This window comes from Meriones unguiculatus, chromosome 8 (genome assembly GCF_030254825.1).
Source record: "Meriones unguiculatus strain TT.TT164.6M chromosome 8, Bangor_MerUng_6.1, whole genome shotgun sequence".
Taxonomy (NCBI): domain Eukaryota; kingdom Metazoa; phylum Chordata; class Mammalia; order Rodentia; family Muridae; genus Meriones; species Meriones unguiculatus.
The window spans coordinates 89,166,970-89,311,148 of NC_083356.1; positions in this window are offsets into that span (position 1 = coordinate 89,166,970).

Sequence of the window (144,179 nt, forward strand, 5' to 3'; positions counted from 1 at the left end):
TGTTCAGTAAAGGACATTGGGAGTAGCTAATTGTGTTTCAGCATCTTCAGTGTTAGCAGGTGTTCTTGCTATGTGAATTTCACCTTAGAGAAAGTGAACAGAAGTGACAAATATCCACCATTCCCAGCTTTAAGCCACATACCTTCCCACTCATCTTCCTCTGAACTCATGATCAATCCCTGGAAAGTACTTGTGGGAAGCATGGCTGTCAGTCGGGCTTGGTGGTTGCCATTTTCCACAGAGCCCCAGGCCTGAAGCCTCACAAGTGTCCGTGACTTAGCACTGTATCATTGGGGTTGAAACCAGCCAGCGACACTATTTCTCTGGTGCTAACATGGAATCCAGCATTACCCTAACTTCAACTAAGTGTACAACTACCAGCTGTCATGCCTTTGGTAATGAAGCCTCCACTCTGCGGAAATGCCTATTGTGTAATACCTGGACAGCCTACATGTAAACTCAGAGGAGAATCATGAACACAAAGAGAACTCAGAAGAGAACACAGCCCTTCACGTGTTCTCTTTTCATACACACATCATGGACCATTCTCCTAGACTTGCTATTTTCTTTTGTCAGCCATGGGTGGGGATTTTCTTGGTGCCTTTCGTGTTTTATTTCAGAAGAATAATATACTGGAGAATAGTTTCCAGTATCAGTCTGCAGGAATATGTCGATGTCACTGTTGCCACCCTGTCACCTCTGAAGGGAAAAGCAAGAAAAGCTACCCAAGAGAAGGGGCTGCAGGAACACAGGTGAGGGCAGGAGATGCTAGGAGCAATGATAAAGGAGCCTTGCTCTTCGAACCCTGAAAAGAGGTGCAAAATCAAATGGGTCCACTTACAACCAGAGGCAACCAGAAGAAGAAAGGCATACTAAAAGAATTATTCCTGAGACAGTAATGTGCAGTGGTAGAGGACTCTGCTGCTGAAAGCAGATACCCCAAGGATGAGGCTGTTTGGGTCCCGAGTCTTTAGCACAGGGAGAGTGGATGAGGGTAAAAAGCCATGCAGCGGTGGCTGAGGCTTTCAGCACTGACTGCAGATGCATTTACACAGGCACCTGGATCAGCTCATTGTTAACCTGATCACCACTGACATAGAGTGAGAAAAAGAGAGAGAAAGAGATAAACTAGTTTCCAAAGTAGACAGAAATTGAAACAATGGTCAGATTGAATCTTCCTATTGTCTCCCATCTAGTAGTTCAAAAGTGTGGTGTATTTATGGAGAAGTACAGATTGTTATTATCCAAACACCATTTGTAGCTTCTTTTCTAAAAATAAATATGGCCAATTATGTTTTAGGGACATTTATTTTATTTTAATTTTGAACAAAAACATTTTGTTTTAGAGGCTGCAGAGATTCTAAAGTCACATAAAACAAAATCTAACACTGACTGCTTTTTGATTTTTGAAAACATTTCTGATGGCCCGTTGAAATAGTACAACTTTCAACTTAATTTGTTTTTCAGTCACTAAATATTTGTTGAAAATAGGCAACCATCCCTACACCAGGAAGGGGAAGCTAAAGACGACTAAAAGCTGGCAAGTAGTCTGAAAGGAGCGACAGTGACCATAGCTTGTCGATGTGGACTAGAAACGGATACCCTGGTTTCCAAACGGTTGAAACTCTTCCTTTCCACTTGACAAGCAACAAGCCAGCTATCTCATGCCTCAGCAAGGCAGCCAAAATATAAACAATAATAGCTTCGAATACTTACTGAGCTACAATCCAGACAGACTCGTGGATGCATTACACAGGTTACTTCGTTTTATCTTTATGAAACCTCTCAGAGGGAAGCTATGTAAGGTTTGGCTTAAATGAAAAAGGTCGTGCCTGGAAGCCTACATAAGGTTACCGTGGCCCTAAGACATATAAAGAGAGAACTTTAACTGGAGAAGTGTTTCTATTAGATTAGTCTGTGACCCTTTCTGTGAAAAGTTCTCTTCACCAATGATTGATCTGGGAGGACCCACAAGGGCACCATACCTCGGTAGGTGGGCTTGGGTTGAATAAGGAAGCTAGCTGGGAATGGGTGTGGCAGTGAGGGGAGAAAAAGAAAGGGGGAAATGGCATGAATCTTTCTTTTTTTAAGCTAGTTGTACAAGCCAGGGAGTGAGTCGGTAAGCACTGTTCCTCGATGGTTTCTTCTTGAGTTTCCATCCTGACTTCCCTAAGCAAAGAACTGTGACCTGGAAATATAACCTAAATAAACTCTTTTCTTTCCTAAATTGCTTTTGGTCTATGTTTTATCACAGCAGGAGAAAATAAACTAGAACAACTACCCAGTACTCTTAGAACATATAACTAGCATTAAATCACATGAAATGAGACAAACTGGAGGATCATTTCAGTAAATGCTTCACTTTTTTTTTAATCTTGCTGAATTGAGGCTTAATTATAAAAAGGACTTTAGAATTTCTCATTTTATAAGAACTGAACTTTTCCGATAGCTCAGTCACATTGTCTTTCCTGCCTAAGTCCTGTTCCACAGATGCATAGTTTTAAATACTTGCTCAGAATGGATCTTTTGGTTTTATTGAAGCCACCACCAACAAGAATTGAATCCAGATTCAGATCCCAAATTGCTTGAAAACAAATACAATATTTCTGGTTTTATTGACTAGTACATATATAGAAAGACCAAGAATGAAGTAACAACAGCAGGATTCAAAGAATAGGAAATAAACATTTTGCAAAGAAGAGCGATTACCTGCCTGTCTCCATGGAACCCAGAATGAGAGCAGGAAACACCAACCATTGTAACAAATGCACCGAAAGTATATTCAGGGTAGATGTTGGTATCAGGGAAGCAAAGCCACTGAGTACTAGAATATACGATGATGGGGTTTAGCTGTATGGAAATCCATAGCCATGAGGATCCACTTCAGGCCACCATGATCCATAAGCAGGGGACTGCTCCGGAAGATATCTGAGGTCCCTTAAGTCAACCAACCTTCCAGCAAAGAGTTGCCTGACCAAGCTACTTTGTCTAATCAGCTCTGGGCGTTGAGCACTTAGTCAGATTCAAAGCAAAAGAGTGCACACAGTGAGACACTGTCCCCATACTGAACTTACAAAGAAAGAAGCAATTAAAAATAGGATATAGTAGATCGTCATCATCAACAACAACAAGAACAACAGAAAGTACCAAATTCTGTGATCCCATGTGTAGTTAATAAAAGTGAGAAGTGAGTAACTCTCAAGGCCCTTTATCAATCAGTTTATAATCTTTCTAAATTAACAATACAACAGCCTCACTAAAGGAGCATTATTATTCCCTTTTCATAGCTGAGGAAACTATGGATTACAAGGAGAGATACAGTATCATTTGGCTATAGATAGGAAACAATAAGGACCACATCCACAACTGCCAAATATCACCAGCCTTCAGAAACGCTCCAAACGGGATCCTGCAAACAGCACCCTCTCACGCTGGATGGAGATAGCAGCTGCTCTGCCTCCTTTAGTATTTTTCTCAAATGTGACTATCTTCCAGAAAGGAAGAGAGAGAGAAAAAAAAAAGGCTTATCTACATATTTTAATGAATAAATAAATGCAAGGTTTGGATTTTCTATTTTTTTCTCTATAAATTTTCTCCTCTAATTAATGAATAGCTGCACTTGTACTTTATTATTGGTAATTTCACAGAGACTCCCAGGGTGTCACACAGTTGAGTTGGGTGTAAGGAAACAATATTAGCTCCAGGCATGGAGATGAATGGATTTAGAGGCACTAAATCAGAAAACCAAATGGGCTCTCACAGCTCCATGTTGGAGAATTAGTTTCAAATATTCAACAGACGAATCAAGTACCAGCATTAAAAGCTCAGAGTCGAACATTGCTCATTTTAAAATCCACGATGTGAATTTTAAACTCCTGATACCATTTCTAATAATGGCATATTTTAGAAGCTAAAGTTGTGAGAGTCCATGAAGGGTCAAATCACAACCTCTTTGCATAATATTCACATAGCATACAGAGCTACAAACAATTTTAAATTAAGAAATTCCAAACTAAGATAGGCACGGGACCAAAGTTCCACTGTCCTCCATTCTTAGGAGGCCTGTGGGGCCCTGAAGAAGCTCTAGGCTCACAGATCTTTCTGCCTGAGCCCCAGCTGCCTGGCCTACCTGGGTAACAAACAGTGAGCCAGCAGAGACAGTGAACTCAACAGACTGCCCTCCCTTCCTTAGCTGCATCTGAATTTCCTGCATCCATTCTTGAAGCCCCAGGACATGTCTCAGCTTCCTGTAGACTACTCCAGACTCCAGAGACAGGCTCCAAGAACAAACAGTCAAGGCTACTGACAACCAGATGGCTAGAGGCTGGCATAAGAATACAATCAACAAAAACCAGGACATCACTGCCTCGCCAGAACCCCCTAAAATCAATGGGTATTATAATGCAGCTGAAACACAGAAAAATCATCTTAAATCTCTGATTATGCAGTTAGTAGAAGCACATAAAGAGGAAATGGACAAACAATTAGAGACCAGTGTGGACAGACAGGAATTCACAATCAAACAGGTGAAGGAAATGAATAAAATCATTCAAGACATGAAAACAGAATTAGAATCAATAAAGAAAACACAAACTGAGAAAATGTTGGAGATGGAGAACTTAGAGAAGAGATCAGACATCACAGAGGTAAACATCAAGAACAGAATACAAGAGATGGAGGAGAGAATCTCAGGTGCTTAAGATACAATTGCAGAAATCAATACATCTCTCAGAGAAATGGATCCAAGAAGCAAGCTGGAGTAGCAAACATAGTATCTGCTAAAATAGACGTTCAATCAAAATTAATCAAAAGAGGTAGGGAGGAACACTTCATTCTCATTAAAGGATAAATCCACCAGAAGAACATCACAACCCTGAACATCTATGCCCCAAACACAAGGGCTCCTGCATTTGTAAAAGAAACATTATTAAAGATTAAATCACATATTGATCCCAACACCTTAATGGTGGGAGATTTCAACACCCTGCTCTCACCAAGAGACAGATCATCAAGACAGAAGCTAAATAGAGAAGTAATGATACTTACAGAGGTCTTACTTCAAATGGACCTAATAGATGTCTGCAGAACTGTTAACCAAAACACAAAAAAAATTATATCTTCTTCTCAGCATCTCACAGAACCTTTTCCAAAATTGACCATATAGTCAGGCACAAAAGCAAGCCTCAACAGATACAAGAAGATTGAAATAATCCCTTGTATCATATCAAATCACCATGATCTAAAACTATGTCTCAACAATAACAGAAATAGCAAAAAGCCTATACACACAGAAACTGAACAACTCTTTATTCAATGACAGTTGAGTCAGGGAAGAAATAAAGAAAGAAATTAAAGACTTAGAATTCGATGAAAATGAAGCACAACTTATCCAAACTTATGGGACACAATGAAAGCACTGCTAGGAAGAAAGTTCATAGCACTAAGTGCCTTCATAAAGAAATTCAAGACATCGCATACAAGCAACTTAACTGTACGCCTGAAAGGAAAAGAAAACAAAAACAAAACAATAACGAAGAAGAAGCAGACATACCCAAGAGGAGTAGACAACTGGAAATATTAAACTCAGAGATGAAATCAACAAATTGGAAACTAAGAAGACAATTAAAAGAATCAATGAAACCAAGAGTTGGTTCTTTGAAAAAAATCAACAAGATAGACAAATCCCTAGCCAAACTAACTAAAAGGCAGAGAGACAAAATTCAAATCAATAAAATCAGAAATGAAAAGGGGGACATAACAGACACTGAGGAAATCCAAAGACTCTTTAGATCCTACTTCAAATGCCTAAACACCACAAAACTTGAAAATCTAAATGAAATGGACATTTTTTTTGATAAATTCCATTTATCAAAGTTGAATAAAGACCAAGGAAATAAATTAATTAGTCTGATATCCCCTAAGGAAATAGAAGCTGTCATTAAAAGTCTCCCATCTAAAAAAAGCCCAGGGACAGATGGTTTCAGCGCAGAATTCTACCATACCCTCAAAGAACAGGTAATTCCAATACTCTTCAAACTATTTCACAAAATAGAAAAATAAGGAACATTACCTTATTCTACTAAGCCACAGTCACTTTGATACCTAAAGCACACAAAGACCCAACAAGAAAAGAGAACCCCAGCCCTATCTTTCTATGAACATTGATACAAAAACACTCAATAAAATACTAACAAACCTGAATCCAAGAATACATCAAAGATATCCTCCACCACAACCACGTAGCCTTCATTCCAGGCATGGAAATGTGGTTAAATCTACAGAAATACAATTAATGTAATCCACCATATAAACAAACTGAACAACAACAACAACAAAACATTATTATCTCCTTAGATGCTGGAAATGCATTTGACAAAATTCAACACCCTGTCAGTGTTTAAAATGTTGGAAAGATCAGGGATACAAGGCATATAGCTAAACATAATGAAGGCAATATACAGCAAGCCTATAGCTAACATCTAACTAAACAGGCAGAAACTTAAATCAATCCCACTGAAATCAGAGACAAGGCAAAACTGCCCACTCTGTCTGTAGCACTTAAACATAGTACTGGAAATCCTAGCTGTAGCAATAAGACAACTAAAGGAGATAAAGGATACACAAATTAGAAAGGAAGAAGTCAAAGTATCACTATACACCTATGACATTATAATGTACAGAAGTGACGCCAAAAATTCTACCAGAGAACTTCCATAGCTGATAAACTCCTTCAGCAAAGTGGCTGGATACAATAAAAAAGCAAACAAATCAGTAGCTCTCCTGTATACCAATGACAAAGGGGCTGAGAAAGAAATTAGGGAAACAACACCCTTCACAATAAAAAACACAGAAAAAAACATGCAGTATCTTGGTGTAACTCTAAACAAGTAAGTGAAAGACTTGTATGAAATTATATAAGTTTCTGAAAAAAAGAAATTGAAGAAGACATCAGAGGATGGAAAGACCTTCCATGTTCATGGGTTGGTAGGATTAACATAGTAAAAATGATCATACTACAAAAAGCAATCTACAGATTCAATGCAATTCCCATCAAAACACCAACACAATTTTTTACAGATCTTGAAATAACAAATCTCAACTTCATATGGAAAAAGAGAAAACCCAGAAAAGCTGAAATAATTCTCTACAGTAAAAGATGATCTGGAGGTATCTCCATTGCTGATCTCAAGCTGTAATACATAGCAACAGAAAAAAAAAAATACTGCATGGTACTGGCAAAGAAACAGAATGGTGGATCAAAGTAATTTGATCGATGACCCAGAAATGAACCCACCTATACACACCAGATTCTTTTAAAAATAAGCCAAAACCATACAACAAAAAAAATATATAAATCTTCAACAAATGGTGCTGGTCTAACTGCATGTCTCTTGTAGTAAATATAAAAAAGAGTGTTGGGCTATATTTATTATTTGCCCTAAAATTATCATAGTGTGATCATTTAACCACTATCACAAATAATAAGACACTGACACCTGTTAGATTTTATAATTGCTTTATTTACCTAGGGCCAAGCAGATATTTCACCTACACTGTCTCAATATTCTCACCATCCACCTCCCAGCCCCCATCCAATGCCACCTGCCTTAATCATCCTCATCTAATCTATCTTCCATCCACACCATTATTAGAGTCCTTTCTCCTCTCTCACATGGTTTCTTCTCCATGCTAACCCATGTGGCATCCTCCTTCCTCCTCTCTTCTCATCTGTCTGTCTCCCACCCTTAGCCATTCCTATACCATTCTGCCCTGCCCAGATATAATCAGATGTAATGACTTAAGAACTTTTAGACAACAAGACTAGGTTTACACCACAAGGATAAGTTTAACCAGATCTTGAGGGCTAACATCAGAAACCCCAACAGTCTACATGTAGAAAAATGGAAACAGATTCCTATTTATCACCTTGCACAAAACTAAAGTCCAAGTGGATCAAAGACCTCAACATAAAACCAGACATACTAAACCTGTTAGAAGAAAAAGTGGGGAAGAGCCTTGAGCTCACTGGCACCAGAGACAATGTCCTGAACAGAACACCAACAGCACAGGCTCTAAGATCAACAATCAATAAATGGGACCTCAAGAAACTGGAAGCTTCTGTAAAGCAAAGGACACTGTTGTCAAAACAAAACAACAGCCAACAACAGACTTGGAAATGATATTTACCAACCCTATATCTGACAAAGGGCTGATATGCAGAATGTATAAAAATTCAAGAAATTAAACACCAACAAACCAAATAATCCAATGAAAAAATGGGGTACAGAGCTAAACAGAATTCTCAACAGAGTAGTACTGAATGGTAGAGAAACACTTAAAGAAATGCTCATTGTCCTTATTCATCAGGGAAATTCAAATCAAAACAACTCTGAGATCCCATTTTACACCCACAGGATGGCTATGATCAAAAACTCAAGTGACAACACATGCTGGAGAGGTTGTGGAGAAAGGGGAACCCTCCTCCACTGCTGGTAAGAATGTAAACCACTTTGGAAATTAATCTGGTGCTTTTTTTTAGAAAATTGGGAATAGTGCTACCTCAAGACCCAGCTATACCACTCCTGGGTATATATCAGAAAGATGCTCAACCATACAATAAGGACATTTGCTCAACTATGTTCATGGCAGCTTTATTTGTAAGAGCCAGAATCTGTAGACAACCCAGATGTCCCTCAACCTAGGAATGGATGCAGAAACTGTGGTACATTTACACAATACCAATCAGCTATTAAAAGCAAGGAAATCATGAAATTTGCAAGTAAATGAATGGAACTAGAAAAAAAATCATCCTGAGTGAGGTAACCCAGAAGCAGGAAGACAGGCATGGTATATATTCGCTTATAAGTGGATATTAGCCATATAAGATTAAACATACTCATACATACAGACCTAAAGAAGCTAAGCAACAAGGAGGACCCTAGGGAAGATGCTTAATTCTCATTCAGAAGGAAAAGCAGGATAGACACTGGATGCAGTAGAAGAGAGTGAACAGGATGGGAGCCTACCACAGATTTCCTCTAAAAGATTCCACCCAGCAGGGGAAGATGCAGTTTCACAGCCAAACTTTGGTTAGAGCACAGGACGTCTTATGAAAGAAGGGGGATATAGAAGGACCCGGAGGGGACAGTAGTCCCACAAGGAGACCAACAAAGCCAATATATATTTATATATCTGGCACAGGGAAAACAACCTTCAGAGACTGATACATCAACCAAAGAGCACGCAGAGAGAAGACCTAGACGCCCTGCTCAGATGTAGCTCATAGACAGCTTAATCTCCATGTGGGGTCTCCAAGTAAGGAGAGAAGAGACAGTCTCTGACATGAACTCAGTTGCCTGATCCTTGATCACTTCTTACTGGTGGGGTGACCTAGCCAGCCCACAGAGAAAGATCTAGGCGGTTCTGATGGGACCTGATAGGCTAAGGTCAGACAGTATGGGAGGAGGACTTCCCCTATCAGTGGACTAGAGGAGAGGGATAAGGGAGGAAGAGGGAGGCAGTCTGGAACCAAGAGGAGATGAGAGAGGGGGCTACAACCAGGATACAAAGTAAATAAATTGTAAAACAACCACAACAATAATAATAATGAAAAAAAGAAATTCCAAAGTATTTGTTTCTCTAGATGCTCTTTCACTGCTATGTCAATACCTCCTAAACTCCATTCACATATCAGAATTTACCGAGACTTCATAGATGCCTTGTCTCAGCAGACCAATACTCAGTGATTTCTTCAGTACTTTCAGATGACTTCCCTCTTAATTTTAAATGAAGAATGGAATTTTCTTATTGCAATTGAAAATGACAAATCAGCTTTATCTGCCAGAAACTGAGGACTGCTATGATAAATGCATAATTATTAAAAAAAAACAATAAGACACAAAATGTTTTTTTACCCACTGAAGATCATATAGCAAAACTGCCCACTGAGTGCATAAAACACTTTGGCAAACACAAAAGCATAGTGTTTTCACCTCCTTGTTGCCTTGAATTGTTCTCTGCAAGTCAGGAGCACATAGGTAGTTGCATAGGAAAAGTGTCTGTCCCTCATCTCCACTGAGATCAGGGGATCACTATCCCCAAAAATGAAAGCCTAGGCATTTCTTTCAGATGCTCACCAAGGTGAAAAAGAAAACAGTGCCTTGATAGCCTGAAGGAATTGTTCCCCTTCCCTTTCCTTCTGATACCGGAGCTATCACCAGTTGGTATCTGAGATGCTTTTTGCGAGGCCTGCCTTAGCCACAGGGGAAACAGATAGCTCAGGAGAGAACGCAGAGCCACGAGGCCTCTTCTCTGCCCCTGCCAATCAGGAAACAGCAGGAAAAGTCCAGGCTAACCCTCCCGGGAGAGCACCCGATGAACAACAGTTTCTCCCTCCCTTTCTAAACCACAATGTAGCTGGAGCTTAGCCACTTCTAACTCCATCACATCTGTAGCTTGGTAACTGAGTTTCCTAAACAGAATTAAAGGAAGTGTCAAGGTGAAATTGAAAGTGAAACTGGCAGCAAAGGGCAAATCTCCAGGGCTTGTAATGGATTGGAAAACCAAATGGCAATTTCCAACTAGGTCCCTTTGCCTCAGGCTGGCTTAAAACAAGGCAATCACATTGTAGTCCGCTCTTTCAATAATTTGATCAATGCATTAGGCTCCATAAAGTTTGCCTGCAAACAATCGTGTGCTTAGTTAGAAGCGGGGGATGATGTGTGCAAGGTTCAAAATATTTCCCATCCCAAATAGATCACCCTTCATGATCTTTCCAGGGCTTCAAGCTCCAGCCATTTCTCCAATGGCATGGAGGTCACTGTTGGAGAGCAAACACTTACTGGCAGGTCCCATCTGAGCAGCTACCTCCAGATAAGCATGAAGAGTGGACATTTTGCTCCCTTGAATGTAAGATTTTGTGTGAATTTAGGTTAAAGTAAAACCCAAAGGGCTTTTTTGATATATGTCTTCTCAGTGACATAAGTACTAAATATTCTGTCTGCACACATTCAGGAAGACAAACAAGATGGTGTCACCCCCCCCCCCATTTCAGAGAAATGGGGATTTCTGAGGAAAACCTTCCTTTCTTTATGCAAATTTGAGGAAGCAGTGACAGAAACAAAACTCAGTTTCCAATCTTTCATTTCCAAATGAACTCGGGATGTTAGAAAGTATTAGTATGGTGCCACCGTCGACCAGTCTATCTCTTTCCTGCAGAAAGCAGGCAGCCCTGGAAATGCCAGGCAGCCACTGGGCATCATGGGAGTCTTTCTGCTTTGAAGCCATAGTCACTGCACTTAAGAAAGCTAATCCATTCTCCAAATCTGCCATGCTGCCTCCTGCTTTGCCTTCATTCTCACAGATAGGGAGCTCAAGGAAGATGATCTGAGAAACTCAGGTTTCAGCAAGCTATGCATATTGAGAGTGAACTCCCTCTCCCACCCCCTCTTTTGCAAAACGCTCTGGACTTAAATTGCAAACCTTGGAGCCAATGCGTCTGGCTCTAGCTGCTTCATCATTCATAACCTTGTTATGCAAATAAAAGAAGTATAAATTAAAACTCTAATTGAACTCTAATCCTGAAAAGTAGTTCCCCCAAAGCTTTCTTAAATGACACCAAATTTCTGAGCATCCCTGATTTGTGTTTGCCGTCAGTTTTTAACGAATTTGACATAAAATAAACAGCTGAATGAACATTCTGCTTGCTGTTCTAATTTTCATACATTTCATGCTATGTGTTCTCTGTTAAAACTTCACCAAACAAGGCTTAGCCCTTCAATGATAAAAGCAGAGTCAAAGGAAAAACAGGTGGAGATTTAAATGGCTCTGTCACACCTTTTGGAAACCTTGTTTATATTATCTCTGGAGGCTTGAGCAGTAGCACCTGGCCATTTCAGAGACTATGCTGTGGCTCCCTCACATAAAGTTGAGCTGTTCAACTGTCTTAATTTTACACAAAGCCTCTATAAAAGGTAAATATTTATGATTCACAAGCAGCACATCTCTCGTCCTGTTCAATATTACTCTCCCACAAACCACTAGGAAACTTTAAGGTACATGCAGCTCCTCTCTAAAGGAAACTTCTGCTGCTGGCTTCCAGCAGGCAAATGACTACTCTCAGCTTCCCTCAGGCAAAGATCTTGCTATTATTAAAAAGTATGTGAGAGACTTTCTATTGCATTGAGTTCTCAGACATTTTTTTTAAATAAATAGGAAGTGGAAATGGGGAAGATAGAAAATTAGCAGGTAGAATTTGAGTGACACTGGAAAGTTCCTGTGGTCACAATCATCTCTCCTGATGGCCTTTCTGTGGTCAAACAAGATTCAGGCTTCTTACTGAGTTCCACTGCCTGTCAAAAACAGGAGAAGGCCAGAAGAACCAGCATTAACCCCACTTCTACCTGGTTCCTGGCAATTTACTTTTGTACAGGTAACAAGTGTCTGTGGCCTCAACTCTAAAATAGAGGCAGGTTTGAGCTATTTCCTGACAGGGTATTTATAGGGGAGTCAGAGAAATAACGAGTGTAAAACACTCTGAAAATATTTCAGATATCGGCAACCGTAATCTAAGAAGTATTGTGATAAGGGCACTACAAGAATCTTTTACAGTTTGATGGTGGGAAATTGTCTTTATCCGACCCTGTGGATGTCGTGGATTATATCATGCTAATTCATAGAGTCCACTTTGAATTCTTTAAGTTGAACAATTCTGCTGCCTTCTGCTTTCATATTGAGATATAACATACAACACATAGCCCCAGAGAGAGTACATTTACTTGAACCTCTATTCTTGTTTCCATTGTTCTTCCAGTCATCTTTTAAAATAGCTTCTTGGAACATGACTTTAAAATTTCAAAGCCTGAATATATAACCATAACACTAAGTTCTAATGCAAAGAAACCTGTGATCTATGCTTATTGCTATTGAATGAATCTACAAGAGCTGAAAACTGGAGCCAGCTTAGATGTCCATCACATCTAAGAAAATGGTATGCATATACACCATGAAATTTTATTCAGCCATAAAGGAAAATAAAATCATAACATTTTCAGTTCAGGGTGAAACTGGAAATACTGGACCAAAACTGCATATTTTCTCTCATATCTAGAGTCTAAATGCTGATTCTTATGTGTGTGGAGGGGGATATATTTTTTGAAACTAGAAGGAAGACTGACAGAGGAGAAATTGAGATCTTAAGAGAGAATGGAAATAGCATAGAGCATTAGAAATATAGATGCTGAAAAGTCGTCTTCCTAATCTGCATCCTTGTCAGATGATGGAACCAAGCAATAATGATGCTAGTCTGGGTCCCAGCCACTCAAATAATGAATAATTGGTTCCCACAATATTATGAAGCATGTATCTCCTATTCCTACAGAAAATGCATCAGGAGACTTTATGCAGTCTAACCAAAGAAAAATAGAAGAAGGTAGAAGCCACATGCATCTGTGTCAATTTTAAAAGCATAAATGTGTTATAATATCACATTGTGCTCAGAAATTTCTTTTAGGAGTATGCATTAGCATAGAAAAAAACATGTATGTAAAGCAATAGAATTAAATGTATATTATTTAAAGTCTCTCGAAATCCGGAACTGAAATAAGAAACATTATAGGCTTTGACTTACAGTAAGAATCAAAATACTGGACCTGACCTCTGGCATGGCTGACGTCTCTAATCAGAATGTGTCACTGATGAGAACAGAAGAAATACACAGATAAGGGTGGGTTCCACTTCTCATCCTTGACAACCAGTTACTATTGGACAGACACCAAAAATGTTCTTGGTCTTATCATCGGTTTTGACCTGGCCAGAGGCTAGAAACACCAGAACCGCCTAAGGGCACTAGTTTCTGTTCTGGTTTCTTGTGTTTAATATTTCCTCTCCTTTTACATGGCATGGACAGCTCATAGAAAGCTATGCATATTCAGACAGATCACTGGCCCTTGAATGTGCGCCTGAAACACTGGGCTGGAGAGGCACATGGAAACCTTGTGTAGAGGCTAACTGGACTCACCAGCATCTTTCCATGTCTCATGCGCTCAGTGACAACCCTTACTTGGAACCCATTCGTGTTCATGTTCTGCAGGAGCTCTGCTCACTTCCTTTCTCAGAACTGCCCTCCCCCACCAAAAAAAAAAAAAAAACCTCCCTGTGTATGAAACATCAGTCTTCAAGCTCATAACACAAAAGGCATGGGGCCCATCCACCTGGGTTGGAGTTAGTGCTCACTGATTTTGTGGGAGCCTACCCCCTTGACTTATACCTAGGCCTCCGTTATCCTCAAGGACATCCCAAATGCCAACCGTACTTTTCCCACTTCACTATGGCAGGTTGCCTGACTTTCCTCAGATTCATCTACCTGTGAAGCTTACCTTCAAGTTCCGAGGAAATAAAATACATTACAAGATACTTAACTTCTTTCAGACACTTGAAGTGTCTCCTTTCAGACCGAGTATCCCTGAAGGAACAATCGTGCAATTTGTATAAAAGGTCTGAGTGAATAATCAAAGCTGCCAGAACTTGAGGGGCCAGGGTTTTTGTATATATATATATACACACACACACACATACATGTGTATGTATATAGATGATTCTCTGAGTGTGTTTATGCCTCTCATTTGAGCAAATCTTTTTTACAATTTATTTGTTTTACATACATTAGCATTTTGCCTGCACGTATATCTTGTGTGAGGATATTGGCTCTCCCGGAGTTACAGTTACACTTACAGTTGTGAGTTGCCATATGAGTTCTGGGAATTGAACCCAGATCCTCTGGAAGAGTAACCAGTGGTCTTAACTGCTGAGCCATTGCTCTAGCCCAAAAGGAAAAGCAAAACATACTGCCGTGAAGCCCACATTTGCCTCTGCATTTACTTGAATTACCTGACAGTTTGGGGAATAATGAACAGATCACCCAGGTAGAGAGTCCTTAACCTGAAATGTGCTAAAGTGTCAGAGAACAGACAAAACAGAGGCTGATGTTTAGGACTCCCGGTCATTTGAGATTAAGAGTCCAAGAGCCAAAACAAGTGAGCCCCGAAGGCCGTGGGCAGTTTGCTTTAAAAGAAAAATTGCCAGGTCCCAAACTATTGATGCTTGAGTAAAACAAGAACAGAGCAGAAAGGAATGGCTGAGAGATCAGGGTTGTGAGCAGAAGTTTCAGCCATTGCATGCAGACATCAGGTAGGATTCAGTTAAACTTGGTAAGATTTCCACTGTGACCCCTAAAGAACTCTGCCCAGGAAGAAATTCAGGCCTGAGGAGTAATGGCAAGTCAAAAGCAAGTTAAGACCCGAAGAAGCCAGAAATCCAGGGCTGGAAGAAACTGTGTTTCAATTTTTCTACCCAATAGAACCTTTCTGGAAGTAAACACTGTGTCTTTTAGAATTTCTATATTCTATACACAGTATTTACTATTTGGTAGAAAATAACTAAATATGTCAGAAACTGCACCAAAACAATTAAAAAAAAAAAGACAAAAATAATCAAGATCCAAAGTCATTACACAGCCCAATATTGTAACTTTGATACTGAGACTCTACATTATAACTCAAACACAATTGTTTCATTATATCTTGCCATGTGACATCTTATATTGTTCCAGAAATCTGCTAAGAAAAATGCTATCATCACAGATGTGGTTTCTCAACCATGGAACAGAACTTCTAATCTAAACAGAAGATGACTCCATTGGTTACTATGGTAACCAGCTCTTCTCTTGCTTCTTCAGAGTGACACTCATCTTCATATACAGGCCACACACCCCCAAGAACACTACAAGGCACTTGTGCTAGGAGGGACAGCAATACGGATCACTATGGCTGTTTGCATGTAAGATTTAAAAATGGGTACAGAGAATGTGGCGGGAGGCTGGTAGGTACTAGTGAAAAACAATGGTCCTTGTTTGCTCATTCCGTAGTGAGGGTGGGCCTATCGGGTACAGAGCGAATTTGTGTTATAGTGGTTTAGCTGACCCAGAGACAAGTATACTGACAGAGACAAAAGGCGAGGTGATCTGCTTCAACTGTGTTAGAATTTCTCTTAGAATCCCGTTGGAAGGTGAAGGAACTGTAATATGCTATAGAAATTCTACAGAAGGGCCCAACAATTTTGAAAATTGAAGACTACACCAAACATTGTATATCAGACCATTGCACTGCTGCCATTCGGCCAAGAATACTGAGTAGAATTTACCTGATTATAAAGAATCTCACATCAGTGGAAAAAAAAAAAAGATGATGACTATGTGTCATGTCTACTAGATTTCAGTGGAAATCATGTGATTCTTGCAGAGTTCAGTTGCTCTGAACTGAAACCATCTGTTTCTGCTCTATTGCTGGAAACCATCCCCTTTGATCAGATGATCAGAGTAAAGAACAATTTTTCATGTTCCAGCATGACACCTTTCTTCACTGAAATATGATGCTCAGTGGTTGGTAGAGAGGACCAATCTTCCTAAAGAAATGTCTGTGTGTGGTTTCAAGGTAAGGGTGACTCAACTGTTCCTAAAATAAAAAATAAAAATAAATAAATAAAAAAATAAAAATAAATAAATAAATAAAACAACTTCAAAATTAACAGAGAATAGCATGAAATGCTCAGACCCAGACCCCATAAGGAGTTTCTTGCTGGGCAGCCCTGACCAGTTGTCTCCTCTTTTCATAACCTTTGGACAGCCACCCTGTGTGGTGTCCCTCAGTAGTTTGTCTTTAGAAATATTCAAATGAAAGATTAGAATTTTATTCTGGATGAGAATTAAATTAAAATACAATAAAGCAGCACTGGGGACCAGGTTGACATCTGTGATCCGAGCTGTCCCCAGAAACCAGGGTGATGTCCACAATGCCCACAATCGTGCTACTGTCAGCTCCTATAGGCAACGAATCTTCTTCTGCAGGGGTATCAATGGCTGTAGACTCATAACTGAGAATGAGAGACACTGATGCTTCTGTGACAACCTCTCAGAGCCACACACACACCAAATATAAAGGGGAGGAGCGAGAGAGAGAGAGAGAGAGAGAGAGAGAGAGAGAAACAGTCCAGACAGGAAGCTATTGAAGAGAGTCCTTGGAAACTGTGATAAAAATGCTGAAGTGTAGCTCCTCACAATTGATTTCAAGAGGAAGATGACAGTTGGGGTGAGGTGGTAGGGGGTTGGGCACAAATATAGACAAGACACAACTCAGTTTCTTTGAGGAGCTGGCCACTAAGAGTTGGTCCATGTTCAAATAAGTATATGGGCAACACAGATTGGGCTTGATTTTTTGTTGTTGTTGTTTTGTTTTATTTTGCATTGTTTTTGGGCAGTGGGATGGTGGACCTGGCAGGAATGGTAAGCTAGTGTGCATTGTATGAAATTGCGGTGCATTGTATGAAATTCCCAAATAATTAAATATTATGTTGGAGAAAAATAATGTAGTATTAGCTACTAAACACAAGAAAATAATCGAAATATAAGGAATTTAGCTAAAAAGGTATTTTTTTTAGTCAAAAGAAAATTCTGTAATGGAAAATGCAATAATTATAATTTAATTCAATAAATTAACTTGGTAAATATGCAATAGGCTGCTTAAATAAATTTGTCAAAAAAGAAAATAATGATTCTTTTAAAAGTAGATAATTAAAACTAGCCAGAGAGGTAAATGTTATATATCTACAATCCAAGCACTTTAGAAGTGACAGCAGGAGGACAAAACAGTGCAAGGTCATCCTTGACTACACAAAGTTCAAGGCCAGCTTAGGCTACAGGAGACACTGTCTCGACAACAACAACAAAAAAGTTAAATAAGTAAAATATCCAGATTATAGCTCACAGAGATCATAAGAAGTAAAGCAATAAAAATAAAAACTGAGCGTCGATCATAACAAAATATATTTAGAATCCCAGGAAAGTGAATGAGAAAATAAACAAAGTGATAGTTAATAAGAAAAAAATTTTTAAAAAAATCCCAAATGCACCAAATCCAGAGAGCCACAGATTCAGGCAGGTTAGAACCAAGGGAACAGAAAACCACATCTACATTATTCTCATCCAAATATAGGAAAAGAAAAGACAAACTGAAAGCCTTTAGAGCATCCGGAGCTAGGGGAAATGGAAGCGATGCTTTCAACAGAGCTATGATCACACGAGTGCTGATGCAACAAAAACAGCCTCATCACAAACAAGAACAAAATCTTAAAAGCCGAAATGAATTAAAATTATAATAATAATCTCTGCCAACCTTCGAGTCTATGCCAAAAGTAATGTAAAAAGTGCAGAATGTAAAAGCATTTACTGAATGGCAAAGCCGAGCAAGAACATATGGGGAAGGGGAGGCAACTGGGTGTCGACTTTTACAATCTTCATTTAAAAAGAAAATGTGAGGACACTGCAGATTTTATTAGTACTGCTCTGCACTGTAGCTGGAGGTCAGGGATGGTGCTAGCTCCAGAAGTTCCGTTATTGTATAGAATTGTTTTAGCTATTCTGTTTTTTGTTTGTTTGCGTTCTATACAAAGTTTAGAATTGTTCTTTCAAGGTCTGAAAAATTGTGTTGGTATTTTGATGGGAATTGCACTGAATGTCTAGATTGCTTTTGGTAAGATGGCCATTTTTACTATGCTAATCCTACCAATCCATGAGCATGGGAGATCTTTCCATCTCCTGGTATCGCCTTCAATTTCTTTCTTCAAACACTTGAAGTTCTAGTCATACAGGCCTTTGACTTCCTTGGTTACAGTTACCCCTAGATATTTTATATCATTGTGGCTATTATAGAGGGTACGATTTCACTAATTCCTTTGTCAGGCTGATCTCATTTGTATAAAGGAAGGCTACTGATTTTTTTAATTAATATTGTATGCAGCCACTTTGCAGAAGTAGTTTATCAGCTGCAGGAGTCCTCTGGTGAGATTTTTGGGGTTGCTTGTGAATACTATCATATCATCTGCAAATAGCGATATTTAATTCTTCCTTTCTGGTTTGTATAATTTTGATCTTTGTTATTGTCTTATTGCTCAGCTAGAACTTCTATTACTATGTCAAAGAGATGTGGAGAGAGTGGGCAACCTTGTTTTCAAGACCCACCTATACCACGCTTGGGCATACACCCAAAAAACGCTCCACCGTAAAACAAGGGCATTTGCTCATAGCAAATGTTCATAGCAGTTTTATTCATAATAGCCAGAGACTGAAACAACCTAGATGTCCCTCAGCTGAAGAATAGATAAAGAAACTGTAGTACATTTACATAATGTAATACTACTCAGCCATTAAAAACAAGGAAATCATGGAATCTTCAGGCAAATAGATGGAACTAGAAAAGAGTGAGTGAGGTAACACAGGCCCAGAAAGACACAAATGGTACATATTCACTTATAAGAGGATTTTAGTACAGGATAGATATACGACAATGCTCAGACTCCAAGTTGCTAAGTCCAATGGGCATCTTAGGCTTCATGTCTGCCCACCAGTTAGAGGAGTGGAAGGTATCTCTGACATGGATTATGTTGCCTGCCTTTCTATAACTTCCCCCTGATGGGACTTCCCTACAGGGCCACAAATGAGGAAGACCAAATCAGTCCTCATGTGACTAGATATGCTGGGCTGTCTGGGTAGAAGGGGCTCCCCTATTCTGAGGAATAGGGAAGAGGGGATGTAGGAAAGAGGGACTGGAAGGAGAGAAACGAGGGGCCAATGACCGAGATGTAAATTGAACTAGCTAATAAAAAAATAAAAGAGAAAAAGAAATGTTAGTGCAGATGATTGGCATGAACTCAGTGAGTTTCTGGGAAGCTTTGGTCTTGTAATTACTTATAATTGCAGATGAGAACTTTACCCTGGACCAGGCTTTACACCGTTAGTGAAGAAGAACAAGGGGCTATTTGATAAAGAATATGTCAAGAAATTATAAAATCTGACATGATTTTTACTCCACTGACTTTTACTCTATGTTCCTCCCTCACATATAATTTAATCCTCAAGTGGGAACTATAGTTAATTCTCCAAAGCAAACAACCTACAAACATAACGAAAAACTTTCAGATTCCTGCTGAACTCCTCTAAGGCTGATTCAAATATCGTAGAAACATTAGATACATTACCTGTTATGTGCTTCTCTCAGTGCCTTTTTTTTTTAACTTCTGGATTTTCGTGAGAGCTATAATATAAATATTTTGAATGACAATTACTAAATATTTCTGTATATTATTGGAGGAGGAGACTGGAACCTAAATATCCTCATGAGTATCTGGATTGTGTCCTAAGCATTTTGGCTGGATGATACCATCTTATTTTGGTGCCAGTGTCCCATAAAGTAACATGGTGTCTGTTTTTAATTAAAATTAATAAATTTTCTAAGATTCGAAATCTTAGAAATCTTAACCTGGAAAGTGTCAAACTAAACATAGTACCAAAAAAAAACAAAAACAAAAAACAAAAAAAAAAAAACCACTCACGTCACTAATACACATCTCACACACTTGCTTTGTTTACTAAATTGGTATACATATCTTAAGCACAACAGTACTTTGAGTGTAAGGATTCCAGAGTAAAGTAGCCCATAGAAACTTTTGTAGTAAAGGGGATTATCCTATATGCATACTGTCCAATATAATAGCTACTAATCATGTATACCTATTAAATGCTCAAAATGTGGCTCATGTAAGTAAAAAAATTATGTTCTGTTGTTTACGTCCTTTTTGAGAAGGAGTTTCACAACAGAGCCCTGGCTGACATAGAACTCACAACGAGACCAAGCTAGCCTCAAAGTTGTGGTGATCCTCCTGGCTCTGCATCTCAGGCACTGGGTTGACAGTCGTTCACCACCATAACCAGCAGATTTCTCAGAGCCCACGTAACTAATTTATTTTAACTGAAGTAGTCAATATAGCAAGTTGCCAGTATAGTAAATAATGCATTTCTAAGTATCTAGATATGAATGAGATATAATTATTAGACAGTGCAGAGTTTGATGGCTTGCTTCTATGCTTCAAGCTTGACTTGTATCCACAGGCAATTACCAAGACCATGTGTGTAATGGATTTCCGCAGAAAGATACAAAAAGACCTTTAGAAGCCGATCAAATTTACAGTGCCTTTTGGATGCTGTATTCTAAACCAATCCCTTTGAAATACAATGTCTATGGGTTCAAATAAGCTTTATCGTAAAGGTTATTATTACTAATATAAAAATAATAACAGGAAGTTTTGAAAGATATACCTCCTGGTAGTAAGCATTATAAAGAAACAAGATGAGGGGATTGATGTGGAAAAAAATGTATGGACTTCACTGAAAATAATGTTTCCCAAATTACTGAGCCCAAGACTCAACAGGGAACTAATCAGGACCAACTACAAAGAGGTGTCCTCTGCCATGACACTCAGAGGGTGAGAACCCTCTAGATACATGTCCTAGGTGCAGGAAGACAGATCTGTATTTTCGTGCTGAATTTAGTCCTGTTTGGGTTTTTGTTGTGGTTGTTGTTGTTATTGTTTTGTTTTTGTTGTTTTTCTCATCTAGTGAAACAGTGAGCTAGGAGAACTGTGTTCTAGGCACGGCACAGACAGGACCAAGAAATATCATTTCTCTGTATCTCAGTCCATTTACATAGGGAAAGATGGATCCAGTAACTTCTAAAGTCACTTCCAACACCTGCTTTCTTTGTCTTTTTTTTTCTGTTAGTTCTTTGTCTTTTTACACACATATACATAAAATGATCCCCACAAACCAGTCTACTAAGAAAGTAACCAATCATTTGAAGCATAAACCTAAATTTTCTTGAGTTTATATATAAACACTGATTCACGTCCATTCTTTGTAAAATGTGACAAACACTTGAAATGTGATTTGAAGGCAAGCCTTTATGTACTGTGTATTGTCAAGTGCCTAGGTTGGGCTTCAAACTCCTCTGTGGCATGTAAGAGTAGAGGTGACGTACATAGGCACACAGTTAATTTACAGTCATATGACCAAAAGTGAAAAGAAACAGTCACTCATTTCCACATCAAGGTGGTTTTATCTGATAAGAGCCTAGAGTTTAAACAATAAATTCACAATGGTTTACCTCAGTGGCTCTCAACCTTCCTAGTGCTGCGACCCTTTAACGGTTCCTTGTGTTGTGGTGACCCCCCAGCCATAACATTATGTCCATTGCTGCTTCATAACTGTAATTTTGTTACTGTTATGAACTGTAATGTAAATATCTGATATGAGACCCTTGTGAAAGGGTCATTTGTCCTCCCAAGGGGTTGTGACCACCCACAAGTTGAAAACCACTGGTTTACATGGCTTTTCATTTCCAAATTCAATCAGTTGTTCGGCATATTATAAAGTACTCTAAAATTCACTGTAGCAGGTAGTTTTGGCTCCATTGTTGGGTTCTTTTTCCTAACACCCTATACCATCCCTCTTCCTTCCAACTCCCCAACACTAGTAAGAGAGAAAGAATAAAGGGGAAAGGGAGCATCAATATCATTAGACTACTTCCAGCAGCATCAGCAGGGGCGGCCGCAGGGGAAGCCACAGCCATCCTTTTCTCGGACCTCAGGCATTATATGACCTCTGAAGAGTCCCCAGAATGACAAACTATCCTCAGCTGGTAAAGCCATGCCCCTGCTAGAGTATGAGAAAAGTCATAGTTAGCTGCTGTGAATGATCCGCTGCAGCCCATAGCCCACACCTGGGATTAAAACAAAAACATATTCATAAAACATTTTTAGGTTTAAAAAAATCTCACTACGATGCACTTTATTCATAAATGTTAGTATCTGTGGAATCTAGACTTCTCCCTCTCCACCTTATATACATATAAAAACAAAACCACTTGTGGCTGTTGAGACGAATATGAAGCAGTTATTTATCTCACTCGATGTGATAGCCATTCTTTGAAAAGGCTCACCTACCAATATCTCCCTTACAGTGGGACAGAGATTTGTGACATTTCAACATTTCAGACCAAAAGTGTAGCAATAACACTGATTGGTAAATATCAGAAAATGTATCTGAATTGGTTCAAATGTGTGTGTCCGGAAGAAGCTCCCATGGCCCTTTTGTGTGCATGCACAGCACTGTAGCAGTCCTGTCCTCAAGTGGCTTCATTTGGGAATAGGATAAACTCGGAGTAATTAGTGACAAAGTCAGCTTCCACGGACCTGATCCTTTGGCATTGCCAGGAAACTTGATGCTGTCTAAAAGGCTGCCAAGAACTGTTGGCTAGACCCTACAGGGTTCTAAGAAAATAAATAAATAAATAAAATAAAAAATCCGCTGTAGTCATGCAAATCCCTGCTGCCTCAGCCCCACAATGACTAACAATTCTTTTATAATTGACAAGATTTTCAGCACAGTGTGCTGGAAAGGACCTTTTATCTGTCAAGATCTTATTCTCTTTATATGTAGTAGGGAATTCTGCCAGACTACAGACTTCAGTCATCATTGCTGGACTGTGGATGGGAATGTAGAGATCTGTTTACCCAACACCCCGTACTATACAGCAACTACTACACAAAAATGGATGGGACAATTGAGCTTTTCTTTTCACGCTATTCATTATAAATTGAGAAAACTAGACAAGAGATCAACGAAAGCCAAATTAGATCAAATAAAGAAAGTGCATGACAGTTTCTTTAAGAAAGTTGTGGCTGAAATGGTTTTGCAACGAAAGAGTATCTTGGCAATTGGGGAAAGAAGGAATTTCACAAAATTCATGCCACACAACAGACCTCACTCAAGAGATTTACTGGGAGCACAATGTACCAAACAGCTGCCTCTGAGTGTAATAGAGACAGCCACAGGCCAGGCAGTGATGGTGGGCTTTATAGAGGGAATGGAGCTGGTGCATCGGGAAAACACTTAGTGGAAAACTGTCGCATTGCCAGCTAGTGATGACTGGATGTTGGCGCTGAGTCACTGAAGGCAGGGAGGAACCTGGTTCTGAAATGTGGGCAAAGACCTGTTGGTGGTTCTCAATACGCCTAACAGGCAAATTTGAAAACATCAATAATCCCAATGAGAAAGAAACCAAATAATGAAAGATTACTTTATTACTCAGTGTCATGGCTATTTTTTAAGAAATTATAACAGATATTTATCATTCCTCCTTTTTCTTTTTTTTTCCTTTTCTTTCTGATTTTTTGTTTCATTTTTGTTTTGTTGGGATTTTTGATTGTTTGTTTTTTGCTGCTGCTGTTGTTGTTTGTTTGTTTGTTTGTTTGCTTGCTTGTTTCTTTGAGACAGAGTCTCACTATATAGTACTATACAGCCCTGGCTGTCCTAGAACTATGTAGACCCGGCTGGATTGGAACTCACAGAGAGCCACCAGTTTCTGCCTCCCTCCTCAGTACTGGGATTAAAAGTGCATGTCACTATAGCTGCTTTATTCTTCTCATTCTTGGTTCAGGTTTTCTTCTGTTAAAATCAAAATGTGCCAAATGCTTTTTTACCATGGCACTGTTTTTGTTGTTGTTTGGCTATTTCTAAACTTTTTATAATTTATTCACTTTAATACTGATTGTACCTCCCTCCTTTATCTCCTCCTGGTCTGACCCTCACTTCCTCTTTCCCCCTATCTCCCTGCCTTAGTCTTCAGAAAAGAAGAAGCCTCCTCCCCTATTGCCTAACTCCAGCCTAACAAATCTCATCAAGACTACCTGCATTGTCTTCCTGACAAGGCCTCCTCTCCAAGGGGGGGGGGGAAGAGATGAAAGAGCAGTCAACAAAATCTATGTCAGAGACAGGCCCTGCTCCCCTTATTAGGAGACCCACATGAAAACTGAGCTGTCTATTGGCTACATCTAAGCAGAAGTCTAGGTCCTCTCCATGCATGGTCCTTGGTTGGTGCATCAGTCTTTGCAAGGCCCCTTGGCCCAGATTTGTTGACTTTGTTGATCTCCTTGTGGAGCACCTGTCCCCTCCAGGTCCTGCTAGCCTCCCACTCTTTCATAAGATTTTGTGTCCTCTGGCCAAAGTTTGGCTGTGAGTCTCAGTTCTGCTTTGATCCTCTGCTGTGTGTAGTTTTTCAGAGGACATCTATGGCAGGCTCACATCCTGTTTGCTCTCTTCAACCATGTCTAGGGTCTGTTCTATTGGCCCTTTTTTTTGCATTTTTTTATTTAACTTTTATTAATTACACTTTATTCATTTTGTATCCCCCCATTAGCCCCTCCCTCCTCCCCTCCCGCTCCCACCCTTCCCCCCTTTCTGCATGCATGCTCCTCCCCAAGTCCACTGATAGGGGAGGTCCTCCTCTCCTTCTTTCTGATCTTAGTCTATCAGTTCTCATCAGAAGTGGCTGCATTGTCAGGGTTCTAGGTTATCTCCATGAATAGTCCTTGGTTGGAGTATGAGTCTCTGGGAAGTTCCCTGTGTTCAAATTTTCTTGTTCTGTTGCTCTCTTTGTGGAGTTCCTGTCCTCTCCAGCTCTTGCTATTTCCCACTTCTTACATAAAATTCTATTCACTCTGCCCAACAGTTGGCCATCAGGCTCAGCATCTGCTTTGATAGTCCGTAGGACAGAGGCTTTCAGAGGCCCTCTGTGGCAGGTTCCTAGATTGTTTCCTGTTTTCTTCTTCTTCTGATGTCCATCCTCTTTGCCTTTCAGGATGGGGATTGAGCATTTTAGTTAGGGTCCTCTCTTTTGCTTAGTGTGTTTAGATGTACAGATTTTAGTGGGTTTTTTCTATGTTGTATGTTTATATGAGTGAGTATATGCCGTGCGTGTCTTTTTGCTTCTGGGACAACTCACTCAGGATGATCCATACCAGGTCCCACCATTTACCTGCAAATTTCATGATTTCCTTATTTTTCATTGCTGAGTAATATTCCATTGTATACATGTACCACAGTTTCTGCATCCATTCTTCAGTTGAGGGGCATCTGGGCTGTTTCCAGCTTCTGGCTATTACAAATAAAGCTGCTACAAACATGGTTTGAATGAGAATGAAGCATCTTCCTTAGGGTCCTCCTTGTTACTTAGCTTCTTTGGGTCTATGGATTGTAGTATGGTTATCCTTCGTTGTATGGCTAACATCTGCTTATAAGTGAGTACACAGCATGCATATCTTTCTGGGTCTTTTATCATACAGGATTTTTATTAGCTATCCTGAGGTTTTGTTTTTGCATATGTTAGAGAATTATTCTTTCAAGGTCTATAAAAATTGTGTTGGTATTTTGATGGGAATTGCACTGAATCTTTACATTGCTTTTGGTAGGATGGCCATTTTTAATATGTTGTTCCTACCAATCCATAAGGATGAAAGATCTTTCCATTTTTCCGATATCTTCTTCAATTTCTTTCTACAGAGACTTAAAGTTTTCTTTTTTTCATCCAAGTCTGTCATTTGCTTGCTTATAGTTACAACAAGATACTGTGTGTTTTATCCTGGCTATTGTGAAGGGTATTGTTTCTCTAATTTCTTTCAGCCCATTTGTCTTTTGTATACGAGAGGGCTACTGATTTTTTTTTTTTTTTTTTTAGTTAATTTTGTATACAGACACTTGATTGAAGGTGTTTATCAGCTCTAGGAGTTTCTTAGTAGAATTTTGGGGATCATTTATGTATACTATCATATAATTTATGAATAGTGATACTTTGACTTATTCCTTTTTATATTTCCTTGATCTCCATTAGTTGTCTTACTGCTCTAGCTAGGATGTTAAGTACCATATTGAAGAGATGCAGAGAAAGTGGGCAGCCTTGTCTTGTCCCTGATTTCAGAGGGGTTGATTTAAGTTTCTCTCCATTTAGTTTGATGTTGGTAATAGGCTTTTTGTATATTGCCTGTACTATGTTTAGGTATGTGCCTTGTATCCCTGATCTCTCCAAGACTTTAAACATGAACAGGTGTTGGATTTTTGTCAAATGTTTTTTGGGCATCTAAGGAGATGATCATGTTTTTTGGGTTTTTTTTTTTTGTTTTTTGTTTTTCTTACAGTTTGTTTGTATGGTGGATTACAGTGATAGATTTAATATATTGAACTAACCCCTGCATGCTTAGGATGAAGCCTACTTTGTCATGGTGAATGGTATTTATGATGTGCTCTTTGATTCAGTTTGTGAGTATGTTATTGCGTATTTTTTAGTCAATGTTCATAAGGGAAATGGGTCTCAAATTCTTTTTTGTTGTTGTTGGGTCTTTGTATGGTTTCAGTATCACGGTATTGTGGCCTCGTAGAATGAATTTGGTAATGTTCCTTCTGTTTCTATTGGTATCAGCTCTTCTTTGAAAGTCTGAGAGAATTCTGCTTTAGGAGCCTAACACAGAGGGCCTCTGAAAGACTCCACCAAGCAGTCTATCAAAGCAGATGCTGCAACTTATAACCAAGCTTTGGGCAGAGTGCAGGGAATGAAAGAAGGGAGAGATAATAAGACCTGGAGAGGACAGGAGCTCCACAAGGAGAGCAACAAAACCAAAATATTTGGGTACAGGGGTCTTTTCTGAGACTGATACTCCAACCAAGGACCATTCATGGATATAACTTAAATAACATAGAACCCCTGAGCAGATGTAGCCCATGTCAGCTCAGTATCCAAGTGGGTTTCCTAGTAAGGGGAACACGGACTGTCTCTGACATGAACTCAGTGGCTGGCTCTTTGATCACCTCCCCTGAGAAGGGACAGCCTTGCTAGGCTACAGAAGAAGACAGTGTAGCCAGTCCTGATGAGACCTGATAAGGTAGGGTCAGATGAAAGGGGAGGAGGACCTCCCCTATCAGTAGACTTGGAGACAGGCATTTGGCTTTTCAGTATTTCTGTTATTGTTGAGGCCCAACTTTAATCCATGATGGTCTGATAGAATACAAGAGATTATTTCAATCTTCTTGTATCTGTTGAGGCTTGCTCTACCATATGATCAGTTTTAGAGAAGTTTCCATGAGGTGCTAAGAAGAAGGTATATTCTTTTGGTTTTGTGTGAAAAGTTCTGTAGATGTCTATTTCATTCATTACATCTATTAGTGTCATTATTTTTTAGTTCAGTTTTTTGTTTTGTTGACCTGTCCTTTGGTGATAGTGGGGTGATAAAGACTCTCACTGTTAATGTGTGGTTTAAACTTTATTAATGTTTCTTTTATAAATGTGGGTGCCTGGTATTTGGGGCATAGCTGTACAGAATTAAAATGTTATCTTCGTGTAATTTTCCTTTAATGAATATGAAGTGTCCTTTCTCATCTTTTTGATTAATTTTAGTTGAAAGTCTATTTAATTAGATATTAGAATGGCTACTCCACCTTCTTCTTAGGGCCATTTGCTTCAAAAACTTTCTTCCAGCCCTTTACTTTCATGTTATGTCTATCTTTGTGGCTGAGGTATGTTTGTTGTATGGAGCAAAATGTTGGCCTCTACTCATCCATTCTGTTTTTCTGTGTCTTTTTATTGGAGATCTGAGTCCACTGATGTTGAGAAAGATTAATGACCAGTGACTGTTAGTTCCTTTTATTTTGATGTTGGTTGTGGTACTGTTTGTGTGCTTGCTTACTTTGGGTTTTGCTATAATGAAGTTATTTATATCCTGTGTCTTCTTGGGTGTAGTAAACCTCTTCAGGTGGCAGTTTTTCTTCTAGTATCTTCTGTAGGGCTGGGTTTGTTCATATTGTTTAAATTTCATTCTGTCATGGAATATCTTGTTTTCTCCATCTATGTTAATTGAAAGTTTTGCTAGGTACAGTAGACTGAGTTGGCATTTATGGCCTCTTAGGGATTGTCTGCCCAGTCCCTTCTGGCTGTTATGGTCTGTGCTGAAAAGTCTGGTGTGATTTTGATAGGTTTGCCATTATATGTTACTTGGCCTTTTTCTCTTGCAACATTTTAAATATTTTTCTTTGTTCTATACATTTAGTGTATAGCTTATTATACGGTGGGAGGATTTTCTTTTGTGGTCTAATCTATTTGGTGTTCTGTCAGCCTCTTGTATGCTTATAGGCATCTCTTTCTTTAGATTAGGGAAATTTTCCTCTATGATTTTGTTGAAAATATTTTCTGATCCTTAGAGCCAGAAATCTTCTCTTTCTCCTATTCCTACTATTCTTAGGTTTTGTCTTTTCACGGTGTCCTCAATTTCTTGGATGTTTAGTGTCAGGAGTTTTTCACATTTAACATTTTCTTTGACAGATGTATTGACTTCTTCCATTATATCTTTTACACCTGAGCTTCTTCCCTCCATCTCTTGTATTCTGTTAACAATGCTTACCTCTGTAGTTTCCGTTTGCTTCTCTAAGTTCTCTCTCCAGGATTTCCTCAGTTTGTGGTATTATTATTATTATTATTATTTACATTTTCATCTTCAGATCTTGAACCTTTTTATTAAATTCCTTCACCTGTTTGTTTTTTTTTTCTTGCCATTTCTTTAAATTACTTGTTCAATTACTTTACCTGCTTGTTTGCATTTTCTTGTATTTCTTTGAGTGATTTATTCATTGCCTTTCTACAGGCTTCTCTAAAGGCCTGTTTGACTGTATCTTCTGTATTTCTTTATGGATTTTATCCTCTGTTATCATCTTCATAAGCATAGATTTAAAGTCATTTTCTTGTGTTTCAGTTGTGTTAGGGTATCCAGGGCTGCTTGCCTTGAGATAACTGTGTTCTGAGGATACCATATTGCTCTGGCTTTTGTTGATTGTATTTTTATGCTGGCCTTTAGCCATATGGTTGTCTCTGGCATTGGCTGGTAATTTCTGGTGCCCTTTGGAGTTCTAGGGGTTAGGGAGGAGTGTGGGAAGAGCTGTAGGTAGGAAGCTGGATGTTCTTCAGGAGTCCTTCTCAAATTGGTAGATACAGTCTCCAACTGGCAGGTGTTCTCAGGGAATTGCTCACAACTCTCCTTAAACATATGATCCTGTGGACCACCTGAACTCCTCAGGAGCCCAGTGGCTCTCCTCTCACCAGGGGAAGTCCCAAGTCCCAGAGGCAGCTGCCCTGCCACTGACTTTCTTGCTCTGAAGTTAATGAGCTGCAGCTGTCCAGACATTGAGCACAGACACTGTGCTTGCTGGGTGCAGCCATCCTCTAGAGTCAGCAAGCCCAGACGTCTGCTTGGTCTCCTTAGGGAGACATATTGAACTTTGGAGTGGGCATCTGAGGCTGTTCCAGTGGCTCCCAGGTGCCAGGAGGCCCGAGGTTGGAACTGTGTGCCCCGGTACCCACAATGCATTCAAGAGCTTTGAGAGTAGTGTGCAGGACTCTATGCTGAGATGGTCAGCTGGCAGGAACCTGGGAACTTTTCCAGGGGTAGTCAAGTAACCTGAGGCCAGGCCCATTTGTTTCTCTTATCGTGGGGGTCTCCTCTAGCCTGGGAAATCCAGACATTGGTATTTAGGGCCCACAGTTAGGTCTGAGAGAGTGAGAGCAGCACACAGGCATGTCACTAGACACTGGAGATCTCAAGCCAGCAGAAACCTGGGAACTTTTTGGGGTTTTAGCCAGATGACCTGAGGTCAGGCCTGCTTGTTCCCTCATCATGGGGTCTCCTCTTACCGGGGAAACACAGACACTGGTATTTTGGGGCCCACAGTTCAGTCTGCCTGTCACTGTGTAGTCACCACTATCCTGCTCCTCAGACACATTGTACGACCAGTGCCACAGTCTCGGATCCCCTTACCATGGCATTATTGACAACAGTTTATCTCTATCACGATTTCCCACTGGTTTACACTTCTTTGTTGTGTTTCTTCCATGTTTGCATTACTTATTGCTCTATATTGTAAATCCTTCAGATTCGATGACAGATCATCTATCACACACTTAGGATATAATACGTCTCTGTTTTGTTTTACAAATTCAGTTCCGTATATAATTCTCATAGATCACATGTAAGCTCCCCCACCCCTTCATCTTGAATATCCAGTCAGAAATATGGTCAGAAATGGAGTTTCCAGATAGATCAGAAAGTACTTCAAGAGGCTGCTGACTACAGCACTATTCATAATTTATAAAGCATCAAATGTTTAATAATGTCTTCTAAACCAAACTCACATATACACATACACACACATACACTAACAAAATGAATTCTGAATGATAATGAGGCATGTTTGCTTTTAAATTAAATGTGGGTGTTAATGTGAGTAGATACTAAAGATGTCATCTGCATGTGTGTTTACCATTTTCAAAAATGAGAAATTACACACATACCAATGGCTGAACATTATCTACCAATAATAGAATATAGGATTTTCAAAACAAGATGTGGTAAGTATACTCACCTACTCTTTACTTTTTCAAAGCATCTTTCACCTCTACACAAGATGGCAGATAACTTCAATATACACATCACATTGCTAAATATCCTTTTAACTTAGTAAAAGGTTTTTTCCCAGTGTACCGTTGTCTACTAGATTGTGAAAAAAAAAAGTTAAGTCTATCAAGTCTCTAAGGAACTAGTGATTCACACCACAGTGAAAATTCAGTTTGAACAAGTAGGTAAGTAAATTAGGTCAGTTTAAAGAAAGAAATCGACCCAGAAGAATCCTAGTCTAATGTACAAAACCTGCATTATTTGTCTTTTTTGTACACTTAGCTCTCTTCCTACCCCATGTGAAGAAATTGTGTCAAATAGAATAATATTGAAAAACTTAGCCATTATTGGGATCCATTTATGCAGATGAATTTACTAGAAATATTGTACCTGTTGAGAGAAAAGTAATTTAAATTTATGTTAAACCCTAACTAGAGAATGAGATTGTGTGTGTGTGTGTGTGTGTGTGTGTATACATGCATGTGCCCACATACATGTGGTGGGGAGCACCTGCAGGCATGTTGGAAAAGCTACTCCAAAACTCATCATTTTCGCAGCAGACGAAATACAATGTAATGCTTTATTTTATTATGACTCTATTGAGTAAAGCAAAGAATGACAGAAGCTTCCCACTGGAAGTTGCACCAATCTAAGAAAGGTTGAGTGGAAATACATAATAATGATTGATACTCATGCTCACTGTTACTGCTTCTCATTCTATAAGACTTCTACTTGAAATTTTCATTCATAACAAAATTCAAAGAATAATGCCATTTAAATTTGTAAGAGCCCTCAAGAGATTACTATAATTGCCAAAATACAATGAAAGCAGTTCACAAAAGAAGCGGATCAATTCGACACATGCATTTCAGTGTGAGAATTCTAAATAAATGAAAGCAGACAGACTTCAGTGTACATTAAAACAAGGCCATTAAACATATTACAAGATTAATAACATTATCGTGTTAGTAATGTTTAAATAATATACTAAGAATGCAAGGATGGTTTAATATTAAGAAAAATTATATAGTATTCACATTAAGAGAAAAACCATAGGTTAATTATAAATCCTAAAAAGTTGATCTATTAAAACTTTACAGATATGACTTAAAAAAAAAAAGCAACCACAATCTGAATGCCATGAGCTTCCTTGAGGTGAAAAATGAATGTAGTGAAAACACATTTGATTGCTATTACTTGATTGACTTTCAGTAAAAATAACAATAGATTGCTACCTGAAAAATTGATGATTAGACTATTATCATTATATATATTACCATTATAGCCTACTATATTGGTAGACTATTTTTGAATGGGTTTATGTACAGTTGATATGTACATAAAGTTCCATACTCCCTCAAATATTTATATCAGACTATGATACAATAAATCAAATTAAGTGCTGAAGGACAGTCTCCCCAAGCATGGTTGGCTACCATAAAAAGCTAAAATGTAAGGCTCAGGATTCGAGGCTAAGCACTGCACTCAGGGTCAGCTGCTTTCGACCCAGAGAAGAGCATGTCTGATTGCATGCGGGTTGATGCCCCAGGTCTCGCCTCTGAGAAAAAGGTATCGGTCGGGTCTGATGCTCTTTGGGTGGATGACACCTAAATGAACATCAGTACAAAGTCCCAATTTATTTCTAATATCAGAGATCAGACCTCTACTCTTGCCTGATGCGTCTAAAACAAAACGGGGGAACTATAGAGAGCTGCGGAATGCTATGCCTTAAAGATGGAGCTGGTTTCCGCCTTCCACCTTCCCGATGGTGAGTGCTCTCTGTCACAAACAACTCCACATTTGGCTAAGGCTGAGGATCTGGCTTGCTTCCATGTATGTGGACCTATCTGCATTGTCCACGTGGCACGCTGGGGTTGGCTACCCAGAGGCTATTTAAGCTGTGGGCTGGCTTTCCCCAGGGTCAGATGATTGTTCAAGGTTCCTGAATAAACTGCATTGAAAAAAAAAAAAAAATTAAGTGCTGAAATAAGCAATAAATAAAAAGTTATTTTTTTGAAAAAAGAAAAAAAAAACAAGTTAAGTTCCTTAAAAGATAGTAAAGTGAATCATAAAATAAGTGAGCATTTATGAGAATTTCACGTATGAGTACAGCATTTACATAACTTTATCTCCCTCTCTCCAGTCTCTAAGTCTTCCTATGCCACAAATGCTGAAGCTCATGATTTCTTTTATAACTGTTATTGTTACAAACATACCATATTGTAGGGATTGCAATTTAGATATACCAGCTGGAACTGGGTACTCTATGGTAACTTATTCTTTGTCTTTTGATCAGTTGTGAATCTCTGTAATAGACTCTGTTAATTGCAAAAAAAAAAAAGAGAGAGAGAAAGAAAGAAAGAAAAAAAAGCTTCTTCAATGAGAAGAACTTTTACTCTTTTGTGCCAGGTACAGAAGGAAGATAATGCTAGAGACTGAACCAAGCCTCCAGCACTGCAACAATTGAGCTACAACATGAGCACAGGAGAAGGTTTTCATAAGCATGTGATAAAATATAGATGACAGCTAAGTACATGCTGATCTTAATTTCTTCATAGCAATTAATTTAATAAAGTTAAGACACACAAAAAAAGAGAAAAACATTTTAGAACACTCAACAATGGGTGCTTTTCTTTAACATATAATTATTTCTTAAAAACTGGTGGAGAGACCAACAAATCCACAAAAATTTTTCTACAATACTAAACAAATAGTTGATGGGGGAAAAAAACTGGCAAACATGTAGCTAAAGATGTTCAATCAAAATTAAATTCACAAGTTCAATCAAAGTAAAATTTGTGACTGGTTTGACACCTATGGGATTTATTTCTCAGTGAGCAATTTTCACACTCTCTTCACTTTCTGGGTGGATCCCACTACATCTAGGACTCCAGCTAACACTTACATGCTAGCTGAACATTCATGGCCAACAATCTTCTAACTTTCAGACCCTGACATTCTACCTGCTTCGACTCTCTTTTGTAATCAGAAAGCAGCAGACTTCATTGGTTGTGAAATCAAATAACAAGGTATGAAGTATATTTTTAATATGAACTATTACTAAGTGAAAGAAGCCAATATGTAAAGATGATAGACTATATTACCCTGGTTGTATGGCCTTGAAAAGCTGAAAGTGTGGTTACATTTAAAAAAGCAAGTGTTTGCTAGGGATTTGGATAGAGAACAGAACAAGTAACATAAGCATTGTGGGGCAATGCAACTTTTCTGCCTGTTGCTATGACAGTAGACACATATAATTATACATTTTTTTAAACATATAGAATATACACTATAGTGTTTTTGATAGAGGACAGAGCTATGGGTTGTTATTTGTCCTCTACAAATCTATACATTGAAACCAGAAGCTCTGGTGTCCTAAACTGTGACTTCATTCACAAACAGCACTTTTAAAGAGGCAGTGAAGTCATGGTTATTGGAGAAGAATCTACAACCACCAGCTTACAAATCCAGCATAATCCTCAACAACCAGCTATAAACGTTTGTCCTTATATCCACACATGTGCAGTTTTCACCCCTTCTCAAGGAAACTTCTCTTTGAAACATACAGAGACCACTACAGAAAACCACAACCAATCAAAATGCAGACTTGTGGAGCCCAGTCTCAATGAATTCACCTATAAAACACTCGCACGCTTAAGTCTCAGGGAACACTGTAGAACTAGAGATGGAAAAATTGTAAGAGCCAAAGTTTGCTCACAGGAGTTTGCTGTGAGATTATGCCTCTTACTAATGTCAGAATCCAAGCCCAGAATGTCTCACCAACATGACTGTCCAAACATGAGCTGAACAATAATGACACCATGCCAGACTGAACAGAAAAAAAAAAAAAAAAAAAAAAGCCTGCAAGGCCTCAGCTCCACACAAAGAGATCTAGGCAACTGTGGAAAGATAAAGGAGAATGAGAAGGTGATCTTCCCCAAGTGGTTGTTTGGTGTCAACTGGCCATAGAAAATACATACGTACATACACACACACACACACACACACACACACACATATATATATATATATATATATATATATATATACATATATACATATATACATATATACAAGTAACATTACATGAACTGAGTAGGTTACAGTTAGAACTACATATGTACATACACATATGTGTGTGTGCATGCAGGAACAATTTTTTTAAGAGGGCATGAATTTGAAGGAGAGCAAGGAAAGGCATATGTGAGGATTCAGAGGAGTGGTTCTCAACCTTAATCTTGTGACCCTTTAATACAGTTCTTCATGTTGTGATCCTCAACCATGAAATTATTTTGTTGTTACTTCACAACTGTACTTTTGATATTCTTGTGAACTGTAATGTACATATCTAATATGCAGGCTATCTTATATGTGACCCCTGTAGGGGGTCACTGCTCACAGGTTGAGAACTGCTGGTTTAGAAGAAAAAAAAAGAAACGAAGAAACACTGTAATTAAATTATAATCTCAAAAACTAATTAACTCCACAGCCTTAGGCCATCCACCAAAGACTACCATCTGAGAATACCTTCCTTGGACCAGTGGCTCAAGCCTCGGACCCTGCAGCCCTACACCACTCACCCAAGCCCACCTTCTGTGGATACTTTCTTGATACTGGTGGCTGGTGGCTAGGTCCTTGGGCGCTCACTCTCACTGCCTATGGAATGAATACCTTCCTGAACTGAGGGTGAGGCCCTGAACCTGGGCACCCACTCTCACCATCCTGTGGTCACCTTCCTGGTTGCAGCAGCTAGTGGTGCTCACTCACCATCGTGTGGAGGGGATACCTTCCAGTACTGTGGGAGAGGTGCGGCTCCATTGCGTCTGATCCGCAGTTGCGTGGCTCACCTGCGTCAGAATCAGCTAGCACAGCACAGACAGTGCGCACAGTGGAGCTGAGCTGGGTGAGATACAAAGTCCCATTGTCCACCATCGCGAGGAAGCCAGTGGGGAACTGAGCAGCTCTCCACTCAGAGATCTTTCTGTCTGAGCCCCAGCTACCTGGCATACTTGAGTCACAAACAGTGAGCCAGCAGAGACAGTGAATCCAACAGAGACTCCACCAGACTCCAGAGACAGATGGACCCAGTTTTCAGTACAGGCTTCAGGAAGAAACAGTCAAGACAACCAGAAATTTGAACACAGGGGTCTTCCCAGAGACTCATACTCCAACCAAGTACCAGGCATGGAGATAACCTAAAACCCCTGAACAGATGTAGCCCATGGCAGTTTAGTGTCCAAGTGGGTTACATAGTAATGGGAAGAGGGACTGCCTCTGACATGAACTGATTGGCCTGCTCTTTGATCACCTCACCCTGAGGGGAGAGCAGCCTTACCAGGCCACAGAAGATGACAATGCAGCCACTCCTGATGAGACCTGATAGACTAAGAAGAGAAGGAAGGAGAAGAGGACCTCCCATATCAGTGGACTTGGGGAGAAGCATGCGTGAAGAAGGAAGTGGAAGGGTGGGATCGGGAAGGGAGGAGGGAGGGGCTTATGGGGGGATACAGAGTGAATAAAGTGTAATTAATTAAAAAATGTTAACTGGGAAAAAATATTGGGCTTCTAGGTCAATAATAGAAGAAACTGGATTTAAGCACAAAGCCCCAGTAAAGTTCCCATCACCCAAACCAGAACATTTGTAAAGCAATACTAAAATTTTTGAGATGAAAAAAAAAAAAAAAAAAAAAAAAAAGAATATAGGCAACAAAAACCAGGACATCATAGCTTCACCAGAAGCTCCAAAAATCAAAATCAACAAAGATTTTAATGCAGCTGAAACACAAGAAAATGATCTAAAAATCTATGATTATGCAGTTATTAGAGGCACATAAAATGTGGACCTATCTGCATTGCCCACGTGGCACGCCTGGGTTGGCTACCCAGAGGCTATTTAAGCTGTGGGCTGGCTTTCCCCAGGGTCCGAGGATTGTTCAAGGTTCCTGAATAAACTGCATTGAAAAAAAAAAAGGAAATGAACAAACAAATACAGGCCACCATAGACAGACAAAAATCTACAATCATACAGGTGAAGGAAATGAATAAAATCATTCAAGACATGCAAATAGAATTAAGATCAATAAAGAAAACACAACCAAGAAAATGCTGGAGATGGAGGACTTAGAGATCAGGAACCATAGAATACAACAGAATACAAGAGATGGAGGAGAGAATCTCAGGTGCTGAAGGTACTATTGCAGAAGTTAATGCATCACTCAAAAAAAAAAAAAACATAAAAACGGAAAAGTTCTTGACACAAAACATACAAAAAATCAAGGACACTAAGTAAAGAAAAAATCTAAGAATAATAGGAATAGACAAAAAAGAAGATTCCAGGCTCCAAGGTCCAGAAAATATTCTCAAGAAAACCATAGAAGAAAATTCCTCCAACCTTAAGAAAGAGATGCCCTTAAACATACAAGAGACTTACAGAACACCAAATAGATTAGAGCAGAAAAAAACTTCTGCCACATAATAATCAAAACACTAAATTTACAGAACAAAGAAAAATATTAAAAGCAACAAGGGGAAAAATGTCAAGTAAGTTATAAAGGCAAACTATTAGAATCACATTAGACTTCTCAACAGAAACTATGAAAGCCAGAAGGGCTTGGGCAGATATCATGCAGAAACTAAGAGAACACAGATGCCAACCCAGACTACTGTACCCAGCAAAACTTTCAGTCAAAATAGATGGAGTATAAAATATTCCATGACAAAACTAAATTTAAACACTACATAAGCAGCAGCTTACCTAGCCCTACAGAAGATACAAGAAAAAAAATTCAAACCCAACAAGATCAACTACACCCAAGAAAACACAGCATAAAGATCCCTTCACAACAAAAAAGCAAAAGAAAACAAACACACAATCACCACCAACTCCACAATAAAGGAAACTAACAATCATTGGCCACTTATATCTATCAATATCAGTGATCTCAACTCTCCAATAAAAAGACACAGACTAACAGCATGGTTACAGAAACAGGATCCAACATTCTGCTGCATTCAAGAAACACATCTCTGCAACAAAAATAGACACTACATCAGAGTAAAGGGCTTGAAAAGGTTTTCCAAGAAAACAGATCCAAGAAGAAAGCTGGAGTAGCCATCCTAATTAAATAGACTTTCAACCAAAATTAATCAAAAGCGATAGGGAGAAACACTTTATTCCCATCAAATCAGGAGGACATCACAATCCTGAACATCTATGCCCCAAACATAAGCATGCCTGCATTTGCAAAAGAAACTTTATTAAAGCTTAAATCTCACATCGATCCCAATATCTTAAGAGTGGGAGACTTCAATAGCCCACTCTCACCAAGGCACAGGTCATTGAGACAGAGAAATAATGACACAGAGCTCTTATATCAATGGATCTAATAGATGTTCAACCATACAACAAGGACACTTGCTCAACTATGTTCATAACAGCTTTATTCACAATAGCCAGAATCTGAAAACAACCTAGATGTCCCTCAACTGAGGAATAGATACAGAAATTCTGGTACATTTACACAATGGAATAGGACCCATCAATTAAAAGCAAGAAAAATATAAAATTGGCAGGCAAATGGATAGAACTAGAATAGATCATCCTGAGTGAGGTAACCCAGAAGCTGAAAGACACACAGGGTATATACTCATAAGTGGATATTAGACATATAAGATACATATCCTAAAATCTATAGTCCTAAAGAAGCTAAAGAGCAAAAAGGAGTCTAGGAAACATGCTTAATCTTCATTCAGAAGGCCAAACAGTATAGACATCAGGAGCAGAAGAAGACAGGGAACAGGGCAGAAACTTACCACAGAGGACCTCTGAAAGAATATTTCCATCAGGGTATTGAAGCAGATTCAATAGCCAAACCTTGGGCAGAGTGCAGAGAATCTTATGGAAGATGGGGGAGATAGAAAAATCTGGACAGGACAAGAACTCTACAAGGAGACCAACAGAGCCAAAAAATCTGGACCCAGGGGGGCCAGGAGAGACTGATGCTCCAACCAAGGACCATACATGGAGAGGATCTAGAACCCCTGCTCAGAGGTAGCCCATGGGCAGCTCAGTCTCAACGTGCATTCCCTAGTAAGGGGAGCAGGGGCTGTCTCTGACATGAACTCAGTGACCTGATCTTTGACCACCTTTCCTGGGGTGGGGTGGGGGGAGGTGCAGCCTTGCCAGGTCACAGAATAAGACAATGTAGCCAGTCCTGATCAGACCTAAGAGTCTAGGGTCAAATAGTAGGGAAAGAGGACCTCCCCTATCAGTGGTCTAGGGAAAGGACATAGGGAGGGGGAAAGAGAGGGAGGATGGGTCTGGAAGGAGATGAGGGTTGGGGCTACAGCTGGGATACAAAGTGAATAAATTGTAAATAATAATAACAATAATTTTAAAATAATTAAATGAGGCACTTAGGATAAAGCGCACTTATATGGGTAAGTGATAATCCAGTATGACTTACAATAGTCGACTAAGCATATGCACACCTGAAGGGAAAAATCATAACAACTATGAAAAAGACAACCCTTATCCTAGAGGGAGATGTGCCAATAACATAATCTTATTTTCTATCAACAATGTCAGCATTCAGAACTTTGTCATCATAAATGCTCCACAAATGAGCTCATTTATTTCTTTATTCAACAGATGTGTATTGAGGACCCATCATGTGCAGGTATTTTCCATGGCATCTCTGTAATTTTGAACATACAGATACAATCCCTGCTGGCTTTCATTCGGGTGTGATCCCTTCACTGCTGTTCATGGACTCATTTACTGCAGTTCTGGAAAGAATCCACCTAAAGCATGTCTGAAGGTTTTGGTCTGTTCAGTGAGTGCCTGCTACATCTTTACACACTGTAGGGATGGGATTGGACCTTACTGGGGCAGCAAGAGGATAAAGAAAAGACGGGCACACAGGTAGATAGACACACTGGAATCGGGTGGACTGGTCCCAGAAAAAGGCTCTGATGGAGAAGCTATGGAATTCCCTGAAGCCCTTAATGTTGATTTTTACATACAGTGAATAGGAAGGGAGGGTTTTTACATATAGCTGAAGCAAGGAGACAGGGTTTATGGTATACAGTTAAACAAGGAGACAGGTTTATCTAATTCTGCGGAATGTTGTTTCTGTAAGCAAGTAGTCTTCAGGACATGAACATCCAGGGACAGGGTGGGTGTGGGAGGAGCTACCATGGACATTTTCTGTGTACTCTTTTGCATTCACCTTAGAGAAGAAGGAAAGGCTTTTCTATTCCCACACGGCTGAGACCCTCGTGGCTATGTGAATAGCACACATTCACGCAGGGAGGGCTACATTCCTTCAAGGCTTCCTCTGCTCCCCACAAGTATACACAGTGAAATGCCAGTGAAATGTATAATGATGTGACGTCTCTCAATTCACAAAAGTGTGTAGATTATATGCTACCTGCACGCATTTCTGAACTTATCTCTACCTTACTTTCTACAGATATTAATATTGAAATATATATATATACAAAAATTTAATACCTTCCTTATACAATGTAAATTCTCACATATTTGTTCCCTTCTGTGACATCAGCTATCTTCTTCCTTTGCCTTTTCCAACTGATATTGGTTAAATATATATTTAAAACCCAATCCAGCTGCGGTTTTCCATCACTCTCAATTGCTGCTTCCAACCTTGAACCTCTTCTTCATCTTCAAACCGCTTTCCCAGTCACTCTAGTCTAAATCAGCATGTCTGACTATATCACATTATTTATTTACCTATCACTTTTATTAGTTTTGTAACATTATAAAAGATGATCATTTAGTTGCTTTTCAACCATCTTCCTTGTTAGCATCTTTCTTAGTAAATAACTGTGTGTATGAACAGATGATGGATGAATACACATCTATTTATGTGGAAATCTATGAGATCATTAAAATTATTCATCAACACTTTTTGAAAAATGAACACAATGTAATAAAAATATCTTTGATTAATGGCATGAAGGAAGAGATGAAAATCAGGGCATAGCAAAAAGATGCAGTCATAAGAATCGGACCTAATATATCTATGGCACGGAGCATAGGGGACAGCCATGAAAGGTGAACCCAGAGATACAGGCAGATGCCACACCATAAAGTCCTCTGTGAAGTGAGGGGTCTTCCCAATTTCACAAAACTCACTGCTGTGCACTGACTGAACATAAGTGTTCAAAAATATAGGATAATATTACCTGAAATAATTTATGTAAAAATTGACATGCCTGGGTTATGACTTACTCTGCATTCAGGTAATGTTTTACTAAAATATCCTATGAATGATAATTGATATTGATTTAAATATTCTAATGATTTACAGGAGTGACTCAGCTTATTCTTCAGATCCCACAAGAAGTTAATGTAGGATTTTCTTTAGGACTGTTTGCCCAATTGCCTAAACAACCTGTAATTGTTTAAACAGAGCAATTAGTGAGTAATATGAATAATGAAGAATGGTCTGACTTGGAAAAAGAGCATACGTACATCGTATATTGTAATGTGCCATTAACGATAGAGTAAACTATACCTACACAAGCCTTTCGTTATTACCCAAGTAAGGTTTGCTGTATCTATATGTTCTCTAAGGACTATACCCTGAGTATTTAAAATGGAAGACTCGGAGGGTTCATGTCAAATTTTGCTGAGAGAGCAGTCACTTCTGTTAAAGTCGCTTCTCAGATACCCAGGCCTTTATACCTTTGCTCATCATATGTTAACCAAACAGTACAAAAGAAACAAGGGAGAGACGGGAAATGCTACTGAAGAAAGGGATATAAAAAGAATGGAAATGATGAACAGGTTGGCCCAGTTTCCTCTTTTTGAAGTTTATACAAACTTGTAGCTTTTATCATTTATTATTCTCTAAAGGAATCAGAATGTTTTCAGTGCAGCATGTGATGATAAGAGTGGTAGGTAGATAAATTGATGATGATATGATGATGACAATGGATAAACAGAGGAGAGATAGGTGATAGACCCATACATTAGATGATAGATAGATAGATAGATAGATAGATAGATAGATAGATAGATAGATAGATAGACAGATGTACATAGATATATGATCCACCTATGCAATCCCTTTACTGGAAGATTTCTGCATATAAATAGCACAAACCACACTATTTTCTACCACCTTCCTGACAAATGAATGTTAGGTCTCACCTAATATAATCTCTTAGAAAATAAAATAATCACATTTTAAATTTTTCCATTATATTTTATGTGGATGCTGTTTTGTTTGTATGTATACCATACATATTGCCCACGAAGATTAGAAGAGGTGTGGGATCTGCAAAAGATCATCCTGAGTGAGCTATCCCAGAAGCAGAAAGACTCACACGGTATATACTCACTCATACAGACATATAATATAGGATAAACCTACTAAAATATGTATGCCTTAAGAAACTAATCAAGAGGAAGGACTCTTGCTAAAATGCTCAATTCCTATCCAGAAGGGCAAAGAGGATGAACATCAGAAGAAGGAGAAAAGAGGGAACAAGTCAGGAGCCTGACACAGAGGACCTCTGAAAAGCTCTGCCCTGCAGACTATCAATGCAGATGCTGAGACTTATGGGCAACCTTTGGGCAGAGTGCAGGGAATTTTAGGGAAGAAGTGGGAAACAGTAAGATCTGGAGAGGACAGGAACTCCACAAGGAGAGCAACAGAACCAAAAAATCTGAGCACAAGGGTCTTTCCTGAGACTGATACTCCAAACAAGGACTATGCATGGAGATAACCTAAGACCACTGCACAGATGTAGCCCATGGCAGTTCAGTATCCAAGTGGGTTCCATTGTAATAGGAACAGGGATTGCCTCTGACATGAACTGATTGGCCTGCTTTTTAATTACCTCCCCCTGAGGGGGAAGCAGCATTACCAAGCCACAGAAGAAGACAATGCAGCCACTCTTGATGAGACCTAATTGACTAGGATCAGAAGGGGAAGGAAAAGAAGACCTCCCCTATCAATGGACTTGGGGAGGGGCATGCATGCAGAGAGTGGAGGAAGGGAGGGATTGGGATGGGAGGAGGGAAGGAACCAAAGGGGGGATACAAAGTAAAAAAGTATAATTAATAAAGAATTTAAAAAAAAAAGAAGAAGAGGGGTCCAATCCTCAAGACTTAGAATTATGGATGGCTATGGGCCACCATGTGGGTACTAGCAATAGCATCCATGCCCTCTGAAGGAACAAGTGCTTTTATTCAGTGAGCCATTTCTTCAGCCCCTGAGATAATCTGGTTTTATGCCACTCTCAAAAACTTCTGTGTGAGTATTTTCAGTGGTGGTGAATTTAGAGTCCACCTCATTAACTTTTTTATAATTTGAATGTGAGTCTATATTCTATAATCTAAGCAGTTACACAAAATTTTACTAAGTATAATTTCTAGTAATAGGCATAGATAAAACTGAGTCATTCAAAGGTTTAAAAACTGGTCCTCCACCACCAGTATTCTCTGTCTACTGAAATGCCTCCTCTTTCTCATAATGCCGTGTCTAGATTATTTCATCTGCTCTGGACATCTTCATCTGAACATAACCCATCTTCTATATCACTCCTAAACTAATGTTTATTCTAGATTCGGTCGTACCTGTGTGGTATTCAAGGAGACTAGGAACTTGCATGTTCTGCATATGTTAGGAACTAAAGACTGCATTAGATTTCTTGCCAACCTTGCGACGTTATGGGCTCATATTGAACTTGTCATCAAATAAAGCCTCTAAGATTGTTGTCCACATGACAGTCATTAATTCCAAACTCATACACTAGTAGGATTCATACTTTTAGGACTCTAATTAGTTATGTGGTGTCTTTCCAACTTGGTAAAAACTTTTAAGGCTGTCTTTATTTGCCAAAATGCTATCTGTAGAATATACTTCTATATGCTTCATAATCATTTATACATATGAAAACTGATCCTTCTGTAAATTTCTTTGAGTAAGTTGTGAAAAACTGGCCAAGAGATCAGTCATTGAACTGACTTCTTGTAAGGAATTTCAAGATAATATTGATCAACTAATCAACGTACCACGGATATAGTAGTTTAACAAGCTACAAAATAACTTAATGGCAATATTATTCAGTCTATAGATTTCTGTTAAGATACAGCAAGTGCTTATAAAATGCTTTACTGAAATTCAGTTGCCATAAATGACATACAACTCACTGGAGCAATATTCCATGATCAGTAGGAGAAAATCAGGTTAATTTGTCACAATTGATTTCAGCACAATATGGCTTATTTAGTGTCTCTAAAATTATTGATAAATAGTAATACGGATTCATCAAGAATGAAATCAGAACTCTCAGAGGTCTCTGAAACCATAGTTATTTATAAAATACGTGTATTTCTTTACTTATTATTTTAGCATAATCATTTACGGGCCAATGTAACTTGGCTGAAGAATTTCCAGATAGCTGGTAAAATATTATCTCTGAAGGGGTTTTGGAAAAGAATAATATTAAATCTGTGGGTTATATAATGAAAACCTCATTTAAATTCTCTGTCAGCCACTCAAGCTGTAATCTCTCTTTATATACTTCTAGAAATTTCTCCACCATTTTTCATAACTCTATCTTTTAAAAATGAATTGTTCCACTATGCTCTTAACACCACGTTGTTTGAGGAAGGTCTATATTTCTCCCTGCAGTGTTATATTCTTAAGTGTCTATTCATTAAATCTCAGTGATACATGTTAGTTTATGCTTACTGCTAAAATTAAATCTTCAAGTTTATTTTGTTTGTCACTGGCTAACTGAGATCAGAATTTTCAGCTCTGATTATCTTCCTTATTATCGGCACATCCTCCATCATTGTTCCTCTACCTACAGACATCTGTTGTATTCCATAAAAGTTTGAACATACAGCTCCTAATTATTCCAGGAATTTATTTCAACTCCTTACAGGTTTTAATTTAATTGAGTAGAGCACTGCCTTTTCTGATAACCAGTCTTCTTGATTTTTATAGTATATGCTTCATCATTCCTCAATTATGGTCCCCAAAAAAACCATTCTTCAAGAAAGAAATGTTTGAGATAGAATGAGAATCAATCAAAGTCATAAAAATCATAATACAAACTGGCTGAAATGTTTAAAATAACAACAAGTTTTATATGACTGCAGCTTCCTATTTGCAGACTTCAGGAACAGGATGTGGAAACAGCTTGTGTCTTTGGTTATATAATTTGCCCCCACAGAATTTAAAAGTTATTAGCAATTAGTAGGCTTTTCTATGCCAACTTTTTAAAATCATATCTTGGATACTTTCTTAGAAATTGTCTACCAACAAAGTATATTCCAGCATCTTACCAGAGAAACATCTCCAAACTGTAGCTCCCTCCTAGACTTTAGGACAGAAGCTCATGTCTCTCCTGGTACCCGGAGCATCCCTTATTATTTCAGAGATATTCAGATACAATCCACAAAAATCGCAAAATATTATAAATAATTTAGCTTAAGAGGTTAGTAGACTTTTCTTTCAACCCCAACCCCACCACCACACACACATAAACAACCATACACACAAAAACGTGGATAGTGATTTTTACTTCCAATATCTACATTTTACTTTTTTTTTCTTGTCCCACCTCAGTTATTTCATATAAAACTTCATATACCTTAATAAGTAACATAGGCGTACATTCTCCAAATCCTTACCTTCAGCTTTGAAAAATATATACATTTGAGCTCCTAAAATCAGTTTGTCTTGGGATGAAAATCTAAGCCATTTGTTCTCAGTGATTATTTCCTTCATCAGTTCCCTATGGCTACCTAAGTATTCCAAAACCCTATGACATGGAGTAACCACAAATTATTTCTGATGGTTCTCTGAGCTGACTTTACCTGTCTGCTTGTTCCACCGACTTCATTTCCAGGGTCATAGGCAATGGAACACTGAATGGCTACAGACAGAAACATACCCATATGAGGCAGTAGAAAATAGGCAACAGTTTTCTGGTGAATTAAAGCTTCCAATATCTACACTTTTCTCTTTCCTATTGACCCACCTCATTTATTTTGTATAAAATTTCATCTGCCTTCTGAGTAACATAGACTTATTAAGGTCTTACAAACTACCTCCTAGGATGTGGGCTATTGAGGGCATGAGCTGTGGGGCTGAAAAGCAATAATTAAAAGCACTAAAAGTTTGTCCCCTTTTGATTAATATTGTGAGCTAGCAGTTTTACTAAGTGTCAATAACAAACTGTTGTTACTTGAATAAAATTAATAAAAAAATTGTATTATCTATTTGTTTGCTTTTGTTTTAAAATGGAGTCTCACAGTTCAGGCCTAGAACAGAGATCTGCCTGCATCTGGTGCCCAAGAGTTGGAGTTAAAGGGATGCACAACCATGCCTCACCTGTTCGTCTGGCTTCTAAATAACTATTAGAGTTCTTGAATTCCAAAAACATCTTAATAGGCTCTATATTTGCAAGTTCTATTGCTTATCTTTCCATAAATATTATAGCTCATATGGATATTAATTTGTAACACCCATTTACAATCACGCCCCACCCAACGCATACAGTGTCACGTAATCATGTTTGCTTTGAGAATAATTTCATAGTGATTGAGATTATTTTGAGCCTTGCCTATGGACAACTCATGAGTGGCCTGTGCTACTAAGAATTTTATGTTTAAGCAGCAGATTTGAAATTACCCCGGACAGAGTGACAGGATAGAAATCATATTCTTTCTCTCTCTCTCTCTCTCTCTCTCTTCTCTCTATCTTGTACAATACTGTCTTAAGACCATTGCAAAGATTTATTTGTGAAACAAACAAAAAAATTAAAGTGAGACTGTCAGAGCATAAGAATTTTCCTTGGTAAATACAACTTTTCATTCATGTGTAGAATATGGGTTGTATAGATAGTTCAAATTTGAGTCCCAGTACCCACATGGCAGCTAAAAACCATTCTGTGGATCTTATGTCATTTTCTGTTCTTCTCAGGCACCAGGCATGTACATGGTACACAGATGTACACACAGGCAAAATTCATACACACAAAAATTAATTTAAAAGTAAATAAATGAAGTACTGATTCAATTTGATTATTTTAAACCACATTTACTCATTATTTTGCTTGTCATTTGTTATTTATTTTTTCTATAGAATCTCAAACCTGCTAAGTAGTTGAGGATGGCCTGGCCCTCAGTCTTCATCTTCAAATACTGGGACTGTAGGCATGAACCAATGCATCTATTTTTATATCATACTGGGATAGAACCCAAGACTTCATGCGTGCCAGGCAAACATTTACCAACTAAGATATACTCCCAGACACTGCCAATTATTTTTGAATAAAATAATGTGTATTGCCAATTATTTCTAAATAAATAATGTGTTAATGTATTATATAATTATTATAGAATATAATTTTAACCAGTAATAGGAAATGTTGGAATGATTTAACACTGAGTTCAAAACCCAAGAAGCACAGACTCATACCCATGCATTTTTACAATGAATCTAAACAGAAAGTTCCCAAAAGAATAAATTAAAATAGCTAAAAGAAAAAGTATTTAAAAGTGATCAGCATCCTTAACAACTAAGAAAATGAACCCTAAAACTACCTTCTGTTTTCTACATAGTATCTTGTGCAGGTCAATAACAGTGAATTAAAATAAATACCCACTGATGAACTAATGGATGGAAGAAAACTTTCTAGTATACTGGTGTTTATGATATACTAAGAATTTTAACATAAGTACAACCTTTACCAACTGTTCCAAAGAGGTTGATATTATCACAGAAGATCAGCTGACCAGGGGAAATCATAATTATATTTGTGGACTTAGATTCTATATTAACGTAGTTTTTCATCTGCGTAAATTTAACCTTGTGTCAAAGAAAATCATTATTCCAAGTTTCTTGAGGCATAAAGGAGAAAACACAAAGTACCACATTCATTTCCTGAAAGCTATGGTGGAGATGCCAAAATAGCAGCTCAAATGCTGCTTCCCCCAAACAACACCACTGGACCTCAGCAAAACACATTTTTACACTCTTAGCCTCTTCATTTCCTCAAGTCCCTTATCTGCTACCTGGAGATTGAGTATTATGTTAAAGAATAAATGATCATCAAGGGGAAAAAGGCGAAATCGATGCAATCAATTTTTTGATAAATCTGTGCAATCATTCTATGCAAAAGAGGTGAAATGCTGGAATGTTTTGCATGGTTCAAACACACACATGATGCCCGAGGATCTAAACCTGCATCAATCTGTACAAAGTTCATTAGCTCAGTTGATATTGGCCTCATTTGATCATTAGTAGCTTCATTTGTTATTATTCCTTAAAGCGGTGATTTCCAAGTATACCTAACATCAACATCACGTAGAGGACTTGTTCAAATGCAGATTACTGGGACCCACTCCCAGAATTTCTAACTCAGGCTGAGGTAGGGACAACAAGGTTATGGTTTTAATAATTACAAGTATACATTTCTGTTTCATATACAAAGACTACACTGTAAGATTCTCTGTCTTAAGCTAATTATTCTTCTGCACATGCCCTCTACCCCAAGCCACCAGCCTACACTCCTAACTCCAGCCTCTCCTAAGAGCATTTCATAAAATTCTGCATAATTCATTGCCTGGAAAACTCTTAAAATTATAATCACTTTTAGTTCAGCTGTATCTATCATTAATAAGTACACAATTAAAGAAAAATATTAAAAACAATCTAGCTGATATTGTCACATGAATGAATTGTAAAGTTTTTTAAGACCATAAGCCATTTTACTAAATTGTATTTAAGTGATATTTAATATAAAATTAATGCAAATTCAATCTTCTTCAATAAATAGAAATATTTATGCACCTTTAGCTCAATGAAATAGTTTATAATAGCGCTCTACCTGAGGTAGTTTCACTTTGAAGGTATGGGAAGAGAACTGCCAGTATTTCTGAAGGTAGAAGGCATAGACCAGAGATATTTACAAACCAGATCTTCCAGGCAAGGATCACAGACAAAAATTGGCTCATGGTTGCAGAGTCAGAGTCCATGATGATCATGGCAGGAAGCAAGACAGCAGGTAGGCAGGCATGTTGCTAGAGCAGTTAATGGGAGTTACGTCTTGATGTAAATCACGAAACAGAGAAAGCTAACTGGAAATGGCATGGTTTCTTAAAACTTCAAAGCCCAAAGTTGACAAACCTCATCTAACAAGACCACACACCTCATCCTTCCCAAGCAGTTCTACCAACTGGGTATCAAGTATTAAAATATATGAGTCAATGGGAGTTGTTATCATTCAAACCACCACATGAAATAAAGCTTTGTCATTTTACAGAAAAATGTTCAAAAAGTTGCCCAGGACCAAGGAAAAAAAAGAAGAAGGGAGTTTACACTGTGAATTAAAAAGTAATATCTTCCCTCAACAATGTCCTCAAACCTTCATTTGCACTTTCTTCTTCCATAGTTCCCAAATTAGAAACATACAAGATTTTCTTCTAGTCCTCATAGACCATTTTTCTGTTGGATTACAAACAATTGTCATAGAACATGCAGCCCTTTAACAAGGGTGTTTCTGGATGTAATTTGGATCAATTACAAAAATAAAGATTAGAAACCCAGAAGATGGAGGATGCTTAATTCTTACCCTTAAACAGAACTAATGATCTTTGGGCTGAGGTTATCAGTCTTAGGCGTAGAGTTAGAGAAAGAGGAGCCTCAGGCAGAGCTGCTGTACAGAGGAACACAGATATGCATTACATGATTCCAAGGCTTCATTCATATAGACCACAGTAGGGATGTCAACTCCAAAATTGTGGGGTGCCTATCTCCCTCACTGTACAAAGAGGGCCTCTGAAGTATCTAAGAACAAGAAGCTAGAAGGGGACCCTGAAAGCTGAATCAAAGCTGCAAAAGAGCCCTATCGTGTAGGACTAGGACATAGATAGAATATTGGAGAAAGGCCAATGTACACTAATTCTTACCTGTGTGATACACATGTAACAAAGTTAATCTCCCAAAAGTTAGTGAGAGTTCCCACTCCACAGAACACTGCAAATATACCTTCCTTTTGGTAAGAGAGGCCAGTTTATATTTAGACAAAAAGGTGCTGATATGGATTTTAAGATTAAGCCAAGATGGCTAATGTAGAAAAAGAGGGAGGCAGCACAATGAGTCAGCACGAAAATGGCTGACACCACATGTCCAAGGAACCCTGAAGTAATCTGTTACATAGCTACTTTGGGCAATGAGTCACTATTGTGTGATCCTGTGTAATTATGACCTTAGGGTCAGAAGCTGAGCCTTCTTCACCTTTGCCAGACCACCTATCTACATGTGGACCTCCATCTATGTTGCCTCCATCTGTGTTGCCAATTTGCTTGTGCCTAGCTATGTGCCTAGCTATTTGCCTGGGTGCCTGAAACTACCTCCTACCCCATGTGGTGGCCTTTGTCCAGAGCAAATAAAGTCAGTCTCCTCAAAATCTCTTTGGTCTCTTGGCTTCCCATAACCTTTCTCCTCTCCTGGCATTGGAGCTTGAGCCTCACTTTCTCAACCAGTTTGACCTGAGATCTTGGCCTACTTCTGGCTTCAGCAACCCATGGGACTATTGATTCCAGTTTGTTACTTGCGTTTCTGAAATTAACCCTTACTGAACCAATCCAACCTCTCTCTGATCCTCTCCTGCTATGACACTGTTGATAGTTTAGGCCTTATGTATCACAAGAACACATAAGAATGCAGTCTGCAAGTAAATATCTAACCATAATCTTTCTAGAAGACAAAAACAAAACAGCACTGATTTGTATGTAGTGTTTGCCAATTTCTATAATATAAATATTCCTTTCAACTGGCATGAAATCTCTAATCAGGGATGCAGAGAGCACAGGGATCAGCACTGACAAGTCTGTTGACCTGGCATTTAATAAAGCACCCCAAGGTGATGAAGGATACTCACTTCTCCCATTTCCATTCTACCTTTTTCTTTATCTTCTTTATTTTCTTTTATCCTCCCTTTCTTTTTATTAGACAGTTCTTGAGAATAAGCAATATCATTCAAAAGTTCTACCAACCTTACTTAGCCTTGATGCATTCCTCAAATCCTAAAAGTCTGTTCTCTACTCAGATAACACACACACACACACAAAAAAAAAAACAAAAAAACAAGCAATTACATGACTATTGTCACTGAATAAGTGTTGAGAGTTAATTGGGGCCTCAGAAGAAACTTGCTAGAAATTAAAACATAACAAAATAAACATTAGATTTGTGCTTAGAATGGGCCTAGGGTTGTCGTTTCTGTGTCTTCTGCTTTTACAAAGAGACCACAAAATTTTTATAAAGTCACCAAAGCATCAGGAAACAGAGATAAGACACCATGGTAGATTTAGATCTGCAAACCCAAGACTGCCATGAAATTTTCCGTGTAAAGCTTACATGGACATTTGTTCCATTTCAGTATAGATGAGGTTCCAATGCTCCTGTGAACAGGATTATTTCCAGAACAAATATGAGGCAACATTACACTTCAAGGAGTTCCCTTCTGGCTGTTCTGTCTTCCCCTCAGCATCCTTTCCAATGCCTTTGTAATTGAGTCTGTAACTCAGGCTCTCCCCATCCCCACACCAGCCTCAGCCCCAGGTCCTCCTGTCAAGAACAGAACACATAAGAATCTCAAGTTAAGTGAGTTTCTGCCAAAGAGTAGGCAGGGGCCCTGAGGGCCACACCCCAGAGAGCACATGGTGGGCTGAGTTCCAGTTCAAGGCCTCCTTTCAACTGCTTGAGAATTAATAGTCAGGTACATCCAGGAGAGAACAGAGCGCTCCAAGCTGGGGACCAGTAATAACACTCTTTCAGGAAGGTGCATTTATAAGTTTTCTGCCTAGTTTCAGAGACAGGGAAACATGCTTATTATGGATCTCATCTTATTCTTAGGCATGAATTGTATAATTCAACTCTCAGGGATCTACAGCAGAACAATTGTTTCATATTAGTGCAGCTTCATTTTGTGCTCTGTGCTTTAAATGTTCGCCTCTCTGGGTGCACTCAGCTCCTGAGAAGAACACTTCTCAGCATTATGAAAGAACCTCGGGTTTAAACTTTTGGGTGGATCAAGGTATAGTGCAAATCTCTTTAAAAAGCCACTGACTCTGAGACAGGTCACATAAAATGTTCTGTTTCAAAACAGTTTTGCCTTGAGTGTTCTGTACACCCTATTTTCTTTACCCGGCCTCTGTTATTTCTGCTACATTTCATTCAAATCAGCCTATATATTTGCTTCCCTATTTTGAAAACAGCTAAGTAAAGATGATCAAGCCACAGGTGCCGCATGCTTTAAAAATATGCTCCATAAGGCAAAGATAATTAAAAAGTAATTGTTTGCATAGAATAAACTAGTACTATTATAAGAGGGCTTGTACATTTAGAAAAACACTGTATTTTGATGGTACAATTTACATGTTATTTATTTATAACAAGTGAAGATAAGAAAATATCCAAAAGAAGAAACAAAACTGAAAATATTAGAAGGATAAAAAGAAGTATTTTTCATTGAGGATAATAATTGCAACAGCTGACCCAAATAGCGATAACAGCAACACTGATAAAATCTGTAATGGCATTTATGCTGTGGGCTCTTTAGAATATTTCAGTTCAGACTGAAAATGTAGTTAAACTTCTCCCAAGGGTTCTGTAAGAGCAACCCAGTTAATCCAACTCCATCTTGGATACAGGGAATGCTAGATAGGAATTAAAGTAGAAATTCTGTATTTCTGGCTGGCTGGCATGCCAAAGTCACATCATCTAATAAGACAGTCCAATTGTCTTTGAGCTGGAGGTTGGGAGAGGTATAAGATTAATGTGGGAGAAGAAAAACCTGTACCACACCTCTTGATACCCAGACTTGAAAGTGGTATGCAGAATGGTTAAGCCACAACATCTGGCTTTCAACAATTAGATATTTTTTAAGTTTTATTTTATTTTATTAATAACATTTTATTCACTTTGTATCCCCCCATAAGCTCCTCCCTCCTCCCTTCCCAATCCCACCTTTGCTTCCGCTTCTTCACGCATGCCACTCCCCAAGTCCACTGATAGGGGAGGTCCTCCTCTCCTTCCTTCTGGTCTTGGTCTATCACATCACATCAGGAGTGGCTGCATTGTCATCCCCCTGAGGCTGCTCTCCCCTCAGGGGGAGGTGATCAAAGAGCAGGCCAATCAGATTGTGTCAGAGGCAGTCCCTCTTTCCATTACTATGTAACCCACTTGGACACTAAACAGCCATGTGCTACATCTGTGCAGGGGTTCTCAGTTATCTCCATGCCTGGTACTTGGTTGAAGTTTGAGTCTCTGGGAAGACCCCTGTGTTCAAATTTATGGTTCTGTTGCTCTCCTTGTGGGGTTCCTGTCCTCTCCAGCTCTAACTATTTCCCACTTCTTACATAAGATTCCATGCACTCTGCCCAACAGTTGTCCATAAGTCTCAGCGTCTGCTATGATAGTCTGCAGGGCAGAGCCTTTCAGAGGCCCTCTGTGGCAGGTTCCTAGGTTGTTTCCTGTTTTCTTCTTCTTCTGATGTCCATCCTCTTTGGCTTTCAGGATGGGGATTGGGGGTCTTAGTCAGAGTCCTCTCTCTTGATTAGTTTCTTTAGATGGATAGATTTTAGAAGGTTTATCCGATGTTATATGTTTATATGAGTGAGTATATACCGTGTGTGTCTTTTTGCTTCTGGGACAACTCACTCAGGATGATCCTCTCCAGGTCCCACCTGAAAATATCATGATTTCCTTATTTTTCATTGCTGAGTAATATTCCATTGTGTAGATGTACCACAGTTTCTGCATCCATTCTTCAGTTGAGGGGCATCTGGGCTGTTTCCAGCTTCTGAATATGACAATAAAGCTGCTACAAACTTGGTTGAGCAAATGTCCTTATTGTGTACTTGAGCCTCTTTTGGATATATGCCTAGGAGTGGTATGGCTGGATCTTGAGGAAACGCTATTTCTAGTTGTATGAGAAAGCACCAGATTGATTTCCAAAGTGGTTGTACAAGTTTACATTACCGCCAGCAGTGGAGAAGGGTTCTCCTTTCTCCACAACTTCTCCAGCATGTGTTGTCACTTGAGTATTTTTTCTTGGCCATTCTGATGGGTGTAAGGTTAAATCTCAGGGTTGCTTTGATTTGTATTTCCCTAATGGCTAATGAGGTTGAGCAATTTTTATGTGTTTCTCTGCCATTCGATATTCCTCTACAGAGAATTCTCTGTTTAGCTCTGTTCCCCATTTTTTCATTGGATTACTTGGTTTGTTGCTTTTTAGCTTCTGTAGTTCTTTATATATACTGGATATGAGTCCTCTGTCAGATAAAGGGTTGGTGAAGATTCTTTCCCAATCTGTAGGCAGTCGCTTTGTTTTGATGACGGTGTCCTTTGCTTTGCAGAAGCTTTTCAGTTTCATGAGGTCCCATTTATTGATTGTTGCTCTTAGAGCCTGTGCTGTTGGTGTTCTGTTCAGGAAGTTGTCTCCTGTGCCAATAAGTTCTAGGCTGTTCTCCACTTTTTCTTCTAACCTATTTAATGTGTCTGGTTTTATGTTGAGATTTTTGATCCGCTTGGACTTCAGTTTTGTGCATGGTGATAAGTATGGATCTATTTGCATTTTTCTACATGTAGACATCCAGTTAGACAAGCACAATTTGTTTAAAATGTTTTTTTTCCATTGTATGGTTTTGGCGTCTTTGTCAAAGATCAGGTGTCCATAAGTGTCTGGGGTTATTTCTGGGTCTTCTGTTCAGTTCCATTGATCCGCCATTCTGTTTCTATGCCAATACCATGCAGTTTTTATAACTGTTGCGCTATAGTATGGCTTGAGATCAGGAATGGAGATACCTCCAGAAGATCTTTTATTGTAGAGGACTGTTTTAGCAATTCTGTGTTTCTTGTTATTCCATATGAAGTTGAGAATTTTTCTTTCCAGGTCTGTAAAGAATTGTGTTGGTAATTTGATGGGAATTGCATTGAATCTGAAGATCGCTTTTAGTAAGATGGCCATTTTAACTATGTTAATCCTGCCAAGCCATGAGCATGGGAGATCTTTCCATCTTCTCATATCTTCTTCTAATTCTTTCTTCAGAGACTTGAAATTTTTTTCATAAAAGTTTTTGACTTTCTTGGTTAGGGTTACTCCAAGGTACTTTATATCATTTGTGGCTACTGTGAAGGGTGCTGTTTCCCTAATTTCTTTCTCAGCCCTTTTGTATACAGAAGGGCTACTGACTTTTTGAGTTAATTTTGTATCCAGCCACTTTGCTGAAGGTGTTTATCAGCTATAGACTCTCCCCTGGTAGAATTTTTGGGGTCACTCATGTATACTATTATACCATCTGCAAATAGTGATAATTTGTTTTCTTCCTTTCCGATTTGTATCCCCTTGATCTCCTTCAACTGTCTTATTGCTCTAACAAGGTCTTCCAGAACTATGTTGAAGAGATATGGAGAGAGTGGGCAGCCTTGTCTCGTCCCTGATTTCAGTGGGATTGCTTTAAGTTTCTCTCTGTTCAGTTTGATGTTGGCTATAGGCTTACTGTATATCGCCTTTACTATTTTTAGATATGTGCCTTGTATCCCTGATCTCTGCAACACTTTAAACATGAATGGATGTTGGATTTTGCCAAATGCTTTTTCAGCATCTAGGGATATTATCATGTGGTTTTTTTCTTTCAGTTTGTTAATATGGTGTATCACATTGATGGATTTCCATATATTGAACCATCCCTGCATACCTGGGATGAAGCTTACATCTTTGATGTGTTCTTGTATTCAGTTTTCAAGTATTTTGTTGAGTATTTTTGCATCAATGTTCATAAGGGAGATTGGCCTGAAATTCTTTCTTTGTTGGGTCTTTGTGAGGTTTAGGTACCAAGGTGACTGTGGCTTCATAGAATGAGTTTGGTAGTGCTCCTTCTGTTTCTATTTTGTAGAATAGTTTGAATAAAACTGAAGTTAGCTCTTCTTTGAAGGTCTGGTAGAATTCTGCACTGAAACCATCTGGTCCTAGGCTTTTTTTGGATGGAAGACTTTCGATGACCGCTTCTATTTCCGTGGGGGATATAGGACTATTTAATTGATTTACCTGGCCCTGATTCAGCTTTGGTAAGTAGAATCGATCAAGAAAATTGCCCATTTCATTCAAATTTTCAAATTTTGTGACATATAGACTTTAGAAGTAAGTTCTAATGATTGTTTGGATTTCCTCAGTGTCTGTAGTTATGTCCCCCTTTTCATTTCTGATTTTGTTGATTTGGGTGGTGTCTGTCTGCTTTTAGTTAGTTTTGCTAAGGGTTTGTCTATCTTATTGATTTTCTCAAAGAACCAGCTCTTGGTTTCATTGACTCTTTGAATAGTTTTATTTGTTTCTAATTGATTGATTTCAGCCCTGAGTTTCATTATTTCGAGCCGTCTGCTCCCCTTGGGTGTATCTGCTTCTTGTTTTTCTAGGGTTTTTAAGTGAGCCATTAAGTTGCTTCAATGAGCTGTCTCAAATTTCTACTTGAAGGCACTTAGTGCTATGAACTTTCCTCTTAGCACTGCTTTCATTGTGTCCCACAAGTTTGGGTATGTTGTGTCTTCATTTTCATTGAGTTCTAGGAAGATTTTAATTTCTTTCTTTATTTCTTCCCTGACCCAGCTGTCATTTAGTAGCAAGTTGTTCAGTTTCCATGCGTGTGTAGGCTTTTTGCTATTTCTGTTGTTGTTGAGGTCTAGCTTTATTCCATGGTGATCAGACAGGATACAAGGGATTATTTCAATCTTCTTGTATCTTTTGGGGCTCGCTTTGTGACTAAGTATATAGTCTATTTTGGAGAAGGTTCCATGAGGTGCTGAGAAGAAAGTAAATCCTTTTGTGTTTGGATGTAATGTTCTGTAATGTCTGTTAGGTCCATTTGATTCATAACATCTGTTAGAGACATTGTTTCTTTGTTTAATTTCTGTTTTGTTGACAGATCCTTTGTTGAGAGTGGGGTGTTGAAGTCTTCCACTATTAATGTGTGGGGATCTAGGTGTGGTTTAAGTTTTATCAATGTTTCTTTTACAAATGTGGATGCCCTTGTATTTGGGGCATAGATGTTCAGAATTGTGATGTCTTCCTGGTGGAAATTTCCATTGATGAATATGAAGTGTCCTTCCCCATCTCTTTTGATTAATTTTAGCTGAAAGTCTATTTTATCAGATATTAGAATGGCTACTCCTGCTTGCTTCTTGGGTCCATTTGCTTGGAAAGCCGTCTTCCAACCCTTTACCCTCAGGTAATGTCTATCTTTGTGACTTAGGTGTGTTTCTTTTTTTTTTTCACATCTTCACTAGAACTTTAATTTTTTTTTCAATGCAGTTTATTCAGGAACCTTGAACAATCATCTGACCCTGGGGAAAGCCAGCCCACAGCTTAAATAGTCTCTGGGTAGCCAACCCCAGCGTGCCACGTGGGCAATGCAGATAGGTTCACATACATGGAAGCAAGCCAGATCCTCAGCCTTAGCCAAATGTGGAATTGTTCGTGACAGAGAGCACAGAGAGCACACACCATCGGGAAGGTGGAAGGCAGAAACCTGCTCCATCTTTAAGGCACAGCATTCCGCAGCTCTCTACAGTTCCCCCTTTTTGTTTTAGACGCATCAGGCAAGAGTAGAGATCTGATCTCTGATATTAGAAATAAATTGGGACTTTGTACTGATGTTCATTTAGGTGTCATCCACCCAAAGAGCATCAGACCGGACCGATACCTTTTTCTCAGAGGCAGGACCTGGGGCATCAACCTGCATGCAATCAGACATGCTCTTCTCTGGGTCCAAAGCGGCTGATCCTGAGTGCAGTGCTTAGCCTTGCATCCTGAGCATAACATTTTAGCTTTTTATGGTAGCCAACCATGCTTGGGAAGACTGTCCTGCTTCAATGGCTGTAAAGGCCTGAATGATCATGGCTGCATTACGCTGCCTCTGACATAATCTGATTGGCCTGCTCTTTGATCACCTCCCCCTGGGGGGGAGCAGCCTTACCAGGCCATAGTAGAGGACAATGCAGCCACTTTTGATGTGAACTGATAGACTAAGATCAGAAAGGAGAGGAGAACCTCCCCTATCAGTGGACTTGGGGAGTGGCATGCAAGCAGAGGGAGGATGGAGGGTGGGATTGGGAGGGAAGGAGGGAGGGGCTTATGGGGGGATGCAGAATGAATAAAGTGTAATTGATGAAAAAAAAATTTTTTTTATTTATTTTTTTTATCAGTTACATTTTATTAACTCTGTATCCCAGCCGTGTCCTGATCCCTCATTCCCTCCCAGTCCCTCCCTCCCTCCCTCCCTCATCTCCACCGTGCCCCTTTCCAAGTCCACTGATGGGGGGGACCTCCTCCCCATTCATCTGATCCTGTTTTATCAGGTATCTTCAGGACTGGCTGCAAAGCCCTCCTCTGTGGCCTAACAGGACTGCTCCTCCCTTCGGGGGTGGGGAGACCAAAGAGCCAGTCATCGAGTTCCTGTTAGAAATAGTCCCTGTTCCCCTCACTTTGGGAAACCAATTGGTTACTGAGCTACCACAGGCTACATCTGAGTGGAGGTTCTAGGTTATGTCCATACATGGTCCTTGGTTGAATGTCAGTCTCAGAAAAGACCCTGTGCCCAGATATATTTGGTCCTTGTGGAGCTCCTATCCTTTCCCCATCAGACTAACTCCCCTTCTTTCTTATGATTCCCTGTACTCTGCCAAAGGTTTGGTCATGAGTCTTTGCTTTGAAAACACTGCTAGTTAGAGTCTTTCAGATGCGCTCAGTAGACTCCAGTCATACGTTCAACGCACATCCCATCTGTCTTTCTAAATGAGGATTGATCATCTTACCCCATGTCCGCTCAATTGATTATCTTTTTTAGGTGTATAGATTTCATTATGTTTATCATATCTTATAGGTCTATATAAGTGAGTATATCCCATGTTTGTCTTTCTCCTTCTGGGATATTTCACTCAGAATGATCTTTTCTAGGATGAAAATTTTTTTAAAAAAGTGAAAAAAATAATTTAAGAACCTTAAATGACTTTCAAAAGTGGAGGAAAATATGGAGTTAGTCAATTGGCATGGAGCACGTCTCGCCCCTGGGGGCAATGGTCTCCTGAACCTACTCAGATGTTGGACACCACCACTGCTAGTTCTAGAACTGATGCAGGATGTTCCAATGAGGGGGTTAAGGCTTCTCATAATATTTCCTATCAGCCCACACCTGTTTGTTTATATCCCCCATTTTTATTCATTATTAGCCAGATAGAGCCAAGTAATTGTGGTAATGATACTTGCTTTTTTGCCCAATGCTGGAATGCTAGTGAATTTAGGTATGCCCTGGTTACTCGCATGCCTCGCTGGGTGCCTGTGCCCGTTGATGCCCCTCACGCTATGACTCTCTTCAGACAGAAAAGGGATCTTGGAACTACAGCCACCATTGTTACTACCATCTCATTGACGGCTGTTGGAGCTACCACCAGGGCATTAGCCATGAGTCATACTGGGCAGACTGCTCAGACCCTGAATAATCATTTAGCCAATGTAGCTCATGCCTTAGTTGTACAAAAAGGAATTAATGCTCAACTAAAAGGAAGCTTGATGGTGTTCAATCAGAGGATTGACCTCGTGCAGGAGCAAATTGATACCCTATGGCAAATCGCTCAACTTGGCTGTCAATGAAAATATGCTGGACTTTGAGTCACTAGCATATAACATGAGAATTTTTCCTGTGCTGCAAATCTGTCTAAACAATTGTCGAGCTATATTTTAGGTAATTGGACTGGAGAATTCGATACTACGATGGAGCAGCTGAGAGTGGCCATTGTCACAGTAAATTCTACCAGAGTGGACGCAGGACTAGCCACAGGATTATCATCATGGATTGCTGCAGCCATGAATCATCAGAAGGAATGGGCGGGCATGGGAGCGTTAGCAGGCCTTCTGTTGTTGGTCTCCTTGGTTTGCCTGTGGTATATATGCAAGATTAGAGTCTCACAACAGCTTAATGCAGCCATGATCATTCAGGCCTTTACAGCCATTGAAGCAGGTGTGTTTCTTGTATGTAACAGATTGCTGGGTTTTGTTTACGCATCCATTCTCTTAGTCTGTGTCTTTTTATTGGAGAATTCAGTCCATTGATGTTGAGAGAGATTAATGACCAGTGGCTCTTAGATCCTTTGATTTTGATGTTGGCTGTGATCATAAGGTTGTGTGTGTGGTTGCTTTTTGTTTTACTGTAGTGAGGTTAATTATTTCCTGTGTTTTCTTGAAAGTAGCTAGTTTTCTTGGGTTGTATTTTCCCTTCTAGTGTCTTCTGTAACGCTAGATTTGTTTGTAGGTTTTCTTGAAATTTGTTTTTGTCAAAGAATATCTTGTTTTCTCCGTCTATGAGGACTAATAGTTTTGCTAGTTATAGTAGCCTGGGCTGACATCTGTGTTCTCTTAGGGTCTGCATGATATCCATACAGGCCCTTTGGCTTTCATAGTCTCTGTTGAAAAGTCAGGTGTGATTCTGACTGGTTTGCCATTATATGTTACTTGGCCTTTTTCCCTTGCAGCTTTTACTATTTTTTCTTTGTTCTGTATACTTACTGTTTTGAATATTATGTGGTGGGAGGATTTTCTTTTCTGGTTTCATTTATTGGGTGTTCTGTAGGTCTCTTGTATTCTTATTGGCCTCTCCTTTAAGTTGGGGAAATTTTTTTCAATGATTTTGTTGAAAATATTTTCTGGGCCTTGGAACAGGGAATCTTCTTTTTCTCTATTCCTATTATTCTTAGGTTTTGTTTTTTTATGTTGTCTTGAATTTCTTGGACGGTCTGTGTCAGGAATTTTTTAGATTTAACATTTTCTTTGACAGATACATCTATTTCTTCCATTGTATCTTCCACACCTGAGATTCTTTCTTCCATCTCTTGTAGTCTATTGGTTATGCAAACCTCTGTAGTTCCTGTTTTCTTCCCTAAGTTCTTTCTCTCCACAATTTCCTCCATTTGTGTTTTCTTTAATTTTTCCAATTCTATCTTCAGATCTTGAGCCATTTTGTTGATTTCCTTCACCTGACTATATTTTCCTGTTTTTCTTTCAATTCCTTCAGCTGTTTGTTTGAACAATCCTCTGTTTCTTTTATTTCTTTCAGTGATTTAATCATTTACTCTCTAAAGGCCACAAACTGTTTGGCTGCAACTTCCTGTAATTCTTTATGGATGGCCATAATCTCTTTGTTTTTATCTTCCTTTATTTCTTTATGGATGACCATAATCTGTTTGAGTTTATCTTCCTCAACATCTTTATGCATTTTATTTGTTTCCTCTGTTATCCTCTTCATGAGCATAGTTGTTAGGTTATCTTCTTGAATTTCCATTATGCTGGGGTGTCCAGGGCTACTTGCCCCTGGATAACTGGGTTCTGGAAATGCCATATTGCTCTGTCTTTTGTTGGTTTAGTTTTTGTGCTGGCCTCTTCCCATTGGACTATCTTAGGTGTTTGGAGTTAGTTTCTGGTGGTTCCTGGAATCCTGTGGTGGAGAGAATCCCCTTGGCAGGAAGATGGTTTTTCCTGAAGGAAGCCTTTTCAGCTTTTTGGGTATAGTCACTGGATGGCCAGTGTTTTTCAGGAGTTGCCGCTGCTCACCTCAGGGGTAGAGACCTGAGTGGTAACTGTGGTCCTTGTTAGTAGAGAGGGCTCTCCTCTCACCTGGAGAAGTCCTGAAGACAGCTGCCCTGCTTCTGGGTTTCTTGCTGTAAATTTAGTGATCTGCTGCTGTAACCTGTGTGTCCCGTGGTTTGGTCAGTTTTGTTAAGGATAACTGGTTGCCCCTTGGAGCAGTATCTGGGGGTTGATCTCAGGGATTCTGGGCTTTTGTAGGTCTGAGGTTGGGGCTCTGTGCCCCAGTACCCAAGCGGTAATCTGTGGTGGGTGAGTGCAGCTCTCCTGGTAACAGGAGGCTATCTGGTGCACAGCAGGTCTCTGGTTTGGGCCAGTCTGTGGGACCTTTTCCAGGGATATCCTGGCTGGCCTAAGTCCGACCCCTTTGCTTTGTTCCCTGTGAGGATTTCTCCCGACAGGGACTCCCAGTCTCTGTTGCCCTGGGGCGCACAGCTCTGTCTGTGCCACCGGAGAGCTGGGCACGCAGCAACTTTCTGTGTCCATGGCTGGAGCCCAGTTCAGTGATGTCACCTCGTACCCGTTGGTCTGCGAGACTTTTTCCAAGGAAAGAATGGGTGACCCAAGTCAGTACCATTTCCTTCCTTCCCTGTGGGGTTTTCTCTCAACTGGGACTCCCATTCTCTGGTGTTTTTTGTGCCCACCGATCAGCCTGGGAAGGTGATCAGGACACGCACGCATGTGGTTCTGGCCTGGCAACCTAGTGCCTGCAAGACCCGGGATCTCTTCCGGGTTCTGGCTGGGTGACCTGAGCATGGACCTGACTGATTCCCATGCTGTGGGGGTTTCCTCCTACCTGGGAAACAGGATCACTGTTGTTTTAGGGCCCAGAGTTCAGTCTCTTGGTCGTTGTACCAAAAATATTGTCCTGCTCCTCAGATGCAGTGTTCTCCTGGTGCGGCCATCATGTCCTCACCCCCATTCTTCTCTTTCTTAAATCCAACTATTTGATTTTAAGTTTAAGTTCCACCTCTCAGTATCTGTGGATTTGTAAGAATTGTTTAACTTAGTTGAGCTTATTTCATTCATTGTGGATTGGGCATTTATCACTTGCCTCTACAGCATTGCATATTAAACCAATGTAATGTGTTAACACAATATCTAGGAAAAGTGAGCTCTCAGATGTTAACTATTGCTATAATTGAGCTTATCAGCTTGAGGCCCAGTGGTGATACATAAAACTGATTTCCAGTCAGGATGCCTTCACTATGGCTCAGTGCCTATTGACCCAAACATAATCAAGAGCTGGTCCCCTCCGAGAAGCACATGTCTGGGTGACTTATATTGGTACTCAAGTCTTTCATTGCTTCTTCCATCCTCTATCTAGTTGGTTCTATTTATTCAAAAAGTAACCCTGGAATAGTGGTGCACACCTTTGATCCCAGCACCCAGGGAGGCAGAGGCAGAAAGATTGCTGTGAGTTTGAGGCCTCCCTGGCCTACAAAGTGAGTCCAGGACACTCAAGGCTATACAGAGAAACCCTGTCTTGGGGGAATAAAAAAGAAGAGAGGGTGGGGGAGGTAACTACCTTGAATGAAAGCATCAAAGAATAATAGTTTCTTTTTCATGTTGGATCGAGCCTCACATTCTGCCAGGACAGCAAAGATATTGCCAAGTTCATGACTGTCCTCTACTAATATGCAAAAGAATAGACTACAACATCGTGATAGCTTCAACTTAGGTAATACATAGAATATGGACCCATATGAAATATATATAAGGAATATATATATAAACATACCGTAGATTAATATGTTGAAGCCTTAACTCCCAGAATAGCTATATTTGGAGTAGGAAATTGAAGTTTTACAAAGTTATGATGGTGAGGCTTTTCTAGACCTTTTAACTGGGATTTTTATATTCTGTCAAGATCCAAGTTTATAAATTCTATAGACTGGCTATAACCTAACCTTGAAATCCCTAGTTGGTCCCAGCTGTGTCTTATTCATATTTCGGGCTTCTCGACTTCGGTTCCCATGTCCCATCTGGCATAACAGATCTTTTTCAAGAATGAGAGAAGAATGTAAGAAAACGTAACATTGCTACACCCACATGTGTGTATCTACAACAAACACGTGAGTGCCCACTCTGCTTTGTGCATACTACTCATTCTTTTGCATTACTTGGCATTTCCACAGACCCTGAAGTTAGAAAGCCTCCTCTCAGAACTCTTCATGAGCCAGCTCTTGGGCTTTCATAATACCCTTTAGAAATGCATGGAGTTCATACCCAAACAGGAAGTAGGTGATGTCCTGTGAAGACAAATTACAGCCCCGCAGGACACAAAACACTAAACATCAAAATATTAACTATAAAAATTATCAGTAAGCCATGAGAATTGCATCTCTGTCTCCAGATCTCAAAAAGTAGTGGAGACCTAAATATGCAAAATAAATAGGAACTCTGTTTAGAGAAAATAAAGGCCTAATGACAGACTAAAGAGTTTACCAGCTTAATCTCAGCGTTCTTTCAGTACAAACTGCCTTTCAGAGTCTGTCCTACTTCTTATATACACCATGCTACCCTAGCAGGGCCAGGCTCAGAATCAATTACTCATGCTAATTCTGAGAAAGGAAATGCTGTATACAAGAAAAATATACAAACTCAAAGGTCAATTCCCTTCCATGTAGAGAAGTATTGGGTATAATGAAAGGAGTAGGGCTCTACAGAGAACAGTAAGTGCTCCCATGTAGCTAGTTGCCTGAAGATTAAATAAGCAAAACAAGGGAGTTTAACTTCTATGAGGACAGGGTGGGAGAGGCACCATGGCATAAACCCTGCTTAATCCCATCCTTTATAATGTTACCCCACTAGAAGCTTTCTGCTTCAGCTAATTTGTTATTTGGTGCTAACATTCAGCCTCCTGCAGAGGTTGTCCAAAGCATGAGGAGAAACACCAGACCCATCAGCAAAGCAATAACGTGTCCAAGGAAATGATGACATGTTGAGCATGAGGTAAGGCCAACACCATCCTAAAAATGGATCAGAGATGAGATAATCAATGCAAAGGAGCTCTGGAAGAATAATGCAGCAGTACACTGCGTGTTGGTACTGTTAACAAGGAGGGCTGGGTTCAGACCATAGTGTCTCCTGGCTGGGCCCAAGGTCCTATAATCAGACCTCAGACACAGTAGAGACTGTTCCTGTCCTGAATGATGAGCCAAAGCCTTTGTCTTCCTTTCTCTCTGTAGGACTCTGAATGTTACTCAGAAATGTGTCACTCTTCTTTCAAAGTGTCTGGTTGAGTTTTAAATGAGATCTTTCATTTGAATTTACTTGGTTGGGGTGAGGGTTGGGCGGTTTTCTAGTATCCTTGACCTGGGTGGTTTTTGTTGTTGTTTTTCCTATCAAGTCTTTAAACAATTTAGGTTCATTGGACTAAACATAAGGACTCACTTTTAAATTAGGGATCAACTCAAGACACCAAGCAAGTGAGAGCTCTTTGGTCTTCTGTACTTTAATAACTTTAAACTGTACCAAAACCAATGCCCATTAGACACAAAAGGCTTTGCCCCTCTGACTTCATCTTTTTCCTGGAAATCTTACTTTGAAAGTCTAGAACTTTGAAACCTGTTCTTTAACCATTCCTTCACCTTTCCACCCACACAGCCAAGACTACTAAACAATGGAGCTTAACTGTTCACCCTACCCTAAAGACTTCAGACTATGCAAAATCAAAATAAAGTATTTTAGGTAAATAAAACACCTAAAACAATCTTAAGTATTCATCCCTATACTTGTCTTCATTTATACTAAAAGTACAATAGCTACACTATAAAAATACTTAGCTAAAAAGACTACAGCTACAGGTTCTCATTGATCTCTGATGAGTGTATTGATTAGCACCAAATACCAGAGCTGAATCACAAAGACTTTTATTAAAAGCACTATGAAGGACTCTCTACAGGGTCTTTAAAGGTCACATTGCTCAACATCCATATCATAAATGAGGTATGTGAAATACGGGGTAAAGGATCTCTTACCTGTGCCCATGCTATTGCTCTATAACCTGACTTTTCTGATGTACTGTTCCTTCTGTGATACCAAGAGGAAAGTTTCCCAGTCCACCTCCCCAACCTCACAAAAGCAAGTGTGTGTTCTGATTCTGAGACATGATATCTTTGCTCTTCAGAGAGTCAGTCAGTATAATCTTTAAAGTGTTATCCTAGTCATCTATACTTGCATACCATATAGATGTCATAAAAATTTTTAAGTTTCTTTTTAGAGAGAATAGCACAAGGTCATGTGAATTAAAATGTGAATTTAATTATGAAATTATTCAGAATTAATATTAGATCATAGAATGCAGCAAAGTAGCAAGGATTTAGAGAAAGGCTTGACACCACCACCCTCTCCCACCCTCCACCCCCCGCCACTCAGTCACAGCATGGCAAATAGCTATTCGGAAATGAAAATTCTCATAAATATATATGTGCCATCCTGAGTACCCCTCCATTTCAATAACACTAATTGCCCTTTTTTTCCTTGCTGCTCCTAGCCATATTTCTTGGAAAACAACAGCTGTGTTTATTCAAATAGCAGCATACTGATGACTTGATGACAGGGTAATCTGCTGGAATTCCAAGTGTGACGGTCCCAGAGACAACTTCTCAGCAAACCAGGAAAGTATCCTTTGCACAGTACAAAGCTTCAAAAAGGAATCCCCACTTTGTTAGCACGTGGAACTGGGTGTTCCTTATTCAGTCTTTTCCAGCGCATATCATAGTTTCTTGTTCTTGCAGAATTATCTTCCTATGTGCCATTGTCAAAAAGTAAATCAGCAACATGAACATTTTCACTCCAATAGCTTCTGAGCAAAGAATTAAACAGTGCCTTGAATTACAATGAAAGCAGCCGCAAGATTTAGTTCAAAATCAAAGCAGTAAATTCCACTTGTTATTTTCTCTGAATCAATGGGCACTGGAGGGGATAATAATAGAGTAAGAAGTCATTTACTGGAAAAACAAAATGAAACAAAACAAATGAACAAACAAAAAACCAAATCCCCATGGGAATGTAATTAATTAACAAAAAATTAAGTTGTCACTGTAGCAAGGGTTAAATTCTTACAAGACCTTGGTCATCTTCCCTGAGGACTATCCACATGTTGGCAGTGAGTGTAACAACGATAAAGCATGCTTAAAAAGAAACTAATTCCAAGTATTCTGGTCAACATTTAAAAATAATTAAGTAGTTGTCATCTTTTAATAAAAATAATCCACATAATGTGGGAAGTTCTAGATTTTTCCTCAGAAGGTAAGAGCTGAATTCTTTGCTGTAGGAGAAATCACATCATCTTAAAGGACAGACTTCACGTAGTGGCAGTAACAGATGTGCATATGGCACAAAAATGTTTCCATTGTCCTCTTCTGTACTATAAGATACAATAGCTCTTCCAACTAAAGGACCCTTTATCTTCTTTCAGACATAAAATTTGAAGCACACAAATGTTACCTTTTGCCCAAGGCCACCCAAGATGATAAGGGGAGGAGTGAGGCCTCTGGGGTCCACCTTCCTCATCAGCACACTATGGCAGCCCTAAACAAATAATATGGGAGGAAAAAAAATGTATATCAAGCACTGAAAACAAAAACAATTGCAGGAAGCAATAACCACTTACACTGAAAAGGATTTACATAAGAGTTTCATATAAGACGGGGTATTCTAATGGAGACTGTATCTGAGGGGTCTAAAGTGCAAACGTTTTGATGTACAGCTATACCTGATGCGCAAGAGATTCAAAATTAACCGAGGAGGCTGATCTCCAGCAAAGAACTTGGAACTTTTTCAAAAACACTATTCTCTGTGCTTCCTGAAGAGAAAAACAGGAAATGGGTTTCTAAAAAAGTCTGTTCAGGTTGAGTTGGACTTTCAAAAGACTTCCTTGCCAAGTGAGTTTCTAAAAGGATTTATGGAAATTGTTCTTTTAGATACATTTGCTTTCTGTTTGGTTTGGTTTGGTTTGGTTCTTAATACCAGACTAGACTAGTTTAGCGAATTCCGGAAAGAGACCAAATATGGCCCCTTGAGGGCATTTTGGACTTTGGAACAAAGTGAAATGAGCTCTCTATTCAGCAGACAATGGAGTCACACTCTTGTCTCTTCTCTTGCTCTAGAATACTCTTAACATCACTAAACAGATTCTGAAACTGGTCTTCGTGGATTTTCTCTGCTACAGATTTGAAGCAGAAGCTTCTACTAAGAAAAATGGCTGTTTTGGAGCAAATGGCACTTAGCTGCCATACATGAGAAGCTGTCCCCTAAATTTTTATCAAAATTCTTAAGAAGTTAGTAAACTATTTCCTTTTTTTTATCACACCAGATATCCACACACATTACATAAACTATGCTGTGTCTTTGCATGCTTTTATGTTCATGTGTATCTCTACATAAATCTGTGTTTATTACATAGCTATATGTGCATAAAAATACATGTCCATGAGTATTTTTGTTCTCTGTATGCATATGGGTCCTAACCAGCTTTCCATAATTACAAAAAGAAAAAGAAAAATATATGATAAATCACTTTGTACAGAAAACAGGTTTATTGTGGTTCACAGTTTTGGAAGTTTCCATTTCTTATGAATTGGTCCCATTTTTCTTGGCAATATAGTATGTCTCAGTTGGAAACACCTGGAACATGAAGGCTCTTTCCATTTTGGTGACCAGAAAGAGAAAAGGGAATAAGACCAATGTTCTGCAACACATAGCCAAAGAACACCTCCAATTACCTAAACCCTTCCAGTGGGTCACACTTCTTAAGTCTTTAACATGTGGGCCTTTAGGACCTAGTCAGTATCCAAACTATACCAATGACAGGTGTAAGAACAAAAAGCACAAATCAGACTAAGAATTGTAGCAATTCCTCAAGAAATTGAAATAGTAAGTAAAGATAGAACTAAAGAAAACATTGCAATTTTGAAAAAAATAAAAAAGTCACAAATCCATGGATTTCTTAAATAGTTCACTATGTCCTAAGAAATTTTAAACAAACAAACAAAAGGTCAATCTAGAGAAACGCTTGAGGAAAAAAAATTTAAATAAAAAATATCTCTCTGCTTCCTTCTTTATTAGTTTTCAACAGGATCTTGTAAACCATTGTACAACTACAAATGCATCTGAAGACCGGTTTAGCCAACATATATGAAAAAAAGCTCCACAATTTAGAAAGCAGAATATAGACTGAAACAGACTTAGTGTGACAGTGATTTCCCTGCATTTTATGCTTCATACATTGCAGAGTTACACCTAAAGAAACTTACAGCTACAAAGACATAATACCAAAAATGTTCCAAAAGTTTACAAAGGACAGAAGCCTATAGTAAGAATTCAGCAAAACCCACGCTGGATAAACACCAGGAAATCACAATAACCCCACTATAGTCAAACTTATGAAATCAAAGATAAAGAAAAGAACTTGTAAAACGAGTGAAATAGATACAACAGCTTCCTGGACAGGAAAATCTGTTTAAATGACAATGAATTCCTTATTAAAACACTTCAGGCCAAAGAAAAGTGTCACATTTGTGAAACTGTGAAAATAAAAATGTAGAACTGTCAACTAAGAATGTTCTATACAGAAAGCATATCCTTCAAAAATAAAGGGGAGCATAAGGCGTTCTCAAATGCAATATAATCAAGAGACTTGTCCAATGACCTACTCTGAGGTAATGGATAAGGAAGTTCACTAAACAGAAAAAAAAAAAAAAAAACTCCTTGAAACAACATGAAGAACATAATATGCAAAAATATGGGTAAATGGGTTTTCTGCTTCCTTCTGTGGGTTTTCAAATGGTGCTTGGTGGCTACAGACACATAATACTGTCTGACATGACTGTAAACATTTGCAAGGAAACATTTTAAACAAATACTAAAAGGTGTAGAGAGCAAATTGACTTAAATAGATGTAAGATCTCTATATTTAACTTGAATGACACCAATTAACAGTTATGTAATGTAACAAGGTACTGTAGCACTAAAAATTATTCAGTCTGGTGCTGCCAGGTACAGCTCAGTGGCAGAGTGTTTGCCTAGCATACAATAGGCCAAGAAGCCCCCCACGTTCAATCCATAGCATGTACATGCACGCATGCGCACGCACAAACACACACACACACACAAAGAATACAAGTAAGTTAAAATATATTTTTAAAATATGTTGATATTATCTACAGGCAGATAGGGATGAAAAAGAGAAAGGAAAACAAATAAAAAAATGATCAATTTAAGCCCCAAGACAGAAATAATTACATCAAATAAGTAAACAAAAATCTCATTACCAGAAAAATTTAAATAAACAGAAGAGGAGAATTACTGGCAGTGACTTAAAAAAATTACAATGCAACTATGTACATATATATATATATATATATATTCAATAAGACACTTCAAATATAAAATACTGAACTGAAAATAAAAGGATAGAAAAGATATGCTCCTCAAAGGCTACCAAAAGGAAAGAGGAGATGGTATATTGGTATCATATAAAAGAAGCTGATTGGTATCATAGAAAGGAGATTCACTGATAGCATATAAAGGAGACTGCAGAACACAGAAAATCACCAGGCCACTGAAGGGCATTATAGGCTGATAAAAGAACCTTGGCCCTGAAGGTATACAAATACTATGTCACATTAATTGTAAGATATTCTTTTTTATATAATTTTATTTTTATGAAAATATTTTTTCATACAGTACATTCTGATTGTGGTTTGTCCTCCCCAACCCTCCCCCAGATCTCCCCGCCCACCCAAATCCACACCTTTTCTTTAGAAAACAAACAGGTAAAATATTCTGGGAGTGACAAAGTCATGGAAACACAGAACAGATGCCTGTGGAAAGAGTTAGGGAGGGAGTGGAGAGCAGAATGTAATGGCTGTGGCTGTAGAAGTACACAGCAGATGTTGGCAGTGAGGAAATGTTCTTATCTTGAATGCGCCAATACTGGTTTTCATAAGGCTGTGTAGACTTGGAAAAGTTAACATTAGAAAGAGCTGAACATGGAAGAAATAGTCTTTCTCATGAAAGAGCACAGCAATTAGTTATCCAATCCCAAATGGTCAGCCCTGAAAACATACATGCAAGTAACATTATACAGGCTGAGCAGGTTGTATTTGAGAATATGTGAATGCAACATGGAAAAAGAGGCCACGAATTTAAAGAGAGAAAAGAAGTGTATATGGGAGGGTTTGGAGCAAGAAACAAAGAAGGTAGCAATGATGTAAGTACATTATAATCTCAAAAAATAATAAAATCAACTTTGAAAAAACTAGGTAATGAGTGTCTAGGATCCAGTATATGGAAATCTGTAATTATAACAAAATAAAATGTTTAATTCAAAAAATTTTAAACTTTCTATAACAAAACCATAATAGTAACAATTAACAAAGATCATTGAATAGGAAAATTTATATCAGTCCCATTCACTAATATAAATATTAAAACCCTACGTTCAAATGCTAACATATCTAATCAAAGAAACTTGAAAATAACTATTTCTCTCTCAGCCAAGGATATTAGCTGACTACTGAGAGTTTGGCTTTGGGATATTTATTAAGTAAGATCATTCCATTAAAATAATAACATTTACCATTGTAATAGCTCTCTAAATAATCATGTAATAAAATTGAAAATCCATTTTAAAAAAGAGTAAAGTATGTTATTAATCATCAAATACATACAAGTTTTTTTTTTAATATTCTCAGTCTCAGAAGCATAAGTAGCATTCACCAACTGAACATAGAAACAAGTATTAAGGGTCATTAAGTTCTCTTCACATTCAACCTCATTCAGGTGGCTACATTTGTTTAAGAAAGAGGAGGAAAACAGAGAGAGGGAGAGAAGGAAAGAAAACTAGAGAGACAGAGACAGAGGGAACCTGTAGCTAGTGAAGTTAGATTGGAAGCAGTCTCTTCTCTCAGTACAGTTTGGAGAAGAACCCCCAGGAATGTCGCCTACACATACAGCAATGTCAGTAAAGACTCCAAGATGGCCTTGTTACTGTAACAGATTTCTGTGTTACAACATAACTAGAATGCAACACTCCTGGATCGCCAAGGATAAAGAATGTCCCTTCAGAATGAAAAAGTAATATCACACTTATGCTTTACAAACTGAAGTCACACAAAATGAAAGCTCTGTGACCCCTATCCACTTGATTTCTTACAGCACATGTTTAGATAGTAAAGTCTTCAAGAAGACTTTTAGAAGAGAAATCTTGATACCTTTGTTTATCCCTGTTTTTCACAAAATTATTTCACAACAGCAAATTCCTAAGTTAGCAGAACATCCATTCACCCATGTAAGCATTCGATAGAAAACTGAAAGAAACAAGGCATGGCACATAGTCCATGAGATTGAGAGCATAGACTCAGTTTTTGCTGTATTAAGACTAAATTCTATAGGCTTGCATGAAACATTAGAGTCTACATGTTAAAAAGCATTATCATTTGCAGTAGCACCAAGGATGAGATTTAGTCATAATTTGCTTATATGACCCAAGTACATACAAGAGTTGTATGTTAGAAACAACAAAATACTGATAAAAGATATCAAATAAAACTTAATTCGATAAATAAATAAATTCAGGGAGCTGGCAAAGAAGCTGAGTCAGTGAAGGGGCATCGCACAAGCCCTGAATCCATATAAAGGTGGAAGGAGAGAACTGACACCTCAAAAGAGTCCTCTGGCTTCCATACATGCCCACACACATCATACTCATACATACAAATGCACACTAACATATTTTTTAAAATGTTAAAAAAAACTAAACACAAAGATTTCATCACAACTTTATTTACTGTAAAAAACAAACAATAGAAAAGAACATACATGTGGGTATAGAAGTATTTGATTAATAATTATATATTCAATAAATATAAAAATAATGTTTTCATGTAGCACTGAATACCTAGAAAACCCATAGATCAAGTGAGTATGAAAATATATGTATGTGCATGTACATATATATAAAACATGGAAGCAGTTATTATAGAGACACAAAAAAGCATGACAAAATATTAACAGAAAGTTACCTCTAGAAGCTGTGATCAGACAATTTTCACTCTTCATACTTTTCAATATTTTAATCAAAATAATAAACATTATTTTCAAAAGACACATGAAACAGAACAGCTTCTTCCTTTTAAGAATTCTACTTTGTCCTTCAGGTAGCACATCATTATTAATAATAATGCTTATTGAGCAGGAATAATCTCTTTTCAGCATGAAACATTTTGTATTCATGCAAAAATAATTGTAATACCTATTATTCTTAATAAAAAAATGTGCTCAGGTTGAATAATTTTCACCAAATACTTAATGTTACTATGTAAAGGAGAGTCTGACTTTGAAACAAAAACGTGAAAGACACCAAAATGTTAAGGTTATTAACTGGCTATGAAGAAGAGAGAGGTTGGAAGCAAGAAACAAGGAGACTGGCCAAAGATTCGGTGTCCATCTAATACAACCAGGAAGTCTATCTACATGCAATCCAGGAGATGCTAGCAGGAGCAGCACACGGACACTGACACATACTGTCAGACCCCATCATGCAAATGGACTCCAAGCCCCTTTCTGCCTTCTGTCTGTCTTAGCTGGGGTTTTATTGCTGTGAGGAGACATGATGACCATGTCAGCTCTAATAAAGAAAAACATTTAACTGGGGCTGACTTACCGTTTCGGAGGTGTACTCCATGATTGTCATGGCAGGAAGCATGGCAGCCTGCAAGCAGACCGTGTTAGAGAAGGAGCTAAGGATGTCTGGATTGGCAGGCAGCAGAGGAATGAACTGGCTTGAGCTCACCCCCAAGTAACATGCTTTCTCCAATAAAGCCACGCCTACTCCAACAAGGTCATACCCCCTAATAGTGTGACTCCCTGGGAGCCAACCATTCAAATACAAATACATGAGTCTATGGGACCATTCCCACTCAAACCACCACACAATTCCATGAGTCTCTTACGCCCTGAATCTAACCAGGTTTTCCTCAGTGGATATTCTACTCAAAAAAAAAAAAAAGTCTCCACTAAAACACATGTCTAAGGTCATTTTTCACTACATTATTTCCAAGACACATAAGCAACAGATAAGCTTTTCTAGGAGATAACTATTTTGTCCTGTTTGCTGTAGGTAACTTTAGAGCATACTACAATGCTGAAATCCACTGGAAGGAGAGACAGCTTTTGTGGTTTTGGTTTTGGTTTGTTTTTTATATTTTTTTATTATTACAATTTGTTCCCTCTGAAGCCCCCTCCCACATCCCCTTCCAATCCCTCCTCCCTCACACTTCTCCTCCCATGCCCTTTCCCCATTCCACTGATAGGGGAGGTCCTCCTCTACTTCCATCTGACCCTAGTCTATCAGGTCTCTTCAGGACTGGCTGCATTGTCTTCCTCTGTGGCCTGGTAAGACTGCCTCCCCCTCAGGGGGAGGAGATCAAAGAGCCAGCCACTGAGTTCATGTCATGTTCAGCATCTGTTCCCCTTACTAGGGAACCCACTTGGAGGCTGAGCTGCCGTGGGCTACATCTGAGCAAGGGGTTTAGGTTATCTCCATGCATGGTCCTTGGTTGGAGTATCTGACTTTGCAAAGACCCCTTTGCCCAGATTTTTTAGTTCTGTTGGTCTCCTGGTGGAGCTCCTGCCCCCTCCAGGTCTTTCTCTCTCTCCCTTCTTTCATAAGATTCCCTGAACTCTGCCCAAAGTTTGGCTACAAATCTCAGCATCTGCTTTGATACCCTGCTGGGTAGAGTCTTTCAGAGGCCCTTTGTGGAAGGTCCTGTTTTCTCCCACTTCTAATGTCTATCCCATTTGCTTTCTGAGTGAGGATTGAGCAACTTCCCTAGGGTCCTCTTTCATATTTAGCTTCTTTAGGAGTATAGATTTTAGTATGTTTACCTATGTTATATGACTAATATCCACCTTTGAGTATATACCCTGTGTGTCTTTCTGCTTTTGGGTTACCTAAGTCAGGATGATCTTTTCTAGATCCCACCATTTGCCTGCAAATTTCATGATTTCCTTGTTTTTAATTGCTGAGTAGTATTCTATTGTGTAAATGTACCGCAATTTCTGTATCCATTCCTCCATTGAGAGGTATCTGGGTTTTTTTCCAGATTCTGGCTATTATGAATAAAGCTACTATGAACATAGTTGAGCAAATGTCCTTGTTGTGTACTTGTGCATATTCTGGATATATGCCTAGGAGTGGTATGGCTGGATCTTGAGGTAGCACTATTCCCAATTTTCTGAGAAAGCGCCAGACTGATTTCCTAAGTGGTTATAAAAGTTTACATTCCCACCAGCAGTGGAAGAGGGTTCCCCTTTTCCACATCCTTTCCAGCATGTATTGTCATTTGAGTTTTTGATCTTAGCCATTCTTATGGGTGTAAGGTGAAGTCTCAGGGTCATTTTGATTTGCATTTCCCTGATGACTAAGGACCTTGAGCATTTCTTTAAGTATTTCTTTGCCATTTGATATTCCTCTATTGAGAATTCTCTGTTCAGCTCTGTACCTCATTTTTTAATTGGATTACTTGATTTGCTGCTGTTTAACTTCTTGAGTTTCTTATATATTCTGGATATTCGCCCTCTGTCAGATATAAGGTTGGTGAACATCATTTCCCGGTCTGTAGACTGTCATTTTGTTATGTTGACAGTGTTGTTTGCTTTACAGAACCTTTTCAGTTTCATGAGGTCTCATATATTGATAACTGATCTTAGAGCATGTGCTGTTAGTGTTCTGTTCAAGAAGTTGTCTCCTGTGCCAACGAGTTCCAGGCTCTTCCCCACTTTTTCTTCTAACAGCTTTAGTGGAGACAGCTTTTGTTTAGGTAACACTTCTCCCATAGCTTCCAGTTTATTGACCTTTCCTTCTTTTGTTTTCTTCAAATGTATCTTTTCATTTGAACTTTGCAACTCTAATTTATGCCATCATAAATTGTTCTGGGATATGTATGGTCTCTGAGACTCTAATGAACAGTAAACTTGTATCTCTTCTCAGAACAGGACAGCTCAACAGAATGAACATAGGCCATTTTGATGTCTGCTGTTCCTTTTCACAATATATTCTAGTTTCAGATAGTTGTAAAATGGGCTTTTTTGATGTAACATTGTGCCCTTCTTTAGCAATCTTTTCAATTTGGCTTCTAAACAAAAGAAAAATGGATCCCTCAGAGCATATACTTACACTTCAAACTCTTTTTGTAAAGGGTTTCTCACATAAATATATTAGAAACACTCATTATCATTATCAATTTATTAAATCACAGACTTGTGTAGAGAGGGAAGTACAGTCTTTCAATCATATTGAGGTTTCTTTTTTCTGTCTCTGCTCCACAGAATATGTTTAATGACTCTGTGACATCATTTACCCTCTCAAAGTCTCCATTTACTTTTATGCAATGAAAGTGTAAAACTGCCTTCCTCATGGGATATAATGATGAACAAATGACATTAATTAACCATGCTCTGTAACTGTTAAAATTTTTCACAATTATTTTCATTCTACTTTGATCTACTATCACTAAAAATTACTGTCCCCATTGTGTCTGACAGAGTCCTAGAGACACTCACATAAGTCTTATTAACAAAGAGCAAAACAACACCTCTCCATGGGTAAGCTGTGAAAACATACTTGGCTTTAAATTTTAAATTGTCCATTGACCTTTCTAAGCCCTGTGCTAGAGGCAATCACTTTCTATTTCACAAAGGTCATTTATGACATAACCAGTATAAGGTTGGTTAAATATTTTCTTAATTCACTTCAAATGACTTCTACAACAGAACTATCCAGAAATACCAACTGTTAGCTAAATATATATATACTATATATTTATATCTTTATATAAAATATAGTATAAATGTTACATTTTATATGTCTATCAATATGCATATTTGTATGGAACATATAGACACAGCTACAGAGGCTTCTATGATGTTCTGTGTGTGGGTGTACCTCTAGACTACATGAATATATGAATACATGAATACATTTATGTATAGATGGAGAGACTGATAAAACAAACACCATGAAGTCTTTTCGCTCTATTAGTAACTGATAGAAATATTTTACGTGCAGTTACATATATCTATGGGTTAATATTCCACAGATTAGTGACAAATTTACCAACATGACCCCATTTACCTTATACTTAACTTTGGTTCAGTACTAAATACAGATAATTAAAATCTAATGTTTGCCCCCAAAATACTAGTACTTAAAGGAAAAATCATAAAATTTACTGTAGAAGCATCAAATTTAACACACACGTTATCCTCATACATACAATATATAAATATATAGAATATGTTACATATATTTCTGGTAGGCATCACTCTCTATTAAAGAAACGAACTGATAGTTCTCTAGACAGTGAAGTTCCAGTTTCCTCTAGCAGTCTTTTGTGTTGTCAGTGTCAACTGACCAATATGTTAGCAACACGGTGACCTCCACTTTGAAGTTTGCAGGCCTGGAATGAGATGTGTTTTCAACAAGCTCACAGCACTGGTTGTCTTAAAAGTTGTTGGAGGAAAGGAGGGGAGAAAGTTAAGTACCTATTGCAAAAAAACAGACATACTATGAGACAAAATTCTAATCTGACCTTTTTTCACATTCCATCACTCTAGTGAGTAGTTCACAGTTCACAAGGAGTCAGGTCTCATTGACATCCTCAGAAACATTTGCAGTTTGGAACACTTGGCAGTAACAAGAGGCAAGATGGAAACCCAAAGTGGATGACGAATTTGCTGAAGATGTTGTCATGACTTCTGTAAATGTGAGGAAGGTGCTATCCTGGGCTCATGCTCTGAAGGAACCTCAGTGTCCTGAGGTGCCCTCAGGATGAACTATGTCTTAATAGACTGACCCTTGACCAAATGAGGACATGTTACCAATGTAGACATAATCAACTGAAAAATAAAAAAAAAGAAACTTTGAAATGGTGATAAGCCCCAAAATTCTGTGTTCAGAGTAGAAGGATAGCAAAAACTGAAGAGTGGGATCACACTTTTACCCTGAGCATGAGGTGAAGCTCCAGAGAGATCATCTCAGAGATTCCATAGTTGTCAACGTGTTCCAGCCTACCATCATCTTATATTGAACAGTTGCAGCAAGAACATTCTAGCTGATCATCATCTATACTTGCCTTCCTATAATTCTACACACAATCAACCAGGGAAATGCCTTTAAAGCATGAATTTAACCATGCTTGTTACTCCTCTACCTACAACTCATCTGAAGTAAAAATCCCAATTGTGTGTCAGGGCAAATAAGGTATCACTTGATATGAACTTCTGGTGGGGCTCAGCTTTCTTCCTGTATCTCAACAGGTGCTTCTGCCCACCCACCCTGACTTCTTTGTCCTGCAGGCTCTACGAGGCCCTCCTGTTTTAGAGTTCTAGGACTTTCTAATCTCTCTGTATAAAATTCTCTTCTTCCAATTCGCTAAATTCCTTCTGCTCTGGACACAGAGGTTGATCTTCGGAATGGCTCCTTGTGAACAGAATAATATTTTTCCCATTTCCTTCCCTTAGATATCAGCAATGTTCTTAGCATCATACACATGTTTGTGTTGTTTGTTTACTTCCTTTCCTTCCTGACTAGAATGTGAGCTTTTTGAAAATACTTTCTGCTTGTTATCATCACTACAACATGTTTAAAACCTATATGATAAGTGTAGCACCTATCACATACCAAATGCCCAATACGTGTCGTGAATGAATGAACATATCAGTATAATTCTTGTTTTCAATGAACAATCAGCCAGTAGGGACAATACAGACATGCATAGCTAGCTATAATGCAAGCCAAGGGGATTTAACAAATTATAGGGTAGCACAATGAAGACAAAATTAAATCTAGCTAGGGTTAGAGAAGGGTCAGAGTTTTCTCACACATTCAGACACTTGGACACACACCTGGGAGTCTGAATTAGGCTGAAATCAATAGATGGGATTTCAAAAAGAAGAGACACAGGGACCAGTCTGGGCCCAGCACAAAAACCTGATTGCATAGAAGTGCTCAGTGTATTCCAGGAACAGCAAACAATCCTGGGAGAGTGCCATCTGTGAGCTGAATACAGGGAGAAGGAAATGGAGCCTTGGAAAAAAGGGAGAGCGATTCTATTTTATTTTTTGTCAGTTAAATTTAAAATTTTTATTTAATACATTATTGTAGAGCTCTTAAAAACATTGTTATAATGATTGGCATAATTTCACAGCTGGACTCCTTAAACATGACACAATGTATTAATCACAGGTTATTTACTTTGTATCCCAGCTGTAGCCCCCTCCCTCATTTCCTCCTAATCCCACTCTTCCTCCTTCATCTTCTCCCTGCCCCTTTCCAAGTCCACTGATAGGGGAGGACCTCCTCCCCTTCCATCTGACTCTAGAGTAGGGGTTCTAGGTTATATCCATACATGGTCCTTGGTTGGAGAAACAGTCTCATAGAGGACCCCGTGCCCTGATATATTTTGTCCTTGTGGAACTCCTGTCCTCTCCCGGTCATATTAACTCCCCCTTTTATCATATGATTCCCTACACTCTACCGAAGAAACTAGAAATGGGTTTGAAGAGACATTTGAAATTCAGAATTTCATTGTTCTCCCTTATTTATTTATTATTTATTACAATTTATTTATTTTGTATCCCTGCTGCAGCCCCCTCCATCTCTGCCCAGTCCCACCCATCCTCCCTCTTCTCTCCCTATGCCCCTTCCCTAGTCCACTGACAGGGGACATCCTCTTCCCCTTCTATCTGAGCCTAACCTATCAGGTCTCATAGAACTGGCTGCATCATCTTCCTCTATGGCCTGGCAAGGCTTCATTCCCCAAAGGGAGGTGTTCAAAATGCCGGCCACTGAGTTCACAACAGAGACAGCCCCTGCTCCCCTTACTGGGGAACCCTGTTGGAAAATGAGCAGCCTATGGGCTGCCTCTAAACAAGGGGTCTAGGTCCACTCCATGCATGGTCCTTGGTTGAAGTATCGGTCTCTGCAGGTCCCCCTGGGCCCACGGGAGAGAGATTTTAAAGGTTCTCAACTTTGGGAAGTGATGCTTTATGCATTCAAAAAAAAAAGGAAAACAGACAAGAGTCTCGTCTATTCTAGGACAGACTCTGCTCAGTGATAGAGGTATAAAACTTGGGGATTCCCTGGACCTGCATCCAGAAGTGTGCCTCGGAGCACAGGTTATACACATGAACAGTTAATTTCAACTTTCCATCCTAACTCACACAATCTTTCTAAAACTTGAGACTTACCTTTTTATTCTCTAAAATAGTGCTTGACTCGCGCCCTTGCTTATAAGTTTTTCTGGAAAACTCGCCTCTGCTACCTACATTCCTCACTCCTGTGTCCTACTGGCACTTACAACATTTGGTGTAAATCACACAGATTAGGGTCAACAGTTGACTGAAAGGTAAAAATCCTGACAAAAGGCAATTTTCTTCAGAATAAAGAGGTTTTTGTTTTGTTTTGTTTTGTTTTGAAAGTCTAATCAAGTTACTTTAGACACCAGAAGAACGACGCCTCAAGCCTATCTCCTATTCTGATGAATAGAAATCTCCAAATGTTAAGCTAATTGACTGTGAGTGGAAGAAAATGCAAAACAAAATCACACCTGATAATTCATCAGAACATTGGTTTGTTTGTTTTTTAAGTTAAACACATAATATTTTTAAAAAATCTGTGTAAAACTTCTTAAAAGAAGTGTAGAGGTTAGACAATATGAAGCTGTGCTTCGTGTGTAACAAGATACAGTGCGGTATTTTGTAGAACAATATTTATAGGGTGTAGTTAGAGCGCAGGCACAGGCTCTCGGAGTGTGCATTACTTCTGCTTGTATGTTCTCATCAGTTTAATAATAGCCAAATGGAAAAGGATTTGTAACATGTTCTGCTCCAAGCCTTCTGCAAATCCTCTTCAAGATGTCAAGATGTTAGCTCTGACAAGTTCAAATCATAATCATGATAATTAGTATTTGACACTTTACAGCCTCTTCACCAACAGTACATGTTGTTCATTTGTCAACATATAGCTGCAGTATAGAAAATATTTATCACGGGAACCACATTTTGAATCATTTAGGAACATTTTGATAAGCTAAACACACTGAAGGATGCTTCCATTACTGGTTGTTGGTTCTTTTTTTTTTCCCCCTCTAAGCTATTTCTATTTAATTAAGATACGATTTTATGTGCTAAATTCATTTAAAACTCCTTTTGCTTATTGAATTGAGTCCCTCCAAATTCTTCTCTGACATGTGGAACTGGTATCACATAACTGACTTGCTAACCTTAAAAGATTAAATGTGAATTGATATAATTCCCACATAGACAACTCCAAGATTCATCCAGGTGTCCATTTCCTAGTCATTTCAAGTGCATAAAAGAGCATGTGATTGTCCTATGTAAAGATGCATTGCTCTTCCATGTAAAAGCTCTATGAACCTTGTGATACTACAAAACCATCTGTAAAGTCCTTATGTTTGTTTGTTTGTTTGTTTGTTTCTTCATGGGAGTCCAAAACTAACATACCTCTCTGCTTTTTTATGTAATCATTTTGCCTTAGAATAATTTAATAAAATTTATTTTCCAGAACAATATGGCGTTCAATTTTAAGAACCTGTCACTCATATGTTGGTTAATCAACTGAGGGGAGGGAAGTGTTATACACAATAATGAGGACTTCCATAGTGCCACGTTAAAACCAGTTATTCATATTCATGTGTTTAATGTTGGATTATTTAAAACTCTTCCACCATGGTAAGCAGTATCAATGGTTTAATTACTGTGACAAGCCTGTATATCAGTAACCTCACTCAGTTTACTTCCTCTTGTTACCAAGAAAAAGAATAGCCAGTATCTGACACTGTCCCTCTCTGTGGCTTTCATGGCTCCTAGTTTAGTAATTCTGATGATGGCTGACTTGGCCTTATGTAGAAGTTGATAAACTCCTGCTGGAGATACCTAGTGTTTCCCACAATGCTCAGCTGGAGAATACATAGTGCGTACATAGTGAGAGCATGTGAGCAGTGAGATAAGCACATTTGGAGAAATTATATCACAGCTTATTCTTGTCAGCAGTTCTCCTCAAAATGGATTTACAATGTATTTTGCCCCAGAATTCCGATACATTACAATCTGCAGAAGTGAATATTTGTGGATTAAAAACACTAAAAACAGTACAAGCTTGTAAGAAAATTCCATTGAATTGAAATATGCAGAGGTCATAGACAGATATATGTATCTTTAGGCAATGTGAGAAATTCTATGCAGTCAAAAGTGCACCCACAGTCCCACTTCTTGGCATGGTTCTCTGTTCATGTCAAGCTCTTAGCATGAAGAGACCTACAAAAGTATTGTCATTAGATATCTGTACTGGATATAGATTGAATTGTTTTTTTGCATTTCTTTACCTCTTTGCATATATTGTCCTTCATTGTAAGTGATGAAGAAAAAAAAAAGGAGAGAAGGAGCAGGAGGAGGAACAGAAAGAGAGCAGAAAGAGGAGCAGGAGGAAGAACAGCAGAAAGAAGAGAAGCCGGAAGAGGAAGACAACAGTGATAACAACTATAACTTCTGGAAGCCTTATTTCTTTTGATCCTTACAAACAAACTAGCGATGAAGGGTTTGTTTTATTTTGTTTTGTTTTTCAGAGAAGCAAATCTGTAGATCTGCCTTAAGGGTGGTGCCCACAACTCCTCTCACTGTTCCAGAGTCCCAGGCGGTTGTTGACAGTGAGACAGAGTTGGACAATATACATTGTCAGGACTGAAGGCACAAGTGTGTGTAGCTAGTGGTTCTCAACCTTCCGAAAGCCGCAGCCCTCTAACACAACTTCACACATTGTGGTTATTCCCAACCATAAAAATGTTTTCAGTTCTACTTCGTAACTATAATTTTGCTACTGTAAACTTCTGTATTTTCTGGTGATCTTAGGCAACCCCTATAAAAGAGTCATGCACCACAAAAGCATTATTGCAACCCACAGGTTGAGAACCACTGTTCTAAAACAAACTCAATTTCGAAGACTTTTATAAATACAAAAGATGTATATCTAATCCTTCTCCTGTTAATAAGAGTAAAACCTAGGCATACAAAAATAATTTAATCTGGCATGAAAGACCAGAGAAGAAAATGTGAAGAAACAGAATACAATTCATCTTTTAGCTGATCAGGGATTTAAAACACACACACACACATTCACAAACTGCAAATGCAGCTGACTGAATTTGGAGAAACTCCTCATTGTCCTATTTTTGCCAAACTCTTTTCTAAGGTCATGTTTCAGGTTAGAAATATTCAGGTATTAAAATCCTTATATAATCTATTGTTCTCTAGTAGAGATCATTAGAAAACAGAGAACCATCTACTTAAAACTTTTTAAACATATCTGCATATCTCTCTAGAGATCTCTAGTTGAGGGTCCTAACCAGCATCTAGTTACCAGTCTTATTACACTTATCTCATCTGTCTTCTTCCTTTTTTCATGACCTGAGCAGCCCATGCCTTAATAAATGACACAGCCATGCCTATTCTCCCAAGCCACAAACCTTGTCCTCTGCTCAATTTCTTCCCTCTCTCATCTGTTCTGTTGACATCACCTCCATGGCATTCCACACACACACACGTTGCTCTAGCTTCATGGCATTTATTCCCATTGCTGCAGGTAGTAAGGCTTGGAATTTTTTCAGGACTCTTAAGGAGACCCTGGGCAGGGATAGGTCTCAGCTCTTAAACACCCTGTAATTAGCAGTTGCTCCTTGTGCTGCAACCTTATCCAAACTGCAGCATACCTCTTGCAGGCCTCCAAGTCCCACACAGTCTTACTCACCCACTGTCCACCTTTGTGCATTCTGAATGAAGTACACTTTCCCCAACCCACCCCTCTCTGTTCTGCTCTGTCATCCCTTCACGGATCCATTCTCAGCCACGTAACATTCCTTCTATGCCCAAGTTCCCCTTGCCTTGTCATGATTACTATCATTGCTATTACTTGGGATCATTTGTTTACCGTTTCCGTTTCCATCCTGTTCTCCATGTCTTTTTTTTTTTTTTTACAATTTATTTCTATTATTTTACTGGTTACTATTGCAACTTTATTATGTACATTTACTAATGATTTATGAAATGTTAAGAAGTTACTAGAAAGGACAGTCACATTCTCTCTGCCAATGATGGACCCAAACCAGAAGATACTGTGAATATCAAAGAGGAAAAGATTTGGATTTGGGAGAACGAAGCACTCAGCTCTTTAGGTTATAACATTCTATGTGCAAGGATATCCAAACTTCAGGGAGGGGATGGAAACTACTTCTTAAAACTTAGCGTTCATTCATTCGTCTGCAGGAAGAAAGATACACTATGTCCTTTCTGTTGAGTATTTCCAGCCCTATGAGATAATGAGGTTATCTTCTACTCATCATATATTTACACGATCTCCTGAAAAGCAAAGTGTGTTCTAGGCTTACTTAACATCCTCAGGTTCTTCCTCAAAGTAAAGTATCAGAGCACATTTGAACTTCCCAACAGAATATTCAACATCTTTGACCATTTTTGTGTCCATGGCCAAGCCCTCCTCAAATTCTCTGTAACCTCTAATAAATAGCATTAAAAAAAATTACACATCTCTCCAATAAGGACTCAGGCAATGCCAAATCAAAATAAGAAGATTACCCCATGGCTTCTGCATGCCGTGCATCTATTAATACATCTTGGGATCATGTTCACACTTTTAATAATAGCACCAGGCTGCTGACTCACATGCAGGCATGTTTCTGCTTCCTTCTTACCTACATAATTATTCCCTTTCCCGTGTCAGCTTAGCTTGTTTTCATCTCTATTCCCATCCTGTTTAGCTTGGCCACTTCTTCAGCTTTTTCAAGGGTCCAGTGAATTTTTGCCCTGACTTCCATGAGTCAATAACACCATCTAAATGAACATTTGATTATCTAACTTCCAAACAATCAAAGAACATGTAAGAGTTGGGGAACTCGTGTGATTATTTGCAATTACATGGGAGGCTCTGTGGTAGGTGTTGGGGATAAGCGAGCTTGGTTTAGCTCCTACCACATTACACCCTCTCAGAGATGCGGAGAAGAAGATAGAAAACCACAGGCAGTCAGAGGCAGTCCAAAGGGAACCTTTGCACATAGTATCACAGACCTGGATCTTGTGACTTCATGCTACAATACCGCTTGACCTCCAAAGGGACAGATACAGAGGAGGGAAAAGATAAAAGAGTAAGAATTTGTACAAATACATAAAGCAGACCTTTAATCCTTATAACACCCATGCAAGGCTGTTAAAGATGAGGAAATGCAGCATTTGCTAGGAAAGGCAAACTCATCCAAGGTTGTATATCTCTAGTTAATAAGTAACAGAATTAGATTCCATACCAGATCTATATGGCTCCAAAGTCCATACATCAGACTTTGCTTTGAAATATGCCCTGTGCTTCTACTACGCTGACAAAAAAAAATGCCACATGGGAAAAAAAAATCTAAATTTTCAGAAGTGGGGATATGTCTGCTACCTCTTCAGGGGGCATTGGGTCAAGGCATGCCACTAAAACTGACCATAAACACATCCCTGGCTGTTCTGATAACTTTGTGACAACCCAAATTTAGGAAGCCACTCTCTGATGGTTCAATGCCTCAAATATGTAACAATTGATGTATAATTTCTGGCTTTAAAATATCTACTGTTTTTCAAATTTAGAGGAGTTTTGTCTTTGGCAAAAATTTTCTACACTTTATGTTGCAAAGCACTCAACATTTTCAGAAATAACTTAAGTGTCTATTTAGATAGTTTACAGATAATGTTTTCTGTCAGAAGAAGGTACCAAATATTTAATATGTAGTCAGAAAGGAAGAGGAAATAATCCAAAAAAATCAGTGTACTGCACAGAAATTAATAGATGATATCTGAAATTTTTATATTTGACTCTTGTCACTTTTATTCATCCACAGACTTAGTGTTTAACTAGTTCTTGTAGTAGGCCACTCTGAGGGCGTTCTCAAAGTCAGAGAGCACCAACATCAATAATATCTCAATTGTATGTCAGTTTTCTTCTTCCTCATTTCTCCAGTTTCTCTTAACACCATGATTAATCAAATCACTATTAGTCAACCATATTCAGCTCCTAGAATTGCCTTCATATATTATAGTCTGGTGGCATCCTAGCAACTAACGCCTGTACTCAGACATACAAGGATATAGAACTAGAATTCGTGCAACAGCTTAATTTACATACCTACTGTAAACTAGAAACAACAACAACAAAAAAAAAACCCTACATGTCTTCAATTAAAAAAAAGAATGTCTATGTTAAGGCTATTTGTAAAGTCCAAACAGGAAGAATTGCAAATGCCCAGCTACCATAGCATAGATAAATTGTTCAGTCTTCACACAGTGGAGTACTTCACAGGGATGGCAGGGAACAAGGACAGCAGTAATGTAACAACAGGCATGGATCTCGCAAGCTTATTGAGAAGGCAAGGGAGCTGGAGAGATGGCTCAGCAGCTAAAAGAAGGCAAAAGAGACAGATGCAAAAGAGTGCACAGCATATAATCCTGTCTGAAAAGAACAAAGAGGTTAATATTACATTTTTTTATTGGAAGGCAGAGAAGTTCCCAACCTTACACTGTAGTGGAAACAGGGAATAGAAAGGGGGCTTCTGAAAGGTTGCTAATATTCTGTTTCTCAATCACAGTGTTGGTTGGATGTATGCTGCTTTGAGAAAATTAATTGACTTCGTTTTCTATATGTGTAATATACTTCAATAAGAGTTGTTAAAGTCCCTAAAGGCTTGAAATTTTAAATAGCTAATTTTGGGAGAGATTAAAATGGACTGTATAAAATGTCACGTGTGGGCGAGGAAAGTTTTGAGCAAGGATCTACATTCCAATCAATATGGACTAAAATGTCTGTTCCAAGATCCTTGTGGGCTTCAGAACTCATGAGATTTCGTGTCTCCACATACACGCCCTTAGTTTTTGCTGTGACTGGACCTCTCCAGGCCACTTCTGATCATGATGTTCCCCTTCTGCTATGAGGCTGCCCTTGCCTCTGAAAGACATACCTTGCACTGTGGCCTCTAACCAAGGGTCCTTCCACCTACTTTTGGAGCAGTATCTTACCTCAGAAGTACCCTCTGTGACCACGCAGTTACTTTTGTCTTTCTCTCAGATGTTCTGAGGAATAGTCTCTCTCTTTGACACCTTCAGCTTACCTAACGCACATTTTTTTGTGTCAGTTGAAAGTGGAGAACCAGAGCGGAGTGATGTATCATTTTTAATGCACCTAGCTATCCATTCAGTCTAGACAGCAGGAAGAACTCACTTCTGTCTACACCCATCCTGCTTTACCCATTGCTCTGCTGTTAGAACTGACTAACAGACTTTGGCCCCAAGATGGCCAAATTATAACTGCTTCACATCACCAGGTCTTTCCATATATTCTTTCATTTTTGTTAAATGATCATTCAGAAGCCTTCAGCGCAGTGCTTATTAAGAGTAACATGCTGACAATTTCAGGTATAATTAGCCCAAATTTGTACACAACGAGTAACTTATAGCATTCAGGCCATCTAGCTCCAAAGCCCAATATAAAATTAGTTTCAGAACATCATAAGAGAAGCCAACTTAGTGCTGACAAAAGAAAGAATGAATGTGACATTTAACAGGCACCTGTTAATGTCAGGAACAGGATGTTAAGTACTTTCTCATAGAAGATCTTGGTCAGTCCTTACACCCAGCCTCGTCACATGGATATTATAATTGTAATCATCCTTTTGCAGATGAGAAAGTAGAGAGCTGGTGTTAATATATTATTTTAAACCACACATTATGCTCAAAGCAGAACAAGATCTCAAAGCAGCAGCCCATCCTTTTTAGAGCCAGTCAATACTTTGAGCTTTACAAATCACATGAGGACTGACATGTATGTTTCACAGTTAGCTAATTGGATTTTACAACCATTTAAAAATGCAAAACTTCCTCTGACATCCATGATTGAATCTGACCCAAAGATGGAAATCTTCAGATTATTCAAAGCCCCCTGCCTTATGAGATTAGAGGGAAATGGATGATAAAACACAGGCTGAAGACTTAATCAAAATTTAAATTTGAGTTCCATCACATAATATCTAATATTTAATGAATAGTTTACAAACCGACAACCAATGCTGCAGATATCTCTCACATGCATTTACTTAGTCAGTCCTCCTAGCAACCCTGATAGATAGTTCTTATTCCTTGTCCAATCACCAGATAAGAAAACTGAGGTCCAGAGGACTCACATAACTTTCTCAAATTGCACACAGCAAGAAATTGATAAAGCCAAGGCCACTGAGCTATAAAAGCTTTTATTTTAAATATTGTGCTAATAATTATCGAAAGTAATAATAGACTGCCTGATGCATTTGTATTAAAGAACACTGCATTAATTTATCAATAATCCATTTCAAAATAAGTCTTCCTGACAGGTTGATGCATCAGGACTGAAGCATCTAAACTACAAGATGATGATTCCACTCATTTGTCAGTTTATCCGTGTGTAACATAATGCAGGGTAGGCATGCACTGACAGAAGAAAACCTACCTTTGATGACAATTATTGCCAGTCAAGGGAGCTAACGGTCTGAATTGAGAGTCAAAATATAAACAGGTAAAGATCTAAGCAGGGCATAACTGATAGACATCCGTGAGGGCAGGTGATTGCTGTTGAGACCCACAGTCAAAAACACGGGTGCATGAAACTTGGCGTCCTATGTTGCCCTTGGCAAACAAGAGGATGGAGGGCTGGGCTGCAGCCATTGCGTGGTTAAGAGGAGCTCTTTGGCCTGGGAGTGCACCAGCTGAACAGTAGGTTCATCTTCGGGGTACAGGGGAGTCAAGTTCATGACAGGCTTACTGAGTCAAAAACCCTGAAAGGCCTTTTAATTATGTGAACCTTCCACGAGATTCTTTACAACAGGTCTAGGGATGCAGCTGGGTTGACAGCAGGCTTTGCTTGTATGCGTGAAGCCCTGAATTCGATCCCCAGCACCACATAACTAGGGCGTGGTGTAGAGGCAGGAGGCTCTAGAGTTTAAGATCATCTTTGACTACATGATAGCTGCCTCAAAAAAAAAAAGAGCCCTAATTTACAAAAATGCAAAATTAGTATTAATGTCCTTATAGACGTGTTACTAACCACAGATGAGAAATATAAAAGTTTTAAAACGAAGCCACGCTGAGGACCTCTGTGTAAGCTGTACGTTGGTCCTGCTCTTCTTTGCCGTCTTCATAAGCTCAAGCATTCCATGTTTTTCACCTTTGTCGCACTTCCACAGTCTTCAGATGTCCGTTCAGCCTGCCTGTTTATTGTTTGCTTTATTCACTCGACTGTAAGCTTTAACCCAAGCAGGCACAAAATCTGTTTATCTCATCATGGAATCTTCAGAGTGTTTAGCACTGCTTTCATGATTATCCTCTATGAATAAATTTCTGTAATCAGGGTATTAAAATACCTAAGTATTCTTTTTCCCACCAGACTGGACAAAATCTCCCTGAAGCTGAAAAATATGTACTACCAGTTATCTGGCAGTCTTAGGTAACAATACCAGGAAAATCACAAGACATGGGATAAATAGAGTATCATCATGTTATTTATACCCAAATATGCCACAAGGTCTCCAGGACAGAAAAGGGACTATATAAATAACAAAAAGGTTTTACTGGTAAACAAATAGCTAGAATTCTTCTGCCTTTCACGAAGTAAACACTGTGCTTCTTCTTCTTGCCTGCTGATAAAAAAAAAAAAAAAAAAAAAAAAAACCTGGCCAAAGCAATCAGTCCTGCTTTTCCCCTTCTAATTTTTGACTGCAGATGACTATAATTTACTAAGTCGACTACCTGGCTGGCATCACTAGAGTTCTTAGTGTCCATAGTGCCTGTCGCTGCTCAAAGGGCAAGGGCATACCTGGCATTTGAAATGCATAGAAAATAATCGATATAGAAACAGAACAAATTAATCCAAAGTTATGTAATCTTATACCCTGAAAAGAACCTGATTAAATAGCCTTCCTTTGCAGCTGTTTCTAATCCTGGATATTGCAAGTGTTTACCATCTTTTGAGTTGACCTCCAGTGACCCAAGGATAAAATTTTAATTGCTTATCAAATGTAATTTTATGTACAAGATAAAGATACTGTGAATGCATATAAACTCCTCTGAAATAATCTTTCAAAACGGGATTTTAGTTAGCTTGCTGCTCTTTCTTTAGAGGTAATTGATTTTCTTGACATCTTTTTAGCCTGGCAAACTGCCTGCCTAAGTACTTTATCTGACCTTCAGGCTGTTTGCCAAGTATTGATCCTGTACCTACAATGGCTGTGTCGTACCAGCTTCTCCAGCTTTGATAAGGGCTAATGTACTAGTGCAGGCAGACAGGAAGTCAATGGTCACAACATTTCTCTCATCCTCCTCTGTCTTCTTTTCTTCTTATACAATAATTTGGGCTCTCTTAAAATCGGATCTTAAGCAAATCAGAGAGACAGTTGGACCTAATTATCTTCTAGCACCTTTTGCTATACATCTTAGAAGACTTCTCTAGGCAATGATGAATAAGAATGTTCACAAATATTTGATTCCATAATGAAGTTAGTAGTAGTGGTATTACTTGATAGATTTTTAAAGGAAACCTAAAGCTGTGGCTTATTGAGAGGCCTAGGAAAGATTCAGAGAAAATACATTGTGTAGAGGAAAGAGATGGGGTTAGCAAAGGGTATTGAAATCAGATCCTCAGTGAACTAGCCAAAGAAAATAAGATTTTCTTGTCCTCCTGAAGTATAGATTACAAATAGATGGCTTATACAAACACACACACACACATAGAGAGAGAGAGAGAGAGAGAGAGAGAGAGAGAGAGAGAGAATGTTTCCAACCCAGAGGAAACATTCATACTTTAACATAAGAGTTAAACTCCATACTTTAACATAAGAATGCATATCCAGCAAAGTCATCTGTGTACCACACTCAAAGCCAACCCTAACCCTAACCCAAACCCTCAGGCTTATAGAATATTTGGGAGCAGAAACATGCTAGCCCCTGAGGCTAGTATGAGTAGGTTTAATGTATGTTGTAAGGTTTAGACTTGTGTTTAACTGACAATAAAATTTAGGGGTTGTATTGAAACAAAGTGGCTCCGGACTGGCAAAGATGCTCTACAAAAAGATACCCTATTCTCCAGCTCAGGATGGAAGCTTAGAATATGAGGGAGGACCTAAAGCAGAACCATTGAAACAAGACCCTTGGGAAACAGAGAGCCTTGTTGTGGGTGTATTTATTGTACTGAAGTTGATGGGAGAAACGACTGGTGTTCTAGTACAGAGCGGCCGCTGCTGGTATATTTACACTGTAACTTTTAACCATAAATAAATAAATGCCAGGAAACAGAAGAAAGTAAAGACTTTATATTTGGAGCAAAATGATTCTGAGTGGTATATAGATAGTATTCTTAAGAACAAAGAGAGACAGAGAGTTTCCAACCCAATGGCATTAATTCATACTTTAGTAAAGAGTGCACATTTAATATATCCCTCTATATATGCCACTGTAAGCTATCTACAAAACCTGGTTAGAACCCAAGATGGCGATCCCTTCGTAGGAAGTGCCAAAGGGTCCATGAAGGCTGACTGATGAAGAGGAAACGCAGAGGGTTCTGCATATCTGTTTGCTGGAAAAAGATAAAGTGAGGGTTTCTCAGGGCTGGTGCACAGAAGCAGTGGTAAGGAAGAGGGTTTGGGGGGTATTTAAGTATCTATCATACTCATTCTAATCAAGATCTATGAAACTTTAGGATAGTTAAATAAGATTTCTGGGTTTGGCTTGCTCCTAAAACCATGGGAGCTGGGCTTCACAGTGTTATCCAGGAAGAAGGCCGAGGGCTGCATCTAAGAGAAAGGTGCAACAATCAAGAAAAGACTTAGGAGAGCTACACATAAAAAAGCCCCAGTGTGGACAGCACAAACTGTTAGGCAGGCAAACTTCAGAAAATCCATGACTTCTTGGGACTTGAACAGAAAAGGCCTGAGAGAGAGGTGATGACTGGTTCATATTGTTCTATGAATTATCAACTAAATCAGTCTTACTCTTCTGACTACAATGGTGTTTGTCTCCAAGAGCTGGAGGCAAAGAACCTTGAAAACAAAGGAGAGGAAATCAACTGAAATGTGGTATTAAAAAAATAAAAATAAAATGTTTGGGCAAACATGCCTGGGGGAATAAAAATTACAACATAGTAAAAGTTCCGAAAATACACTATTGCCAGGAGGACCAGGAAGGGTGGCCAATAGCCCAGGAATGTGTATGTGGCAAAGGACCAAATGCTGCTGCAGCAAGCCATATGGGTTCTATGGATAGGCAAATACTTCATTTACCTTTTCCACAAAGAGTGGGAAGGACCTAGTATATGGTAATATTTGTAGGTTTGAAACTTTTTAAAATAAGAGATAAAAAAATAAAGTAGTTCACTCAATGATTATCAAACTTTATAGACTTCTCCAAAGATCTGTCAATCAGCCAATAGGCAAAATCACCACAAACAAAGAGAAAGAAATAATAGGGGTAGTTAAACAGTACAAAAGAGGATAGAACTTGAAGTGTGGTCTGTATAAAGGTCCTCTCTGGGATGGACTGAAGTCACTTTATGTACTCTGTCCTTAGTTTTCATAATAGGGTTGATATGGAGATACTAGCCTCATTTCAACTTTTTGATACAGTTCTCCTCTTACTGAGCTGAACCTTCCTCACTTCCCTGGATCTTCTGTTCATAGTAAATTTACATTTGCCTTCTTACAAAATGAAGGGGCAAAGATGGCAGAAAGCTTCCAGCAGTTATGAAGCCCTGCCTTTGAATTCCCCCACTCAAGCTCAGAATGTTGCTTTCCTCGGAGAGAAGCCAAACAAGTTCTCCTGGAGTCGCTCTCTAGCTCTACTGGTGTGAAGGAAAGCAAGGAAGGAAGAAAGGAAGGAAGAAAGGAAGGAAGGAAGGAAGGAAGGAAGGAAGGAAGGAAGGAAGGAAGGAAGGAAGGAAGGAAACATGACTGCTCCTAGATATGTTGGAGGAGAAGGTTTATATAGATTTATGGGAGAGTATAGCCAGAGGCAGGGATATCTGGGAACATCCAGAGTGGACATGACCATACTTAGCTGGGCCATGTGAAGAGAGTGGAAAGGGGAAGGGGAGAGAGGAGAACCAGGTGCTGCAGCCAGGAAAAAAAGAGAGAGATTTAAAAAAAATGAATAAATAAATAAATAAATACCAGGTAACCAAAATGGTTAGATTATATAGTGAAGGGCAGCCCAGACCCTGGGCTGGAGATTTTAGGGTGGAGATTGGGGTATCTCAGACAGGAGGACCCATTAACAGGTGGGGATTGAGGGATGCAGGGAGAACCTGGTGGCCAGGTCCACTTTGATTTGTTAAATAGACACTTCAGCCATTTGTCCCAGGTTTGCACCCTAAGGACATCCAGTTCTAAATTCTCATTAATGAGATGTCTTTCTGTCTCATTATGAGTGGTCAACCACATGGTAAAGGACAAGACACTACATTCAAATTTTCCATCTACATGAGCTAACACTAGAAGTCAGAGAGTTGAATGATACCAAAGAAAATGTCAAGATAGTAAGAGAAGAGAAACTTCTCGGTTAGATGACTCAATCTACAGGAGACCAGTCTCCAGCAAAGTCAGGATAGGAACTCTTCCTCCTAGAGGCACAAATGGGATGTGAAGGAAGCCAGAGATAAGAGTCAACAATTGATCACCCCTATTATCCTCCCAGAAGAAGCCTCGCAACTTCCTGTGACTCTGAGGGCAACAGCAGTCACACCTGGCTACTGCTGAGCACCAGAGACACCATGTCATCTTCTCTCCACCATGCGCTCGTTCTCTGTGCTCTTCATGCCATCCGTGCAGCCTGCAGGCCATTCTATACCCTAAACCTGCCAGGTGTCCTGTCAGGCAAAGACGGTTTATTCTAGGCCATGCTGGCAGCTGAGCCCAAGAGCCTGCTGCCTGTGCTGTTAACCTTGCCAAGCTGAGCTGCAGCTATTTTTTTTTTCTTCAATCATTCCTAGAAATATCAATTCTGGAAAACTGTTTTCCCACATAAGGTTTTGGCAGCCAGTTCTCAGCAGTTACCTCATTCTTCTCTCCACTGCCATCTGAGAGAGGATGCAGGAAAAACAGTGCACCTGTGGGCAGAATGGATGCACGGAGGGTGAAGGATTGAACACACTCTCCATCCAGACAGGCACAGGGAGGGACAGTCTTCACCGAGTTAAAGACTGTTGGTACTGCCAGACACCTGAGACTTCACCCACCCCAAATCTATCACTTCACTTGCTGGGAGACTGGGCTGACGGAAGTCTCCTTTGCAGGTTATAGTTAAACCATATTTGCAAACGGATGAAGTGAGGGAACAGGTAAATGAACTAGTTGGGAGCAGTGGGGAGCAGAGGGGGAAGTAAATGAATTTGTGGAGCATGAAGTAGGACCAGAAGAAGAGATAAGAGATCTTCAACGCTAGGCGACTCAACCTGCTCAAGCAGCAACAGGATACCACAGACCAGGGAGTTTGTAAACAACAGAAAACTAATCTCCCACAGGTTTGGAAACCGGGACATGCAAGATCAAGACACCAGCAGGTTCTGTAGCTTCTAATAACCTGCTTCCTGGTTCGTGAACAGGTATTTCTGGTTGTATCCTCAAAAGATAAAAGAAAAGGGGAATTTTGGGGGCCTTTTCTTTTCTTTAAGACTCTGACCCCACTCGTGAGAGCCTTATCCTCTTGGTTTAATCATTTTTGCCAAAGATCCTCACCTGCTAACAGCACTATAATGGGAGTAGGTTTCATCACCTGTGTCAAAGGTGAACCGGGTGAGTCTGTATATAGCATTGAGTAGATACATACCCTTCTCTTCTTCTTGGGGCAAACCAGCGGCACTGGTCATCAGACTTTATTCTGGGTCCAAGTAGCGTCTTCTGAATATAAGCTGTTCATGACTCTTCTATATTATTGACAATGAATCATAAAGGGATTGCTGGAGCGAGTCTGGGAAAGCATATGGTCACATCCTCGTATTTTAGACACGAGAGACTAAGATTTAAAAAAAAAAAAAAAAAAAAAGTGAAGCAGCTCTCCCAGAATATCCAGTCAGCATGGGATGGTCATAAAAGATAAAGTAATGGACAGACCCTAAGCTGGGTTGTCCTTGACCATTGTTTTCCCTACAGAAATGAATCCAAAACATGTGTGCATGCATAGACTGTGTGTCCCTACCTAGCACAGGTATGAAGAGTTGCTAAATATACTACTTCAGCAGCTGGGATTTTACAAGTTGACTTTTTCCAAGGTGTTTGTGAGTTTCTTAAAATGTGTTAGGTTTTCTTTTTTCCTGTTTTTTTTTATTTTAACATAATTTTTTTTAATTTAAACAGACACAGTCATGACAGTAAGTGCAGGATTACTTTACACCAGGAACCTCAATCCCAGGACAGAGAATTCAAGATTAGATTAGTGTGGATTGAAATCATTTTGGAAAAAAAAAAAATATTCAGACAAAATGGTCAGAAGTCACATAGGCCTGTTAGAAACCCAGCTAAAGACGCTTCGGCGGGCATTGACTAGCATGCCTGATTAGGGAATTCTCTTCAGCATCAATGAGACCTAAGAATGAGAGTCGGGCAGCAATGAACTTAAGGAACTGACGGGCACTAGGCTGCACGAGTCTCCATCCACTGGACCTTGTTCTCACTTTTTGTTTGTTTGTTTGTTTTGCATTGTTTTTTCAAATGGGGTTTCTCTGTGTAGCCTTGGCTGTTCTGGCCTCACTTTGTAGACCAGGCTAACATCAGAGTCACAGAGATCCGCCTGTCTCTGCCTCCCAGAGTGCTAGCATTACAGGTGTGTGCCACTGCACCCAGCTTAGGCCTTGATCTGAAAGATGTCACTGAATGAGTGATTTAGCTCAGTGAATAAGCTCACCCAGGTAGTCACAAACCTGTGAAAGCTAAGTAGCATCCTGGATGTGTTCCATGGGCTTCCTGCTGTAGTCTTGTTCATGTGAAGCCAGCTCGCCCTTCTCTCCTGTGTCCCCCAGCTCAGCAGCAGCACAAACATATACCAAAGAAGAATGTGCTAGGAAATGAATTAGATGCTAGGTAGAAATCTCCTCCAAGGCTTGACAGCCTAGCACGCCAGAATGGGTGCACACGAGGCTGAATAATTATACACCTGGCACAACCAAAGCATCAAGGAAGCTGGTAAAGCAATAAACAATTATGGAGTTAATAGAATGGCAGTGTGGTGCATTTCAGTGATTTACAAGGCCCTTCCCTTCCTTGACAGAACCTAAAGCTTTTCCGCATCTGATTCTTGTGCGTCATTGTTTAGGGCAGCTTGATCGTCTACTCTGATTATAGTGAGGAAGGAGGAGGAAAAAAAACAGCAAAACAAAGTAGGGCTCTAAATTCCTATGATGTTGTAGGTACTGGGAGAGAAAAGACCCAGGAAACAGCACACATAATGTGAGTTGAAACCCACCCACCCCCCCCCCCAAAAAAAAAAAAAAAAAAAAAAACAAGGGAAAGTAAAGAATGTAGGGTGAGGATCTGATTTTGGATGTATCCCAAGAATATCATATGTAAACTTAAGGGGAGTCAAGTGGACAACGAACGAACAAAGTTCTAAAGAATATAGCTATACCCCAGGGAGCAGCACACAGCTTTCCAATGAGATAGTTTAGATGTCAGGACTAGAGATCTAGACAGAGTGTGTAGACAACTAAGTAAAGAAATCTGAGAAAGGAGAAAGGGAATTGTCAAGGAGTGTTACACAAGGAAGTCATGAGGGTTAGAGAGGATGTGAAAGACGAGAGTTGGGGTGGTACCAAGAACAGGAGGAACAGTCTGCTCTCTCCCAGCCCAGCTGCACCAAATGCTGGAGGAGGCTCCAGAACAGCTTCCTTTTCACCTGCGTTTGCTCTCCCACGTGGTTGGAACATCACCTCCTATATTCTGAAGGGGAAAGAAATAGTGTGGTGATCTGATTGGGAGTAAATGGCTAATAGTCTTGTCTCTCTGTGATTTGCCGCTTCACTTGATAGCAGGGTCCACCTTGAAAGGATGCTGTTAATAAGGAGCAACAGCATAGGATTGCCATGTGCATAACACAGAAGAAAGAAAGAAAAAGAAAGAGAGAGAGAAAAGAGCTACTTCTATGGTTCTTGGGGAAAAAACATTTAGCAATAACTGAGCAAAGAATTGTTGAGCTAAAAAGCCACGTCTGGGGTTGGATAGCTCAATCCTCATGAGCCACAGTTATAAAAATTAGTCCTTATTTGGCATGTGTATAGGGTATTCTTTAAAATAAATAAATAATATGTCTCCAGAGTATATAATTTCTCAAAATGACTATCCTATAAGCAAGATGAAAAGCCACTAAAATAACCAAGGAGCACATGGGGATGAATGATTTTCATGCCCCCTCTCACCCTTAAACCAAAAATAGGTTTCATGGAAAAATGTGCTTTCCCTGTATTCAAAAAGAAAGATTCCTGTGGCCTCAGGGCCCCTGTTTACACAGGCATGCCCTGGGGGGCAGCCTGTGAAAGGGAAGAAGCAGCTATAGCTGAACGGGTTCCATTCCAGCCCAGCTTCGCTGGTTCACTAAGCTGTGATCATTAATAGTTGATAATTATTGAGTTAAGTATAATTATTGTCCCCATTTTTATAGATTAAAAACTACGATGTAGAGTTTGGAAGCTTGGCCAAGATCATAGTAAGTGGTGAAGACAGGATTTGGCCTAATAACCATCATGTCTCTTAATCTTCCTGATATAGGTCCTGTTCTCTCCTGGAGTTAGTTGGTGGCCAGTTTTGCTTACATAGGACTCAATTTCTCTGGCATAAACAAAATATCTGCTACCTATTTTATAAAATGAATGGGAAAACCAAATGGTATAATACATATTTAGACTACAGCAGGTAACCAATCATTAAATGAGCAGTAGCCATACTTAATAGGTATTTTTATGATGGTTATATTGACTGACATTTCACTCTTTAAGTCATGATGCAACAGTTCTATCAATAAGAAGAATGATATTAGCACCAGATTTTCATTTACTGGAGGATCACAATTCCCATTTAATTTCCTTTCCTATTTTGAGAGCCAAGTCAGAATCAAGTTCTTGAATGATAACTCATCAAGGTTTATCTTTGGCCTGGAACTATTTTTTTAAAAAAGTTAAATGGATCTTGACTTCTACCCGATTACCTAAATAATCAAAATATTAGGTTGTATTGACTGTGAAACAGTGCACTACTCACAAGTATGGAGCACATATGAGCTGGCTAGATATTGGGCCAAATTTCCAGTGAACGCTGTTGCCTGATCTAAAGTAATTGCAAAGCCCTGCAAATTTTACCTCTCCCTTTCCTTCTTTGTTGCTAAGAAACCAGAGTTTATTCAGGGGATCCAAACCCATAAGCTCCTCAAAGGAAGGAACTCTTCTTACTCTTAGCTACCAAATCATATTTGATTTGAACAAATGATAGTTATCTCTTTCTCCTTCTCAGTCACTTGTTTAACAACGAAACTGTGATGGGTCACTCCATAAGAAGCTTCAGGGAGGTGGCTAGGGAGGGGGCGAGTGGGGGTCTTTGGGAAGAGGGTTTTTTTTTTTTACCCTCTAAACATTCCAGGAAAAATACATTGCTTTCCTTCCCTTGTAACCCTTGATCCAACTAGAGACAGTAAGCTCTAAGATAGATGATCAATCTGCATATCAGTATTCACAAACAATAAGTCCTCGCTAGCAACGCTGGGCACAGTGTTGCACACCTGTGATCTCAGCCCTTAGAAGGAGTGGTAGAAGGATCAGGAGTTCGAGGAGATTCCTTGCTTATGTGGAGTTTGAGGCCAGCCTGAACTACAAGGAACTTCATCCGAAGCAAAATAAAGAAGGGAGGGAGGAAGGGAGAGAGGGAGAGAGGAAGGGAGGGAAGGAAAGAAGCCAGAAATAAAAGAGAAATCAACAAGAGTGCAGGAATGTAGAGAGCAGCTCTGAATGTGCATCTAAAGGTAATAATTAACCTTACTGCACCCTAACAAGAAGTCCTGTAGACTTACCAGTAAACGACTTCATTCACTCATTGCTTATGCCATTTGAAGTTCAGTGGTCTATTCCCTATAGTTGAACAGATACTTTTCTTTTTTCTTAAATCTAAATAAATAAATAAATAAATAAATAAATACTTATAAGTATTGTCAGGAAGTCTAAGCGTACACCTGCACCATGACTCACAAGTGGGGGTCAGAGCACAGTTTTTAGGGGTCAGTCCTTTCCTTCCCCCGTGAGTTCCAAGGATCAAACCCAGGTCACCACACGTCTGCTACAGGTACTTGTAGAGTCTGAGCCATCTTGCTCGCTCTGTATCTTCAGTGATATCCAAACCCAGGAATCTAGGCCTTGGCTTAAGCTTTAAGAGCCCAAGGTAACAAAGTCCCATGGGCGGTTCCTGTGATGCTTACAAACATATAACTAAAGAGCTCTCAAGAAAGAAAAGCAGCGCAAGAGTGAAGAAGGCCTGGGAGGAATCTGCTGGCTCCGACCTCCTTCCAGATTCAGCTGCTTTCTCACGGACTCATTCCACTAAACTTGACTAGCGAGCCCCTGACACCATTTCTCTTCCTCTAACTATCTACAGGTATCACTATCAAGTTGCAATGAAACGTTAGGTTCAGTAGCCATATTGGGAAAATTGCTCCGGAATGAACATATCTACCCCCAAAATGATGTATTTTCTAACTTTGCCTTCACTCTCTTTATATGTTACTCTAAGGTTTGATACCCAGCTGACGGTCATGAGCTTTTGCAGAACTGGTGAAATGGAGATGGTAGCTCCATCCTACTGCAGTGAGGATGAACAGGCTTCACATGAGCTGCCAAGTGTATCTCTCTGACCATTCTGAGCATCAATGTGAGGAACTGGTGCCTGAGAGGATAGAGTCATGGAGAAAGACAGAGCTTCTTAGAGCCATTACATGAAAATCATGGGAAAGGAGAGACTGAGAGCAATGGCCTCTGTCAGGGTGACTGGATGGTTGCTGTGAGCAGCTGTTTCCATCTACTGGAATTATAGTAGGAAACAAAATTGCCTAACAGTCCAGTTTGTGAAAAATAAAATATACTATGGAAGGACACTATAATAATCTTCCTTGGATTCTTCTTGAGTTTCTGATCAAACTACATGTGTAAAAAAAAAAAATCAAGATTTGTGGGTATGTTTATGCATGTGTACCCACATACATATATAGACAGATGGGTAGATGACAAAAAGATGGACAGATGATACACACAGAGAAATGGAAGGGATAACCATTAAATTCATTCCTGCATAGACAGCCTCTCTCATCCTGTTGATCTCTGATATGCTATATCGGATAGACACATTCATCTCCACCTTATCAATGACTATTGTCATCATGAATTATTCTCGTGCTGATTAGCCAATTCCTTTCTTCAGAGGCTTGACTAAAGAACCACCCTCCCCACACACACTGCAATTTCAGTTGCGCTCCTTCCTTACCACTGCTTCTCATATCCTTTTTGTTTCACCCGGTCTCCAATTTCATCCTTCCCCCCCCCTCTCTTCTTAATCCATCATTCTCCGTGAGACACTGTTGGCTGAGCACTGCACAATAGGCCTTGTCTCAACCTATTTACCATGCCCATTAAATCTATTAGTCTCAGTACACCATCAGCTTTTAAAAGTGTCCCTTTCATGGGCCCCCTTCTTACCTGTTCTAATGACATTGTTCTCTCTCCCACTGCCCTTTGAACACTCATGTCATTAAGCTCCAATTTCACTTTGCTTCTGATAATGACAAGATGGCCGCCCTCTCTAATCTTACTCTGGAGCCTAACAGAGGGACCTTTACAATAGTGGCCACAAGAGATACCTATTGATTATTCTCCTTGCCTCTCCTTTCCTCAAGGTCCCAGAGCTGCTGTTTGTGTGATTCTTTTTCCCATCATTGAATGGCCAGATCCCCAGAGCAAGACCCAGCTAAAGCTTATGCACAGCCTTAGCTAGCTCATATAAACAGTTTTCAGTGAGTCATTCCCATGGCATGCGAGCTGACGAATGGCTTCCAGCTTTTCCCTTTTCCTCTTTTCTCCTACTTTCTGAGTGTATTTTAACTGTCAGGCTCTGTACTAGGTGTTAGACAAAATAAATGAGATTTAGTCCCGTCATCAGGTGCCCATCAGGGCACTGAAGGGAAAGACAAACAGGGCAACCAACAGCTGTAGTTGAGAAACAATGGCCTGAGCTCTTTGCCCAGGACACAAGAAATCTACTCAAACCAACTTCTGTTTCGTTGCTGCACTAAAAGCTAGAAGTGCCAAGACCAGACAATCCAGTATAAGGATGAAACTTAGTTTAAAGCCTAGCTCAGCCACCAATGAGAAAACTCTGAAATAAACCTCCCCTATCTTCAACAGAGCCTTAAGGTGAGGACCTAGCTGGCCTCAGCTAGCTGTTTACAACAAACAGTAACCCTGCTTGGCAGGGGCTATCCAAATGATGAAGCAGAATAGCATCTGGGCACTTCTTATCCACACACCCGACATACATGGTCATTGCATAGATTTTTCACATTCCTAAGAAATCCAGATTTTTAAGTCCTGGTAACAGTCCACAAAACAGTTATTTCTAGTAACATACAACTTGTTTTTATTTTTGTTTGTCTCCTAAGAGGGTGTGTTGAATTAACACATGCACCAAAATGGCTTCCACTCCCCCTGGGTGAAGGCAGGGGGAGTTAATTCATCACCAACACCTACCTTTGAGAGGTGGTACCCACCAGCTTTGAGGTGCAGAGTACTGGGAACTCTCCTGGAAATACGCTTGTGTCATTCAGTGGAGCTGGATGTATAACCATTGACAGCTGCCCTCCAGGGGGTCAGGATTTGAACCACTAGAGTATTTCAGGTCAGGAGACTGCCACATTAATAGACTTTCTGTAGAGGTCTCTTTTAGCATTTGAACCCACCTCCTGCCATATTTCACTGTGACAGAGAAAGCCCTACTCTCACCCTAGGGAAGGAGCTCTCTCTCACACACACACACAAATAATATTCTTCATATAGAGCAATCTTAATGACTGCAGGGCAATGATAAATGATTATTGAGCCATGCATAGCCCACCCTAGCATTTTTAATTATACATCACACACGAGAGAAAAATAGATTTTCTTATGTTTTGCCTATATTAACGATAATCTTATCAGGATTGTCAGAAAAGAATAATACTATAGTAAAAAGAATATTCAATGCCCCTTAGGCCTCTTTTCAGAATTGAAGGAATCGGCACATATTTTTAAAACCAAAAAAAGAAAAAAAAAACTGCATAACTTAGCTCAGGTGCTAATTTTGCAGGAACTGAGAGAAAGAATGAGGAGTCAGAAAAATGTGGACTGTATCTCCAGATTGTAACTTAGCCTTTCACCCCAACTTTCCAAGCTCTTGTCAATGCAATGAATCTGGTGTTGATATTAACGTCATCTGACAACTTGTAACTCAACTATAAGCAGTTAAACATAAGCTACAAGTGTCTATTTTTACACACTTGCAGCACTTTCCCCAGGAGCCTCGCCTGCCTTTCAGCGACTCCTCTGTCATCCTGAGAGCTATGCCCTCCTATGGATGTTCTATTCTCTTGTTGGACGCCTTTAGAAAGCTGCCTTTCAGTTCCTAATTACCTCAAGCAGCTGCCTAACAGAGCTTCCAGGCTCAAACCTCTGTGGAGTATCCATTTTAATACTCAGCATTATCACTGAATGATACAGAGAAAGAGACCGACTGCCTTTGCGCCTGTCAGGAAAATGATAGTCCTGGTATTCACTGGCCTCCTAGGCTGCCAGGCCACTGTGCACAGCACCTTCTTGATAGTGGAAAACTTCACTGTAACTGCTAAGCCATTGCACACAAAAGGGGAAGTGGCTTTATTCTGTATTCTGTTCTTGGCAAGGCTTACATCATCTGCTCAAGTGCCATCATCAATAGATCTGTATATACACTGCTGAAGCATGCTATAAGCTAAGAGCAGTTTCGGCAAATAGCATTGACACACTAACAACACAATGTTAGCATGACAGTAACTCAAGGCAACATAAACACAACGCCCAGCTCCAGATCAGAGCTTACTTATTTCAGGAATTATCCCAGTTACAAATTTGCTCAAAAATGGTTTCTGGGAACATTGATTCTCTAGTTTGTCTAGAAGAATAAACCCATGGAACACTATAAAACCTATGCTTTGGTCTAAATGGGTGGAGCTGTCACTATGACATAATTTGTTGACAGGGTACTTAGCTTACCCACATAGTGCAGAATGAAGGAGACCATCAGTGAAATTTTCTGATTTCCACAAAGAATAAAGGCCTGCTAAAAGCAAAAGACAAAAGAAAAAATAAATAAAAGACAAAGAAAAATATTCAGAAGAAAAAAGGAAGGTGATCTTACAGGAATTGATTTTCAACATAAAAGAAAAACCAATGTTTACCGTTGTTCATGGTGAAGTTTAATTTGAGATTTATTTTTAAAGGCAAATAATCGATTGTCACTGTTTCATTTCAAGCTCCTTTTTCAACCATTTCATCCTTTCTTTCCACTAACAGTTTCAAGAAATATATCTAGCTTCAGTAGAAACCTTGCAAAGATTGAGATTCTTTAATGAGAATAAACATTAAAAAATGGCTTTCTCCAATTTAAATCATTAAATCTCCCTTAAATTACCAATTGAGACCTTCCAACACTAAGATTCTCTCAAACTGAGTTCATTCACCTGGTAATTTAGGGATAACTTCCTCTTTATGGATTTTTCCAGGTCTTACTAAAGTATCCCCACCCCCCCTCATGGAAATACCCATGTATCACAGAATTGATGGATTTGTTTCAGAAAGGTTATCTAACCTCTAATTCTCCACAGCACATCTTTTGTTTGAATTTTAGAGGATTTTCATACAAAAGAATTTTCAAGAGTGTGCTGACTGCTGTTACAGGGGTGATGGGAAAAGACAGATGCACAGACAGCATTGCTGGGTTGATGGTTGGGGCCGCTGTTCAAAGTAAGCATGTTGCTTCAGTCTTCCTGAGATTCAGGGTTTGCATCATGAGATTAAACTACCTTCCAGAAGTCAGTGCTGCCATCTTTCCTCCAGCCTTTGCACATGACTCCTTACTAGGGAACCACAGAATGCCTTGAGAAGATAAAGAAGAAATGAGTTTCCAGGTAATGCTAAGAACATTCCATCATTTTCCAATAACCATTTCATCACGAAGGCAGAATGGTCCACAAGAAAGTACTGTGTGCCCATTCATTTGTTATGTTTCTGGACAGAATCTTGCTATGTATGTCCCCCAAACTCGCTTCAAGTTCTGGATATATCTGCCTCGACCTCCCAAAGGTGTGTGCAACTATGCTCAGCTTAGGGGAAATGAGCTTGTAAACATTGTTAATATACAGGATACTTGAACTGAGGACTCCACCTTTGTTTTTATAAGACCGGAGCATGAAAGCACTAACTCTCCTTACTGTTGAAGCATGGACTCACACATAGCTCTAAAATGTGTGCATTGGATGTTCTTCCCAGAGTGCTGACGGACTCGAGACAGTATGATATACTCTAAGAACTATTCCAGTGCCAAGGCAAGCACAAATCAGACAGTGCTAACTGTGAGAAGCAGCAACATCTTCAGCTCAAGGCAAATGAGCACTGACCATCTATCCCCTCCCCAAGGCAGAGGACCAGGCACAAACATGAGAGAGAAAGAGAGAGAGAGAGAGAGAGAGAGAGAGAGAGAGAGAGAGAGAGAAACAGAAAACCAAGAAAGACAGACACATAGGGGAGTAGGCATTTTTTTTCTGTTTAAAGATTTAATAAGAACCTCCTTTTATGTTTAGCCATCAAATTATTATTTTACTTTTATGTTTTCACTGTTGTACATGCGTATAGTCCGGCTGGTTTACTCAGTGAGGGAATAGTAAGTGGTGCCTGGGTTTTCATTTCTATTTTTTTTAACACTCATATTGAGCAAGTTCACTTATTTCAAGGTTTTTAACTAAGTCCAAGGTGATATGGTAGGCATTTCCTGGCCTCTTGTAATTGGGCTAAGACATGCATTTTATTTTACCAATGGAACATAAGCAAAGATAATATACATTGCTTTGGAGCAATACACATGGAGAGGCAATTATGTTTGTTTGTTTTAGTTTTTGAGGCAGGGTTTCTCTGTGTAGCCTTGGCCATCCTGGACTTGCTTTATAGACCAGGCTAGCCTTAAACTCACAGAAACCCGCTTGTCTCTGCCTCCCAGATTTCTGGGATTACAGGGTGCGCTCCGAGAGGCAATTTTTTGAAGATTTCCTTTTTATAATAGTTATTTTAAAATCTCCAGGCAGAGGTTTCATCAGCCTGGCTGCACACAGAAATCCTGAAGCAGACCCACCACAGTGAGCAAGATATAAAAATCGTGTTTGGGGACACTAAGACTTAGCTGCTCTTATTACAGCGTAATACAGTGTTAAAACTAGATGACACATGAGTTCTTACTGGTTATGATTAATTCAAGATTGCTAGATAATGTGTTTTACAGTTCATTTTCCAAAACATAAAATGTCTAACATTAGTAAACAAATAAATGAGCTTTGCAGAAACCTGTTAGAAGGGTACATGATGGCCTGCTCCTAGGAGCATAGTTTACCTGTTACATCATCAGCTCAATAGACTTGTCTCTAGATTCATGACACACTAGTTCAATGTTGGTTAGAAATATAGAAAAATATTTTTGTCTTCATCACAGACATCTTAAAGGATCACTGTTGGTGAATAACTTTTATGAGTATACAGCAGCTGTATGTTTGCCAGAAATAGACATCAGCAAAACAGAATTATTATTGTCATGATTATTTTATCATCTTCAATATTCCGCAGTTGGGTGACTCATGATTTTTAGCAACAAATAAAATTTAGCCAGTTCAAAGTAAGTGCATAAACCTAACACTCCTGTGAAGTTGAATCTGTAGAAATACACTGATCTAGAAGTATTTTTACATCCATTTTTGTGAGCTGAGGAAAAGAACTAAATATACATGATGTCTATATTTAAAAAAAAATGGTGCCTACCCTTTTCAGAACAAAGTCTCATCCAGCTGTTGGCATCTTCCATGTAATAACATAAGCACTAATTCTAACTCTACTCTATCCCTTGAGTTCTGGAAATATCCTGGCAAAGGTTTAATATGTTGTTTCTTAATCTGGCAAAAATCCTTTCCTAAACTTGACATTTAGCCCAACTGAAGAAAAGTCAAGAACAAAAAATGTTTTCTTTCCTCAGTCCAGTTGAGTGGACTGCAGTGAACCTGGGTTAGGAACAGCCTGCTCGACTTCCACTTGTGTGGAAAGCAGGGGAACTAACAAGGCCAGATCCAAGTTCAGTTCTGCACGTTGACTATATCAAGCCAAGAAGTTATGACAGCTTATTATCATCCAACATTAATTCCAGAATAAAGCACAAAATTCTGTATAAAATATGAATCATGACATTGTTTCTTTAACATTAGTTTTCCTTTGTTTGTGATAAAGACTCAAAGGACCCCTCTTTTCATCACTTCTTTTTCTCAACTGTGGCTTTTTTGTTTATAAGTCATTTGTCATTAAAAAAAAAATCAGCTGTCCCCATTAGATTCTTCTTCATTCCATCATCATTACTTGAAGCAAAATATTTTCAGCAAATGGGAATATGCAGCAATATTATTTATACAACCGTACACCCCCGAAAGAGAGCACTGCACATGGAGTTCACAGATTAGTAAATCATTGGAAGGTGGTTTTAGCTTTGCTTTTTGTTAGTTTGTTTGTTTGTTTGTTTTTCAGCCTTAAATAATGAATCTTCAATTTGCTTGAAGATGGATTGTATACATGAGAAAGGGGAGGGAGATTATTTTTTGGAACAAAACCATAGGATTAGTCCTGACTGACTTGGTACTCACTATATCGACCAGGATGGCCTCAAACACACAGTGATCCTCCTGCCTCGGTCTCCCTAGTCCTAGGATTACAAGCTAATACCACCAGGCCCAGCTGCAAGATAAAAATATAGTTTTATTTAAAGCTACTTAATTCATTTTTTGGGGGGTTGTTTAGTTTTGGGATATTGTCTCGCTATGTGCCCAGTGCTGGCTTTGAACTAATGATTCTTCTGCCTCAGAATCCTAAGTTAGGATTCCACCATGCCTGGCTCTGTAGTGATTCACAAATTTCCAATTGTTTTCGGCTTTCTGGTGAAGCAATTTTGCATGTGGTTTTATGATGAATTTTATAAAGAGAATTAGTATTTCATATTAAGCAAGTGTACATCATTATAGATAGTTGATCCTCTTTTAAGTGGGAGGCCTTTCTGTGCTTCAGGACACGGTGTTCTGTATCGATATCAATGACAGAGCTACGACAAGGATTAAGGTTTAATATGTAAAAGTTATTCGAAAGATTTCTTTCTTCAAATTATCTGTCTATCCTTATTTGCGATTTCAAAATACTTTGTGTCCTGAATAAATTCCTCTGATGATTCCAAGATTCTATGCTTTAGCAGATTAGGAAACTCCTTTAATGTGTTTAAATTTTTTTCCTCTTATTGGAAATAGCTTTTTTTTCTCACATAATATATCCTTATTACTCTTTCCCCTCCTCCATCTCGAGCCACCCCCTTTTTGTCTCTGCTAAGAAAACAAACAGCTTCTAAGGAATAATAATAAAATAAAATAATACATCAGACTAGGATAAAACAAATAGAAGGGGAAAAAAGCATGTGAAACAGTTATATCTGCCAGAGACCCACTTGTTTGCACTCTCAGGAATCTCATAAAAACAATAAAACAAACTGGAAGTCATGACATATATGCAAAGAGCCTGTAGGGTAAAAAGAAAGAAAAACTATCATATGTGTGTGTTAAAAATTAAAAATAAGATAAAATTTAAAGACGAAAAGCCCTGACACACATTTTGAGACAAGGAACCTCCAGTGATGCCCTTGAGTTTACTTTCTGCTGCTCATCTGTTGCTGGCCATGCTCTTAAGACTGTTTGCTCTTAGACTCAGTCTCCAAGTAGGGTGCCTAGTAAGGAAAGCAGGGCCTTTCTCTGGCATGAACTCAGTGGCAGGCTCTCTGATCACCTCCTTCTGTGGGGAGGAGCCTTGCCAGGCCACAGGGGAAGACAAAGCAGCCAGTCCTGATGAGACCTGATAGACTAGGGTCAGAGGGAAGGGAAGGAGGACCTCCCCTATCAGTGGACTTAGGGGAGGGACATAGGGGGAGAAGAAGGAAGGAGAGTGGGACTGTGAGATGAGGGAGGGGGCCACAGCCAGGATACAAATTTAATAAATTGTAATAAGTGATAATAACAAAAGAGGGCTTTGCCTTCCCAGTGACACTCCCTTACAGAAAACTAAATTCTCATCAACAAGTGGTTATCAATTGGAGATAGCTTCTGGGTTAGGGGATAGAGTTACGCGTCCACTTCTTTCAACTCCAGGATCCCATCTCATACAAACCTACGCCAGCCCTCTGCACACTGCTTCAGTCTCTGTGAGTCTCATACGAGCATCGATCCTGCTGATTTATAAGGCCTTGTTGATATTGTCCATTCTCTTTGGCTCTTACATTTTTTTTCAACCTCCTCTTCCACAGGGTTTCCTGATCCCTGAGGGGAAGGGTTTGGTGGAGATAACCCATTTAAGGACGAGTGTTCCAAGGTCTCTCACGCTCCGCATAATGTCTAGCTGTGGGTATCTTGTTTGTGCTGCAGGAGGAACCTTCTCTGTCGATGGCTGAACAAGGTCATCATCTATGAGTATGAGTAACAGAATGTTGTTGCTCCTTTTTTTTAAACACCCCTACCCCCACCCCCCAAAAGGACAGCAGTATTTGGTTTTATGACAAGTCTCTGGGCCATCTAGACTCAGCTTATTGGTCACCCAAGCAATGTCAGGTATGGGTGCTATCTCGAGTAGTGGGCCTTAAGTCAATCAAATATTGGTTGGTTGTTCCCATGAGCTTTGTGCTGGTTTATCTTTCAGGCAGAGCACTACTGCAGATCAAAGGCCTTGTGGCTGATAGAGGTGAAGACACATAGGGGTGAAGACCCTCGACTTCTCTAACTATTCGGTGTTGTCTCCAGCAATGGGACTTTGAATGTGTTTGTTTCTGTAACATTTGGACATTGGGTTATTTTCTTCTTTCTTCTGAAAATTCTGTGCAGTGAGAAAACTCGAATTGATTTAGAGAGCCAATAGGCTGAGTGTACCGTCAAAGCTCTAACAGCAGGGCGAGCCCGGCTGCTTTGTCTACACAGACAAACATGCCTGCTTTGTCTTTCATCGAATTGGAAGTGTTTGCTTTGATAACCAGGCCTGTTGAGTTGCCTATTTTCGCTAAACACCTCTGTCTTGTACATAACTGGCTTTACCGGTAGCCTGCCAGCACGAAAGAGCGCCCAGTGGACCTTATAAAACACAAAACGGAAAGTGGCTCTATTCAAGAATGAGACTAAAGCACCAGGCTTTGCAAACTAGGCTACAGCCCCAAACCACAAGATTATCTTGATGCATACGATTGGGAAGGACTAATTAGAAGAGAGGATGTCATTTTATTTTCTAACCAGCCTTCTCTGATCTGAAGCCATGCCGCCTCCTCACTTGTTACCTAGCAACCCTTCTTTGTATATGTAAGATTACTCTATTCCTGCATTGTTATTCAATTTATTTGCAATTTTAAGTGTCTGAATTTTCGGTAGGATTATCCCACCCTGTGTTTTGGCCTTAGACTCTAAAATACCAAGAACAATCTAGTAAGTAGATGGCAAAGCCCTTGAGTAGCCATTGCCCCCTCTAGGCTGATACTAAACAAATGGTGAAGGATTCATGTTGGTCTGGGTGATTATACCAGAACCCTCCTCCTCTGCAGCCCCAGCCAACCACCCTCTGCCCAACCCAGAAATTGCTTTTATCTTGATGGAAAGAATATATGCAAGACTGGTTTCTTTTAGCCCAGCGGAAAAATGACTATCAATTTAAACATTAACTGGTATCCAATCTAATCATGAAGTTAAAAACAGAACTCGTTTCTGCACATTGCAGAATTTCTCAGAAAAATCATCCAACTAAACTTCAAGATTTCACCTAAACCCTTGTAATATGTAAATAAGTAATCAGCTACATTTGGAAGCATACCTTTTAATCAGGTAGTTCAGATGCATAATCACCTCCAAATCAAACTGCCATTAGAGGCCATTAACTCCTGAAGGTAGGAAACTCAGTTGGCAGCCAGAATTCTATCAGAGACACTGGTGCTGCCTCAGCTCCTCACTCGCATAGAACATGGGCTTGTGCTTAGCTTTTGGCTCTGTCTGGTTTGGGGGATTTTGATTGATTGTTGATTGATTGATTGATTGATTGAGAAGGGATGTTGGTGATGGTGGTGAGGGGGTGTTTTTTTGTTGTCATGGTTTTGCTCTTTTATTTTCTCCTTAAGATGTACCAGATAAGAATTAGGAAGCTTAACAAACGAGGAACACTCAGCACTTTAGTTATTTTTAAAAAGGTCTGTTGTTACTTGCTTCTTGTAATTTTGCCTGGTTGGTCACTTGAGAATTGCTTCTAACATTAAAAGTCTAATACCTCCAGATGACCAAGTCCCAGCAATCTCAAATGGACTATATCTGAAACACAATGCAATATGCACTGTGATGATCTAGCCAGCTCAAAGCAATTGCACTGGATTATTCCATCTAAACAGCCCCCAGTTCAGGAATCCACACCCCCATTCCTGGCAATACCCAAATAATCCCCAAATCTCTCTACCATTCTTTTGGGAGTTTATCCAGAAAAGGAATTTGAAAGCATTTGTTGTCTACCTCCTACTGTGCTGATTGGAGGAGGGGGTGATAAGGGCAACAGGTGGACCTAAGTCCTAGGATACTGAAGCGGTGGGATATATGGCCTGCCAAATTTAGATGACTCAATTAAAACAGCCTCCATTCCCCCACACCAAGTTTAAAAAAAGCTGGGAGCTGGGGAAGAAGGAGGGTGGGCAGAGGTGACAGCAACTGCGGATTTTCTTCCCTGGGTCATTAACTCTGTTTATATTTCTATAGTATAACTGCGTTACAAGCTAGCATGGTTATTTTTGCTTCTGCCTCATCACTCAGTGTAGAGGGCAGAGGTGAATGCCTATGAATTCACACAGCTGCTAGCTAGAAGAAGGCATTTGAAAAATAGTTCAGTAACACTGGCCTTTCTTTCCCTGAAAGAATTATTCTCCTGCCCCTAAACCAAGCTTGCACCCAGCATCCTGCAAAGCCTTCCCAGGTTTAAAGCAATTTCTAGTCCTTGTGCCAGCCGGAGGTATGCAAAGATTTTTCTCAGCAGGAAGTCGCTCATAGACATCACATGAATATTTAAACAATGGGAAGCCAGCAAAAAGATCCTTTCACGCTGCAGGACGATAGTGACTTCTGAAATTATCACAATTATCATTCCATTATTGCAAAACAAATGACCTGATTTATTATGCTTTGCCTGGCTCATCTCTGGATCTCTTCCTGATATATTACACAACCGGTTACTTAGCCATTCTACACAAACAGCATTTGTATCGACTACTTCATTAATATTTTGATTATTATAAATCTCAGGAACTCAGTCCACATCCTAGGCTCGAGGCAGCTTTCCCTCAGCATCTCTCCCTGAAGAGGACCATCAGAGAATTTTAGAGTGGAATCTGGTGAGGTAGTCTATGGAATGCTGGGAATCTGGTTAGCTCACCTCCCAGCTCCCACTGCGAGGAAGAGCCTTCTCACTGATAGCCTACAGCAGAAAAGGCTCACCAGGCCTGAATCAATAGGAGATGTTTCCACTTAAAAACTCCAGATACAAATTCTACCCCAACAACGATTTCAGAAACACAAAATTTCTTCCTCTTTTTTTTTTTCTTTAAGACTAAAAGACAAAAATGGAAAGTGCTGAAGGAAGTATAGCAGGTAAGTCATCAGTAAAGAGGCACTACTGGAAGGCGGATCTTTCCATCGTCCCTCTGTTATATTTTTCATGAACCCCATAAACCAACCCATTAAAAAGGCAAATTTGTTTACCCTCCTAGCAAAACTCAGCAGAGCCGTCACATCTCACCAGTGACACAGCAGGGCAGGAAAGGAATTCTGGGGCAAAAAAAAGTGGAACAACAGGCTTGGCAAAAGCAGATCATGATAACATGCGCGTCGTAATGTGACAGCCCTTCTTCGCTGGAACATTATCACAGTTGAAAGTGCTTGAAAAGGGACCTTCTTGCGATACACTAATGACTGTAACTGGGCTCCTGTGTCAGGTTAGAGGTTGAAAACCGAGACTAAATTTCACGTGCTGTGAAATGTTGAGCAAATGACTTTAAGCTTTACCTGTCAGGCAACAAATTTAATTAACCACTTCCTCATTTGGGTGTTATTACTGGAGGAGGTGTATAGGGCTGCCATCCGCCCTCAGTATGAATCTAAAATTTGGTCGCTCTAGTAAACTGCTCATGAAACCTCCAGGTAAATTCACCTGAAACCACTTGCCAACCCCATCTTGTACTCTATTGTGATATGCTAACCTTTATAACAATACCCCAGAGTGGGGGAGGGAAACAAGCCAGAAGAGAGGGAGGGTAAGAGGAAAGTAGGAGGGAGGGAAGAAGGGAGGGAATGAATGTGGAATTATCAGGACTCAAAAAATAGCTGGGCTTGCAGACCTTGTGATGTTCCTGTTACAATAAGCACTCTTTGATGACACACAGCATTACATACACAGAGAAAAAGAACAGGACAGAATCCCAGTCCTTAAGGTGATATAAATATTGAAAATATAGAGATCAAGAGGAATGGAGAAAAATGAATTTGAAAGCCACCATTATGCACTAGTCAATACTAGTTTCTTAGTTGCTTTATGTAGACCATCACTGGCATTGTGTGAAGAAAAGAGTTAAGAAGCCATTTCAACTTGTGCTTAGAGAATCAAAATCAGACCAAGACTGATTTATATATATAATAATCAAGAGCCCTTTAGATAGAGATTAGAAACGGTAATTCTTAGCCCTCTTCCAAATCCAATCTCACAAAAAAAAAAAAAAAAACATAAAAGAACCAAAAGAGAATCATAGAAAGCAACTAAAGATAGATAATGATAAAAAGCACCTGGTGGACTCTAATCTCAGTAGGCTAGACTCTTGGGTCAAGATATTAAGGGAATATTTTTTTCCCAGACACAGGCTGTAAGGTTGACCATCTCAGGAACAGAGCTAACTCTGCTAAAAGCCCAGAACTAGACTGGCCAATCCTGGAAATGAAAACACAAAATACTGTGCTTCTTTCTTTCTGTCTTCTATAGGTAGAAGTGGTCATTTTTCTCCCACAAATGATGCAGAGAAATACCATAATTAGCTACAGTTGTCCCTTTCATTCAAACTGAGTTGAATGGAATAACACTCAAAAAGAACATTTCTTCCCTTTGCACTGAGAAAAGTGTATCTTCAGTAGACAGAAAACAAAACCAACTCTTTTGCAATTAACAGTGTTAATTGGAAAATTACGTCTTGAGATAATTTTTCCAATTATTAAATTTTTAGGGTCAACATTTTTTTAATGTTTGATTTTCTCATCAATCACTAATGATTGTTAGCCAGACATAGAGTTCCTTTCAGTCTATCCAAGTCTGCTACATAGTGAGACCCTGCCTCGGTAGGAAGAAAGAAAGAAAAAAAAGAAAAGAAAGAAATGTTTGAATTGTTAAAGGCTTTTTAAACCTAAATAAGTGTGCGTTGGAGGGACCACAGTAGCAATGTGTAAGCAAAAAGTTTGAAACTTTGAAAGAAAACAGAAGGCTGCACTACAAAGCTCTTGAAAGATTGATATAATTTGTATTGTAAAACTTCTTTGTATCTTTGAATAATCATCTATTGTCTAGCTCAGACACATATCTTAACACAAAACAAGTTGTAATTGGCCTTTGGCATCACAAGTGGAATAAAGCAAGAAAAGATTTTGGCAGACAGCATCATTTAACATTTTCCTACTATCCTTTGTAAGGTGTTAGTTTTATATTCTTGTTTCTTTGGAACAAAAAAAAAAATGATTTCTTTTAATTAAGAGTAAGGATATTTTTCTGTGCACTATGACTCTCAATCCATTTACTAGTCAATAATGATGCTAAGAAAGTGCTTCTGCCATTTTGAATCTAGGTCACAATAACTTAAGAGACAAAAGAGATACCTCTGAATTGTGAACAATGTTCCCAGTCTCCTGAGCTCTAGCTGGAAAGTCAATGAACCTAGTTATATGTATTTCCTATCTGAAGTAACATTTTTATTTATTCTTGGAAAATACTATAGATTTGTCAATGTATTTTTGTTCATATCTACCCTGTCTACCTCCAGCTCTCCGCTTGACCCTCAACATGTCTCCTTTTCAAATTCATGTCCTCTTTTAAAATGTTACGTAAAACTAATAACCTACCGATCCCAATTAGCACATCAGCCCATGTGCACGTTGATATGGGACTAATACACTGGGACATGAGCTACTCACCAGCAAGCATGCCCCAAAGAATAATGACTCTCCTCTCAAAGCAACTGTCAACTACTGATAGCTCCTCAACTCTAGAAAGAGCCCAGTAAGCCTCTCCCCTGACCATTCTGGAACTTTGACTAGCATGATTTTGTGCAGGTTGTACGCAGGCAACCACAGTTGCTGTGAGTTCCTATGTTCAGTGGACATGTCATTTCCAGAAGATAGTGTTTCATAGCCCTTTTCTTCATCCTCTGGCTTTACATTTTTTTCTGCTTCTTCCATAATGTTTCCAAAGCCTTTAATGGGAAGAGTATAAATGACCCAGCTAAAGATAACCAGAGCCACTTATTCTAAGCACTTTAAGCAATTATGAATCTCTGCATTAACAACTATCCATTACAAAACATACCTCCTCTGACCAAATCCGAGAATAGTACAAATGTGTGGATACAAATTGGGAAAGAAAAGGCATCAGTGACCCAACCCAGTGCTGGACCATACATCATACCTTATTGGCATGCCAGGAAAAATGTTTAAAGGACAACGTGACAACATGACCATTTAGCAAAACAACAATAGGGGGCCCCTAGAGTCCATGGCCTCCACAGATGTGGATTTTTAGCCAGGTATAGAGCACTAAGTCTGAAATTTCTCCTGCGGAACATTTGCCTCTTTAACCATCATGCCACTATTGCACCACTGGGTACATTTGCCTACCATGTCCATCATGTAGCATACAGACCTAATGTTAAGCAGGATCATTGATGTGCTTTCTTCCAAAAAGGCTCACATCACCTTCCAGGACCATGAAAGCTAGCTAGAAACTAGAGAGTTTCCTGACTGATTCAAGATTTATTTCTTTATGTCCTGCAATCAAAATTTTGGTGTCTTCAGCAATAGAATCCTATCAATTAGTAATTGTAGGGGGCAACCAAGGGCAATAGAAACAGCCTGTCTTATTCTGGGTTCTCTGGGTTCTCCTTGACCAATATCTCATAGTGAAGTATATCATGGCTGATCATGAAATGTTCATCTAATAATTCATGTTTTCTGGAAGCAGCATTGTTCACTCACGTAAGGTTCAAACTCCCTTTTTATTATTATATTTGGAAATTATCTTACAAACTAGTGGGTTTTATACGGCTTCTTTAAACATCCTTAATTGTCAAAAAAGTTTGCAAAATCTAAAAATTGATAATCATCTAACCATATACGTGAGAAATATCAGACATGTCAGTATATTATATGGAGTAATCACTGTTCTTGTGTGTCTATACTAATAATTATGAACATGCAAGAAGATATCTAAAACAAAAATAAGAGTTCTGGTCCCACAAATCTTTATGAATTAGAATTTGAAGAACTATTGGGTACTTAGGTAAATTTTGAAGTTCTCACAAAGGATCTGATGCCCAATTGAACCTGAAAAATCACAGATATATTCTGTCCTTAAGCAAGCAGGTTTTAACAATATTCCGGATTCAAATCTCTCCAAACAGAAGAATATAAGCAATGATTGGGTTAAGTTATCGTAATAGAATAATAACATTTCCAAGGAAAATTAAAGCAGAATGCTATCAGCAGTTTTCATATATCTCCAAACTGAATGTTTTGCTCACTTGCCACTCTTTCATCGTGTTTCTGAATAGGTCCTTCCAGTGCCCTGTGCAACCTTGACCATTTGTATGACTCAACAGAACACATGTCCCACCAGACCTATCATCTATTTTATAGAGCAGTACTTTGGGTAGACAATTTGTTCAAGAATTTCACCTTGCAAATAGGTTAACTGGCAGAGAATAGGAGAACAGGAGAATATAAAACTGTCAAATAGAATCATATTAAATTGATGAGTTCCCAGAACAGAAAGCCCGTAGCACAGCTCACTATTTCCCAGTCATATTAAAGAAAATTTGAAGGATAAAAACCTAAAAACAAAGAAATTTGATTTCTCCAAACATGAAATAATAGACAAGAGAAATAATTCTACAAAAAAAATAACATTTTCTGATATTACCAATGTAGGAAAATACCAGTTCTCTAGTTAATTTGACAAGATAGTACAAAATCTCTGAGACAAAATGATCCACTTGGTTATTTAAGAGCCATAAAGTATATTTTCTTTGTGCTTGGCACCAGGCTAATTTGGCCAGCATTTCACTTAATTAATGTTCAAAGAAACTATGAGCTGTTTAGTATTGTTAGCTATACTTCACAAATGATAAAAATGAAGCATCAAAAAGTGAAAAAGCTCACAAAAGAGTATATAATTAGCAAGCAGGAGAGCAAACTTTTAAATGAAGCCACTTGATCCCAAAGTCAATGATGTTAACTCCCAGGGTCATCAGCCTTTCACCTATCACCACAAAAGCTGTCTGGTGGAGGTTGGATATGGCCTGATACAATAGCCCACATTATTCTCTCATTCCATCAAGTTGGGGTATTTTCCTAACTTCTTTTTCTCCCATCAAAGATTATGTATCTAGCATTTCATTTTCTCAGGATCTTGTATGCTTTCACACCAAGAGGTCAGTATCTAATGGCTTAACCGAGTGATAATACATTTGATTTAAATGAGAAATATCCCCCACAAGCTTACATGTTGAACATTTGGTCCACAGTTGGTGGTGGTTTGGGGGAAGTTTTTGGAATCTTTAGGAGGAAGTATGTCACCGAGGACAAAATTTGAGGTCTTATAGCCTGGCCCCATTCCCTGTTAACATTCCCTGTTAACATTCATTTGTGCAAAAGAAATGTGATGAGCCTGCTTCCCAACTGCTAGGCTGATTTCACCTTATGTTCCTGCTACCATGCTCCTTCCATGATGTTGTTCATCTAGAACTACAACCCAACATAAGACCTTTCTCCCCAAAGTTACTTTTTTGTCATTGTATTCTATCACAATGACAAAAAAGTAACTAATGCAATGCAATTCTATTTAATCACAGGATAGAAATACATAATTCAAGGCAGTATCTCGTGGGAATTCTGCCCACTGATGTTCATGGTGACAAACTTCACTATAGAGTATACATATTTCATGTATATTCCAATCGTCTAGTGTATGCTAAAGTAAATCTATTGAATTGTTTAAAAAAACAAAATAAGACAGAAAGACTGTCCTACAACTGCGGCATATAGGCTAGCCTCATACTCAAAAAGTTGGTGGTTCATCAAAGCTCTCATAGCTATTTTAAGCTCAAACCATTAAAATTCCCCTACAAGGGGACATATTGGCGAAGAATACCCTTTTTCTTCTTAGAAAAGGGAAGCCATGTGTGTTACATGGATGATTTACCATAGACAGTCACATCCTAGTCATTCATGTGTAAAAATCTACCAGAAAGGTCAGTTTCCCCTACATAGTTTCCCCTACACAGGGGAAAAGTTTCCCCTACATAAAGGAAAGAGCTTCTTGATGGCTTATTCATCACCTAACTATACCAGGCTGTAGGCCTAGACCAACATGGAATTCTGGCTTACAGAGAGAACCTACAATTTAGGAGCTAAAGCTTGTTGAAAGAAAACTGGCAACCAAACTGGGAAATGACTTTGTAGTTTCACAGATTTGTCTAGGGTTATTTCTACAGAAAAAAAAAAAATCTCTAGTTAGGCAGATTGTATTTGCTAAGAAAGAACAGCATAGATTCCTGTTCCACGTGTTCTTGTAATGTGACCTTATCAATTTTTTGAAAGGTACTTCTTCCCCTCAACTCTGGACAGGCCTCAGACTGCAAAGCAAATAACTGTAAGTTCTTATTTTAAGATTTAATTTGTGTGTGTGTGTGTGTGTGTGTGTGTGTGTGTGTGTGTGAAAGAGAGAGAAAGAGAGAGAGAAGTACAATAGAAGACTAAAATAAAGCATTTGATATCCTGGAGTTACAGCCTAACATTCACACTAGGACCCAAACTCAGGCCCTCTGAAAGAGCAACAAGCATTCTTAACTACCAGGTCCTCCCTATATCTGTAACACTGTGATGTCTAAGACTAGGCCAAACAAGAAATTGACTGAAACTGTCCTTCCTGGGATAGCTGAAAAGCCAGAAACGCATGCAGACACAGCGTATGTAGGTTTTCCAGCCACCAGCCCTCAGCTGATATCTGAGCTGATAGCCTGTATCAACTACCATCTCCTAGGTAAAGGATGAAGTCTTCAAGATAGCCTCATTTCCAGCTACATTGTGACTCCAAGAGAAGGCCATCTAGCTGAAACTCATCAACGCTCAAAAACATGAAAGATAACACGTTTTTCTTCTTATTGTTGGTCATGGTACCTGAGGGTGATTGTTATACAGCACCAGTAACTAAAACACCCAGCCTGTATCCAAGCTCAGGAATCATTTGCTACAGAGGCAAGCTTGGGACTACAGTAATGCAGAGCCGGAGTGGGGTGGATTCAGTCACAACTGTCAAGCAACTGCCTTCTCCATTCTGTAAATTCAGAAGCTATAAACCTCCCGAGAGCCTGCCGAGCCTGCCCAGAGAAAAGCCACCTCATAGATGATTAGAATGTAAGTGGATAACGAGCCATTTGAATTATCTGCTCTAGTTCAAACACATGCTGTTGCCAATATGCTGTGGCAGCCAGCTAACGTCTGAGCATCTTTAATTTAAATTGCATATACTTAACTTGAAATGGCATCTATACTCCGAAACTAAGAATTTACTGTACCATCATCAGATCATGGGAGAAATCATCTTTTCAGGAATCTCTGAAATTTGCCTTTTTACTGCCCTCTAATGTGGTAGCAGCTAAATGCCTGATGACTCCCAAGTCAAATGTTAGAGAGTATGAGACATAACTCCTATTCCAATCAGTTTGTTAATATGCATGTTGTTTCCTGTGTACATATGCGAATGAAATGATTCTCAGCTCATTCCCTTATAAACACCACATTTGGGTCTCATTCCCTTATAAACACCACATTTGTAGCTGTAACCTTAACAATAGACATATTCGTGAAGCCAACATTTAACTTATCTGACTCTAAAAGAGACAAGCCGTTCAAGGAAGAAGAAGAAAAAAAAAAGCCAAAAGAAAATAAACTTGAGATAAAAATTTGAAGCAGTACTTAAAATAAAAATAGTAAAATTTTAATATAACACTTTTAGACTTCAAATCCTAGTCTCAGGATGAAAACAATCTAAAAACAATATATCCTAGGTGTGGTAGCACGTTTTTGTAATACCAGCACTGAAGAGGCTGAGATCGCTAGCCCAGCAGAGCCTGGGCTACATCACAAAGTTTGAGAGGTGGAACCTGCCTCAAAAGAACAAAAGAAAAGGCAAATATATCAAAAAACATGTAATATCTATTTTGATTTCATTAATTACTTACGAACAATGGGAAATAGTCATATAAAATAACTTGTTTTAGACATTATCCTGTTTCTCCTTCCTGTATTTGACATTATAACCATCTAACATTCCCTTTCCTCATTCCCAAATACCTACCCTTGGAATTTCAGTTTCACTTCCCTCATTTTTTTCTTATCTTCTAGAAAACAATGTCTAGAGCTCATACTACCTAATTCCATACTCAGCTAGCTCTCTCTAGCCTATGTCTTTAAGAATTAACTTGTCTAGCCTTACTTTATGCAGATATGTTTTATAAGAAAGACATGGCGATGTGTTAATAAAATGACCAGACAGGAAGTAAGCACTTTGTGAAAATTAATATTTCCCTGGCTTTTTCTCAGTTTTTTTTTGAAACAATTCTCTATATATCTCCCTGAGCATCTATATACCCACCTTCAGCAGTCAAAGTATTGTCCTTACGGGCACACACAACCATACCCTACTAATAAATACTTTACCCTCCACGGTCATTAATGCCTTTGTTGCCTTTTTTTTTACCATGTCCTTCAAGGCTAGATTTCTACAGCGATCCTAACTCCTGTTCTCTCTCTCTCTAATCTATCTTAACTCCCTCTGAAGCATCAATTTTATTCAACATGTCAATAGCTCTTTGATCCTAATCTTTCTCGAGGTTTGTATTTCTGTATTATTATCATGCTATTCTACTAGAAGTAAGCAATAACTATCTATCTGTTCAATTCCAGTTATTAGAGATCCTAAAAAAAAATATGGCTCATAAATGGGTCTTTCTATTGGCTGTGAATCTGGAGGTTCTGGGACAAAAAGACATAATGTGAGCATGAGGAAAATGAGGTCTAAATGCTGGTGGCTTTGGTCTACCCAGTCTATTTCTTTCTATTTCCATCTTCATCTGGTCTATTCCTTTCCCCACTTGGCTCTCTACCTTATAGGTTACATTAAGGGTACACAGGTTTTCTGTCTTCTGGCTTGGCTTGACTAATAGGGGTCATTGGGAGAACATAGGAGAGAAGGAAGGGGTCAGTGGAACGGAATTCTTCCTTGGCTCCTCCCTATCATGTCTGCTTCTATGTGATTCCTACATTTTTCAACTAAGTATCATACCTTCTCTTGGAGTAATACTCTCCATACTACAGTTCCAGACTCTGAAGTCACTAGTCCCGGGGCATTACACTAACGGGCCTAGACCTTGAACTTAGTTTCCTCACTAAGGCTGTTACATATGACTAATTTTAATAAGCCATCTGTTGTCTGTTGGAACCCTGACTGAAACACCTGCCTATTTAGAACATTTCCTTTCCTTTTAATAATTGTAAAATTGACTAAAGACATTAAAACAAGTATAATAGAACTAGGCTGAGAAAAAAGAAAGGAATCCATAGTCCCATCATACTAATAGAATGTATTTGCAGTATGCCTTAGTTGCTTTTCTATTGCCGCGACAGAACACCATGACCAACGCAATTTACTGAAGAAATCACTTGACGGGACTTCCAGTTTCAGAGAGTGAGTCAGGAACCAGCACAGAGGGGAGCATGGCAGCAGGTAGGAGAGCACAGTGCTGGATCAGTAACTGAGACCCTACACCCTTCCCCACAAGCATGAGGCAGGGAGAACGAGGTAACTAAAGACTGTGTGTGCTTTTCAAACCTCAGAGCCCACCCCCAGTGACGTGCTTCTGCCAACAAGACCACAGCTCCCAATCCTTTCCAAAAACTTCTACCAACTTATGTCTGAGCATTCAAATATATGAGCCTACAGGGGCCATTCCTATTTAAACCACACACAGTATTTTCCGTGCATGCTTTCTTCAGTTCTAATTAAAATAATTTATTGTATTTCATGTATTTTTCATTTATTATAAAATAAGCATTTTGAATTTTACTACTATATAATCTTTATAAACGTTAACTTTAAAAACTTCATAATATTCTTTTAGAGTATTTTAGAGTATGCTGCAGTTTTCTTGATCTTTCTCACATTAATGAACATTTGGCATCCTTTTTCAAATGACCTTCTCGTGCACTCACATACACCATTACACATATGTTGCTTTCCTTTCAATTGATCAACTAGTTTGGTTAAAAGGCAATTTTTGTAAATCTACACATGTTCTGTAAAATAAAATTGTCATTTCTGGACTGTAACTACTATTCACTTACAAGATCACAGTCATTACCATCTTGCAATTGTCAAGCTTTCCTGACCATGCTTTCTTAACACATAGTATTAATGCTTATCAGCCATGGCTGTAGGTAAAATCGCTGATAGAAGCTTACAAAGAATCCTTATATAATCAGAAGTGAGTGAGGACTGCCACATAGCTTTTTCAAGTGCCCTTAAAACCCAAATCAGGGAACAAGTATTTGAGGCTAAAAGATGAGCATTTAAATTACACAAGAAGACAGTACCTCAAAGCTATCACCATCAGTTCTGTAGAGCCTCTAGGTCATAAGCAGCAAGCTGATAATTATGCCAGTCATTCTGCTCTTTGTAATACTGTCTTGTTTTCTTCTTGGAACAACCATTTGAGACCTCACAGTGAAAGTCTCCTCTTAAAATAAAAAATGAAACTAAGGAATAAGTTGATCTCCTCTGAACCACATTTCACAGTATAAGACATAGCAGTGGTAAATAGGGATTAGATACACAAAAGTCAGAACAGCTCCTTCACAAGGTATTGACGTCAGAACACACCTGGTAGCTAGAGTCTGGGGGTCTCATCAACTGAAATTTGAAGACCCTTACTGAAGAAGAGATACCTTCGTACAATACTTTCTAGAATCCTTGGCTGTCAGGGTATCAGTAAAATACAAGGAATACAGTCTCCTAGGAATCTCCTGGAAACAGTGCCCCCAAATGAGCTATGATGTAAAAGCTTTGTCCCAGGACTCCTAGGACACAAATCAATACTCATGACAAGAGCCTGGCAAAATGAGAAAGCAGAGAGTATTGGGAGCCTCTTCAACCTCAGGTTTTGCACTCCCCATCTTCCCTGCTCTCCTGTCTCCTAATGCCCAAGGTCCCTTCACAGACAATAGCATCATCCCACCAGCCTCTCCTAGCCTGTGTTCATTTCTTAAAACTAATGTCATCATTTTAAAAAAAATCTTGACTGTGATTAAAGGAGAAAAATATGTCATGTCTCTATTGGCAACTTGAGCAAGAGCTATTCGCCCTCCCTGGTAGCAGCATCCCAGGTTGAAAGACAATTCGTAAGAGTCCTGAGCATTTTCTTCTTTCCTGAACTCCACTCCCTGACCTTTCACTTACTGGCCTAATTCCATCAGCTGGAGGGTAAGGAGGTCCTCTGCTCAGAGGAAGTCCCTACTTAGATTCCTGGCTTTGACATGGCGTCAGAATTTGAAGCCACAGCCATTTAAAAAAATAAAAATAAAAAACAAAGCTGGTTCCATGAAGCAGACAATCCAAAAAGTCACAAAAGCCTTTCCATCCCTAAGCAGGCACACCATACTTACAAATCATTTTAAACCATAAACGTTCTTTGTCTGAAGAAACAGGAGTTTACGATCTGGATACCTTTTCGATAGTATGTCTAATATTTGCAGTATTTCAACAATTAGCTCTGTTGAGGTTTTTGTTTGTTTTGTTTGAATCATATGTATTCCACATTGAATCCAGAACTTCATCAGGTCTCCCTGCCTCTACCTCCTAAGTGCTAGGAATATGGCTATGCATCACCACTTGGTTATTGGTGCTGGGGATCAAAAGCAGAATTTTGTGCATGCAAGGCAAATGCTGTAGTAAGCAAATATTGAGCTACATCCTCAGCCCAAGTTTTGTTTTGTTTTTTTTTTTTTTTTTAATTGCTTATCATTGTTGTGAGATAGGGTCTCACATGGCTTTCATGTCACAGTGTTCTGTGAGTTGTGGTTATAGAAATACACTGCCATTCCCAGACCTGATGAAATTTTGAGTGGCCCAAATAGAGAATTTCCTTTCCTCTCTAGGTGCCTTCATTTGTGTTATGATGCTGTTCTTACCAACGAGTCAGTCTTGTGCAAACCCAGCTTCAGCACACTGAAAAACAGCTGTTCAGGTCATCTCTCAAAACAGCCATCTGTACCTATTAGAATGCAGACCTAAATCCTAACTCTAGGGAGGCATATTGCTTGTTTGTTTTCTGATAACACAATTGCCTGACTTCAGGCTTCTTTTAATACATTTTATGAAATGGAGACCACTTCATACCACTAACTACAGTGGTATGTATTCATTTCTTCTATCACCTTTTAAAAGGTGATATTTAAAAGACCAAGTTTTTAAGAGTAAAAGCTATCTTCTTAATTTGTCCAACAACATCATTGATATTTATATAAAATGCTTTTGCTTAAAGTGCATTGGCATCACTTCTCCTCTGTTCAAGTTCATATTTATTGTGGCAGGTCCCTTGAAGAAAGCTCATCCTCCAGGGAAAGAAAGAAAGAGAGAGTGAAAGAGAGAGAGATTTTCTAAATATTCACAATTCCTGAGACTGATATTAAGGTCAAATTTCATTCATTTAAAAAACTTAAATACAGATACAACTGTTCAAGGGCTCAAGTTTTACAACCTCATTCCAAAAACAGTAGTTGAGAGTTGGTTTCAGATTTAGATTCCCTTACTAATCTGCAATTTTGGAGTTAAGGCAGAGTTGTGTGACCTTTGTATGGTAAACCAGCTGTCCCTCTTCCGCATCTCCTCAACCTCACCCTCCCCTCCCAACTCCTCTGAGTTCTTCCTGTGCTTTGTTCAAGCAGACTCAAACTTCTCCTCCACCAGGTAGCTTCCAGCTGACTTGCTTTCTCTATCACAGGCCCTTTCTTGCCCTTCAAGTACTATGCATTCAAGTCCCTGCTTCTCACAGAGGGACCAAAGCATTCTTGTTCTCATAGAGTGCCAGCTTTAATGGCACTGAGTCTCTCAGGAATTCAGTCCTCTGGAAACCCTGGCTCAAGCTCTTATGATTCCTCAATTCAACAGTGCCTGTGTCTTTTTCTCCTCAGATCCTTAACGACACCTCTGGGTTACAGTTTGTGTTTTCCTTCTGTAAAAACTGGTGTTCAAGTCTTCTGCACTCTGTCACTGCTAAGAGGCTGTTAACTTAGCAGCTAAGTAGACTCCTAAATGCAAAGAGGAAAAGTTCAATCTGCATTATGGGCTGTTTTTCCAGGTGTGAGGCAGATTTGCTACAAGCTTCTCAAGCCTACTCTTTGCTAGTCACACAATGTGATGATGCTAATGCTCTGAAGAGTCCATACATGGCCATGAGCAAGATGTAGACTGAACATGTATGCCGAAGCCCTACTGTAGGTGAATGAAGGAACACATCTTAGAAAGTACCCCAAAAGTACCCTCTTCAGTGCATTCCATAGTAAGACTGAAGAAATATGCCATTAGAATACCACTCTAAGTTTATGTTTGTTTGTTTGTTTGTTTGTTTGTTAATGCTAAGGGAGGCATGGGTGCCATAGCACGCCCTTGGAGGTCAGAGGACAACTTGCAGGAGCAATTGTCTCCTACTGCCATGTCTGTACTGATAATAGAAATTGAGTCATCAGGCTTGGTGGCAAGCACCCTTATCTGATATGCACCTGACCAGCCCAAATTGGCCCTTTGCAAAAAAAAAAAAAAAAAAAAAAAAAACCAGAACTAGCTAATACTGAGAATGTATTCTCTATCTCCAGTCAATCTTAGAGAGGGTAAAGAGAAAGAAGAGAATGCTTCTGATCTTAAGCGATCACACGTTATTCAAGGATTGAATAAACATCCAAGGAATAAAGGGAGAACCAATATACGGGGCTCCAACCATTTGTGCCTTGTAGGTTCTGGCACTAATATGAAGCAAATCTCATGGTGCATAAGGGTCCACTTCCCTTATCTTACCCCCATACAACCTCATCCCACTTTATTGAAGGTCTGTGGGAAAGCCAGTAATGTCCAGGTTACTTCCCCGGGCAGAACAGCCAATTCTATCTGAAAGCCGGTTAACACTGATAGTGGGCAATGCAAATGCCAGTGTTGATGGCTTTTGCGTTTGGTACAAATGTGTTGGTTTATAAAATAAATTTTCAAGTTCCCACAATGCATCTAGTATCTCAGACATTCACACACACACACACACACACACACACACACAAACACACACACGATAAATAAAAAAGCAAAGGAAGAAAAATGTTGCAGCTCTCAATGGACAAGGGAAGTTCTACTTTATAATAGGCCAGCTAGACTTTTGTTATTGTGTACATTTTTTTCAGAATCCATGGACAGCCTTGACTCTTAAACGCAGAAAACTGCTAACCCTCGTTACCTGTTGAGTAGAAAAATCCCTTGCTTGTCTGCCCTAGTCCTTCTTTCATTTTGAACATCATAAACAAAATTAAATGAAGTTATACAGAAACAACAAGGCTTCCCGCTGTGACAGATGGTCCTATCCGTCCATCTCAGGAGATATTATCTCATGAATGATTCATTGTCTTTGCTTTCACCTAGAGTCTTTTGTATTTTTCAAAGTGAATAACCATTAGTAAGCTTTATGCGCTGTACTGTGTAAGTGACTGTGAGTCTGTATAATCTAGCAAGTAACACTGATACCTGGGGGATGGCGAAGAGACTGCTCTAGTTATTTTTATGCTAGATCTTCCATCTTGACAAAAGCTATAGTTAATCAAACAGAAGTAAATCCAACTCCAAGCTGAAATAGGCTTTTTCCTTTCGTTTTTAAAAAATGAAATTTGTGTTAGTCAACGCCTTAAAGAAATTAGAAAGCTTTTCTTACAGGCTTAGTAAATAGTTTAGATACTTAACAGGAGAATTAACCGTAAAAACAATAGCTGAGTACTAGAAGAAAGCTATATTTCCACAAACGGCTCTCTGCACCCTTAGAACTCCATTGAAAGATCCCATCTACCTGGTGAGGAAACAAAACCAAACCAAGACTTCTACACGTCGGTGCCTTTACTCCGCAATCGAATATGAAGTAATTGGATCTGAGCAACCTCTGGCCATTTTTCAGCCACCTAAAGTAAAGTGTCTTCCGTGCAGAGCCTTTCCCCCACAACTGCTTTGTGAAACAAGGTATTAAATTCCACGCATATCACAGAGATGGGGTCACCTAGACAGACATAGCTGCTAGGAAAGCTACAGCTACCACCCAGTCCTGCAGAATGCAGAGGTCAGGCAGGAAGCCTTGGGCTCCCCTCCTGTTTCTCCAGTCCTCCCATATGCTTAAGCGCGCTCAGAAACTGCGGGGAATGACAACCTTGCCCCCACCCCACCCCACCCCCTTCTAGGTTCCATTTCCTGCAGGCCAACAAGGCCAGTCCTGGCTAATCGTTAACCAGCTCGAGCTGCTGACTGTTCAAGCACCGGACCTCAGAGGCGATCTGGCCTCAAGGGTCTTTCTTCACTGTTGGGAGTGGGGAATCTCCCTGGAACTTTCATATGGGAAATTAATCTGACTATTTCAGCTGGGCCGGCACTCTATAATACTGCGTATGTCAGTGTCCTGAATTAACGCTGAGAGCTGGGAACTGAACTGAATGTAATCAGTAGAGTAACCCCTTAGATACAAGAGGGCAAAGTATATGCAAATGTTATGGGGGAAAAGGTACGTGGCTACACTAACCAATGAATTCCTGAGGACCAAAGAGGAGTTAGCCAGAAACAGAAGGAAGAGAAGGAAGAGTGTGAGCTACCGCAGAGCAATTGAATAAAGATTTTAAAAGGCAACATCAAGAGAAGAAAACACAAACATTTTAAAGTGGGTTGACTTTTGCCCCAGTTCTGAACCATTTTGATAAACAGAATAAAGCGGCTAATTAGCATGACTTGGGCTCTCGAAGCACACCGCCCTATGAGTCACTTTATGGTGTTTTTAACAAGCAAGGTCATTAATCCAAGATAGCACAAACCAAATAAATAATTTAGACAGCAGCCTACTGCACGTGTTTCAGGGTTCCTTTGCCTGACCTTTGAAAGACACAGCTCCTTCACGTGACTCCCGGTCAGGGAGAGTGAGGTCAGAGCAGAGACCAAGCCAGGAGAGGAAGAAAGCTGCCTGGAGCCACATCCTCCTCAGTCCTTCTTTTGTTCCCCTGGCCTCCTCACAGGTAGCAGAGCTCACAGCCTCCTTATCCCACCCCCACCCCCAGCAGAAGGAACGCTTCTGTGTGCTCTTCTTTCAGGACATTTGCCGGCAGGGAAGAACACTTCCCCCATGCAATCATACTTTCAAATATTTACCTGTACAGAGCCAAACATAGTCCTCTAGGTGTCTTGAGCTCTGTTGGAAAACTTAGCTAAAGGGAAGTGTAAATGAGCAGGCCTTGACTCATTGTACGGCAGCTAGGTCACAATCTGGAATTAGAATTATATGCAAATCTACTTGTCATTCCCCTAGAAAACACGGGCCTCGGTTTTCTCCTCTCTGTAAAATGGGTGCAGTGATGTAGGGATGAAAATTAGGGCCCAGAGAGTAAGCTCAGCAGTTAAAAGTAGTTGTTGCCAATGCAGAGGACCAGAGTTCAACTCCTAGCATCCACGTGGTTGGCACACAATTATCTATGGCTCCAGTCCCAGGGGACCCAAAGCCCTCTTCTGACCACATGGTATACATGCATACATTCAGGCAAAACATTCATACACATAAAATACTAAGATTGATAACTCTTTTAAAAATTAAAAAGGAAAGATAAGAATGTTGCTCTCACCTACTTAAACAGGCCTGTCCTGTGTGGAATAAATCCTGGTTAGGACTACTGACAGCTCCACAAATCATCAGACCACTGTAAGAACATGTACCCCGACAGTCAGAATGACTGATGTCTTCATTTTGACAGTTACGGGTGCCTGAATCAAGGCTGTTAGATAAGACAAAGGCAAGTGTGTGTAATGGTCAATAAAACAGACTAAACATGTGATCTCTGAGTCAAGCAGGGGCCAGACCCGCCTCACTTCAGCCTGCTTGAGAAATGGAGCTACCTGTGACTAATGTCAGAATTTGTCATCTAGCAAGCACCACTTGTGGTAAAAACTGCTCAGTTATCGAAGCTGCAAAGGTGTTTGTTATTCAAAGAACACGACATTCATGGAATTTCTGTATTCTCTACTCTTTCTTGTAACTGCCTATGAATGTATAGTTACTTCAAAATGAAAACTGCACAACTTCCAACTTGATTCAAAAAGGATCTGAAGACAACATACCTGGCCAGGACCCTTCTTGCACATTAAAACTTGAGAACAAATGATGTTCAGGTTTGTACCTGGTCATTAGACTTGAAAGCAGAAATATAACCCAATATGGCTTTCTCCAAGTTCAACGTTACTATTTCCTTAGCCCTTGGCAGATGCTAAGAGGCCTCGTGTCTCCTTCCTTATGTCATATAAAAGTACAGTAATACATTCATAATGCTGGCTCCTATCCGTATCTAGCATATGGCATACCACACGAAAGCATCGTAGACCGAAATGAAGGGACTGAAACAACAGAAATAGGTCATCTCCAGCTCTGGCTGCCAGGAGCTCAAAAGCAAGGTGGCAGTAGGACCTTCTGACCCTTTCTGATCAGGCTCCCCGAGTATTCCTCACTTCTAGTAACTCGGGGCCTCCTTGGCTTGCAGGGGCCCCACACACCCTTTTCCTACTCTCTAGAAATCTTCACAGCATCTTACTACTGTATGCGTCTCTGTATCCAACTTCCCTTTTCATAAAATCACCAGTTACTGCAGATTAGGACACACGAACTCATCTTAAGTTGGTTGCCTTTAGAAAGACATTTTAAATATGGTCACATCTATTAGGAATTATTAGAAATTAAGACTTCAGTATGCTTTTGGAAGGCACAATTCAACCTTTGAGCAATGAGGAAAGATCCAAAGGTGTGTGTCTGCCAACAGATAGATTTCTTTCTTTTCACTGAGAGGGCATGGCTCTTAATGGGCCTCCAAACCTATGCTAGCTGTGGCGAGCAGTATAATAAATACATTAATACATTATTGAATTTAAACCCAACCTCAAGAGAGGGAATCCAAACTTGGAGAAGATGGGGTTGAGACTTGAACCCAGAGCCACAGACAGCATCCTCAGCTGAGACCTATCTATCACACTGAGAGTTAACTTGCTGAGCTTTTTAATTATCTTCTGTTTGAGTTTTGATTCAAGAGTTAATGGTTAGGGCTTTTTGTTATTGTTGTTTTGGTTTTTGTTTTTTTAAGTAAATCATTATCTTTACATGGCAGCAGGCAAGACATATAAAAGTGCTGACATAAAATTCAAGAACAACTTCCTGGTCAATGGCTGTTACTCAATCATAATCAATTTATTAACCCTCTGCTAAACAATTAACTTGTTAGAAAATGTGTAAGTAAGACAAATATCAGCTAGGACCAATATTCGCCAATAGTTAAAACATAGAGAATACAGCATTTCTGTTGAAAAGACCAGCTCATAGCTCTCCATGTAATTATTTTTGTAGCATGACTATTTTATATGTAATGAACTTCCCTAGAAATCAGCCCCCTGGGATTCGTAGGTAATTGAGAATCGGTCCTTTCTGACTGATTCACAAAACAATCAGTGTCACTGATAATTAATGGAAAATCTAATAGGAGCGTGTGATTGTAAGACAGCAGGTTACAAATAAACAATCAATAAAATTGCTGTGGGCTCAATTATGTGCTTGCTCTTGATGCTATGGCAATTTTGGAAGGGAGCAAAATGACTCTGGGGTTCTATAGTAATCCATCCTTTACGAGTTTGCCTGTGTATGGAAATCATAGCTTTATCAAAGTCTTAATAGTGTCCATTCCCCAAGGCAGGTTGAAAACCAAGCCTTCCCCTTCATGAAAATACACAAAGGAGAGCACAGAGATGTCAAGACAGCTACATGGTTATCATGTAGTTATGGAAAATGTAGGACAAGGATTGCCAACCTGCGGGTTCAACTCCTACATCAAAAGTTTAATAAACGCTGGGCCTGACAACATGGATATGGCCCATAAGCACTTACAAAGATCATCATCTACAGGAACTGAACAACCCCTGACTATTCTGTGCTGTAGTCACCTCCAATGGCTCTCAAGAGGGAAAAGCGCCACTTTAAGCCATACATTCTAAGGTAAATGCTTACACCCTGAGGGTATTTAAAGCAAATTTATTCTTCAAATGCTCTAGTGGTATTATAGTTACACAAGAAATAAAAGTGACTTCCCTGCCCTCCCTCTCTCCTCCTCCCCTTGCCTCCTCCCCTGCTGGCCTGATTGGCCACATTCCCCAGCAGCAATAATGCAATCCCCATCCCTACTAAGGAACCTGCTGCTATTTTGAATGTAATTGCTAGCACCCTGCAGAGAATGCATTCTTAAAAACACCAGCAAGGCTTTCCCATAGAGACCAGGCAGAGTGTACTGAAGGCTAATCTGGAGCTGTAAGGATCTGTTCAAATAATGAACTTTATTTCCTCAAATGAAAATAGAAACCCTTCAAATTAAGGTCTTGGCTTTCAGTTCCAATCCTCTCCCTGGACTGGGGTTAATTTTTCTTTCAGCCTGGCTTTATGTAGCTGTGGGATTCACAAGACCTAAATGTGATCCACTGAGAATATTCCTAACCTATGACTGGTGTTTTTAATTCCCACACAACCTACATCCAGACAGACCAACTCCCCATATTGCTAACTCCTTGAATCTATCAGTGGCCCACACCCATCATCAAGGCTAATTGAACTAAAACAGCCTATAATCAGCAAACAGAAATGTTCCATGCTATGGGATTCTTTTTCCTCCTGGGGCTTTGCTATAACTTCCTCTTCCTTATACAACTTCTTGGGTTTTATAGATCTACAGGGCTGCAGAAACTTGATTAAAATCGACTATTCTAAGCGAGAGAGGTGCAAACTTGCTTTCAGGGGTGTCAAACACCTATGCTTATGGCTTCAGTGCTGCAGATTGCTGTGAGGGTGTTCTGCATGTTTGTATTTTAAGTGATAAGGAAATATATGTGCTGTTAGCTGCCATGACAGTGAGGGAACTTTGATGACATAAATGTCTCCAGAAAGATGATCGAATTGGCCCTTTCACAGAGCAAAGCTGCCAAAGAAAGGAATGGGTGGGGGTGGCATCAGCGTCAGGGAAACACAGTCTGCCCTATAAATTAGGCAAATCACTTTTTCCTATGACTATACTTTAGAAATTGATTTTCATATTAAAATGGACAGATGGATAGGACATTCAATTAACATGCATCACCTTTATCTCCTTTGGTTCAAATTAACCCCTGTTTAAAAGCTCTGGGCACTACAGAAAAGAATTTAACAAGTCATTTGAACATTTCCAATGCCTGATTAGAACAAAAATCGTGCCTTTTCTACTACCAGCAGTAAAATGATTTCTAAAAGGTTTTTTTTTCTTTGTTTTTCTTTGTTTCTTTCTTTCCTTCTGATACTCAGAAGACTGAGGCAAACTCAGAATCTTCCATCCTCAGATCAGTTTTCAGGAACAATCTGATAGGTACGCGCTTTTTAAGAGACCATCCACTTATTCTTAAGAGTCTATTGAGCACCTGCACAGTGCCCTACAGAATAGAAAATGAGCAGTAGGAACCTGCTCTCCAAGATCACACAACAGAGAGACTACAGAAGGATGAACTCAGTTTCAGTGCTGTGTATGTCGCTATTACGATGGAGAAAGCAGGCTAGAGGCAGATGAGACAGCTGCACAGTTGCCATAGAACCAAGATAGTAATCCATGAAGAAATAACTCCGGGGCAAGGGCCAGTACAACTTACACACAGAACTTCATCAACTCCCAGGAAGAGCATCTTAGGCAAGAGGAAGAGCCAGGCAAAGATGCTGGGCATCACTACAACTCTTCAAGAGGGGACAGACAAGGTGGAGTAGTGAGAGACTAGAGTGTAAGGAAATCAGCTTGAGTGGGAGGAAGTCAGAAGGAAACCAGAACCTATGTATCTTTCTGAAGGACATCATTAGAGTGGATTTGAACAATCAAGTGATGTTTACAAAAATATCACTGGAAACCAATGAAGCATTTTGAACAGAGGAATGGCTTACATGATCTGCTTTATCTTCTGAAATAGCTTTCTAACCAACCAGAATGTAAATCTCTTTTGACACTTTTATTTTGTTGTTGCTGCTGCTGTTGTTGTTAATTGTTTTCTGAGATAAGGTCTTGATGTATAGTCCAGTCTGGCCTGAAACATTCCTGCCTCCTCTTCTCAGCTGATAGGATCATAGGGTCAGTTCTGTCCTCCTCCCACGCTTTGCCTTTGGCTCACAAACTTAGTCAGTTTATTCACATAGGCAGTCCTTCATTTCCAGTCCTACCCAATAACTCTTCAACTGGACTTCTAGCTTGTGCTCTTGTCCTAATTTTCCCCGTAGTCTAGTTTGTCTAGCAGAAATTTTGGTTTTTAAACCAAGGTTATCGAGGATATTTTTCTGACTTTAGGAAAGCCTTTGGTTACCTTACGACATAGGATAAAGTTCAAATCTGAAGATTTTACAGTTCAGTCACAATAGTATCAAATAGCACATTCAAATTAAAATAAAGGTTCGGCTCTATCTGCCTTCTAAGCTCCTATATATGCCTTTTTCATTCTTCATTCACTCATCTACCTCCTTAGAAATGAATGAGTTTTCCTTTGACGCAGCCATTTACTGTACATAGACCGCTTATCTTTGGGGATGCTATTCAGCAGCGCCTTCCTTGAGGCCCCTTTCAATGAGACCAGATCAGAACATTCAAAGTAAACAGAAGCACCACAGATTGTTGTAGTTTTTGAAACATTATATGCCTACTTTATACAATTATGTGATATGCTCAGATTAATGAGTAGTGCCCCCAGGGGCACTAATCCTTATGCAGCCAACTCAGCAGCTTGCACTCAAGGCACAAAGTTGATCTTCAAGCAATACTGACAACCATTTACTGACAGCCATTTAAATCAAGAAAAAAAAAGTTTGGCCAGTCCCCTGCTCTTATTTTATTTCCATAAATGTGAACATAATGTGAAGGGCTTTACTTTGGGGTTACTTATTGGTAGAAAAAATTTAAGCCTAGGTCTCCTGGCTTTTTCCAAAATTGCTTAGTGGATGATAGAATAAATTCCAGTCATGTGATTATCATCACATTTTAGGTGTTAGAGCTAAAGATTTCCACTGGGTCCAGTAGTTTTTCTTTAAACCACGATACTGCTGTCAAGGGAACACACAACCACCAATTACAAGAACAATTGTGGTTCTCGGTTATGAGTGAGAAACACCAGGTCTGGGTGACGATAGCAAAAAGGGAAGCAGTTGAAGACAGAATAACTCCCAGTGTTGATGGGGCTTGAGAATGGGTGGAATGCTGTGCACCTGGCTGGGGAGTCAGGCTGTATGGTCACGAGGTCGGCAAGGAGTGATTCAGAGCAACACAGTCCGCTAAGTAATAGACCACAGCTCCTCTCTCCATTCAGGGCCAGCCAGAATAGATGCAAAGATCCCACCCACTGATAGTGATGGATGCCTTAGTAGTGGGCACCGAGATTTGGGAGGAGGAAATACTAAGGCGATCTTTCAATTTCCCTCGTAGGTAAACTATTCAGGAAGAGTAATTTAGTAATTTAGTAGTTTAGTAATTTCAAATCGTATACTATCTCGAAGAAGAAATAAGAAGTCAAGGAAATGTGATGTGTGTGCTCCGCTAACCTGGATGAAAATGGTCAACTCTGCATGGTGGTCAGCGCATGAGACAGCAGTAAAGGGGGCCTGACTTGGAAGGGGTTCATCACTGGTGCTTCCTGGGTCAGGATTACGTCACCTCAAAGGCCCTGAGGACGTATAGGTGCAATTCCTGCCAATTACCTCTGCATTTCAGGGGGAAACTGATTCTAAGTACTAGATACAAAGACAGGTTAAAATTAAAGTTCTCTCAAGAACTGTATCATGAGTCCAGATGACTTAATGTTCCCTGAGTGCTCTAAACTCAGTTGTTTTGTTTTGTTTTTTAATATTTTTGTTTATTTATTTGTTGTGTATACAATGTTCTTTCTGCATGTACAATTGCACACCAGAAGAGGGCACTAGATATCATTATAGATGGTTGTGAGCCACCATGTGGTTGCTGGGAATTGAACTCAGGACCTCTAAGACAGCCAGTGCTCTTATCCTCTGCACCGTTCTCTCCAGAACATAAATTCAGTTTTTATCTCTACTGCACACTACATCTTTCCAGGGACTTTGCTTATATTATCTCATTTATTCATAGGGAAAAAAATGATACAAACCCACATTCTTTCCCATGTTCTAGTGAAGACGGTTGAGAAGTTCATAGAACATGAAAATTTGAATGAGGATTTGACAAAGTCAAATCATAATAAAATCATAATAAAAAAGCAAGCCATGGCTCTAAAATGTATAGGTTAGTAGCTTTTAGCAAACTATTATAATATGACTGTGCCCTCATAGCTCCATCTGGAATATGGAAGAATAATGAGTATTACTTGTTCTCCCTCATACGGAAGAATGCCTGGGAAAGAATATTAGAAAACGTAGCTATGAACCTACAACATTCTATTCAAATATATCTTAGTAATTATCATAATGAAGACACATACAACAAATAATGGAAAACAAACAGAATACAGACTCATGCACAGAAACAACATGACTGCACATGGGATGATACAGCTCTGTCCTGATTTGTGTGTGACGTAGCTGTGTGTGTGTATGAGAAGCATCCTGAGAGACTGCGCCCGATAGGATCTGAAATGTTGGATATAATTTTGTAGCTGCCTTACAGTTACAGGGATGAATGAAATAAAATCATTGAATTTAAAGTCAATCTCGTTACTCGTGATGGATTGGCTGCCTGACAACATTTTGAAACTGCCAGAGGAAGCAACGTTACATTTATATAACTTTAAAACTGTCAGAAAAGTGAAAAGTAAAATTAAGTTTGTTCCTTTTTACAACTACAGGTGGAGGTAAATTGCACTGCTGGTTGAACGGAAAGGCATGTGACAGCCCTAATATTATAGACAAGTAGCTTTATGAATGCTGAAAGTTTGTATACAGAGAATGATTTTTCTCCTCTTTGGTAGGATTATAGAAAACTGATGGATTACAGATCAGAACCAAAAGAGAAAAGTGGAACCAGCAACAATATAATAACCACTCAGCAGAAGTATAGATGCAAAAAAAGATACATTTGTTTCAATTTCAAGGCATTACTATTTGAAGGAGATGTGGAAATAGGAGTGTCAGAGCTGACGTTGACGTAGAATTATTTCCAATTTACATATCTCAAGTCCTCTTTTATGGTAAAAGTTTATGAATCATACTGCATGAGCACTTATTTATAAATATAGTACAATGCTCTTTTAAATACCCAAACATCAAAAGTTATATCTGCAGCCTCATACCCTCGAATCATAAACAAGAAATACCCTTTTTTCTTTTCAAAGATGATGGCTTACCCGTGGACACTGGACCCCAAGCCCTGTAACCCTCCAGCAGAACTCTGATAGCATCAGCCTTCAAGGTTTTCTTCCTGCACTTCTCCACCGCCGTTTGGTGCCTGTGATTCATTCTCGTCTCTTAACGTTCTTCTCTGAGTTTTCAGGCTATCTCTCTGGCTTTGCCTTAACCCATTTTGATGCTGATCCTCTTCCATCTGATATTAAATATTCAAGATACTCCTTCTAACATTAAATTCTCCCTGTAGGCAATTTACTTACAGAATTTGCTCATTTATAAACCTTATTGTTTGAAGTCCTAAATATATGAAACAACTATTTACCTTCCAGCTCCACCTCTTCTTTAATTGCACAGTCAACCTACTTCTCAGTGTATTCCCTTGATGGCCAAGTTTTTGTTGTTGTTTTTGTTTTTAAAAAACAAAAACAAAAACATTCCAATTGCTAATCTCTCCTCTCACTGGGACTTATGTACATTCCCAACATCAAGTCTGTGGGCTCTAGACTATAACTCACTCCTCTCAAAAACTCCTGCCACTCAAGTTGAAATCAGTAGAACCCTCAACCTGGGCCTTGAGTGGCCTCCAAGCTGACTTTCTCCTTTCACACTCATGGTGCTTGCTATACATTGTAGAAGGGGTGCTTTTCAGTGTAGTGATAATCATGTCACCCCTATGTACACACTTTTCATTGCTAAGTACCACACAGGACGAACTTTTCAGCACCAAGATAGCCATGTGATAGCCATCTGTGATAGCCATCTCTGTCAGCTAGTCTCATGTTCTCTTACTGTGATCTTCCATTTTTCCATCCAGTGTTTGTACATCTATGTTCCAAATTCTGAAGTGCTTTTCATCCCCTCAGTTGTTGCAAATCAAAATTTATGTTCATAGGGTAAGAAGTTCATAAGCTTGCCCTCAGCCTAGGCTAGAACTCCCATTATATATTTATATCACAACATGGCTTTCACAAAACTCAACTCTGTCACCATGTGGAAGAGCAAAATCTCTATTCACATTTCTTACACTTTCATTTCATTTGGGCATCAGTTGTGCTGATTTCGTGACCAGTCTTTGCTGTCAGTGCAGAACACCACAGAAAATATTCAATTAAAATTTGTTAGACCAACAAGTACGGCAAGATAATTTTCCCAGGAACTGTTTTCTTAAGATATGTTTTAACAGTGTAAGTTGAAGGTCTGAATCTTGGCTGCTTTAAAGACATAAAAATGCAGAGGAGAGCCTAGAAGAAAAGTTATTGATTCAAAAAGTAAGTAATAAAATAAATTGCAGATTGAAATCAATATGCTCAACCACATTTCTATAGAACACAATAATTGACTGGAGTTTCACTCATCTCTTACATATTTACATAGGAATTTTGTTTTGTTTTTAAAAAATGAGTACATTTTGATGCATTTATATAGCATAGGATACAGCTTCAAAAACTAATGTCCTGGGCCTACATCATTCTTTAAAAGTTCATAGAATCTCTACTCCACTGAATAAAAATATTAAAAGAAAATTTTCATGTTACTGATCTACATCTAGTAAATTGATGATACCTTAAAAGTATTTCAGATTTGCAGATGGTGGTGGCACACACCTGTAATGGCAGCACTCAAGGAGGCAGAGACAGGCAGATCTCTATTGAGTTTGAGGCCAGCTTGGTCTACAGAGTGAGTCCAGGACAGCCAAGGCTACATAGAGAAACCCCATCTCAAAATAAGTAAAATAAATAAAAAATTTAAAAAAGGCAACACTCACTTTTCTTTTAAATGTTAAAGGAAATATTGACAAAGCCTAATTCTAAAATAACATCAAATTTAAAATTATCATGTCACATGTACACAATCAGACTGAATTTAACAATTTTATTCCATTTTAATAATCAGATGATATTTTTAAGAAGTCTTAGAAAAACTTTATTTAATATAAAACTTAGGTTATTTTGTCTTCAATATGACAATTTTGATAAACAATGCAGTCTAGATTGTAAAATGTTTTTCTCTATCTTTTTTAATTTAAAAATGTGATTTCTTGAATGTGTTGACATGGCTTGATACTGGATGGATGGACGGACTTGTGACAGCAATTACTTCGCCGCTAGGATCATTAGCTGAAACTTACAAACCACGTGGGCCTTGAGAACAACAGAAATACTATTCTTAGAATACGATATGGCTTAGTGAAAATCATGGGCTCATTTAAACCATGTGCCTGAATTAACCTGAACCTATGAATGAGCCATCTAAAGCAAGAAAGTGTGTAGCAGAGCTAGTGTATGAAGCCGCAAATTCTGATCCCAGAAGCCATACCCTTAAGCCTTTTATGTTACTTTCCGTGAAGGTACTCTGGGTGAGTGTTAGAAACTCTGTACTCAGAACCCTCCCAAAGCCCTTCTGGTAGGAATTACCAGAATAAATGTGACTTGCTTTATGGACCGCTCTTGTGGACGTGTGACACACACGGTGGATGGGGCTCCCTTTCCTCCGTAGGTTCTCATCATCTTGCAGGGGCTGTACCATGGCTTGCAGGTGCTGCGCTGGCCTTTGGCTATTACAGTGTGGAGATGCTACCAAGAAGTTACAACTTGCAAGTTCCTAAAAGAACCAACCAGAGACAGCCCTGTCTTTGGTGTCTTAGTAGAACAAATGTCCTTGTGATCAAGATTAACATCAATTGGCTAGATAGGTGATTATATTTTAAACATAAAGTCATTTAATTAACATATTCTTTTACCTACTAGTACTCCTATCTTTTATGGCATGAGTCCAAATTATAGCAAATCATTAGCTATTTTCAGCATTTGCAAGCTTTTTAGGAGGAGAAGAAGGAAGGAGGGTAGGATTGGAAGGAGACGAGGGAAGGGGACACAGCCAGGATACAAATTGAATAAATTGTAATAAATAATAATAATAATAATAAATTTAAAAACATTAAAAATAGAATTATTCTCATACTCAGTACCCAAAAAGAATTTTGACATTTTAAAATATAATATGTAAAAAACAAAACAAAACAAAATTTTAGGGTTAGAGATTTAACTCAGTGGTAGAGCACTTGCCTAGCAAGCCCAAGGCCCTGAGTTAGGTCCTCAGCTCTGGAAGAACAAAACAAAACAAAACAAAACAAAATATAATGTGTATAAAGACAGGAAATACAGATTTTGTATTTACATTACTAAAACCTTCAACACACTTTGGAAATATTTGTCATTTTATAATATGTGTTTCACATGTAATGTAAGCATTGCTTTTCTTATCTTCAGGTCTAGTTACATAAGAAAACAATATAGCTATGTATTTCTAACTTGGATTATTTTCTGAAGGCCTACCACAAAGGTGCCAAATGTTAATTCTTAAAATCCATCCCACCTATAAACTCTGTCTGTAATAATTAAATCCGCACAATGAGTGAGTGGGTAGTTAGGGTGACATCATTCACACTTTTCTGAACTCCAGAATGATTTTTTGAAAGATTAGTTTTTCAGTGTTAATAATAGTATAAATGCAAGTGATAACTCACAAGTTATTTACTGCTATCATTGCCCTTAATTCGTTTACTTTGCTTTCTCATAGAGAAATGTGCTTTTTTTTTCCAGCTCTCATCTCCCCAACACACAATCTTACAAAGTTGAATGTCAAGTTGACTGGTCAAGCTAGCCAGGCAAAAATACATGAAGGCTGTGTGTTTTCACACCAAAGTATGAAACCAGAATTCTGTCTGCAAACGTTCTTTAGATATCAGTATACTTCCAGCACTCAGTAGAACCCTACCCCAAATCTGCCCATGTGTAAGGCCTTTCAAGGTTACCTAAAGTTCCTGTTCTAAGCTATTTATCCAGTTATCTAAGTTCTCTTCTCCTGATAAGTATTAAAAATAAATAAGTAAAAGTCCCTGGACTATTACTAACTGTTTCCTGAAGTGCAGTTTGTTTTAGTGAGATTTTTTTTTCAATATTTTGGATACACCTTTTCCAAAATTGTAGCTTAATGTACTGTGTACTGTGTCCTAGAGGGAAGCCAAAGAACTCAACCTTGGCGTTGAGAAGTTTGTCCATCTTTAAGCAAATAGGTGGGTGTTATGTGAGGCTGAGAATTGCCTTAGTTGTCATAATAGATCTATGCCTTGGCATCTAGGAATCAAAGAACTACATTTGCAGCTCAGTTCTCATGACTAGTTTCCTCACAGCCCCCTCTCTCTAAATCAATTTTCCATCTTCTCTGCCACACTAATGGACACAGAACAGGCTCATAAGGGACACTGCCTCACTACCCTGTGAGGTCATTGATCTAGAGGTGATGAAAAATGTCCCTCCCAAAAGGCTTTTGTGTTGAGCATGTTTTAAGAGAATAACAGATTCCCATTAATAACTGGCTTGTTATGAAAATGAGGGTTTTCACTTAACTTCTTACCTGAGCACACAGGCCCTCCTCCCATCCATTTGTCCTTTCTCTCAGCTGACTTCAGTTAATAGTCATTGAGCTAAATCAACGGTTGGGAAAAAAAAAAAAAAACACCTACAGTGCCAGATAGTAGTTAGTAAATTCTTCAGGCTTTACAGCTCATAAGATCTCTGCTGCAACTATCCAGCTCGGCCATTGTGATATGGAAAGCAAACATAGGTAAATATAGTAACTAATGAATGTACCAGTAAAACCTTCTTTACAAAACATGCTAGAAGCTAATTTCAGACACGTGTGTAGTTAGGAGCGATGGCTAATATCGGATATCAGTTTGACAGGATATAGACTCAACTAAGGAGGTTAGACCCCTGGAAGTGTGGGAGGGAGTTTCTAGATTGAGCTGGCTATGGTAAGAAGGCCCACCCTGGATGTGTGTAGCACATGGCCTAGGGCTGAACAGAGGAGATAGCCAGCTAAGCCTCGCATCCATTGCCCGCTGCCTTCTGAGCACAATGTGGCCAGATAGCCTGTTCTTACTGTTTTCTGGCTGTGTACTGGAGCCTCAAACTGTGGGCCAAAATAAACCCCTCCTGGCTTAATTTTCCTTTGCCAGATATTTTGTCACCACAGTGAGCAAAATAATGGACACACTGATTTCTGGTTCAAATGATTTTAAACAATTTGCTTTTTTTCAACGTTTATTTTAATATTTGATTTACTTAGGTTCAGCATAGCAAACCACTTTAAAATACTTTATTCGGTAAGAAAGAAAGTATAACTCCAGAAAGAAACAAGTTCAGGTACTCTGTATTACAAATAGGCAAGATATAGTTTATTAAATTTCTGAAAATTGGAAATGCTATATAGAAATAAATACTCTATTCAGGGGAAAAATAACAAATAAACATAACAAATGCAGAGGTTCATTAGCAAAGGGTCCTTCAAATACCAGGAGCAAAAAGATATCTCGGTGTAACTGATCCTTTAGTTCAGGTAGAACTTCACAGGTGGAGGTAAAAGGAATGAATGTTCCAAACAGAGGAGTGGTGTGTTCTAAGCAGAGATGAAACGGCTTGCAGTGTACAGAGCCATTCCATAGTTTGGCACAGACTACAGATGTAGCACATAGAGTGAGCAGAAAAGAAGTGAAGGCTCACGCTAATAAGGCTTCAAGGTGCCAAGTTAAGCAATTTAGAGCTTCTAGGAGGTAACAGAGAGAACAATTGGATGTACTGGAGAATGGAAAATCGTTGCTGGATCTTCCCTGAGAATCAAAAGTAATCTATCAGAACTTATAGGAAGGTAGGAAATCTGACCAGAGATCCTTCAGAAGAATAGTTTTCGAGGTGGAGGAAAGGGAATGCTATCGAGAAATAAACACTCTATTCAAGGGAAAAATAACAAATAAACACAAATGTGGATGTTCACTAACATATACGAACTATAGGGCTTTCCAAACTGCACACTTTGGTGATGGCTTACTGGTAATAGAGAATCATTGTCCTTGTAAACCATTGCTACAGTTATCTGTGTGTGTCCTAGTTGTTAAGGTAAGAAATAAAACATGTACAACCCTGATAAGAAAGGTGTTGTCAAAATGTAGGTATTACCTTAACCTAATGTGTCCTGAAGAGAAACAGACAAACCTGGCATTACCCCTAAGACAGGGTATCAATAACAGACCAAAAACAACAACAACAATAATGATTCCATACAAATCTAATTTGATAGGATAAACTAATGAGTTAAATTGGGGTTACCTACAGAAGCATGGGCAACTAATGGATAGCTATACTACTAATAGAAAAAAAAAGTCTATCTCCCTAATGCTGCTAATTACCTATATATCTTTGGGGAAAGGACGTACCTTGGCATCTCCTGTTGCTTCTCATAAACCACTTGCATGCTGTCTCTTGATTGTTCATCTTGGGAATTACAGCTACTCTGAGTTATCTGGGAGCAAGTCCTAGATGGTAAGGTCAAGGTAAAGTGAATTCTGAGATGGCATGATCTGAATGGTCAAGCCAATCATGCTGAAGAACAGATAGAAGATCAAGCTTATCAGTCTGAAGCTTGAAGATTTCCGGCTCTAAGCACAGATGGTAGTTGCTATCCAAAAAGGGGTGACCTCACAGCCATCTCTCTGTGTCATTCTGAGATGATGTTCAGAGAGAAGTTCGTCCCTCAAGATTGATCATAGTTTGGTGGCACAGGAAGAGAAACAAAAAGAAATAGTTCACAAAAGAAGAAAAAGAAGTGCACTGTCCAGATGCTGGGAGACCAAGTTTAAATGAGACCAACAGGGATGGATATGCCAAAATATCGAGTACTGAAAAACAGGCCTTCTGACTGAGGAAAGATGTCACCGTTCACCCCTGGGAGAAGAGCAGATGGGCTATAGCAGAACACAGGCTGCAGGGGGTGGAGGCAGGAGCTGGGTGAGGAATTGCAAGTAGCAACTGTAAATCCCCTTGAGAAATTTGGGAGTGGTTTGTTCCTGGGTTACCATAAATAACAGGAATGCAGGAAGCAGGAAGTCAGAAGATGAAAGGGACATCTTAGTAACAGGAGAAGAGCTTGCAGAGGACAGCATTCGGGATGAAACAACCCCAAGGTTACAGTCATCCCATGGTGTGTTGGGTGGCTCTTGAGATGTTTACCACCTAAAGGTTGGAGGGTGCTGACTTTCATAGTAGGACAGCTGGCCAGCAATCAGCATCAAAAGTAGTTGGAGAGCCCCTGAGTGCAAGTCACATGAGAAGTCCATGACTTGAAGTAGCTTAAGCAGACGAGGCTTACATTATGCAGAAGCTAAAGCTGGGAGAGAAAACACCAATTTTGATTGACTTGCATGTGAAAAAGAGGCCACGACAAAGCAGTGTGCTAACTGAAATAATGACTACATATTATGAACAAATGATAGAGACAATTCTTTTTTTTTTTCCATCAGTGTGAAGTTGTATTTGGTACGTGACTCAGCAGTTTTTGGAGGTGGCTCTTGTTCCTTCAGGGAGCCCGGGAGTGTCATCACCACTGTACCCTAGTTTTAACCATGTGGACTCACAGACCAGCTTGTCTCAGTAGCCATGTCAGGTCTCTGGGTATCCCAGCCATGCGTGGATTTGCTTCAGCCAACTCAGCCTTCTGTTAATTTCCTTTCTAAAAGCACAAAGCAACAACAACAACAAATTACAAGATGTCACCAAACCATCACCTATGGGCATCTAGCTTTCTCTTTATACAAGGTCTCTATTCTTTGGGGATTTTCTGTGATCAGAGCCCAGCCCAGCATGGCTATCACTCACACCAAGTAACATGGCCATGAGGAACAGGCACTCTCCCAAA